Source organism: Danio aesculapii, chromosome 19 (genome assembly GCF_903798145.1).
Source record: "Danio aesculapii chromosome 19, fDanAes4.1, whole genome shotgun sequence".
NCBI classification, from domain to species: Eukaryota; Metazoa; Chordata; class Actinopteri; order Cypriniformes; family Danionidae; genus Danio; species Danio aesculapii.
This window is the reverse complement of record NC_079453.1, coordinates 38513111-38657289: the sequence shown is the minus strand read 5'-3', so window position 1 is coordinate 38657289 and position 144179 is coordinate 38513111. Positions and strand designations below refer to the sequence as shown.

At 35.2% G+C, this 144179-nt stretch overlaps 5 protein-coding genes across 5 annotated transcripts in view; 1 reads left to right on the top strand and 4 right to left on the bottom strand.

Annotated features, from left to right (window-relative positions):
• Nucleotides 1-30494, bottom strand: part of dlgap3 (discs, large (Drosophila) homolog-associated protein 3) — a 299829-nt gene extending 269335 nt beyond the window's left edge. The window contains exon 1 of the mRNA XM_056479735.1: nt 30396-30494. The gene's annotated coding sequence lies outside the window, so the exon portion shown is untranslated. The remainder of the gene's footprint in view (nt 1-30395) is intronic.
• Nucleotides 30495-46579: 16085 nt separating this feature from the next.
• gja4 (gap junction protein alpha 4) lies at nt 46580-53703 on the top strand. Its single transcript, XM_056480393.1, has 2 exons — nt 46580-46733; nt 52243-53703. The coding sequence occupies exon 2, from the start codon at nt 52246-52248 to the stop codon at nt 53269-53271; it is 1026 nt and encodes a 341-aa protein (XP_056336368.1). The 5' UTR covers nt 46580-46733; nt 52243-52245; the 3' UTR covers nt 53272-53703.
• A 16073-nt stretch (nt 53704-69776) lies between these two features.
• On the bottom strand, nt 69777-73691 carry smim12 (small integral membrane protein 12). The gene is made up of 2 exons (XM_056479841.1): nt 73620-73691; nt 69777-70213 (listed from the first exon to the last, which is right to left on the bottom strand). The coding sequence occupies exon 2, from the start codon at nt 70189-70191 to the stop codon at nt 69916-69918; it is 276 nt and encodes a 91-aa protein (XP_056335816.1). The 5' UTR covers nt 70192-70213; nt 73620-73691; the 3' UTR covers nt 69777-69915.
• Nucleotides 73692-75630: 1939 nt separating this feature from the next.
• pef1 (penta-EF-hand domain containing 1) lies at nt 75631-92437 on the bottom strand. Its single transcript, XM_056480426.1, has 5 exons — nt 92369-92437; nt 90359-90620; nt 83324-83479; nt 82993-83136; nt 75631-76364 (listed from the first exon to the last, which is right to left on the bottom strand). The coding sequence occupies exons 1-5, from the start codon at nt 92387-92389 to the stop codon at nt 76135-76137; spliced, it is 813 nt and encodes a 270-aa protein (XP_056336401.1). The 5' UTR covers nt 92390-92437; the 3' UTR covers nt 75631-76134.
• Nucleotides 92438-95077: 2640 nt separating this feature from the next.
• On the bottom strand, nt 95078-97824 carry gjb9b (gap junction protein beta 9b). The gene is made up of 2 exons (XM_056479854.1): nt 97801-97824; nt 95078-96228 (listed from the first exon to the last, which is right to left on the bottom strand). The coding sequence occupies exon 2, from the start codon at nt 96184-96186 to the stop codon at nt 95413-95415; it is 774 nt and encodes a 257-aa protein (XP_056335829.1). The 5' UTR covers nt 96187-96228; nt 97801-97824; the 3' UTR covers nt 95078-95412.
• Nucleotides 97825-144179: the final 46355 nt, after the last annotated feature.

Sequence of the window (144179 nt, the reverse complement as noted above, 5' to 3'; positions counted from 1 at the left end):
AACCGAGGTACTGACTCACTGTGGTCGTTAAAAACCCCATGGCAATTCTCATAAAGAGCTAGGAGCCCTGGTGCCCTGGCCAAATTCCCTCCATCTGCCCTTACCCATCATGGCCTCCCAATCATCCCCATCCACCAAATTGGCTCTATCACTGTCTCTCCACTCCCCCCTATTGCTGGTGTGTGGTGAACCCACTGGCGTTGTTGTCCTGTGGCTGCCGTTGCATCATCCAAGTGGATGCTGTGCTGCACACTGGGGGTGGTGTGGAGAGACCCCCCTCATAACTGTGAAGCACTTTGGATGTATGGCCATACACAATAAATGTGCTACATAAAAACACATTACATTAGTTTACATTACATAGTCAGCAGTTTTTTTTTAAATGCCCTAAAAACTAAATTTATTTATTATTGTTTTTAAATTTGAAAATGCACAATTGCATATAAACATTATACACTTGTCCAAAAAATGTCACTGTAGTTTTGATTGTCTTGTGTTCACACTTAAGACTATAATAATACACAAGAATTTACAAGAATATAGCTTTCAAAAAAAAAAGTGCATTTTTAGACCCATTTTCAAATGCTGCCCAAATGCCTTGTAAATAAAACGCCAAAACACATAAATGCTTGAATTTGTTTGTTTGTTTGCAACAGAGCCATGTAAACACCACATAATCTGGCCCATTATCTTTATCATTAGCTTTTAGACACGCCCCTTCATCATGAAACCCCGCCCAGCTGTTGACAGACCCAGCAGATCCACTCTAAGCAGTCTCAGTCGTCCAGCTTTCTCACCTGACAATCTAATGTAACTGCTTTTAAAGCTGCATGCGGCATTAAACTTGAATGATTCGCTTCAGCAGCCACACTCCCAGCATCCTGCCTCTCATATACAGTACGAGCTGCCTTGTGAAATCGCAAAATGACTGACAGGTAGAAAGTGGCTCAAAGTCTGATATTTTGACCTGCACATATTTTCTGCAGTTTACAGAGCCTAGGGCTGTCATTGAGACTGGGGTGATATTTTAAGACACCTTATTCAGTGATATATGTCAGGTAATAGAGACATTTTTTACTTCCACACCATGACATTAAAAATAAAAAATCTTTATATAATATATAATTTATATAATAACTTTATCACATTTTTACATGAAATAACTACATGTACAATGCTATATTCATATTAAAGCAATAGCTTTATAAATTTAATAAATGTTTTAGAGGTAATTTATAAGCTTTAATGATATTTCTACATATATCCAGTTTTGATCATCCTTTGTCTGCTTTATAAAATCACAGAGACAGGAATAACATTTTAAGATTGTCCTCTGATAAATATAACTAAACATATAAAAAGAGGAGCTCCTTTATATCCTTGAACGTTTAAAAAAAGAGGGAGATTCATGAAATAAAGAACACACACAAAATAAAAATGGTTCACTATTTATTATCTCCTATTATTATTGTCATTAATGTTTAAAACAGTTTTACTTATGATTTTCTGGAAGTCGTTGTACATTTCATTCATAATTATTTCCTAAAACAGCATTTCTTGCAACTTTTTATTAAATTTGTTAATTAAATTAAATGTGTTATTTTTAAATAAATACATAAAATAAACATGCTTAAATATTTGTAGAGGTTTTCACTGTTGTTTTAGCCCCTTCAGACCCGATTTATGTTCAAAGTTTTCGAAAAATGTAAATGTATGTTTTCACAGTTCTTTAGACTCCAAAAAATGAGATTAAATAATAATAATAAAATTTTAACAACCTTTAACAACCTTCGCTAAAGCCAGCTTCCAGCCTCCGCCGCTGAGTCTGCAGCTCTGCACAAGACGTTTGGCCAGTGGAGAAATTAAAATGGTTGTGCACAACTGAGTCTGGTTTCTCTCAAGGTTTTTTTTCTTCACTTTCGCCAATTAGAGACGTTTTTTTCCCTCTCCGCTGTCGTCATTGGCTTGCATGGTTCGGGATCTGAAGAGCTGCGCATCGTTGGATTTGCTCTTCAGTGTTTGGACTCTCAGTAGTGAATATTAAACCACACTGAACTGAGCTCAACTGAACTGAACTTAAACACTACAAATTGAACTACACTGTTCCAATTTACTATGACCCTTTATGTGAAGCTGCTTTGACACAATCTACATTGTAAAAGCGCTATACAAATAAAGGTGAATTGAATTGAATTAAATTGAATAAGTATATATATTTTTTGTGCCTTTCATTAGACATCAAGTCAGAACAGTTATACTTCCTGAACATTATACCAACATAAAATACAAAAAAAACATGCATGAGTGCTGGTATGATTTTAGAAAATATATATTTTTAAAATCAAAAACATCAAGATGGAACATTTTTTACTTTAATTTTGAGGTTTTTGTTGCATAGATTGCATCTTGTCTATAACAAACTTTATCTTCATCTTCATCATCACTCCTCATCACTCCACATAATGTCCACATGTCCAGATATTTCCATCTGCTATATGATCAGGAACTTCAAGATCAGTATATTCTGCATATGAAATTGTTTCAGCAATGAATTAGTACATCAATACAGTTCTTTTATATATTTAAAAAAAAGTTCAATCAGCTTTACTGGAGATTTAATTTCAGTAACAGATCTTGAACCAGCTTCCAGCCTCCGCCGCTGAGACTGCAGCTCTGCACTAGACGTTTGGCCAGCGGAGAAATTAAAATGGTTGTGCCCAACTGAGTCTGGTTTCTCTCAAGGTTTTTTTTCTTCACTTTGCCAATTAGAAAAAGTTTTTTTTCCCTCTCCGCTGTCGCCACTAGCTTGCATGGTTCGGGATCTGTAGAGCTGCGCATCGTTGGATTTGCTCTTCAGTGTTTGGACTCTCAGTTGTGATTTTTAAACCACACTGAACTGAGCTCAACTGAACTGAACTTAAACACTAAAAACTGAACTACACTGTTCCAATTTACTATGACCTTTTATGTGAAGCTGCTTTGACACAATCTACATTGTATAAGCGCTATACAAATAAAGGTGAATTGAATTGAATTGAACCCATTGTGCATCCTAATGAACAGACATATTTGAGAAAAATCCTGATATATAGCTTGCAATGTTACAAGATTTTAAACTTTAATCAGTAAGTGCAATCCCTCTTTTTTACAAACAATCTATTACATTTTCGACCATGTTAAAATGTATTTTTTGTTAAAGATATTTTATGCATGATATTTCTGGTCGAAAATAAATAAATCAAATCAAATCAAATACTGGCAAACATATCAATAAATCTGAATAAAAACATTGTAAATGTGGATTACATCTGTGTCTAGAGGGAAGTGTTTTTGTTATAGTGGATATTTTTCAAATTACAACATGGTGGGCCTTACCGCCATTTGATTGGATGACAAACGTCCACTCTCATGGACTGCAGGCTTTAAATTAGATACAATGCTCAGGAACCACAAAAAACATGGGCTGACATGTGATGTCCATTGTAATGGGCACAGGGTGCGAAGGAGTTAGATTAATTTAATGTATCTTTTCTGAATAAAATAATTAATTGAATATAAATATATATCTTATTGACCTCGAACATTTGAACCGGAGTGAATGTACAGCATAAAAGCCACACATGGCCATTTTACTAAATGACCTCTCCAGTACAAAACCCTTCGGCAATTTTTCAATCCTCAGAGAAAAATAATTTGTCAACACTCAGGGTGGCTACTAGTGTCATGCCAGTGTGTATGTGACTGAGTGTGTGTCCTGGCTGAATGCTTCTCTATGTCTAACTGGACTGGGGTTATGATGGATTAGGATAAAACATTAACATGGTGGCAGCGAGGAAAGAGCAAGAGGGTGAAAAGAATTTTCATGCCCCTATTAGCAAGAAGGCCAACCATTTACCGCCTTCATCTGTGAAACACACACAACATCACTGAAACACCCAGTGTTTTTGTCTTGTTCTGAATTTCTGAAAGTAAAAGATTCAAGCATGTAGATTCAACAGCATTGATTGTTGGTATGGAAATATCTGCACATTCGCATCATATGTTTTGATTTTTGACAGCAAAGTCAAATCAAGATGTAGTGTTTTTTTCTTGTGTGTTTGAGATTGAAGTGCTTGATCATACTGTAAGCTTTTCTGCACTCAGAGCAAACAATCTCTCAGAGAAAGATGCAATAAAGATGCCCATGCCTTTTTTCACAGACAAACACTTGGATATAACACAAACCAGTTGTTTGCAGTGCACTTGGATAAATGGAAAAAAATAAATAAATAATACATGAAAAAACACTTAATCCAGTTTTTCCATTGCTTGCAAAAGGCAACAAAATGAAAAGTCATTAATTTTCAATCATGAGTAGAGCAGCTTGAGATTTCCATCATTTACAATTTTAAGACGTGCACCGAGAATAAAATAAAATAAAATATTTAAAAAAATAAAATAACAATAGTTGCGTATTCTTTATAATGGATAGCAATAAATAAATCAATATATTTTGTTATGAATACATATTTTTTATTACAATTGCCACACCGAAGGACAATAATCTTTCTACACTTTGCATTATATGTTGCAATTTTACGCTAAACCACAGAACCAAAACATACAATTGGCAAATAACATGAAACCAATACTATTTAAAAGAAAAGTCCACCCCAAAAGTAATTTTTTTTTTGGCTTTGATGTTGCCCAAATATGAATTAGAGCCTTCAAAAATGGTTTGAGCCTCATTTAATTTCATTACAGGCAGAAATAAATGTTTTCCTCCAAGACCTTAAATTCTCTTCAGTTGAATAAAAAAGAGATCCCACTTTATATCATGTTGCCTTAATTACTATGTACTTACATTTAAACGAATCATTTGGTAAAATGCATTAATTATGTAGAAACATGTTTTCACAATGCACAAATATTTTTAAAAAGGCATTCACAAGCAATGTATACAGAATTCTAAGGCAACATGAGATTTTAAATCAACCACAAGCAATATAAAACCTGACCGTATATGTATATTGTGCATGTGTATATATATATATATATATATATATATATATATATATATATATATATATATATATATATATATATATATATATATATATTAAAAAGGTATCCAAAAACACCCACAAACACTACAGAATTCTAAGACAACAGGAGATTTTAAATTAGGAGATTTTATATATATATATATATATATATGCACACACACACACAGTTGAAGTCATTGACGTTGTTGAATTTATTGCCCTCCTGTTTTCCCCAATTTCTGTTTTAACAGACTTTTTAGCACATTTCTTAACATAATAGTTTTAATAACTAATTTCTAATAACTGATTTATTTTATCTTTGCCATGATGACAGTAAATAATATTTGACTAGATATTTTTCAAGACACTTCTATACAGCTGAAAGTGACATTTAAAGGCTTAACTAGGTTAATTAGGTTAACTGGGTAATTTGGCAAGTTATTGTATAATGATGGTTTGTTCCCTAGACTATCGAAAAAAAAATAGCTTAAAGGAGCTAATAATTCTGACCTCAAAATGAGTTTTAAAAAACAAAAAAACTGCTTTTATTCTAGCTGAAATAAAACAAATAAGACTTTCTCCAGGAAAAAAAATATTATCAGACATACTGTGAAAATTTCCTTGCTCTGTTAAACATCATTTAAGAAATAATTTAAAAAGGAAAAAAAATTCAAAGGGGGGCAAATAATTCTGACTTCAACTGTTTATATAGAGATGGAGATTATATAATATCTCATAATGAATACTGTCCAAATATGGAAACAATATGGCCATGTTTTTAATAATTTAATGTGATTGATGGCTTGAAAAGAGAGTGGAGGGAGTCATTACACACTGAGGAAGTGGTTTTATTTCCCAAAGAATGTAAAAAATAAATAAATATTGCCCAAATGAAAATATTTATTTGAGTGCACATCACTATAGGTTACTTCGAGAGTTCACACTTAGATATTGCTTGATATTAATAACAAGTTTAGCATGCTGTCCCGGGAGAGAACCCTGAGTTCTGAGATAATTGAGATATTACAAGATCAGGTAGGTCTCGAGAGCTCCTCCTGGTAAAGGAGAAAACGGGGGAGATGGGGTGGATGGAGGGATTCTTCAAAAACGAAGATAAAGGAGTAAGGAAAGACTGGCTGTTTATTGGAGTTTGGAATAATCTGATTGGTTTATTAATGATTGCAGATGAGAGACCATCATATGCTCCTCACGAAATTAGTTTGTGAAACTTCACTAAGTGACCCAACAATAACATAGAGGAACTGACCACTAACAGATCCAACAAGAAACAATACAAAAATCAACAGCATCATTTACTCATGCAGAGAAGCGAAGCAAGAGCACAACATTACAGTAAATCTGTAAAAATGCGAGGGACTTTATCCTATGCGACTTACAAATGAAGAACTTCACAAGCAATTTATCACACAAGAGCCAAACAGAACCTCAATACTGGGCTACGAAAGTAATCTAGCGTAACACAGAATCTAAAATTCAGAAAACAAGATAGGTCACAAAGACATAAACCCATTTTTTTCATGGTTTTTCCAAGAGTGCTTTAAGGTAAAGCAGTTGTTGACGGACATCAGGCATGGTGACACCTGTCAGTCCCAGTAAAGAGGGGAGTAGGAAAAGACAGCTGAAGGCATGGCTGAAAAACAGCTCTCTTTTTGGTCTCTTTCTGGTGTTTACCTGTGCTGCTCACACATCCCGTCACACTTCAGCAGTAAAGCTTCAGTATTACAGACTGACACCCATAAGCCCCTCAGTCCTGCTGCTGCCGTCTGTACCCAAGCACAGAAAGCAGACGGACAGCTGAAGAGTTTTAGGAAATGATTCTTCATCATGAGCTGTTCATGCTGATGTTGACGTGTTATGCAAGAAATATGTGCATGTCATTTCAGGGCACACTTCAGGGATAGCATATTTCTTAATGTCAACCTGCAAGCATGATATGCAACAACATCTGTATACATGCAATTCAACGGCTTTACCAGAATGTGTTAAAGTGAAATGGATGAAATAAAAGTATGCAATGAGAATGTTAATATAAGCCATAGCCATACGTGAGCTGAGACTAATTGTATGTAATTATGAGTATTGATTAAGTTATATGGTATTTGTTAGTATGTAAATATGTAGGTTGTGTGGGAGGATATTGTTTCCATGGAAACTTGCATGTGAAGAAATAGCAATGCGAATTTGTGTTGTCCATTTTGATGTGGTTCCAATTTTCAGTTCTGATGCATACAATCTGTAATGTGCTTGGTTAAATGTGGTTGTACAAAATGTGCATGTAAAACTGAATGTATATAAATACAACAGGGAATTAAATGTGGGTGAAATAATATTGCATAAAATAAGTATTGATGTGCAATTAAATAACACACATATTCACCATTTACTTAGAATACATAAAGACTACATTACTATATAACATTTACTTTTTAAATAATATATTACTTAAATAAGAAAAGTGAATTAAAATAATTAAATTTAATTTCGATTACTATTTTGTGGCTGCATTGTGATTCCTGAACTATGAAAAGAAAAAGTTGTCCAGTTTTTAGATATGCTTATATTTATTTACAGTGCACATGTGCATTTGTGTGTTTGTGTGTGTGTGTGCATGTGCTGTGAATTGTGGGGACATTACATAGGTTTACATTTGGTTTTTTTATACTGTACAATAGGGCTGAACAAGGCTGGAAAAATTTGACATTGCAACATTATTTTCTTTGTGCTAAATATTGCGATATACAATTTCATCAGGTGATTTTAGATTGATGGATGATGAGGGATGATTTTGTAGAGGACTGAAATATAAATACATTTTATGTTATTTATTATATCAGGGTTTCTGCAGGTTTAATCAAGTCAAATTTACAACTTTTTAAGACACTATTAATTATCTATTTATTAAATTTTAGACTTATACGGGGCTAAACACTAATGATTATTTCTAATGACCCAGCTGGCTGCCATAGGGACATATTTTAATGTGTAAAAACAAATAAAAACTAGTTGCATACACTGTTTTTCAACATATTTCTTTTTTTCTTAAAGTTTACATTGTAAAATGTATATTTATTATGGAGACAATGACATAATCAAAAATATACATTTGTTGGTTTTTGGTCTAAATTGATTGAGTGAAATGTATCATGTAAAGTGATATGTTGCTCTGTTATTTTCATGAGGAATTGCGTAACTGTTATTAGTTTTCTTTGCCTGATAAGGGAATTTAATTTGGAGAATATGCCGTAAACAGCTACTGTAAATTATATCTCTTTGCAATAAAAAAAAACTTAAATATAATAAAAGGTTTTATTGATATGGATTGCTGGTGACTGGAAGGATGCCGGCCTGATTGGATAGCTTTACTTGGACAGAGGAAAATTAACACCTGTTTAAAATGATTTAAGACCTACAAGATAATATTTCAGTGATTTTTTTTTTTTCATAATTTTATTTTATTGCACACTACCCTGTATGTCCTCCCAAACTCTGTACAGCAGTTTCTTTAGGGTCATATCAAGAAAAGAAGCCTCAAACATCCTCATAAATATACTTTCTAGCGTCAGTCATTAGACTTTTTAATTACATTTTGATAAAAGTTGTAAAGCAGCCCAGAGTTTTTTTTATAACAGAGGGTTTTATACATTCACAGTAAGGCCACTGAATGTTGAAAAGCACAGCTTTTATGAAACATAAGGCACAATGTCATGTTATATTTCAGTGAATTTAAGACTTTCTACGACCTAAAAGTTTGTTTTAGAAATTTAAGACATTTGAACACTTTTTAAGGCCCAGCAGACACCCTGTATATCCACAATTTAACAAACTACAATCATAAATAAACACAATGGAGCAAATATTAAAGTGAAATAAACAGTGCGTTAACAGATCTTTGTTAAATTTCTTTATGTACTCTCTTCACAGTCACAGGCCTCAAAAATACACGCAAATGCTAAACTTTCCCTCTATTGTGGTTAAGTTCTGTGTCTCCACAAATCTCATGTGTTATGACCTGTGGTTTCTGGTCAACTATAATCAATAACTCAACATTGCATATCTTGTGATGTGACTATTGTGGACGCACACATTGCGAGATCGACGCTGAAGCAATATATTAATATATAATGAAGCAGTCCTACTGTACAACCTGTATTTTCTATTGCCCTAACTCTTTGAATAGAGAAACATCAAAAATGTTCCAAAACTGGTAGTCAAGCTTATCATTTATTTTCATTTTTGAAATCACAAATGAAATCTGAAAACAACATCTCTTAAATTGTTTCTGAATATTCGAATCAAAACAGCACCACAACACCAGCCTCATGTATGGCTGGAAGGTGTGATGATATATCATCCTGTTGATAAAACTATCTACTGTAACTACCGTAAGACTCAAAAGCTTACATAGTATACAATATCATCCTCTGATTGTGCTGGCCTTCAAAAGGTAGTTTCCAGCTTACTCCTGATGACAGATCTTCTCAAAAAATGACACCGACCTCTTTATTTACAAGTTTGTGGGCAATTATGGAAACAAGCATTTAAGTGGTTGCCATCACGTGATTTGTATTTGAATGATGGAGGAATTCCTTCAAAATAATGAGGTCAGAGGAAAAGACGCTATCATTTCATACACAATACAAAACTTTTTGTTTTCAACTTCAGTTGGTTCGTTTAAAAGTAGAGATTGCAAGGTCAATGTAGATCCATATCTGATATCTGTGAGGCAAGTATTTGATGAGATTCTAACACAATGGTCTCAAACTCAATTCCTGGAGGGTCATGGCTCTGCACAGTTTAGCTCCAACTCACACCTACTTAATCGTATCTAGTAGTCTTGAACACCTTGAATATTTGGATCAGCTGTGTTTGATAAGGGTTGGAGCAAAACTGTGCAGAGCTGCGGCCCTCCAGGAATTGAGTTTGAGACCTATGTTCTAACACATTTGCATGACCCCAGGGGATATATAACAAAGTAGCTGCAGAAACGGTTGTATGCAACACACATCTGGACCAAGCCCCACTCCAGAGAATCATCAGTCTATAGCAATCAATAACTGACTTCTTTACTAGAAAGCTGGGCTTTCTTCACTATAGCAACTATTGCTCCCGATTTAAAACTGTATGAGAGACAGGTCTTGGGTATTATATCTGCTTGTTAAGTCTGACGTCATGCAAAGCAGCTTCCAGGTCCAATCACTCTATCAAACTGTACAGGAGGGCTCAACAAATAATAAATGTTTAATAATAAATGTTTATAAAGTGCTGTAATATTTGTAAAATCAGGATTGCAATATATATATATATATATATATATATTTACTATATACAGTTGAAGTCAGAATTATTAGCCCCCCTTTGAAGTGTGTATATATATATATATATATATATATATATATATATATATTTCCCAAATGATGTTTAACGGAGCGAGGAAATTTTCACAGTATGTCTGCTAATATTTTATATTCTGGATAAAGTCTTAATTGTTTTATTTCGGCTAGAATAAGAGCAGTTATAAATTTTTAAACACAATTTTAAGGACAAAATTATTAGCCCCTTTAAGATATATTTTTTTCAATAGTCTACAGAACAAACCATCGATATACAATAATTTGCCTAATTACCCTAACCTGCCTAGTTAACCTAATTAACCTAGTTAAGCCTTTAAATGTCACTTTAGGTCTTGAAAAATATCTAGTCAAATATTATTTACTGTCATCATGGCAAAGATAAAATAAATCAGTTATTAGAAATGAGTTATTAAAACTATTATGTTTAGAGATATGTTGAAAAAATCTTCTCTCTGTTAAACAAAAATTGGGAAAAAAAAATAAACTGGGCTAATAATTCAGGGGGCTTATAATTCTGACTTTAACTGTATATATATATATATATAAATCCATATCCATATCCATGTCTAATATCAGATGGCCATGTTTATTTATTTTCATTAGTTCATTCATTTTCTTTTCGGCATAGTCCCTTTATTAATCTGGGGTCGCCACAGCAGAATGAACTGCCAACTTATCCAGCATATGTTTTATGCAGCGGATGCCCTTCCGACTGCAACCCATTATTGGGAAACATCCATACACTCTCATTCACACACATACACTATGGACAATTTAACTTACCCAATTCACCTATACCACATGTCTTTGGGCTGTGGGGGAAACCGGAGCACCCGGAGGAAACCCACGCGAACACAGGGAGAACATGCAAACTCCACACAGAAATGCTCGAACCAGCGACATTCTTGCTGTGAGGCGATTGTGCTATTTATTTATTTATTTTATAAATTGTTAAAATATTAGTGATTAGTGATCTGTGATGCAGCAAGTCTAGAAACTATCTTGTGCACCATAATTTTATGAGAAATTCACTTTAATGTGTGATAAAAATTAAAAGTGTTCATAAATTAATATATTCTCAATTCAAATGAACAGCGTCTTGGACCCGGTGACAGTATTTTATATGTCACAACTTAACAAGCGGATATTTTGATGGTAATACAGAGGTTTTCATCAGCCAATCAGATTCAAATACCCAACAGCCTTAAAGTATAAATACAAATGAACTGTATCCAGCAGTGTTTTAGGCAATGAAACAGTCTATTACTTCATACTCAAATTCACTTCTGTTTCCGGTGCCATCCCAGACTGGCATGGCTGCCCCTGCTAGAATGCCAGTCGCAGGAATGACTGGAAAGATCATAGAAAGAAAGGCAAGCGGAAACAAAAGGGAAGATGAAATATAAAACAGGGCTGGATATGGATGGATTGAGACGGGGAAAGATTGCCTGAATGAGTCAGGATGAAGGAATGACACACTGAAGTAGATGAATGAATGACTGAGGCGCGGAGGGAGCGAGAGCACTAAGAGAGATGGGAAAAATGATGGAAAGGAGCAGACCCGAGATGGTCCTGCCGCAGTTTAATTTCCTGTCTGTTCCCTTGGCCTCCCTCCCCGTTTCCTAACCAGGCCATGACAGCACCACATGCAGGCTTTGGGATGAGTTTGCATTGGGATTTAAATAGATAATGGCGGCCTAACGCTTGTTGGCTGATGAATTATTCACTGGAACCTCAAGACATTGTTGTGCGGCATGGCTGGTGACATACGGCAACTCTCAGGTTTGCAATATTGATGCCATGGAAGATTCCTCCATTTTGGTTTTTCAGCAGCTCGGATATGAAAATGGTGGTGGCTGGTTTTCATCTCTCTCTGTTTTCTCAGGTGAAAGATGTGTTGGTAATAAAGGAGTTGATCACTCTGTTGTGGCCGTGAGCATGTTGTGTTTCTTACACTAATGAGAGCTCCTTGATAATTAATACTGGCAGTTACTGACAGCCGTATGGAGATGTGGTGATGAGGTTTTAAACAGCCACTGGGCCGATTAGGAAGTGAGAATGAAGCATGAAGGTTGGGGGATTGAAGCGGTGGAGTATTTCTTGAATAAGCTGTTTTTCAATACCTATTCCTTGAGGTCCCTCCTGCTTTCTGCATCTGTTTTGTCTTTCATAACTGAAGCAGGTTGTCACTTTTTAAACAGGTTTACTTTTGAAATGTTTGTAAAAAGTATATGCTTAACTGTCTTTACGTTAAACTTACGATAAAATCAAAACTAAACATACGATTTTGTTAGCTTACATTGCTAGTTTTGTGGTGAACAATTCTGTACTTGTCATTAAGAGAGAAAAAAATAGTTTGCCCTTCTAATCTTTAATTGAAATCTGAAAATGCACTTCCTGTTTTGTTTTGGGGTTTTTTTTTTTGTTAAATTGTCAGATTACATATATTTTAGGAATTGGGCATGGCTAACATTAACCACGCCGCTCCAACTGTCAGTTTTGACAACAAACAGAAATGGTAAGGATGAGGTGTCTATTAATAACTCTCCCCAAAACCTTTTCCCAATTTTTCTGAATGAAATGCCTACTTTAGTACATCCATTCAGCTCACAGTAAAAAAAGCCACACCCACTGTTTGCTCATTTAATATTCCGTTCTCTGGAACTGTGTCACAATACAGAAAAAAAAAGGTCGCAACCTCCAGTTCTTGTAGACTTTGAAATGCCTTTAATCATTTATTTGAATGTTGTGGCTATTAGAGTATTATTATAGTGTTATTATTATTTTGAATGGACTTTTAATTTACATTAAACTTTTTTAAATGACCTTTAAAATGTGTTTATTTAGTTTTAGAAATTTTGTGTGATTTTGTAATGAAAATATTCTTGACTTTTTTGGTTTTGTGAAACACTCGTCACTATATTTTTCTTTTCCCAAACCATGCATTGTACTATGATAGTTCAGCCACGAGTTATGTCGTTGTTTGGGAAACGCACTGCTGATCTGTTTTTACATTACTGTGATGGTTGGGTTTAGGGTTGGGGTAGGGGTAGACGTTAATAAAATACAATTTATAGGAAATTTCATAAATAATATAAATAATTCTCATTAACTTCTAGCCACAGCTGTTTGTGATCTATAGCTGATTAACCATGTGGATTGATGAATACAGCCTTCTCAGTCTACTAGAAGGCACAGAAGGCCCCTACTTGCCCATATCTATCAGCTGATAACCACTGATAACGTCCATTCAAACAAGTGATATCATTCGAACTGGCTAATTATAAAAATATACCAGAATATCAGTTGTTTTGGCCTCAAACTAATGCCATGTAAAGCTCTGCATTTTAATCTATTAAAATGTCACAATTTCTCCATCAAAATGTTCCCGTTTATTTTCTCCGACCTTGTTATATAGTAATGTTGCTTGTTAAAATGTTACATTTTAAATATTTGTGTTATTTGTTAGTTGTTATCTCAATATATGCTGCTGTGGTTTTATTGTGTTACATATCATAAAAATATATGATAATTGCAACTGTAATTGATACTGTAATTGTAGACAGGACTTAATTCACAAAACAAAATGTATCTATCTCGAATGTTGCATGCAATAACATAAGGTATTAAATGTGTTAATTATTTAAGAGATAATGTTTACTTAATAGTACACACATTTATAGAAAATAATGCAAAATGTACAAAAATAACCATGGTTGAAGTACATCAAAATTAAACATTCAACAAGCAATGCATTGTACAGTCTGTTCATACAGTTCATGTGTTCTGGCAGCAGACACAAACACCATTCTGTTGTTTTCTATGTTGTTGGATCAGCCTGTTATTTCTTCCGACGGGGGCTTGTCATGGAGGGAGATGCAGTCCATGATGGTCAAATTAATTTGGACATGATTCTACACTCGCCTACTACCTCCACTGGGTCTGTCCTAATGACGGAGCCTGCCGTAATGTTTTTTGTTTGCTTGTTTTTTTCAGCCGGTTTTCTTCCTCAGATCTGATCTCAGTGTTCAACACACAGGACAAGATAAAAACACGTTTTGTTCAGTGTTATGCTTGCTGACTTGTTCCAGAGAATTTTAAAAACATCTTTATGATGCTGATTTCACAATGTGCACATGTTTTCCAATTGTGTTGTGTTTTCCAATTATGATTTCATTTTTAAACTTACTAATACCATGACTGGATCAAAAGCGCTGTACAGGCAAAGTAAAAAATACAAATTTGTACAAATACAAATTGTGCTAACTGGTTCACTATAAAAAGTGAACAAGTCTGTTTTGTTTTTAATTTATAGTATCACAACTGGTACAAGAACACAATGTGATCGACTGCATCTCACTGAGGTTGGAAGGGAGATTTTTTAAGTCAAATTTCAGCTCTGACTTGAATAGGGTATATGCCAAAGCATGCTAAAAGGACTTTTAATTTGCCAGTAACGTGGGTTAATAGTTTTCCATGAAGTATATGCCAATGCGAAACTTTTAAAGTCAATGGACGTTTAAGGTCTGTTTTCTTTAAAAATCAGCGATCTCCACTGGCTGAGTGATATCCGATATGAAGTGGGTCTCAGATTGTACAAGAAGCACTGCATTAAATAACATTTTTCCCCGCCGTGTCTTTATAATATGAGCATTTATTTTACCCCAGTATATTCAATGGAGCTTCTGGGCTAGCCTGCCGATTCTGACAGGCGCGTGCGAGTAAACGGCTTTTTGTCTCGCACGCGCCTGTCAGAATCGGCAGGCTAGCCCAGAAGCTCCATTGAATAGGCTAGCCCAGAAGCTCCGGCTGTTAAACTGATTGTATTTGAATTACATTACAACATCGATGCTGTAAAAGGAACCGTTTAAAGAAAAAAACTCACAATAACAGGTCACCGGAAGTTTATCAGTATGAAAACACTATCTCGGCATATACCCTATACAGCATTAGTAACATATATCCATTTTCCCCTTTTGGTTTAGCAAATGGTAACACTCTTTTGTGCCCCTAGTGGTCTGGAGCACTTTGGAACGCTTACAAAATAGGGTACAAAGTTTGCTTTTAAATCTTTCTGAATAACACTCTTTAGCCCAGTATGTTCTCTGCTCCAACTTTAGTGAAACAGAACTTTTTTTTTTCTTGTAATATACTCCAAGACTAAGACTAAAGGACTTCGAAGCTCTAAAGGCAGAAATGAAATGTCACCACATTTATCCAGAACGGACAACGAGACTTTCCTTTTCAGCAACCTGTCAAGGATGTGATTTTTCACAATTTACTCCTGCTTCAGACACTTTAGCTGGCAGGCAGCTTACCAGACAATGCTGAGGATAGTTTTCACTTTTTTCTCCTCCGTATGGCAGTTGTCAAGTATCTGAACCCACCATTAAAGCAAAGAGAAACATGGACTCAAAGAGCAGCCATTCTTTCTACTTCCCAGAGTAGTTTAGGACTCAAGTAAACCTTTTTAACTCGTCGTTGGTCATTTTAATGCTTGGTTAAACAACACTCTCGTTTACAGGAAAACATGCATTATTGCACTGTTACAGATGTATACTATTACAAAGATTATGTTTATTACTTCCAGCCTAGGTGCTTCAGGGAATGCTGAGGTCATATAAAATGACGTCCCCATTACTAACAGGCACCCAGAGCTGTGTGATCTGAAAACAAAATAACCTGAAAACCAGCATGACCTTCCCCCTGGGGCGAGGGGCCTGTCAATCCCAATATGGGTTGCGGCAGCTCTGTTTACCAGCCAGCTGATTGAAGCTGAGGTCCTACATGAATAGCCAATGATGGAACTAATGGGACCTCACCTTCAGGAAGGTTGCACACGGAGGCTAATTCGACCTGTCAAGAAGGCAAATACAGAATATAGGATGTGTGCTCTGGAAACATAAAGTTCACTAGTCTTTTGGTCATTCTGAATTGGTAAGAAAACTCAAGATTCAAGGAGCCTGTACAACCTCTTAAAGCTGTTTTCCTAGTTCAAACGGAGAAGCAAAAGCAGATAGACGGTTTGCTTTGCTTTTCTATCTGTGCCTGGCAGACTTTTTAAGAAAGGGTCCCTGGGGCCACTTTCTTGTTGTTTTGTGCGCTGTTGGGCTTTTCTGTCAGGCAGTTGAGAGTGTGAGGGATGAGAGGACTACATTTGTGTGTGTGTGTGTTTGATTGCTGTTTGATTAGGATAGATGCTGAGTCACAGTGGGACAGCTTACACACGACTGGTCGTTCGGCAACTGAACACCAGTAAGTAGCACAGTCTGATTTCAAGAGATCTAACTGGAACAGTTATGATGAGCACTCAGTTGTGATCATCTCCCCATCTTACAATCACACACATTCTTCCTCAATGTCTCACACTCCACACGATTGCAAGGGATCTGTGTCCTTCACGTTCTCTCAAGGGTATTTGACAAAGCTGAAATGTTTGCTGCTGCTGCTGTTGTTCCGTACAAGAGCTTTAGACACAGAGTAACATGTTACTGGCACTGTTCGATCCATTCCTCTACCCTTTCACTCACACATATTTATTTGCCTGGCTTTTCCTCAACTTGTAAATGAGAAGAAAAACACTAAGGTCAAATCACAATTATAAAAAAACATAACATAATATATAGTTGGATGATTATGTGTCAAATAAATCCATGGTTATGAAAAACAGTTGCTCAAGTTGCAGTTGAGAGAAATAAGTCACACTGCAATCAGGCAGTCACAATCAGGACTCTCTGTTCACTGGTGCAATGAGACTCCTGCAGAAATCTTGTTCATGAATGTGCTAAAGAATATAAAAATGATTATCATGAAAGTATAAAGCAGAGTAAATCCGAAAGCTGTCGAACTGAGATAAGTTCTGAACCGATATCTCATGAGAGATTAGCAAAACAACGAAGCTTTTATTATGCCAAAGTTGACCACTCGTGATCACGTGAGAAAGAAGCAGCATTTTTTTTTGTCATACTAAATACAACTTAGGGTTCTGATATAATGCTTCGCTGTGCAGTCCAATAAAATGCACAACATCTTTGGTGTTTCCCTGTTTTCTACAAAACCAACCCGGATATTGAGGGTGTGTGACATCATTAGTATGGTGGTACAGGACACGTACTATGTCACTAGTTATTTCTCTTTACTCTGAACATTTAGAATAATGTAAGTATATAACAGCAAAATACACTCACCGGCCACTTTATTAGGTACACCTGTCCAACTGCTCGTTAACGCAAATTTCTTATCAGCCAATCACATGGCAGCAACTCAATGCATTTAGGCATGTAGACATGGTCAAGACGATCTGCTGCTGTTCAAATTGAGCATCAGAATTGGTAAGAAAAGTGATTTAAGTGACTTTGAACTTGTTTGTTGGTGAACATGGTTGTTGGTGCCAGACAGGCTGGTCTGAGTATTTCAGAAACTGCTGATCTACTGGGATTTCCACGCACAACCATCTCTAGGGTTTACAGAGAATGGTTCGAAAAAGAGAAAATATCCAGTGAGTGGCAGTTCTGTGGGTGAAAATGCCTTTTTGATGCCAGAGGTCAGAAGAGAATGACCAGACAGGTTCGAGCTGATAGAAAGGCAACAGTAACTCAAATAACCACTCGTTACAACAGAGGAATGCAGAAGAGCAATGCAGAACGCACAACACACCCAAACTTGAGGCGGATGGGCTACAACAGCAGAAGACCACACTGGGTGCCACTCCTGTCAGCCAAGCACAGGAAACTGAGGCTACAATTCACACAGGCTCACAAAAATTATATAATAGGAGATTGGAAAAACGTTGACTGGCCTGATGAGTCTCAATTTCTGCAGCGACATTCCGATGGTATGGTCAGAATTTGGCATCAACAACATGAAAGCATGGATCCATACTGCTTTGTATCAATGATTCAGGCTAGTGGTGGTGGTGTAATGGTGTGGGGGATATTTTCTTGGCACTCTTTGGGCCCATTACGACTGTGTCCATAACCACAGTGTATACATCTTCTGATGGCTACTTCCAGCAGGATAACGTAATATGTCATAAAGCGCAAATCATCTCAGACTGGTTTCTTGAACATGACAATAAGTTCACTGTACTCAAATGGCCTCCACAGTCACCAGAACTAAATCCAATAGAGCACCTTTGGGATGTGGTGGAACGGGAGATTCGCATCATGGATCGGCAGCAACTGTGTGATGCTATCATGTCAATATGGACCAAAGAGGAATTCTTTCAGTACCTTGTTGAATCTAAGCCATGAAGGATTAAGGCAGTTCTGAAGGCAAAAGGGGGTACAACTTGGTACCAGTAAGGTGTACCTAATATAGTGGCCGCTGAGTGTTTATAACGATGTTCTAGTGTTTTTGGCGTATTTTGATGAAAAAAATCTGGTACCTTTAAATGGCCACCTACTGTACTAGCATGCATAATAGAGAGTGTTTAGTTGTTTTTGTTGATTCATGCGAATAGGGATTACTTTGAAAATGAGGAAGCCTATACACAAAACCTTTTGAACACACACACACCCTCATTTGTTTACTCTGAGGTAATGCAAACTGCTCCAGACCACAAAGTGCAACAATAAATCTAAAACTGAACTGATTTCTCAACATTGTAAATTATTCTAAGAATACTGTAGCATGTTTTACAAGAAAAAATGTTACAGTTTTCATTGAGTGTGCTACCTGCAGTTCTGAACAAAAAAGAAATTCAGAAAATCTTTCTACACATTCCCCCCACAGTGTTCTCTCTCTCTGTATCATTTTGAAAGAGTAAAGGAAAGAGAAATGTTTCAGCACACAGAGTCTGCAGTTTGGTACAAGCTGTACTTGAAAGATTTCAAAATTATATAACAACAGCTGCATAAGAAAAGTGTTGATTCTGATGTGTCGGAATCTCTTCACATGATAAAGTTTAAAATAAAGGTCTGAATTTTAAAACTGATCTGACCTGAAGTAGTCTTAACATCGTATTCACTTCATGAGAGCAACCACTTTATTTTTTCATTTCTATTTCCAAACGGGCCAAGGCAGGTTAAGTGATGTCTTTAAGGGAGCAGCAGTTGCACCTGCATATGTGGGTCAAAAGTCTGGTGCTGTGACCTTCCTGTATTTCTCAGAGCAAAACTTTGAGAGCCAAGAAAATACAGTCCTTTGAGAGCCAAGACAATTCATACAGAGCAGATAGCAGTGCATTTTGTTTGATGTAACTAAAACAAAAAAAAAATATCGAATTTTTTTGTTAATGCACATGTTTACCATATAAGCATTTTAGAATTTAGGAATGATCATTTACTGTATAAAGAATCACAAACTAAAGGATGTAGCAAACTAAAAAACTAATTGAAGTTAAGTTGTTGATGAATGATGATTAGATTATGTTTTACTTAATTAATGTTTAAATTGGTCTACATCAATATTAATACACAGTGTTAGATATATACAGATTTATAGTATAGTGTAGGGGTGTAATGGATCACGGTTGATCCGTGATTCGTACGGATCACAACCCACGGTTCGGAACACATGTGACCAGCGGATTAATACTTTTTTTTACTTGTAGATTAATCCTGAATTTGTAACGATCGCAGAGAGATTGCCTCTTGATTGTAGCATTTCAAATCACATGTATGAAAGCATTTAGGCTTTCCTGTAAAATATAATGATGATGGAAGAAGTTGTGGTAGATTATTCGGGATGTGGTGGGTTTCTTAGGTTATTAAAGGTGTTTTCTGTCACTACTTGTAAGCTGCATGATTAACCATTAGAAGATCAGAATCTCAACTCCCACACAACATAAATGTATATAAAAACATAAATGATGGTGATTTGCGTATTAATCCTTTGAATCGCTGCATTCAAATCTGTGTTTGAAAAGTGCAAAAATCAAGAAAGAGATTCAGTCTTTAGTCTTATGAGTTAGTTATGAATTTACAAACAGTCAAATAACACAGAAGTACTGGCATGACAGTTTATAGTTTAGATGAACCCACTGATGTTTATGGTAAACATTAAAATCACTGTCATATGCGTTTAACTTGACGCTCAAAAATGTTGTAGTTGTAGGCAGCAATTACATTATTTAACCCATAGGTGGTGACAACCAGCCATCAAAGATATGCAACTGAATAATTCTTTAAAAATGGTCATCTAGCAATGAAACATGAAGTTTTATGAGTGAATAACGGAGTCATTTATTGAAAATGAGACTAAAAATAAATATGGGTTGTACAAATTATAATGTTGGATTTCTACATTTAGCATTATCAGCAACAGTAATAGTAACAGTGAATTTTTCACAGTACTGAAAATTTTACCTTTTATTTTTATTCAGCTGATTATTTTATTATTTTATTTTTAATAAAATTACAGGTTCTAAGTTCTGTTTGTCTTGCAGTACTCTACTTGTAATGAATGGAAAGCAAATTACATTTGTCTCCTCCGCTTTTTGTCTGATTCGAAAAACGGTCCGATCAGTGACTAAAAAACCATTATGTGATCCGAACCGTGAGATTTGTGGTCCACTACACCATTAGTATAGTGTGTGTGTACACGCAAACTGATTCAGCAGATAAATAACTAGGTCTAACATAGCTAAGTAAAATTGCATAGCGCACAATCAGTTGATCAACTCCAGTCAGGTCAACTGCACCAATGCATTTTACACCCCAGTTCAAGAAAGCATCAAGTGAATCAGTTAGATGGCAGGAGGACAAGTTTTTAGTGTGTGTGTGTGTGTGTGTGTGTGTGTGTGTGTATAAGCGTGTTTAGCATTTGAAGCTGGACTTGGTTTATATATGCGTGCATGCATGGAAAATCTTCCATTAGGCCGAGTCGTGGGGGCAGGGATGATGCAGTAATGCACTGAGCCCCGATGCCCGGGGAGATATAGCCAGTCAATGCAATTCACGCTCACAGAGGAGCCTGGGAAAGGAGGGGTTGTTTGCTGCCTGGTGCCTGCCAGCTTGCCTACTTTGATCTGCTGCGAAGCGAATTCTGCCTTCTCCAAGTGGACCGGCATCTTCAGTGTGTACCTGCACTGCTGGAGGGTCTGCAGGAGCAGGACTGATGCTGACCATTGCTGATTGTTAAGCCATGGTTTGCTTAAGGTGCTTTAATGTAACAAGGACTGTGGCTTTCAGAGGACTTCTGAAAAAAGCAGACTACATTTTCTCTTTGTGTTAGTTTTTAGTTCAGTGTAACTTCATAGTTCAGTTCAATTTGGGGTCATTGTTATGGTGAATATCAATTATGTTAATATTAAAGTTTTTAAAACCAACATTCTTAATTACACATATACATATAACCAGAGCTTAATGCATAAATGAATAATTACCGAAACAAAACCAGGAAATAAAAGTTCCAGTGACAGACGTCCACCAAACAATTTCAGTTTTCCCAGAACGGTGATAGCGGAATAAAACAGCATCACATTTCTGAACGGTCTTTAATTATTTTGTGCCATATAACGTTATAGGTCAGTCATGGATAAAAACAAACATGCAGCTACAAACATAAATCATATCATGTGAACAATCACTATTCAGTTTACTCCACTATTATATGCCAACTGCCAAATAAAAAATATATAATAAAATGACTCAGTCTAATCTGTCATGTTTTCTGGCTGACATGAAATCGCTTTGCTTCTGTCTCTCGCTACCCTGATCCATTTCAGTTTCGATCTTCTGGAGATGTCTTTTAATCAGGCTCATCATCAGATTTACTCATGGTTTTAAAAAATTAAAATATGCATGACTGCTTCTTTGCCATTTTGAAAATACAAATATTATTTAGGTATTCCTATTTCACTACGCCATTATTTATTTTCACTGCCCACACCAACCAATGAGAGTGATTGTAAACATAAGAAAGCCAATAGTTAAACGTGACTTTTGTTTTAACTTGCGCATGGTGACTCTTCTCATGGTGACTATTCTCAAAAATAGCTTGCCAAGCTTACAATAAAATTTCATATTAGGAATCACCAATAAAATTAAACAACAACTGTCTCTTTATTTTCATTACTAAACATTTGAATCACAGAAAATCTGCAGTAATTCATGTCTGGTCCGAGCAACTCCCCCGAGAATTGTCAGTCTATAGCGATCGTTGATTGGCTCTTGTACTAGAATGTAGGGTTTCATTCACCATACTGACATTTACACTTCTCTCCATTGAAAACTATGTCTATAGTCTTTGTCACATACATGTTGGGTGTTGGTGGTTAACAGAGACTCTCCATAGGTGTAATATGTTATACTGTAAAACAGCCCTTCTTATTTAGCTATACCACTAAATCCAACCCTTACAAGGAAATCTGAGTCAAAATTTGAATGTGAAAACACCCTGTTATGTATGCTTTTAAAGCATTTATAATTATAAGGACATCTGGCATGTCCTCGATTAAAACATTTATGTATATCCTGTCTAATGTGTTTGAAACAAATCCAAAACAAGCATATTCACCAGTGGTCTCAAACTCCTGAATCTCGAGGCGCATCACACAGACGTCAGAGAGTCCTCTGGGATGGCCAATAATCATATTTCCTAGCTGCAATCTGAGATTCAGGTGAAGAAGGGTTCAGACCATGAGCTCAGGGCAGAGCTCATAATCACAACATAATTAGAGCGATGAACATATCATCTCATAAGTCCATTGATCCATGATTAAAACCATTTATAAAACCTAGACCGTTTGCAGAGCCAAAAGAGAGAAGGTGTACAGTACACAAAGCACACGTAATCGCTCTCCATCTTCATTATTATGCCAATGAAAATATATTAATATGTTTAGAGCATGTGCAACAGCAGTCATGCACGTTTATGTTTTACTCTTCTGCTTTTTTCCCCATCCTCCCATTCCTGCCTTCAACACACCCTCTGCACTCGTTCTCCATTCACTTTGCTCTTCGCTTTCCCTCTGATGTGCCTGTTTCTCTGCACTGTGCTTCACTGCAGTACTCGGTTAGTCTAGCTAAAGGCTGCTGGTTTTTGCTCAGAAACATCCATCGTTTTTCTGGAACTGGGGTCAGAGGGGTGAAAAAGGGCTGACGCAGAACAGGATCACAGAGAATAGGCAAACTAATGGACAAAATGCAATTTGTTTTCTACATGCAGATACATTTGTGCCAATTATCTTCTGCATCTTTAGGCTTGGAGCCATGTATTGATGTACCCTGATGTATTGGGCTCGTTTGATGCTTGCTTAAAATCTGATCTTTCCACATATTACATCATTTCTTTCCCCTCCAGCGGCTCATATGTGCTTCACTTTTCCTTTTTATTTATTTATTTATTTGGACGAATAGGTTTTGAAGACTATCAAACTGTTATATGTGATCATTTCAATTAGAGATCATCCGTTAATGTTTTTAACAAACCAAGGAGTGCTGTTTAGAGTTTTGCTCATTTCCTTTTATGGGTTTCAGTGGAGGAATCAAAGTATTTAATTCTGTCTTATCCTGACAGACCCTTATAATGGACCATCGGCATGATTATAATAATTACGTACGACTCAAACAATGCCTGCCAACTCCTTGTGTGTTTATGAATGGCACTTAGTCATTGGCAAAGCTGATCAGAGCCATACCCACCACCTAAGAATAGCAAGTCTTAATCTTAAGCAAATACAACCACATCATCCGGGAAAATGGCAGCACCTTTGCTTCAAACGCTAATACCAACATACAGTAGACTCATTCTGAAAACGTAGCCCTATATACTTTTCTGGAGATTGCAAATTATGTAGGCAGAAGTACATATGGCTATATTTCGTCTTTGAAACGAATGCTACGGCATGGTATGACGCCGTTCCTTTCCGCGGATTCCAGCTGACTGCTTACCTCTGGACAGCTTTCCCGGTGTTACCAGTTTGTCCAGTTAGCTCGCCATGTGCGTCGATAGACTCCAGCCTCCAGCGCCTAGACTGCAGAAGTTTGGCCACAGGACAAATGGTCATGCCCAACTGAGCCTGGTTTCTCGCAAGTTTTTTTTCCTTTACTTTCACAAATTTGTTCCTCGCTGCTGTCGCCACTGGCTTGCATGGTTCGGGACTTGTGGAGCTGAGCATCGATGGATTTGCTCGTCAGTGTTTGGACTCTCAGCAGTTAAAATTAACCCACACTGAACTGATCTAAACTGAACTTCAACTGTGAAAACTGAACTGACGCAGTTTCAATTTACTATAATCTTCTATTTTAAGCTGCTTTGACACAATCTTCATTGTAAAAGCGCTATAGAAATAAAGATGAATACTTGACCACAACGACGAGGTTCAAGCCCGGTAAAGAACGGTTCTAGAAAGCAGGTAAGACAAAAACAGAGGCTAAAAAATTAAATAAACAAGTAAATAACAGGGTGGGAACGTGGTAAAATCTGAAAATGTGGTCCTATTGGTCAGGTTTAGGGAAGGAGGAGGATGGGTCAGTCGATAGGTCAGTCAGTCAGTCGACAGCAGCCTCATGAAGGGCACTCGCAAGAGAAACTTGAGATCTCAAAAAGCTTACACAGTGGCCTCTGGTGGATTCGCGTATTTGGCACTCTGCAGAAATGTATATAGAGATACGTTTTCAGAATGAGCCTGGGTTGGTTAATACTTTCTCATATGCACTCTTAAAAATAATGACGGAATCCAAAACTGTTCTGGTATCTGACATCCAATAATAAGAATAATTAATTAACAATAAATACATAAATAAATAGATAATTAAATAAATAAAAATATAATATTTAACATTAAAAATTATGAAAACTTTTAAACTAGTAAAAAAACTGTTTGTGATTTATTTAAATTATTTGTATTAGTATTTTCCAGTTCATTCATTCATTTTCCTTTCAGCTTAGTCCCTTTATTAATTAGGGGCCGCCACAGTGGAATGACCCACCAACTTATCCAACTTATCCAGGATATGTGTTATGCAGCAGATGCCCTTCCAGCCGCAACCCAGTACTGGGAATTAACCATCCACTCTCGCATTCACACACATTCACTACAACCAATTTAGCTTAATCAATTCACCTGCACTGAATGTCTTTGGACTCTGGGGGAAACCAGAGCACCCGGAGGAAACCCAAGCAAAAACAAGGAGAACATGCAAACTTTACACAGAAGGCCAACTGACCCAGCCGAGGCTCGAACCAGTGACCTTCTTTCTGTGAGGCGACAGTGTTAACCACTGAGCCATCATGCCGCCCTTTATATTATTATTATTCATTCATTAACTTTCTTTTCGGCTTAGTCCCTTTATTAACCTAGGGTCGCCAGAGCGGAATGAACCGCCAATTTATCCAGCATATGTTTTTATGCAGCGGATGCCCTCCCAGCCGCAACCCATCACTGGGAAACATCTATACACAATCATCCAGACACATACACTACAGACAAATTAGCTTACCCAATTCACCAATAGCGCATGTCTTTGGACTTGTGGGGGAACCCAGAGCAACCCGGAGGAAACCCACACGAACACGGGGAGAACATGCAAACTCCACATAGAAATGCCAACTGAACCAGCCAGGGCTCGAACCAGCAATCCATCTTGCTGTGAGGCGACAGTGCTAACCACTGAGCCACCATGCCGCCCCATATCATTATTATTATCAACAGTAAGCATCCAAAAGCATCCAACTCTTACTTTAGTGAACAATCTAATGCTTTAAATAACCCAGAAACCTACAACATCAAAGATCTCTAAAGAACCTTATAGTAACTATAAAAAACCCATTCTGCTAAAAATAGTGCTTGAGAAGTAGAGCATTCTTTACTGAAGCTAAGAGCCATTAAAGGCCCAAATATAAACCAAAGACACGACTCTGAACATAAACTTCCAGAAAGCACTCAGAACAATAAACTCCTTTATTGATAAAAGAAGCAAAATGCAAAATGGCCTTTTTATTACAGGATGCTCAATGTGGTTTATCGCGTGTCAGATTAAAAGTGTTTTTTTAATGCAGCACAATGAGTACAGATCACCCCTTTTAAACAAAATTGTGCATAAAACAGCCCTTCCCAAAAGATGTGTTATGCTCCATTTGCACATACTTGAGACCAGGTACATCGTCTTCCTTTTAGTGAACATTTTTAGTACACAAACGTACCAAGAATACAAAAATACACCATTTCGAATGATCCATACTGCTCATAAATGAGGCCCGATGTGTAAATCCTGGGCCTCGTCTCACTGAAGCTTCCTAATCAGTGTGTCTGGATAAAGCTATACGGCGCTGTGCTTGAGTTAAATCAAGAGGAATCAGGAGCTGAAGGAGGAATCTCAGAGGGGATAAGTACTCTCTGAACCCGAGTAAAGACGTGGTCTTACATGTATATGTGTGAAAATGCCAAAGGAACCGTTCTGTGCCTTGAGAGCATGAGGGGACTGTGTGTTTAGCTGCTACAAACTTCACAGTGGTGGTCAGAATAAAAATGGACAGGTCGACAGCCTGCAGTGCAACTCCCCAAAGGCTTCTCTTATAAATAGTGTTAAGCCAATGGTCTTTTGTGGAGGGAGGAAAAGGCATTTACTTGCTCTGCGCCAGCCTTGAACTTGAAACAGGCTGTAGGTAGAACTCAGATCCTCCTGGTATTAGGAACACCGGTGGCCTGTTATGTGAACTGCAGCCTGCAACTTGCGTAATCATTCTGTGATTAGTAGAAATAGGTTTGAAATATTTTTTTCAGCCATACAGTATACTGAATATTATGAACATCCAGATGCCACTCCTAGAAAAAACAGATGAATATATAATATTTGTACTTTTCTAACAACATAAATGACAGCGGTGAATTAACAAACGGCAGAAAGCATCTTATAGTAATGTTTGCAGTTTGCACAAACTCTGCAATTCTTGATCAATTAAAAATGTCTTTTTGATTATGAAACATATTTGCGATCCTCAAAAGGGTCTTTTTATTATCGATTATTATTTAAACATCAAGGCAGCATGGTGGAGGAGTGTGTAGCACAATCGCCTCACAGCAAGAAGGCCGCTGGGTCGAGCCCCGGCTGGGTTAGTTGGCATTTCAGTGTTGAGTTTGCATGTTCTCCCCGTGTTTGCGTGGGTTTCCTCTGGGTGCTCCGGTTTCCTTCACAAGTCCAAAAACATGCACTATATGTGAATTGGGTAAGCTAAATTGTCCGTGCTGTATGTGTGTGAATGAGAAAGTATGGATGTTTCCTAGTGATGGGTTGCAGCTGGAAGAGCATCCGCTGTGTAAAACATATGCTGGATAAGTTGGCGGTTCATCCCGCTGTGGCAACCCCAGATTAATAAAGGGACTAAGCCGAAAAGAAAATGAATGAATGAATGAATGAATGAATGAATGAATGAATGAATTTATACATAATCTGAAAGCTGAATAAATAAGCTTTGTGGTTTGTCAGGAAAGGACAATATTTAAAAATCTGTATTTTGAGGCTTCAAAAAATCAAGGTATTGAGAAAAGAACTTAAAACTGTCTGAATTAAATGCCTAGCAATGCATATTATTAATTGTAAAATGTATTTTTTTTATATTTATAGAGAATTTCAAAAATATCTTCATGAAACATGATGTTAACTTAACATTCTAACGCAAAAAAAATAAATAATAATAATAATAATAATAATAATAATAATAATAATAATAATATATATATATATATATATATATATATATATATATATATATATATATATATATATATATATATATATATATATATATATATATATATATATATACAGTTGAAGTCAGAATTATTAGCCCCTCTGTTTGTTTTTATTCCCAATTTCTGTTTAACGGAGAGAAAAATATTTCAACACATTTCTAAACAAAATGGTTTTAATAACTCATTTCTGATTTATTTTATCTTTGCCATGATGACAGTAAATAATATTTGACTAGATATTTTTCAAGACACTTCTATAAAGTGACATTTAAAGGCTTAACTAGGTTAATTAGGTTAACTAGGCAGGTTATGATAATTAGGCAAGTTATTGTATAATGATGGTTTGTTCTGTAGACTATCGAAAAAAAATTGCTTAAAGGGACTAATATTTTTTACCTTAAATGCTTTTTAAAAAATTTAAAACTGCTTTTATTCTAAATGAAATAAAACAATTAGGACTTTCTCCAGAAGAAAAAATATTATAAGACATACTTTGAAAATTTCCTTGCTCTGTTAAAAATCATTTGGGAAATATTTAATAAAAATATTTAAATAAGAAAAAAAAACTTAAAGGGGGGCTAATAATTCTGACTTCAACTGTGTGTTTATATATATATATATATATATATATATATATATATATATATATATATATATATATATATATATATATATATATATATATATATATATATATAATAAAACTATATTATTTTGACCCATACAAAGTATTTTATTGCCAAAAATATACCTGTGCAACATAAGATTTGTGTTGTCCAGGATCTCGAATGTGACCTTCAAAATCTTAAAAACATATTGGGTCAAACTGAAACTTACAGTATGTTTTTTATAGTCCAATGACTTCTTATATGTCAAAGATAAGATTTTATTTCTCTTTTTATGATTTAAACATTTGTTTTGAGTGCCATAGAATGGATAAGAGGCTTTCGAACAAACTGTTCATATCCTTTTGATTTTCCAGCAAAATGAGTTCTTCATTTAAAAATTATTCAACATATGCTTTCACAAACAACCTAAGGAAAGGAATGTCTATCAGTAAATTTTTTTCACAAGCTATTCACTCACTGTCAATAAAAATTACATGAAAAATCTTTCATATATAGCACCTTTAAAACATTTCACTCTCGTTTGTCTATAATAAAATTGATTTTAATTTGTAACTGACTCCCAAAAAAATCCCACCACCAAAACACATAATGCACATATAAATATGCTTCCATTTTCTCAGTCCTTTTGTGACAAATAGTAGAATTAAAAGGATTTGGAAGATATAAATAACATAAGCATTTATCTTGCCATAATTAGCACTGATCCCTTTTTTCAATCCCAACAATTAGGTATATCTTTTCCCCCCAAGCACAAATCTCTATGCTAGCAGAAGCAAAATGAATCAAACACTGGTTCACGTGTCATTTTTTTCTAAATAAGGGTGGAATATAATTGAGTCAATGAGCAGTTAGTTAACCTACTTATTCAGTTCGCTTCTGCTCGAGCTGCATGTGCAGAAACTGGAAAGCCAGCAACATCAAGACATCAAACAACATCAAGATCAATGCAAATTATCTCATGCAATGTTATATTTCACCCTCCTTCTCTGATGTTGCAGTACACTGTATATGTGATATGAAAAATAGACATAAATCAGTATACCTCACTTCTCAAATGCTCATGCACAACATGTCTTGAAGACCCTGCCAAAAACCATTTTGTATATGAAGAATGTTCAGCTATCCACTTACTTGGCAGTGATCTCTCATGCAATAAACTGGACAAGGGACCAATTTTAATCAATACTTTCACAGAATCACATGAGAGCAAATCTCATTTTCAGGACAAACCACAGACCAATAGCTCCACAGCCTTTTTTCAAATGTGCATTGACAGTCTACTTCAATTTACGGACCCCTAACATCCATCTCGGACCTTAATGCGGTTGAACAGTGAGCTGCATCCACATCCAGGACATGCTTTCACGGTCAGCAATCAATTATTTATTAACTTAAGTTGCTCCAAGGTTCAGAGGTCCCTGATCAGTCCTCAAAGTGCTCTGATTCTCCGTGACAAAACTTCCAAGTGCTGTCAAGTTGCAAGTGCTTCAGTCATTTATTAAACCCCTGCTCACTCAGTACAGGTGCACCTACTAGTCATCTTCAAAAATTAATGTGCTATCATGTAGGAATTATCCATCAGGAGTAGTGTAGGCGCAATATCGTGCACATAACGTGTGAAGACCACTCTGCACTGTAAACAAACGTGCATTTTATTTTCACTCATCGCAAGTCTTAAAATAAACAATAAAACCACGCAATTCAAGAATAAACGCATCCGTATTTTGCTTACCTTGCGTTTAAGTTAGCGGTTCAGACTCGCTTTCCCGTACGGATAATAGTGAATATTCCTCCGGGTGAGAGGGTTTGGTGCGCGTGCGGACGGTCTGTTACTCGCCGCTGTTTGAGATCCTGACAGCGGCGCTCAGGATTCCCTCTGCCCGTGCCTCGCGCTTCCATTGGTCGGCGGAGCTCCCCGCAGCACCCCGCTCCTGTACGGGAGGAGGGGCAGAGAGAGATGCAGTCGTACACGCGACGACATGCAAACACATCCGAAGAGCAAATCTGCTATTTAATGAATGAATGCGCTGGTGGTGTTTAAAGAGGTTTATGAGTAAAATTATGGAATGCAAGGAATAATCTTCGCGTCAGGATGAATAATGCGGGATTGGGTGGCATTTACAAGGCTTTGAAACAAAGAAGCACTGCTGCTAGTTGCTGTTTCTTTCTCTTTGTTTTGTGCAGTGCATTTTGGGGTCAAATCAGCATTACACAAACGACTTTACTGGAATAGATGTTTGTGCATTGGTAAAACAGACGTATAAAGCTTCTAATGGGAAAGACAGAGGGAGAAAATAAGTAATGCAGTGATTGCCAACTTAACTTGATATGAAGGTTCAAAAATTACATCCATGGTGTAATATAATTTACATAATGTTATATAATTGTATATCATATGTAATATAACAGGCCCGTAGCCAGGGGTGGGTGTGGTGGTTCGGAAGACTCACCCCTCAATGGCAAAGGTTCAGAATTTGTCCCATACATGAGCTCATTTGTCATATTTTGACTGCTATGCCATCATGGTGAAAATAGCCTATAGAAAAAGGCTTTACAACCAAGCAGAATCCTCTGTTGGATGTCGCTTATGTGTGCCTTCAGCTAATCAGCTAACAAATATTTTTATAGTACAACATTCAGCTGTGCAAGAAAACATTCAATCTGGTATAAGAGAAGTCATGGATCACTACTGTATTGTTGAGAAAACAATTTACAACTTTTATTTTAAATATTGGACCTTATTCTTGAAACAAAAAATGATCAATAAAAAGGCTTGAAGCACCAAAAGCGTACCATATTAGATAGATTTTTAAATAGAAAATAGAAAATCGTCAAATTGTGGTTATGATGACCTCTCGACAAGCTAATTCAAAATAGTGCTTAAAATGTCACGAAAATGCAGTATTTAAAATTCATAATTAAATAGAAAATGAGGTGTATAATTGCAAAACAGTCCACGTAATGAGAAAAAAGAACCACCTATTACACCAGATTGGCTACAGTCCTGATATAATATGTAAATTATATTGTACATAATATTTAATAACTTAATTATTCATTCATTTTCCTTTGGCTAAGTCTCTATTTCAGAAGTCGCCACAGTAGAATGAACCGCCAACTATTCCAGCTTATGTTTTACTCAACAGATGCTCTTCCAGCTGCAACACAGTACTGGAAAACACCCATACACTCATTCACACCACACACACGCATACACTACAGCCAATTTAGTTTATTTAATTCACCTATAGCGCATGTCTTTGGACTGTGGGGGTATTTAGAGCACCCGAAGGAAACTCACGTCAACATGAGGAGAACATGCAAACTTCACACAGAAATGCTAAATGACACAGCCGGGACTTGAAACAGTGACCGTCTTGGTATGAGGTGACAGTGCTAACCACTTGAGGTATATATTCACCCTGAAATCTTAGAGGTCAACACTTTTAATAATGCAAAATTATTTATTCTATCTATTTAGTTTCATTTATTTAGTCATTCATTTAAACACAGAAAACAAATCACTGGTCCTAATTTTATGCGTTCAACCTTGTGGTTCTATAGTGTCACTAACACATTGTCACTATTCATTTTATATTCACACACAAAAAAAAGAATATCACGCTTTTAGGGTTTCTTTTTTATCTGGCTCAGGCACAGTTTTGGCAGCCATGAGTGTGATTTTCACAGCCTCTGGTGTCAACTCGGATTCTGTGCAAATGAATGCAGCGTAACTTTGCAGACTTTGCACACACATTAGTAAGCAGGCCTACGGGAATATGACTTCATCAAAAAAATTCATTAAAAACATGCATGCTTCTCCAAATCCAAGTCTAAAGTAATAAACTGCTACACATCCATGCGAACAATTACACAAAGGCTCAAAAGGGAGACACTATGAGTGTGAATTGATGTTTCTGCTGCATTAGATGATTTAATTATGTTCAGCACCTTGGCCAGCGACCACAAGAACCATTACAAAGAAATTGAGCTACAGCAGATATCAGACCAGTTTAAGCAACCAAATTACAAAGTAAAACCAATAGACATGCACATATAAAATATTGTTTTTTTTTCTATATTGAGCAATTACATGAAAATGTCAACCTCATCATGAAAAAGTGTTTACCAAAACAACAAAACCCATTTAAATGTGTTCATTTAGGTCTTTATTTTATTGTAATGATGTGCTCTCATTGAATTTTTAAGGAAATTGTTTTGTTTATCCATGAATATGAGGTTTGTGCCAATGGTGAAAATGTCTTTTTTAATCCAACCACATTTCATGCTTTCAAAAAAGGGGTTAAAGTCTCACTTTTTCCATACTTCATGTTAACAGTAAGCATTCTGCAGAAGGATTGGGGTCTGTAGTATAAATAATTACACTCACTTTTTCAAAACATCACTACCTTTTAAATATTTGAGCTACATATTTAAGATGTCATGAAGCTTCACATCTCGTGTCACATCTGTAACAATTTAATGAAAAAGTTTATATTGTGTAATAAATGTTATCACAAATGGCTGCGTAAAACATGTGCAGGATAAGTTGGCGGTTCATTCTGCTGTGGCAAACCCAGATTAATAAAGGGACTAAGCTGAAAAGAAAATGAATGAATGACAAATAAAATGAAACTATATACAAAGCCAAAATATGTCCAAGCTAATTATGATCGACAATTCATCTCAAGTCTTTAAACAACCATAATATTACGTCTAAACAACCATAATATTACGTTATGGATGTGATCATTTTGAACTTCCTATTAATATATGAGCAAATGACTAGACCATATTTCTTCATTATGATGACGTTACAATTTTTATTACATATTTATTATACATAATTTAAGCCCTAAACGTCACACGATCCTTAAGAAGTCATTCTAATATCAAAACCAAGCTGTATTGTTATTATTTTTATGATTATTATTATTATTATTACATATACATACATTTTCCGTTGACTTAGTCTTCAATTCAGAGGTCGCCACAGTCGAATAAACCGCCAACTATTACAGCATGTTTTATGCAGCGGATGCCCTTCCAGCTGCAACCCAGTACTGGAAAACACCCATACACACTCATTCACACACACACTACGGTCAATGTAGTTCATTCAATTCCCCTATAGCTTATGTCTTTGGACTTTGGAGGAAACTGGAGCACCCGGAGGAGACCCACGTAAACACAGGGAGAAAATGCAAACTCCACACTGAAATGCCAACTGACCCAGCCGAGACTAGAACCAGTGACCTTCTTGCTGTGAGGCGACAGTGATAACCACTGAACCACTGTGCTGCCATTATTGTTATATTTAAAATATTCGTTTGTCAATATTCTCAATGTGACAATGTAAAATTATTAAGTGTCATATTTTATCAATTTAATAATATGCATCCTTGTTTTTTTAAAATATTATTTTATTATAGTTAATTATTTTAATAGAATTATTATGAATTAATGTAATTAATGGATTATTAAACTTTTTAAAACAAGAGGGTGTGTATTTTACATACGAATATAAACACTTCTTAAAATGAATAGATTAAAAAATATTTATTATTATCAGAATCAGAATTTTTATTGTCATTGTACAAAATACAATGAGATTTGTTATTGCCCTTATTTTCAGTGTAGGTCTTACTTGCCTTAAACAACAATAATAGTAACAATTGTTGCTTTTACATAATTTTATTTGGACATCACGGTGGCGAAGTGGGTAGCATGATCAATTCACAGCAAGGAGGTCGCTTGTTTGAGCCTCGGCTGGGTCAGTTGGCATTTCTGTGTGAAGTTTGTATGTTCTCCCTGTGTTTGCGTGGGTTTCCTCCAGGTGCTCCGGTTTCCCCCACAGTCCAAAGACATGCGCTATAGGTGAACTTAATGTTAATGTTAATGGGTGTGTATGGATGTTTCCCAGTGATGGGTTGCAGCTGTAAGGGCATCCGCTGCGAAAAACATGTGCTGGATAAGTTGACGGCTCATTCCGCTGTGGAGACCCCGGACCAAATAAAATCTCCTCTGATAAATACAAAAACTTTATACAATCATATCATTTAAAAAAAGATATTATATTTCATAGTGAAAACATCATTATGCTTCCCATATGAATCTCTGATGTAAGGTCCAGCAACCGTGCTGTAACCAGAAGAGCTATAATAATACGATATAACTAAATATTTCTGCATTATTCTCTCTGCACAGATTCAATTAAGCAGCTGAGAGACCGTCCTCTGCCATTGTGCACTATAATTGTAGATGACAATGATATCTGCTATGGACAAAGTAGTGATTTGTGATGAGCACGACACATCTGGTGGAGAGTAATTTTAGCACACTGTAGCAAATGATCATTTAGAAACGTATTGTGCGATATTGACTTTAATTTCTCCTTTGGACACAGGTTTGTAGTGAAATATGATAGAGAGTGGATAGAGCAGAGCCATAATTACAGAAGCCACATTATATGCTTGAGTAATGACTGCTTAGTAATAACATAAAAAGCTTTCAACATCACACCTTCAGAATTCCTATTTCATAAATCAGCCCAATAGAGTCCAACTATAAATTGATTTTTAACAATAACTAATAAATCTTTAAAAACAGACCTATTGTGAGCTAAAAGGATGTTAGTTGATTGTATATATGCTTTTGTTGTACCCATATATTTGTGTTAAGGCCATTTATTTACCCATTTACACCATGCACTATAACTGAGGACAAAGGACAAGACATCTTTCAAAGTTCAAACCACAGCCATAACAATAAAAATATAGAAACGATAATGATTTCAAAATGGTCTCAAATGGATAAAACAATGATAGGCAGTCAGATTGTCTTTGATTATAAAAGACTCACACATTTAGTGGACAATGTAGAGGAAACGTCATCAGAATGAATGATGAAAAGTATAACAGATGCTAATATGCAATCTAGGCTAGCAAACAGAACAAACATAATAAAAGTACCTCAGCTATTCAGTGCTAGTTTGATATATTTGTGGTTTCCAACATTTTGCAGAGGTGGTAGCCAGAAATTTACCATTAAAACACAATAATCTAAATTAAAAGAAATAAATAAAAAATTATGGGAATATTAAGGAATTACACAAAAAGTGGGCGGATATTAATGCACTCTACTTAACACATGGATGACCATGTCATCTTAAACATTAATGTAACATTTTCTGAACAAAAAATTGTTTTATTCGAAAAAGTGTTTAATTAATTAAGTTCTTTAAACTCAAGAAAAACATGATTAGGTCAAAGGTGCCATATAATGAAAATCTCGATAAACCTAGGCATAGCTGGATAATAAGTGTTGAGTACACTAAATTGACATCTTGTGAGCCTCAAACACCACTATTTCCTCTTTCTCATGTAAGTCCAATGAGTGCAAATGCTCGTCTATAAACAGGCCAATCGGAACAAAACACAGACTCTGATGATCCATATGAGATTATTAATATTCATGTTCAATGCTGCATTTGATTGGCCAAAACGTTTATCTAAGGTTTTGTTAAACATACTGTGTATGTGGGTCTCTTATTTTGAAAACGCAAAAGGGAGACTAAAAAGAATATTTTTTTCTGAAGCAGGCAAAAGATTGACAGAACACAAAAAAGTTGGATATACGGATTATACATTTATTCAGCACCACCCCAATAAAGCATAGCTATTTGTTCAACACAGGCTCATTGTGAAAACGTAGCCCTGCGGACGTTTCTGGAGACAGCGAATTAAGTAGGCGGAGGTACATATGGCTGCATTTCATTTTTTTTTAAATGAACGCTACGGGGCGGTGTGACGCCATTCCTTTTCGTGCTTACCAGCTGACCGCTTACCTCCGTATGGACGGCATTCCAGCTGTAACCAGTTTGTCCCGTTAGCGTGCCACGTACGTCGGCGGATTTGACATGCAGAGAGGAGTTGACCACAAAGACGGGTGTTGAGTCCGGTGAAGAGCGGTTCCAGAAAGCAGGCAAGACAAAAACAGAATCCAAAATATAAAACAAACAGGTGAATAGCAGGGTGAGAACGTGGTAAAATCTGAAAACTTGGTAAATAAAATAAAATCAGATGAGGGTTTTTATTTTTTTGGATTGCTTTTGAAACGTGTTGGTTGAGTTTAGGGAAGCGGGTGGGTGGGTCAGCCGATCATTTGCTCAGTCAGTCAGAAAGTCTGTCAAAAAGTGAGTCAACAGCGGCCTCTGGTGGGTTTACGCGAGAACAGCAGGCGTGAGTGGCACTCGCAAGGGAAATTTGAGATCTCAAAAAGCGTACACAGCGGAATCTGGCGGATTCGCGAAAACAAAAACTGCTGAATAACGTGCCGCCGGGACGTATTTCGTGGTCTCCAGAAACGTCCGTGGAGGTACGTTTTCAGAATGAGCCTGGGTTGTATTTGTTTGCCACAGCCATACACCCTTTAGCCCAAGAACGGTTACTCACTGAAGCTAAGCAGGGCTGAGCCTGGTCAGTACCTGGATGGGAGACTACATGGGAAAACTAGTTTGCTGTTGGAAATAGTGTTAGTGAGGCAAGCAGGGAGCGCTCAACCTGCGGTCCTAATGCCCCAGTAAAAGTGCACTGTAAAAAATGGCCGTGATTTCAACGGTAAAAAACTGTAAAAATGCTACAGTAAAAATAAGTAACCAGGTTAACAGTATGTTTCCTTAATAAATACGGTGAATAACCGTAAGTTGACTTTCCCAGAATTCCCTGCATGGCAAATCACTTTTTATGCTTTTTGTTAACATTACTATGGATCTTTTTAGTTGTTTCCACACCAGTTATGTACAATAGAGATTTATGTTACATCTAATGTTGATAAGCAATGTTTATTTCATGACTTTAATTTTATGTGTGTTACCATACTAGTGTTTAGTAGCTGTGTGAATGACACCTTCTATATACTGATACACTTTTCAGCTAATGGGAAAAGTTGTTTTTGATGTACATTGGTTCATTATGTAACTTTCTCATCACCACCTGCATATAGATGTGCTAACATGTCTATCTGTGTAACAAAAGACATGTAAATGTTGGTAATTCAAAATACTTTACATCTATAAATTAATGAAATATGGTAGTTTACTGTAAAAATGAGAAATTGCTTTTACGGTTGGTACTGTATTTTAAGGGTGAAAAACAGGCAACCACAGCCTGTTTTATTACCGTAAATTTTACTGACTTATTTTTTACAGTGTGAAGGGGACACTATACTGTCAGTGAGCATCGTCTTTCGGATGAGAAGTTAAACTGAGGTCCTGACTCTCTGTGGTCATTCAAAATTCCATGGCACTTTTCATAAAGAGTAGGGATGCAACCCTGGTGTCCAGGTCAAATTCCCTCCATTGGCCCTTACCCATCAAGCCTCCCATTCATCCCCATCCACTGAATTGGAATAAATGTACTGCACTAGTTGAATGTGTATATTGTGAGGTGTTTGTAAAGAGACAACAAAAATATGTAAACTGCTGAGTATACAGTAAATGTTTAAAGTACACTTGTGCTTTAAAAAAAACCAAACTTTTCGTTCCAGGGGTAATTCCTGTGGTTATAAATGAGCATATAAAACCATTTCTGGAGAAGTTTTGAACTTACTTTAGCCACAAACATACTACGTAGATATCAGAAAACAACCTAATATATTTAATTAGTGCACTCTATGGCACCTTTAAGAATTGTTGACTGAAAGGTTTTTTGAAGAACCAATAATGGTTCTTCTTTAGCGTCACTGTGAAATACCATTTAAAACCATTATTTCTAATAACGTAAGGCTTTTTTATATAAATTACTTATAATTTCATGTCATGTTCACATGTTTGTTTCATGCATCCATAAATGGCACAGTCTGGGCCAGGCAGCAGGGACAGTGATATTTACACAAGCTATCACATGGCTGTGTAATACACAAGGCACATCACAACACGTCTCTATCACACAGTGTGTCCATGGCAATTGCAGGACAGGGCAAAACCGAAATCAAATTTCCACTGAGACTTGTGTCAAATCACAGCTAAAGGTCACCTCTGAATTTAGTGTGCGGTCACAGCCTCCACCTCCCATGTGTCGTCTGAATCAGAGGACATGAAAAATGCGATCGCTGCTCAATCCTGGAAATGTGCCCCCACACAGCTGTCCTCTGCCTCGCTCACCTCGGCCTAAATGATTTACCAAAAAAAAAAAACATTGGTTATTTAAAACATTAAACAATACTTACACTATTAGTACTTCATTTATTTGTACATTTGTCATTCTAAAGCTATATTTCTTTTATAAGGAGAACTTTTAAAAATAGAACATGATTAAAGATGGCTCCACGGTGGCACAATGGGTAGCACGTTCGCCTCACAGCAAGAAGGTTGCTGGTTCGAGCCCTGGCTGGGTCAGTTGGCGTTTCTGTGTGGAGTTTGCATGTTCTCACCGAGTTGGCGTGTTTTTCCTCAAGGTGCTCCGGTTTCCCAAAACAAGTCCAAAAAATGTGGCATAGGTGAATTGGGTAGGCTAAATTGTCCGTAGTGTGTGTGAGTGTGTATGGATGTTTCCTAGCAAAGAGCATCCGCTGCATAAAAAAACATTTGCTGCATAGGTTGGTTGTTCATTCCGCTGTGGGGACCCCAGATTAATAAAGGGACTAAGCCGAAAAGAAAATGAATGAATGATTAAAGATACTATAAAATACTTTTGTTAAGTCAGAAGTGGCTTAAAAATGAATTACTGAAAGTTTAGACCAGGGGTGCCCAAATAAAGGGCCTATAAAGGGCCAAAAAGCAAACTTGATTGAGGGCTGTGGGCCGAATATATACCAAACCATATATATTAAATTTGCCATGGGTAATTTTCTAATTTATTCGGTAATACTTAAAAATTAGAAAAGGCTTCTTTAAATCATATTGACTAATGCAGTATCATAGTTAATATTTTATAATGGCCTTATTACAATAAATACATAAACAGTTTCATCTATAACACAAGTTCAATGCTGAATACACTAGTCAAGCTTACTTTGGCCCCAATTCTATTTTTGTACCTCTACCCCTTCCCCTACCCCTTCCCCTTGGCCCTTGAAACAGAGTGTGAAGAGCTTCAAAATTTACACCTAAGAAATAGGACAGCAATACAACACCTGCACACCTCATCATTAGTCATTATGAGCTTTTGCTTCATATGAGATCGTGACTGCTGAAGTTACTCCTTATTTTAACTTATTTTTACAGACACTGCAAAAAAGTCATTCCCAGCCACTAGTCTTTTCTGACAGGGTATTCGAGTGTCATCGAATGACAGAATGTTGTGGGACTACTATCCAGGAGTTATTATTATGGATTATAGATAGCGAAATTTAGCAGTTTTTATTTTAGCGTTTTTTTTTTAAGGCATGACGGTAAAACTCAAACGCGGTTATGAATATAGTATAACATATGCTTGTTCGTTGTAAAAATTTGTAATAATGACAAAAAATACCAATTTGTGCATCTCCTGACTTCCGGGTGCAGCCGTTGTGTCTGGTGTATTCTGGGAAATTTTCTTAACCCTTGGTTTCGAGTGTGATCCTGAAAAATCTCTCTTTCGAGCGATATCTAGCCCTTTCCATTAGCCCTACACCTTTAAGCTAAAGAGAATTGGAACATCCGAGAATCGGGGGAAGGGGAAGGGCTAACGGGTAGAATTGGGATTGGGCCTTTGATTTGCTCGCAGATGTCTTGTGCAATTTGCTGACAGTATTTACATTTTAACAGTCTGATTCCTTCACAGTATTTTGTGAATTGAATCATGTAATTTCAGTTGGGTTTTTTGTAACTCAGAAATAAAACAAAGAAATAAAAGGTTACGTTAAATTTGAAATGATGATCTCTGTCAAATGCATTCACTGCAACCACCTCCCCATCATTCTCTCTTTTCAGAGGGGATGGTGGGCCAAATCAAAAGTTACCGTGGTTAACTTTGGGCATCTCTGGTTTAGACTAAAGATGAAGAAATATAAGAAACAAAAACAATGAACAAACAATTAAAATAATAATATAATTATATGATAATAATATATTATTATTATTTTTATCATCATTATTATTATTATTATTTACTTATTTGACATTTTTTAAAGAATTTCTTTAAATTTAAAATGACAAATTTTCTATTTTTTTCTCATTTTTAACTAATAAATTAACATTTACATTAAACAATTAACTGCATTGGACAGTTAAATCTTAAGGTTTGAAACAGAAGTCTATTAGGTATCATCACTGTAATATAATACCAAAACACTATTTATTGAGCTTTGTACGATTTTTTCAATTTTAAATAGATATGCTCCACCTCTATTATGCGAGTTTGTGGCACACAAGAATAATAATGGTCGAGTAACACAATCTATTACTAGAGGAGACTGTGCTGTGCAGTTTAGACGCACAACTTTTGCACGGTCAGTCTTTTCAGTTAGAGCCAGCCATTTCTGGAACACACTTCCTCTTGATTCAAGGGGTATTACAAATTAATCAACATTTAAATACAAGTTAAAGAAATGGCTAAAAGCAAATCAAGTTTGTAATTATGTGTAATTCTTTTCTCTAACTTTTTATGAAATTCTTATTTTATGCTTTATCCTTTTGTCGTGTGTAACTTTACGGTTGTTGTATGTGTGATAATGTGTTTTTTTGATTTTAGGTTGCCTTTTAAGATCTGGCAGGGGGCAACAGATGAAAATTAGCCCTTGTGGCTTAATTGTGGCTTATTTACAGTTTTACCGTTGATCAATAAGCATTGTCCCTGTTAAATAAATACATACTTATAATAAAAACAACCAATTATTAATTTAACACTTTATTTTACCATGAGCAAGTATTATTGATTATTGAGTTTATGCATTATTTACTGTTATTACTATAGTAGGCATGTGTAACTTAACAATGACACCGCCAACTGTTTCCAATCAGTATTCTAAAATAATATTTATGTCGACAATAAAAATGATTATTAAGCATTTTTAAGGAGTATTCTTGATGACACCATTTGTGCCAAACTGCAAAATATGCAGAATGATGTAATAAATAATGTGTTGCAGTATAATAGTTGGTTATCATAAATGTTGGCACCTTTTACAGCTGGAGGCAAACATTTACGAGTATAATAACAATCCGACACTGAGAGCTTGGCTTGTCAGGGTGATTCACTGTCAGTTTAACCGGCTTTTAGAAAGGCTTTCTTGCCTGTAACCTGCCGGCAGATTAAACAGAAGTCTTTATGTCAGTAACCTATCAGCATATTGACAGTTTTTATGGTGCAGCACTGATTGGAATGGTTCACTGGAAAACTGTTTCTGCTTCCTGCGATGCTGAGTACAAGGAAAAGACGACCCTGGGGAATAAACATTGAGGTCGTTAGTTGATATAAAAAATAGCGGGACTCAGAAATAAGGGGAAAAGGGGGCAATATTTCACCAGGGTTATCTAGGAATTACCAAAGGAGTTTGTCAAGCTTTAGAAGCAGATGAACTGTACCCTACTAAATGTTTTCAAAAGGCGGTAAACAAAGGAAGAGGATGAAAAGCATTTTAACAATGAATATTTTATATACGCATGAATTATTAATGCTATTCCTCCAAAATTTCCACAACAAGCTCTTTGCTTTAAATTAAATAAATACTTTTTTAACAGTTTACTTCCTCTTCTTTTCTATTCCAAGCATAAACTAAGCCAAGAAAAAAAGAAAGAAAAATCATTAAATCCATGAGGAAATGATAGTTACCTCAGTCAAAGGATAAACTCTTCTTTTATAATAAAAATTCAGTTTTAGAAAAAGGTGGACTGGATCCAGATTACATTTGACACTACATCAAGAGCATAACCAATTAGCTTTATAAACAAATAGTGAATTGTTGGAGAAGATGATGTCATTTAGATGATAAAGTGATAACTTCGATTAATTAAAATAACTGAGACTTTACACTACCTGACAAAAGTCTTGTTGTTAATCTCAGTTGTAAGAGCAACAAATAATTACTTGACTTGTCGTTGATCATTTGGAAAAGTGGCAGAAGATTTTTCCGATGAATCATCTGTTGAACTGAATACCAATCATCACAAATACTGCAGAAGACCTATTGAAACCCGCATGGAGCCAAGATTGTCACAGAAATCAGTCAAGTTTGGTGAAAGGATAATCATGCTTTGAGGTAACATTCAGTATGGAGGCCCGCGAGATATCTGCAGAGTGGATGGCAACATCAGCAGCCTGGGGTATCAAGACATGTATGCTGCCCATTACATTGTAAACCACAGGAGAGGGCAAATTCTTCAGCAGGATAGCGCTCCTTCTCATACTTAAGCCTCCACATCAAAGTTCCTGAAAGCAAAGAAGGTCTAGGTGCTCCAGGATTGGCCAGCCCAGTCACAAGACATGAATATTATTGAACATGACTGAGGAAAGATGAAGGAGAAGGCATTGAAGATGAATCCAAAAAATCTTAATGAACTCTGGGAGTCCTGAATGAACGCTTTCTTTGCCGTTCCACATGACTTTATTAATAAGTGATTTGAGTCATTGCAGAGATGTATGGATGCAGTCCTCCAAGCTCATGAGAGTCATACACAATATTCATTCTTTTCTCACTGCACCATGCCTTTATATTCTATACTGTACATTATTTAGACTTTTGTCTAAGCAAAATTTAACCTTATTGTCCTAAATAAATAATTAAAAATCAAGGCATGATCATATTTTATTTTGGAAAAATAAGCGTAATCTAGATTCACTTCTGATACCAAATGATCAACTAGAAGTCAAGCTGTGTTCAAGATGTTAAGGTTTTCTTCTAGCAACATATGCGGAGTTATTTAAAATTAAATGAGATTTGTCTATCAAATATTGAAGTGGATAAAATTTGAATCAAAGTTTTTTTAAAAAAGGGTGTTGTCTAATATATAGTTTTAGGACAACTTTGATTAAAGGTTTTGATCCACTTCAAACGCTCATGACTTTAAACACCAAGTTCACGTTTCCATGTCAATCAGACACAAACAATCTGAAGTGAATAGGTCACAGATGTGCATGTAAGTAGTCATCTGGTTTTAGTGATTGACTGTAGGCCAATGTATTCAATTCAATTCACCTTTATTTGTATAGCGCTTTTACAATGTAGATTGTGTCAAAGCAGCTTCACATAAACTATGATTGTAAATTGAAATAGTGTAGTTCATTTTTCAAAGTTTAAGTTCAGTTCAGATTAGCTCAGTTCAGTGTGGTTTAATAATCAAACTGAGAGTCCAAACACTGAAGAGCAATCCATCGATGCACAGCTCCACAGATCCCGAATCATGCAAGCCAGTGGCGACAGCGGCAAGGAAAAAACTTCACCAGTTGACGAAGGTGAAGAAAAAACCTCGAGAGAACCAGGCTCAGATGGGCACGACCATTTCTCCACTGGCCAAACGTTTTGTGCAGAGCTGCAGTCTCAGTGGCGGAGGCTGGAAGCTGGACCTCAGCGAAGACTCGGCTGTCCCTGGAGCATCACAGGAATCAGTCTCATGCTCTCCAGTCCTCCAAGACCACCGCAGTAGCTGCTCAGGATACGGCCTGGTCCAGGATATGGAAATATTGGGATCATCTTGTCGCTGGTCTTGGATCGAATCAGTGGTGCTGCGTGGTCTGAGGGTCTCAGGATGAGTATCCCCAGGTGGAAATAGAGAATAAAGAGAATAATTAGCGTAGCTGCTGTTCATAGTGTATATAAACGAGATGAAAATGTAAACTTTTATAATGTAAACTACTATAACAAATAAATGACCATTATTTTGTTGACTGGGTCATTTGCTGGTTTTATTAGGTTTTCAAATAGGCCATGCTACTCGTTGACATGTGAAGATTACAAATAACGTTAGGCCTAACATTAATGAAATTGTTACTGGAGGTAGCAAATTATTACAGAAAAGTAATAAAAAAAGAGCAACTGCTGTTCAGAAAAGGCACAAACCCTTTCCCTACAGTTGTGAACTATTCATTCATTCATTCATTCATTCAATTTCTTTTTGTCTTACTCCCTTTATTATTCTGAGGTCATCACAGCGGAATGAACCGCCAACTTATCCAGCATATGTTTTACACAGCAGAACCCATCACTGGGAAACATCCATACACTCCCATTCACACACACTACGGACAATTTTATGTTACCCAATTCACCTGTACCACAAGCCTTTGGAGCGCCTGGAGGAAACCCACGTGAACATGGGGAGAACATGCAAACTCCACACAGAAACGCCTACTGACCCAGCCGAGGATCAAACCAGTGACCTGAGGCGATCGTGCTACCCATTGCGCCACCATGCAGGCCTTTAGTGGACTAAAATGATCATTTTAAAGGGGTGAATGAAAACGAGTGAGTCTTCACCGGAAGACATTTTGTTTTGCTGTTTGAAACGAATTAACTTCTTGTTCAAACAGTGTGATAACGTTAGTTGATTTGCACTTTGCTTGCTGTCTTTTAGTTAAAAAAGTAAGTATTTCAAACTCTCTCATGTAGGCTATACAAATGTTAATTTATCAATTAAATAATAATAAAAAAAAAAAACTTACAAGGATATTCCGCTGTGGATGTCATCGTGGAAGTGGAAATTAATTCGGAGCGCGAATTCTCACATTGCATTATGGGTATATTTTCTAGCCAAAGATGCTACATTTATTTATTTATTTATTTATTTTATTTTATTTTTTTAAGTGTTAAGTGTTTCTTACTTCCACCAAAAAAATGATTATTAAATTATTAAACTTTGGATTTCCAAAATTAATCAAAAGGAAACATGGGAACGTTAAGGGAGCATTCTGATTGCCTGGAGCATGTTGTTGTTGACTTTAGTTCTTATTCACAATTTAAAACGACACAGTTTTTAGGGAATTCCTTACGGATGCCTTATTTTCCTTTTGAATCATAAAGCCAGACTACTTTAATCTAATTGCCTTAAGCTAATGTAACCTTTTTAGTTATAATAAAAACAGAAGAACACCGAGTTATATGAAACATTGTCGTTATTTTGGCTATTCTAAATATTGCGGTAGGCAACGACAGGGTATGACAATGCTGTGGGGTAGTTTACCCCAACCATCTGAAACCTCCAATGAATGTAATTTCAAGCAAAGGACGTGCATCATCTCGTTTCAGGGGGAGAGGGTGGAGATCAGGTAATACTAAAAGGAATACAATTGTTTACTGAATTACAGTAAATAATGTCAATAATGTTACAGTAAAGTCGTTTTTAGTGTTTGCGTTTCTCTATGCATTCATTAGCCTCTTGACCGCTAGTCTATAGGGCCTCCCTGTGGTCAATGCAGATAATGCACAAACTGTTTGTCCCCAGCTTGTGCTTTTAATCTTGCAGAAGTGATTTTATTTGTTATTAATTCGAATGGTTATGAAAAATGAATATATTTAGGTGTGAATTAAAGACATAGGCTACACTCTGTTTTGAAAAATGTATATATGTGAAAGAAAGAAGTCTCTTCTGCTTACCCTATTTTTATTTGATTAAAAAAACAACAATATAGAAATACAATTTAATTTTAAAATGACTGATTTCTTTGCAAATATATATTAAAATGTAATTTATAATTAATGTTTATTCAAACCAGCATGATATCTGAATGATCATACGACATGACAATAAGAAAATGCGATACATTCAGCTCTGAAACATAGGGTTAAATAGTTTAGCACATTTATCAAAACTTTGCACTAGCACTCCAATTGTAAATCATAAAAGTAGAAAAATACATAATTTAAGTTCCAAACAGGCCTCACTGCATGTTTAAACACTGTAATTCTCCATGACGAAATTGGCCTTTGAAAGGCTCAGCACAGAAAGTCTATTTTTGAATTCATCCATTCCTTTTCCTGCACTGAGTTCCTGTGGGAGGGCCACTATAAGGCATGGGAAAGTTTCCTTTCCCTCACTTGTTTCATTTTTTTCTGTTAAAGCGGCTGTGTTTCGACCACAAGTGCTTGTAAAACTCTCAGCGACAGAAGCTCCTCACACGGATAATAAAAGAAGATAAACATAAAACAGGGTTGACAGGTAAGACCACTTATATTTCATAAACTGTGTTATTGAGTTCAGTTTACCATACCACAAAATAATTAGAGAACTTACTTAATTTTAGTCTGTGATGCAATATCTTAACACGGTATTACATTATTTAATAGTTGATGTGGTTGTATCAGAAAGGGGCTTTAAACCAATAAAACTTTGTTTCTCTTGGCTTTAACTTTTGTTTCTTTGTTTTTTTCATACATAAGAATTAGAATTCTGTTTGATTATTGTTGTTGTTATTATTTTGAAGAGCAATTTTTACCATGATCTTAAAAAAAAACACTCATCAAGAAGTTAGTTTAGTTTAACTATAGTTCATATACCAAAAACCTTGCCAGCCATATTTGGAACAATTAAGATTCTTCATCTCCCAAACATTGAATCATTTTATTTTTGACTTATTTTATTTTTGAAGTCGCCTTCTTTTATAGGTTTACCCATTTGTCAGCAAATCTAAAATAATTTTGTATAATCACTTATTCCTTTCAAGATTTGAGTGTCAGTCAGATTAAGTATTCTGCTTCAGTTTTACATGTCTTTTTTTCACAGACTGATAATGGAAGATTATTAGAATTATATTTTTTACATTTTATTTTCACATGTGTTATTTGAAACATTAAAGGAGACGATCTACTTGTGTTTAAAACATTTCTAAAATTATTTTTGTAAGTTTAATTTCAAACAAACACCAAAATGGGATGATTCGTCCTTGACCCACATACGCAGTCATCAAAATCCTGTTTCTCTTTACTTTTTATTGAATATGACTGTAAATTGTTGGTTTTGGAAAGTGATTTTAACTATGATTAAGAAAAGTAGACATATTTTGTATAGATCTCACATGCAAAGAAAGAAAGAAAGAAGAAAGAAAGAAAGAAAGAAAGAAAGAAAGAAAGAAGAAAGAAAGAAAGAAAGAAAGAAAGAAAGAAAGAAAGAAAGAAAGAAAGAAAGAAAGAAAGAAAGAAAGAAAGAAATTTAAAGAAAGAAACCTAATTTTTAAAAGGCATTCATGAAAACAGTTTAGTGCTGTTTGATAAAGATAAATTTTGACAACCACATTTCTGGCAGCATTAAATATACATACGCACTAAACTTTTAGAGACTTCGTATTTCTTTATTACAGAACTGACATAACAGCTTCAGATAGTTCCTTGGGCTTAACATTAAAAAAAGCAAAATCTATTTAAGAAACCGCCCTTTAGCCAAGACAGAAAAGTACTATTTTAGAGCAATTTCAGAAGTTTAGAAGAGATCTGCCTGCTGTGCATTTAAGCGAATGCAAACAAACCTGGCCTACAGCCAAAATTAATAAATAAGCAAACAGATAAGAGAAGTTTGCTATCAAACAGCACTGCTGGGATGTTTACGCAAATGCGGATCATTTCAAGAGGGAATTCAGTGGCCAGAGTCCCAATGGGCTTTCTGTGAAAAGAGACAGGCTTTCTCGTTAGAAGTGTACGCTTGATTACGCATTATTAAACTCTCTGTCCATGATAACTAACTCTCACTGCAGAGGCCAAGGTCGTTCATCCATGCTTTATACTCATTGTTTTGAGGGTCATTTGGACTAGAGGGTCTATTACTGGTGAAGCTACAGTACAGTGTAAAACAAACACTACGCAATAAGAAAAGCCAGTTAAGATATGCCCAATGTGCTGTGTTAACTTGAAGGAATGTTCCATTATGATTTTATAGAGGTGGTTTATCTATATTTTGATTTCTGAACTGCATTGCATTCTCAGAAATAGAGGTGCAGGAGCTGTCACTGGGGCAGATGTAGGGATTTGGGGCCCTAAGCAAATTCAGCTCTGGGGCCCAAGTCCTGAAATGTACTCTTTCTACTTTTATTTAATTTTTATTTATTTAGCATTTACACTTCTATATATTGATTGGGGGCCCTCAGATGTCCTGGGGCCCTAAGCGGCCGCTTACCTTGCTTATTGTTTAAATCTTCCCCTGACCTCAAAGTACCCAAATGCACCTAAAATGTACCTTTGAGGTACCAATATGGACCCTTCAGCTACAAATATGTACCTTTTGAAAAGTGACAGTGACAGCTCTTGTACCTTTATTTTTGAGAGCATGTGATGGATTTAAAAAATTAAGTAATTCTCATATAACAAAGGTAACAAAGGTTATCTATACATATAACAAACAACAAAGGTTCTTTATTTGAACATATGCCCCCATAAAGAATTCCAAACAAAGGTTCTGAATTATAGAAAAGGGTTCTTATAAAGATGTTTGTCAGAAATGGTTGTTTGGGCAAAACAAAGTTCGTCAAAGGCATATGAAAACCTCCTTTTGATTACAGCTGTATATACAGTTGAAGTCAGAATTATTAGCCCCCTGTATATTTTGTTTCCCCAATTTCTGTTTAACGGAGACAAAAAAATTATTTTATCTTTGATGAAAATTTTGACTGTACATAATATTTTACTATTTTTCAAGATACTAGTATTGAGCTTAAAGTGCAATTTAAAGACTTAAGGTTAAGACTAGGTTAATTAGGTTAAATAGGCTAGGTAGGGTAATTGGGCAAATCATTGTATAGTGACGGTTTGCTCTGTAGACAATCGAGAAAAGAAAATATTGCTTAAAGGGCCTAATAATATTGACCTTTAAATGTTTTTTTTTTTTTATTAAAAACTTCCAGCCAAAATAAAACAAATAAAACTAAAACTAAAAATTCTAATTCAAAATTCCCTTGCTCTGAAAAACATCATTTGGGAAATATTTGAAAAAGAAAAATCACAGGAGGGCTAATAATTTTGACCTTAACTGTATATAATCATAAACATTATTGGGGTAATGCATTACAAGTTAAATAGTAATATTACTTTACTAAGTGACGCATAAAGTAACGCATTTAAAAAAATTAAGTAATAACATTTGAATTACTTTTTTTAAAAATGTAATGCGAGTTACTTTTTAGTTTAGCTAATTCTATAGATAATTCTATTTAGATAATTCTATAGATAATGTTTTCAAGGTAACTGAAGGTCATACAGTGTATTGTTAATTGCAGAGCTCCTCTACAGACCATTTCAATGTGGTCATGTTATTGGCCCATGAACATTTCCTGCTTGTTATCAAGCTATTTCATAACTGTAACAAGAGGTAATTCAATCATAACTTTATGTTGAAACAGCTATCATAACATTATTTATCAAGATGTGGCTCTTTTTGGATTCTTGGGAGCAATGGGAATTAAAAATGTAAAACAGGAAATACCTTGGGACCATTGTTTATGTTTACATTGCTAAAAATGGTCTATTTAAAAGAAAAAAAGAAGAAAAAAAAACCCCTGCAAGTTTAACGTAAGTAACGTAATGAATTACTTACCATAAAAAGTAACTAAGTAACACAACTAGTTACTTTTGTGGAGTAACTCAATGTTGTAATGCATTACTTTTAAAAGTTACTTTCCCCAAAGAAAGAAAGAAAGAAAGAAAGAAAGGAGTGCTTTTGAAATCCTTTCCTTTTACAGCCGATCATAAAATAGTCTCACCTCACCAAATGTACAAATTGCCCATGCGAAATTAGAAATGACCAAACAGCAAAAGTATGTTACCAGATGCACTCTGTTACTGCAGGGGGAAGAAAAAGAGTCTAAAACAGAATCGGTCTGTTCTCCATTAATCTGTTCATACTTAATGATTCTTGGAGGTGGTCTGAAATGAATTGTTCAAACTGTGATTTTTGTGAACATGTGATTTTTAAAATGTGAGACAATGACTACCAACAATTTAATAAGCAAAAAAGCATACATAGGTCTTATGAAGTGAAATGTTTGGTCTGTGCAAGACAACTTTTAATATACGGTTCTGCATGTGCATGTCACTTTGCTTCATAAGACCTCAGTATATCATCAGGATTATTATTTCTTTTTTGAAGCCCGGTACAGTGGTTCAAGTCCTAGCTTGTGTCATTTATGTGGCATTTCTGTGTGGAGTTTGCATGTTCTCCCCATGTTGACATGGGTTTCCTCTGGGTGCTCCGGTTTCCCTTACAGTCCAAAGACATGCTGAATTGGATAAACTGAATTGGCCGTAGTGTATGTGAATGAGCGTGTATGGGTGTTTCCCAGTATTGGGTTGCATCTGCTGCGTAAAACATATGCCGGAATAGTTGTCGGTAGGGCTGTGCAGTTAATTGAAATCAAATCGCAATCCCAATTTGAAACATTGCGATTAGCTAATTGCAAGAGGCAGCGATGTATTATTTAATTTACCCAACCCAGAGCAAATGTGTGACTACCGTATGTGTGTGATAGTCTTACTGGCCAATTGAGTGAGCACACTTTCGTTCTGCCCAATCAGAACTTTTCAATTTGCCTCTTATAAGTCATTTAAGTTTTCTGAGTGTTCTGTATTTTATAATTATTATTTTTTGTTTGTATAATAAGCTACACTATTTCCCTAATTTGAGCTGAACTTGTGGACAGAAAGGTAAGGTCATTTTATTTGTGTTTACTGTTTGCTTAAGAGAAAAATTAATTTTCTGAATATTTAAAAACAAATTTAAATGATAGTTAAGTTAATATCTTTTCAGTTCCTTTTTTAAACTAACACTCACTGCATTTAACAGTAAGAAGCTACAATATTATTGAGCTGAAGCTTGACTACAAAATTAAACCGCAAATTAAATCGAATTTGTAAAAAAAAAAAAAAAAAAATCGCAATCAGATTTTTTCCGAAAACGCACAGCCCTAGTTGGCAGTTCATTCAGCTGTGGCGAGCTCTGATAAATCAGAGACTAAGCCGATGGAAAATGAATGAATTTTTTTTTTTTTCACTGTCAAAGTGGTAGCTGTCGACTTGCATTTTATTAATCAACTAAGTAGCAAGTATTCTGAATTAGAGTAAATTAACATCACTTTTTTCATTTTTTGTGAAGCATCCCTTTAAGAGTGACTCCATTTTTTTCTGATCTCGATTAGGATAATTAAAAAATGGAGATTTACTCACCATTTACTCACCCTCAAGTAGTTCCAAACAGAGTTTCCTTTAATATATTGTACTTAAAAGAAGATATTAGAAACCTGAAACCATTTACTTCCATAGTAGGAAAAACAAATGCCATGGAAGTCAGTGGTTACAGGTTTCCAACATTTTTCAAAATAATTATTCTGTATTCAACATAAACAGAAACTCAATCAGGTTTATGACAAGTGAAGGTTGAGTAAACGATGACAGCATTTTCAGTTTTTGGTTAAATTATCCCTTTTAAAAAAAAAGTGTGTTTCTCTAGTGTTTCCCAACCCTGTTCCTGAAGGCACACCAACAGTACACATTTTCAACCTCTCCCTAATCAAACACACCTGAATCAACTCATCAGAACATTTAGAAGAGACTCCAAAACTTCAAGTTAACAGGTCAGATAAGGGAGACATCCAAAAGATGTACTTTTAGTGTGCCTCTAGGAACATGATTGGGAAACACAGCTCTATACAGTATATAATGCACATATTCAAGCTTGTATTCTTGTGCAGAGGATGTCCAGAGCTGACTGGGGGTTTCTGGAGCACCTGCTAGAGGAAGGCCAGGAGTACTCGACGGGTGTAGGACGCGTGTGGCTGACTGTACTCTTCCTCTTCCGCATGCTTGTGCTTGGCACGGCTGTGGAATCTGCATGGGACGACGAGCAGTCTGACTTCGTCTGCAACACCAAACAGCCCGGCTGTGAGTCCGTCTGCTATGACAAGGCCTTCCCCATATCCCACTTCCGTTACTTTGTCCTTCAGGTCATCTTCGTCTCAACTCCGACCATTTTCTACTTCGGCTACGTGGCCTTGAGGGCTAGAAATGAGAAGCGGCCAGAGGAAAAGCTGGAGGAAGATGGCAGAAGGCATAGACATCGAAAAACCAACACCTGTATATTAGAAGTAATAAAAGAGGAAGATGAAGATGGGAGTGAAACTGTGAAGAACCGCAAAGCGGCAGAACCTCCAAAGCTCAAAGGGAAACTGTTGTGCGCTTACGCGGCAAGCATAATCGTGAAAGTTCTCATCGAAGTTGGTTTCATCCTGGGTCTATGGATACTTTATGGGTTTGTAATCGAGGCAAAGTACGAGTGTGAGAGGGTTCCCTGTCCTCACACGGTTGATTGTTTCATCTCACGGCCCACAGAAAAAACCATCTTCACCATATACACACAAGTCATCGCCGTAGTGTCGATTCTCCTCAACGTTGTGGAGCTTTTCCATCTGCTTCAATTGGCGATAACACGTCGGCTTGAAAAGAGATATCAGGCAGAGGTGGAGATTCATAATAGTGTTAGAACAACACCATCTAAAGCTCAACAACCTTCATTCGAGGAAAGGAACCAACTCTTTCTTCCTGTAGCACATGGTGGATACCCTACAGAAGGGTTGGATTGGGACAAAAAAGATCCTTCCTTGGCAGAAGACATGCTTCCAAGCTACTCAAACTGCATTAGCAATATGAAGCCTGCAACAAACGAAAACAATCTTCCTAAAAAACACCTCAAGGCTGATGACAAACCGAGACATTATGTTTGAGAAGCAGAGCACCAATGTGTAAATGACCTTTAGTGGTTTACTGTGCATTCGAGAGCCATTTCCTTTGTTTAGATAGGCAGGGAAATGGGATGAACTGTCTTTTGCGATCTGTTGCCAGATTTGGGAGCCTCTCGAGTAGTGATTAGTTCAGAGAGGCTCAGGGTCAGGAAATACTCAAAGCACTGAGCCTAACAAGCTCTGTGTCTACAAACAAGCACAATGTCTAAAAATGGCAAAGGCGAAGGGTGGGTTCAAGTCAACTGAATGACTGATATGGTACAGATAAGGTAGAACGTAATGTACTGTATTTGAAACCAAAACCTAACTATACTAACTGTATGTACAGTATTTAAAATGTATTTAAGAATTATTTTTATATTATATTTCATTTAATATTTATTTTCAGTGCTTTTATTAAAATATTTTATCTAATATTTGTTGGAGAGGTTGATATGTACACAATGTCATAGTTAGCATAACCAGCTCTGTTTTCTGTGACTCAACTAAAAGACTAAATTGTATCTGAGGGTAGTTTTTCATATGGATATACTAAGAACTGAACATGATGGTCATTTCAGCATGACATGAATACACAATTATAACCAAAACTATAACTAAGGATCATAAAAGTATGTCAATACGACCAATATAATCCATTTTATCCAGATTAACATTGATCAAAGTTAACCTGCTTTAAAGAATTAGATTACCTCAAAATTTTAACTATGTTATTAATCACTCACCCTCATCTCATTCCAATCCTCTTTTGTTCATCTTTGGAATACAAATTAAGATATTTTGGATGAAATCTGAGAGCTCACACATCCCCAATGGACAGCAATGATGCCGAAACATTCAAAGTCCAGAAAATTAACCAAAAACATTGTCAAAACATTCCATGCGACTTTAATGGTTCATATGTTAAAATGCACAACCATATTCACCATCTTGGGTGGGGTGGCATGGTGGCTCAGTGGTTAGCACTGTCGCCTCACAGCAAAAAGGTCGCAGGTTCAAGCCCCAGCTGGGTCAGTTGGCGTTTCTGTGTGGAGTTTGCATGTTCTCCCTGTGTTGGCGGGGGTTACCCCCGGGAGCTCCGGTTTCCCCACAGTCCAAAGACATGTGGTGTAGGTGAATTGAATGAGTTAAATTGGCTGTAGTGTATGTGTGTGAATGCAAGAGTGTATGGGTCTTTCTTGTTAGGTTGCAGCTAAAAGGGCATCCGCTCCATAAAACATGTGCTGGATAAGTTGGCAGTTCATTCCGCTGTGGCAAACACTGATAAATAAAGGGACTAAGCCGAAGGAAAAATTATGAATGAATAATTTTTGGATGAACTAATACTTTGTGTGGTTTATTTATAAACTAATTTCGAGAGGATCACGTGCTTATGATCAACACGGCTGGCTCCTCATTAGCTCCGTAAACTGACCCATCAGATAATTACAGAAGCATTATAAATAACCAGAGTTTTTCACTCCAGTTATCTTCGTCTTGAAGCTTCCCCCCCTTCCACCCCTACTTCCTCCCCCTTTTTCCAATAGGGCAACACGGTGGCCCAGTGGCTAGCACTGTTGCCTCACAGCAAGAACACTGCTGGTCCAACCTCCTATCGGGCTGGTTGGTGTTTCTGTGCGGAGTTTACATATTCTCCCCGTATTCGGGCGAGTTTCCCCCGGGGTTCCCCTGGTTTTCTCCCACCGTCCAAAAACATAAACCATAGCCAATCAACTAAACCAAATTATCACCGAAAACAACACTAGTTTACACTTCTCACACGGCAACTGGCAGGGGAGTCCTCGAGACCTACCTGAGCTTGAACTCCCCTCTCACCCTTCTAACGGAAGGAAGCCCCGGGCTTAAGGATATTAAGAGCTCAGGGCTCTCTCCCGGGACAGCATGCCAAATACGCTTTATTGATTATCAGCTAAGTGTGAACTCTTGAAAATGCGGTGAGTGACGCCTTATTGGACATTTTGGCCCAATCAATTCTACCCCTTAGCCCTTACCCCTACTTCTCATTTTGTGTGTTCATATGAAAGGGTAGGGGTGTCCCATTTCTCTTTAGCTTGAAGGGAAAGGCTAGATAGCCCCTAAAACTGAGATTTTTCAGGACCACACTCAAGACCAAGGGGTCAAAAACTTCCCAGAATTCACCATCTACAATAGCAGCATGGCTGCACACGGAAGTAAAGAGATGCACAAATCAGTATTTTTGTCATTGTTACGAACTTTTACAACAAACAAACACACTTTAATACATTTATAACGGTGTTCATGTTTGACCTTTATGCTTAAAAAATTATTTAAAAAACGCTAAAATGGTCTATAATCCATAACAATAACTTGTGTTGTAATCCTACAACATACTTTCACATCACTCGATGATACTCGAATACCCTGTCAGAAAAGTCTAGTGGCTGGTATAATGTTAATGTTGTTTTTTGTGTTTACATGGGGGAATATAGCCATGGTGTAAATGCACAGTACAGTTACGATCTTATTGCCACATTATATCGTCATGATAACATAATATCCTTGCCTTCAGTGATTTCCTGAAGATAAAAACCCAAAAAATAACGCAACTGTTATAACTACAGCAGTCACCATCGTCAATCTCATATAAAGTAAGAGCTCGCAATAACATATGATGATGTGTGCAGGTGTTGTAGTGGTGTCCCATTTCTTAGGGGTAAAGTTTGAAGCTCTTCCCCTTCACACTCTTTTTCAAGGGCCAAGGGGAAGGGTAGGGGTAACAAGTAGAATTGGGATTGGGTCTTCATTTCAGAAGTCTCACAAAATGTGCTGGAAGTAAAAACAAATCATTTTGCAGAGGGTTTTTTTCCAATGAGCAAAGTATATATGTATATAAAACTGTCATAAAATGGCACTGTTTCAACTTGATATCAACAGGTTTTTTTGTGATCAATTCACAATTGGTCAGCCAAAAAGCATTACTGTTTCCAAATGGTATTAAGCATGTCTCTTGGGACCACATGTTTTTGTCAAGACCATTACCTAATTTTGTATTGCACCACTTTGTTTGTGTTCTTCCTCACAACACCTTCCAGAACAACCTTTTTTGAGTACCACGGTCTAAAAGCACTCGAAACTGCAACGTTTTAGACCCCATTACTTGTGTTTTTACCGTTTGAGATATCTTGATACATAATGCAGTGCACAGACAGGCTACCAAATACAATTGCAAACAGTGCAACTACTGAAATACATAGAAAACATTTTAAAATTGGTGATAATAATATGAACAAATGTGGAATCTGCTTCATTACCTCACCTTGTTGTTATGTGTTGGTCGTTTCAAACTATTTCAAAACTTTTCAGACGAGACAGCCTTCCGGTATCATCAAGGCCTTCAATTTCCTGTTATGCCGTGAGTACAGCACATTCAACAGCAGTAATTTTAGAAATTCTGAGCCGTCTCAACAATGATAAGCACTTATCTGTAGCAGGAAAAAGGCAATGATGGGTAATTTACAAGGTGGGACAGTTTGTTATGGAAGGGGTCAAATCAAAACAATGCATTGAGAAGAAGAAGGGGAAAAAATCCCTGCTTTTTCCACTCAAAAGGTATGTTTTGCTGGCTAATGGAAATGGTGTTTTATTAAAGGGTGTTATCTGCGCTGTTGGACTCCAGTCTATGAAAGATTAATGAGTTTTGTGCTCGTGGGGTTGCCAACCATAACCTGTAGTCTTTGCCCAGTGCATAGTTTTCTCTATCACAGCTGGCCCTCGTGAACAATTCGCCTGTCATCTCTTGCCAATACAAGGTTTCAGAGGTGCTTCACAAGATGTGTAGGTCAACAAACAGCTGGTGAGGACTGACCTCTTTAGTTCCCCTCAGTTGCCAAACAAAGAGAAAGACGGCGAGCGAGAGAGACTGCCTGGTACAATATCAAACTCCAATCTGGGTGGGAAAAAAGGAAAATAATGAATGCTCATGTTCTGGAGTGTTTCCTTTTGTTTTTCTTCAACATACCACCCACAAAAGCTGACTCGTGGCATTGCCAGCTGTGCTTTATTATGCCCACACATGCATCAGATTTACAGAGGGTCAAATGAGCATTGAACACGTCACCATTTTTTCTCAGAAAACATATTTCTAAAGGTGCTGTTGACTCGAAATTTCCATCAGATGTCAGCAACAACCAAAGTATTCCATACATACAAGGAAAACAAAACAAATTAGATTAGAAATTATATTTATTTGTAATTAAACTAAATGACACAAGGGAAAAAGTATGGAACACATGAAGGGAGGTGTAGAAAGGCATGGAGAGCCCAGACAGCAGCTGAAATATCTGTTTTTTAGAAAGCAACCCTGAACATCGCTGTAAATGAGCATCAATCCCAATATCTACATTACCAGATGATGAAGATGAAACCAGGGTGTACATTTAAGCAAGATAAAGATTCCAAACATAACAAGGAAACTCTCAACTGCTTTCAGAAAAGAAGATAAAGCTGCTAAAATGGCCCAACCAATGACCTAACCTGAAGCCAATAGAAAATAAGAACTAGAGATCAAAGATGACCGAGGAGAACAACAAAACCATCAAGATTTGTAGACTTTTCTGAAGTCTGCTGGTAAAAAATTACACCTAAGCAATGAATGTGACTCCATTCTCCATACAAGAGGGGTCTTAAAGCTGTCATTACCAAAAAAATAATAATAATAAATAACATTTCATTAATGTATTAACGTATTAAATACATTTCAGTAGTTTAGTACCTTCTCATTGTGTCCTTTAATTGATATTACACATAATGTTTTATATGTATATTAAAATTATTTGGGTTTTATCAAAATCTGGGTCAATTTCATATTTACAGCTCCTCTCGAAATATAAATAGCATGAAAAACCATGCCATGTTTACAATTTATTTTACCCTCAGTACCAGGACACCTGAACAGATGTCTGTCATTTTAGATAAAACCCAAAAAGTCATGGATGCCAACTATATGCTCATGCTGTTAGGAGGTTACTTTCACTGAATACAGACACAAAGGTCATTCTATTTGTGAAACCCAGCAGGGACAATGCCTGCCCATTTGCCCTTAGGTGATTTGCACAGAGTATAGCACCAATAAAAATGAGCTGCCACTTTTTGCAGGTCGCTTCCCGCATCCTGATGTTGTCGCTCAAACAGCTGATGCATTTCCCTTTCCACACTCTTCAACCTCACACTCATACAAACAGGGTTTAAAGCACTCGTATGAACTGTACTGTACGTACCTTAGAAGAAGCTGCCGTCTGTGCTGGGACTGGGCTGTGTGTGGGTGTTTTCTGGATGAGAGGTGGCTTCGAGTGGCCAGTCAACCTGTTTTCCATTGGGACTTAAGATCGAGTGCCAAACTCCTTTCGGCAGGGGGTCTGAAGGCCGCAGTGTCAGGCAAATATGCCAGGGTATGCGGTGCAAAATAGTCACATGCACTTCCTGCCAGCTGAAATGATTAAAAAGCATGTCTTCACAGGCATAGCCATAACAAGAAGTCAAGAAAACTCACAAAAGGATTACAGAGGCTTAAAAATAACAAGAATGGTCAGTCAGTGCATTGTTGTTGAACATTTGTGAGCTTGCCTTTCTTTGTAGGATGTTTATTAATTAGATTAATGTTATTGTTAATTTTATATTTAGTAATTGTATACATTTTTAATGTTCTTAAAACACACACATACACAAAAACTTGTTTAGAAACGTTATTTTAGAAACAATTCCCTGAAATGTTTACCAAAAAATAATTTACTGTAAGGTTTATTGTAAAAAATGTCAGTTGATTAGGCAAGGCAAGACAAGTTTATTTATATAGCACATTTCATACACAATGGTAATCCAAAGTGCTTTACATAAGCAAGAATAAAAAAAAAACAAGAAAATTAAAATGATCATAAGAATTGAAACAGATCAATCAGATTAAAATGTGTTAAAACAGTTTATAAAAGAATAAAAAAGAAAATAAACACATAATAGTATGATCTGTGGGATGTAGCACAGGGCTCATTCAGTAAAGGCACAGCTAAACAGATGTGTTCTAAGTCTTTATTTGAATGTGCCTAATGTTGGAGCACATCTAATCATTTCTGGAAGCTGATTCCAGCAGCGGGCGGTGCAGTAGCTGAAGGCGGATTCACCCTGCTTTGACTGAACTCTTGAAATTTCTATTTTACTTGATTCTAAATATCTGAGTGATCTGTTAGGTTTGTATTCAGTGAGCATATCTGTAATGTATTGAGGTTCTAGGCCATTTAGTGATTTATAGACAAGTAGTAATACTTTAAAATCTATTCTGAATGTAACTGGGAGCCAGTGTAAATACCTGAGGACAGATGTGATGTGCTCTGATTTCCTGGTTCTGGTCAGAATCCTGGCAGTAGCGTTCTGGATGAGCTACAACTGTCTGACTGTCTTTTTGGGAAGGCCAGTGAGGAGTCCATTACAGTAATCCAAACTGCTGCTGATAAAACCATGAACAAGTTTCCTCACTGGAAACAAAGCATCTAATTCTTGCAATATTTTTGAGATGATAGTATTCTGATTTACTTATTGCTTTGACATGAATACTGAAACTCATATCTGACTCCAGAATAGCACCAAGATTCTTGACCTTATTTTATGATTACCAGTTTTCTGTATTTTGTGATTTATTTATTACCATTTTGAAGTGCAACAGACTTTTAATACGGAGACAAAAAACTTCAACAAATTTCATAGACATATCTCAAAAATTATTTGAGTTCAGAAGACAAACGTCAGATGTTGTATGAGTTTGGAACGACTAAACCAGTTTGAGTAGTTTATTTATTTTTGGTTGTTGTTGAACACAAAGGGTGGCTCAGTGGGTCACAGCAAGAAGGTCGCTGGTTTGAGCCTCGGCTGGGTCAGTTGGCATTTCTGTGTGGCGTTTACATGTTTGGTTTCCTCCGGGTGCTCCCCCACAGTCCAAAGACATGCCCTATAGGTGAATTGGGTAAGCTAAATTGTCCGTAGTGAATGAGAGTGGATGGGTGTTTCCCAGGGATGGGTTGCAGCTGGAAGGGCATCCACTGCGTAAAACATATGTTGGACACGTTGGCAGTTCATTCTGCTGTGGCGACCCTTGATTAATAAAGGGACTAAGCCTAAAAGAAAATAAATGAATGAAAGTTGAACACAAACAGTTTTTTACAAAATGTTTAAAACCAGTAAACACTAAAATTCATAGTAGGGTAAAAAATAAACATTATGAAAGTCAAGGGTTACTAGTTTCCAACATTTTTCAAAATATCTTCTTTTCTGCTAATGGCATAATTACATTTTTTGGGGGGAACTAACACTAAGTCTTTGGTTTACAGAACAAGTTTACAGAGCTGTCAGCTGGCCAAATAAACTCATAGTTAATTAGATCCTTAACTTAGACAGCCTTAAGGAAACAGGCTTATCTGCTTCCTGATTTTCCATTGGTCACTCCAAGCATTGAATACAAGGCTTGTTCCACTTTTACAATGGAGCAGCGGTGGGCATTGTTACATTGTTTGGATGAAATCCCACCTGCAGTGGTTTCAGGACATCAGGAGCAGCTGTGAATTACACACAAAACCAATACTACTTTCTGTTTGTCTGTACAATAGGGAACAGTGTTATCCCTGAAAAATGATAGTGTTGATGAGCAATTTTTAAGGTGCTCACATAGCAAAATATCTTTGGCCCAGCTCTGGCCCACTCTATCAGCTTTTGCATGGCTTCCAGATAAGGACCAAACATGGACCATATCTGGGCCAAGTCTCTGCCAAGATAATAACCTATATGTTAATAACCAATAACCCATGAATCATTGCGCTTTAGGCATGCTATGGGCGTGCTTTTTCTCAAAGCGACCTGATTGGTAGAATTTTTTTTTCTTTATTTGAAAATAATAAAATTTATTTTAAAAGTGGGTCAAAATAGGCCAAACTTACATGGCCCACATATCAATTACTAACATCTAGGGCAAATACTATATTTTAGATCTGGCCCATGATTGGCCCACATGCCAGTGCCGGATGAATGCCTGCTATGCCAAAATTATGCCAAATCTGGGCCAGAATTCTTTGCTACCTGAGTGTTTATTCATGCATACAGTACACTGCATGTCTATACGATACTGATGCCTTTAGTCATTCAGTTCAGGTCTGATTTTTTGTTTATTATTATTATTTATAACCCATTCCATCACTCAACAAGAAAAACAAGAAATGAGTCATAATACATCACGAGCTAATCTAGATAAAGAGCTAATCAGACCGTACAGTCATACAAGACAGACATGAGTCATTAATAAAACAACATCTTGACTATAAACCATGACTCAGTTCTCAAGCTAAAACCAATATTAATAATGTGAATGGAAAAACCATGACATATGCTTCATAATAATTAGGCACTTGAAGGTTTTAAATGCTTTTAAACCTTCGGTATTACATACTATTCTAAACAGCAGGAAGTATTGCTACGAAATGCACCATGAATTAGTTTGTTCGCCCTTTAAATTTGCTCATCCTGAAGTGGTTCCAAACCTTTATGAGGCATCTGTATTTATAGCAATTGCTCCATCTTTATTTAATGTTTCTTACTAATAAGAAACAAATCATAATGTTGATCTCTGGGTGTGATGTTTGTTATAAATGTAAAAACTATGAAAAACAATAGCAAGTCCTGTATGACACTGCAGAAGTTTTTCCATCAATCAGATTTACTATGTATGTGAATAAAAGGTTAATACTTGATTAAATTCTATAAAGATCTGATTTATTTTCCAAATTTCAAATAAAAATATTGTCATATTGTCCTTATTTTCAGAAAACTATAACAAAAACATGCTTTTTTATTGGTTGTGATTAAAAATAATGAGTTATTCCACCAAGTATTGCTTCACTAGTGTTGCGTTGTCTAAAAACTAACATAGATGGCTCTAAATAACAGCTTTGTTCTGCAAATGACATCAAAGAAGTCATAATATCAGCAGGTTTATGTTTTCCCCCCAACAAATTAGCAGTAGGGCTCACCATTTTCACTTTTCACAGTGTCAAATACACAACACAGTCTCTGAAATTGGACAATGGGGTATTGATAAGACCCAAGGGTCCCATTCTGAAGGAAATGGAAGTCAGTTTTGTAACTACTGTATCTAAAAGGGTTCAAAGGGGGAACAGAAGTAACTGCTTGTGGGAACTGAACCATTGAGCCCATGGGAAAGGGGAGGATTTTGAGCGTCTCTCCATTGTTTTGGTGGCTGATGGGAATCTACAGTGAATAATGATGCTGTAATTGTGCAGGGAGGCTGTACACATCCTGACTGAGGGGCTGAGAGAAGCCGGCAGGCGTCGTTCCTTCTTCCTATCACTCAGGAACAATAGAGCTGTTTGTCCTATGGGAAAAACGAGCACCTTTCCAGCACCAAACCCACGGACTTCTACCTGGTTAGGCACAAACAATCCAGACACGTATCCTCTCTAATACAACTACTGGATGTTCGGGAACACAAGTCCTCGTACAAACACATCAGGGTGTCTCACCCACACATACAGTATAAGACTGAAACTCTGGTAAGGCTGTATAATGAAAGAGAAATTAACTTTGGAGAGGATGTTTCGAACACAGTCACATATAACAATGATTGCTTTCACTGGAAAACTAAACATTATTTGAGAACAGGATGACCCAAACTGTCCTCTCTAGAGTCTATTTTGGTCAATTATAACACACTTGAGGATTCACAGGTCAAATGTTTTTTGTTAAATGATCTAGATAGAAAAACTTAAGAAGACAGATAGTGGAAAACCAGTATAAAAATCCAAATAAGCCTCAAGAGGACTTCAAATAATTAAAAAATATTTATAAGATATTATATAAGCTGTTGTTGTTGTACTGTCAAATTTAAAGTGAAAGATTTTAAAATATGAAATTTGCTATATATTTATTCACCCTCAAGCCATCCAAGAAGAATGTGACTTTCCTTTTAACTCCAAATGTGGTCCTTGGGGGTTCATGATAGTCCAGAAAGCAGATAAAATTAGTATCGAACACATCATGATTTTTTCTGATGATTTCATTTCTAAAGGAGCTGTTGACATGAAACTGATCCAGATTTTGGTAAAAACTCAAACAATCCAAACATATAAATACATAAATATTTAATATAACATTTTATATAATATATACGGTTTTTAAATGGGTAATAGCAATGGAATGACGCAAGGAAATACTACTGAATTACTGAAATGTATTTAATAAGTGTGGAGAGATTTCAGCTGCTGTCTGGGTTTTTCATGCCTTCCTTCACCTCCCTTTCTTCATGTGTTCAATACTTTTCCCCTGCGTTCATTCATTTTATTAAACGTAACTTAATTTTTAAACGTATTGGTTTTGATTTCATTCATTCATTCGTTTTTCGGCTTAGTCCCTTTATTAATCTGGGGCTGCCACAGCGGAATGAACCTCCAACTTATCCAGTATATGTTATACACAGCGGATGCCCTTCTAGCTGCAACCCATCACTGGGAAACACCCAAACACAATTTAGCCAACTCAATTTACCTATACCACGTTTTTGGACTTGTGGGGGAAACTGGAGCACCCGAAGGAAACCCACACAAACACGGGGAGAACATGCAAACTCCACACAGAAACGCCAACTGACCCAGCCTAGCCTCGAACCAGCAAACTTTTTGCTATGAGGCGAACGTGCCAGATTTGATTTCATTTCAAACACCCTGGTTTCATCATCATCTGATAATGTAGGTGTTGGGACTGAAGCAGCAAATATTTATTTACAGTGATAAGGGGTAGTGTTTGCGAATAACTAATAACTATGGAGATATTTCAACTGCTGTCTGAGCCTTCCATGCCTTTTTACACCTTCCTTTCTTCATGTGTTCAATACTTTTCCCCTGTGTCATTTCATTTTATTAAACATAACTTAATTTATAAACTTTATGGTTTAGATTTCTTTGTAGATTTGGATGGATTACTTTGGTTGAGATCTGGTGAAAATTTCAAGTCAACAGCACCTTCAAAAATGGTGACTTGCTCAATACTTAGTTTACCCATTGTATAATGGCGAAACAATATCAGCTCCTGATGATCGATCAAGATATTATGAAGTGAAATGATCAGTTTGTTTAAATTAATTAATATTACATTAACACGATTCCCTTTAACGACACAGTGGCTCAGTAGTAAGCGCTCTCACCTCACAGCAAAGTCGCTGGATCAAGTCCCAGCTGGACCAGTTGGCATTTCTATATGGAGTTTGCATGTTTTCCCCTTGTTGACGTGGGTATCCTCAGGGTGGAAACCCCAAAGAGCAAGCACATGGTTGAATTGAATAAACTAAATTGGCTGTAGTGTATGTGTGTGAATGTGAGAGTGTATGGGTGTTTCCCAGTACTGGGTTGCAGCTGGAAGGGCATCTGCTGTGTAAAACACATGCTAGATAAATTGGCGGTTCATTCCGCTATGGCAACTCCCAATGAAAAAGGGTCAAAGCCGAAGGGAAATTAATGAATGAATATTGCCTTTAATCTGCAGCATTGGCAAACAGCCATGAATACAAGCCTCCTGGCGTATAATGACACAAACATGATCTGACAGCACATCTACAATGCATATTACCAAAACTGTTTCTAGGTATTCAAATTATATCAGGAAGACAATAGAATTATTGTGGCATGGCTTTGCAGTTTATAAATTTGAAAGCCACTGCTTTAAAGTGACATTAACACACATTTCTCCTTAAAACCAGAATAGAAAAACCCAGCAGAATCTGTTGAACAAAACTCCCATTGAGTTTACAGTGACGTAAAGGTTTTAGTGGCGACTTGAAGCCATTCACTGAGCTCAACAGGAATATTGCTTCAAATATAACCTTTTATAGAAAATTGTTTTGGGCAGACAAGCCAGCGGTGCCTGGTTTCAGCATGTATGCACTTTGCTGATGCACATCTAGATCAGCACTCATAAAGTTTCACTGGCTTGTTGGCAGCAGTGAAGCACAACTTATGCTGGAAAATGTTAGGGTTACCTTTATTAAGTACACTCTGGTGATTTGTGAAATCTTGTTCTTCTGGTCTCTATTAATCAAGCTGTGTGCTGAAAGAAAAAGTATGTGCAGCAAAGAAAAAAGCCAATGCATCTGTTCTACAAAATCATGTAAGGTAGCGTAAACGCACTACTCCGGCTACTTTTTCACGAGTAAAAACCACAAAAGCTTTTTTGAGAAGTTCCACATTGTTAAAATTGATTTAGGATCCACGGTGCATGGTTAGTAGATGATATAATGTTGTAAAAAACACTGCATGCCTGTGCACATGCAGTCCTGTAGTTTAGGGGTTTCCAAAATTTTCAGCCAGTGACCCCCAAAATTACAATGCCAGTGACTCGCGACTCCCAATATTCTCAGAGGTGGTTATAAATATACAAACCTTGCAAACGCAAAACAGCTCACACACACACACTAATAGGCCCAAGTCTATTCCTTGTTTAATTTTGGAGAACGCCACTTGGAGGTTATCCTCATGTTGTTGTGGCCTGTATTTAATTTTAATGTATGCGAGTGCCGTAAAGGTGTCAGAAAGTTTACCCTGGTGCCATGAAATGAATCTACTGCATCTGAGCCCATTGCTGTGTCTTTAATCTAATGTAGTGAGACTCTATTGCAATCCAATGGGAAAAAAATGTAGCATTATGCATATAGACAAAATATGCTCATTCTAACAGTTACATAAAATGAATTTCATGTCATTTCATATTATGATCTCTTACCTTCTGAACCTTTCGCTAAAAGTGGAATAGACTTAAGAACTTTAATTTCAGTGTCAATCAGACTGTTTAACACTGATTGATATTGTGCATGTTTTTTTTTCGTGTATGTAATTCTTTTGCATGTTTGTTTTTAATCTTTTTTATTGTGTCAGAACTTGCTGAAGTGCTCTGTGAATCCACAGAAAATTTCCGCTTGACGGACAATAAAGTATACAAACAATAAAACAATTTCATTTTTGAAAATCACTAGCAACCATAATCCCCTCGCCCCACCCAACCCGACCTGACCCTCACTTTGGGAACCACTACTGTAGTCCACTATTGTTTCATTTGTCAAATACTTATGTATATCTATAAACTAAACACTTTATGTTGATGGTTCATTTGAGTATTAGTAGACTGTCTGCCTAATATCTGTTCATACTGCTCCTTCAACAGACATTTAATTGACTATAAGAAACATGTATGTCAGCTTACACTAACCCTAACCTCAACCTAACAGTCTACTTATAATCTAAAGAGAATTAATTGGCATGTAGATGCAGTGCAACTTAAACTGAACAAACGGACCATCAAAATAAAGTGTGACCGATATTTGTTGTAGGTTTTTGTAAATATTAAAGCCACATAATTGTAAACACTTTTATATAAATATTTGAAGTTATTATTTATACAATTATAAAGTTAATGCAAATATTACATATAAATCAAGATGTACATACTGCATAACTACTTTTTTATATTTAGTATAAATATAGTTTATATTTATTTAAATAGTACTTTATTTTTCACTTACTTAGATGTTTTTCTGTGTTCTTCTGTTAATGATCCTTCAGAAATAATAATATTAATTATTATTAATATCATTATACATATTGTTATTATTATTATTATTATTAATGGTAATAGTAAAAAAATCAATATTGACTGGAGTGATCATTTCATTTGAAACTACATACAATATGAAAAAGGTTATTTACAATTTTAATAAATATTTAACAATTTTTTTTTTTTACGTTTAATAAATGCCGCCTTGATGAACAAAATAATTCTTTAGTTTAAAAAAAACTGACCCCAAACTTTTGACTAGTAGTGTATATGTATATACAGTAACTCAGAACTTTTTGTATTGCTTATTTTTATTTAAATATTACTTTATTTTCCACTTATTTAAATGTTCTTCAGTGTTTGTGTGTTGATATGCATGTTTGCATGTACTCTGAGCTCCTGAAAGAATTACCACAAGAATTCCTTTCGTGTCTGTGCACACTTGGCTAATACAGCCCATGCTGATTCTAATAAATACAGATGTGCAGGAGACCATAGCTTTCACAAAACCACGGTTTTTTTTTTGTTAACACAGGAACAACAACCATATTTATTTTAAAATCAAGTTAAAATTGTTTTCAGGCCATCAAAATGCAGTTGTTGTGTGAACATACTCACGAAGAACTATTTATTTATCATCAATAACAAACAGGAGCAGTTTTGTTTTGGGCCACAAGAGGTGCACCAATTACTCAACTTCAAATATTCATATGTATGTATAATAAATCATATGTAAAATAAAAGTAATTCACGCTTAATTCAAAACTCTGATTTTGTGTTTATAAACAATTCTGAACTTAATCTGGAATTTTCTTAAAAATCAGCAGCACTTTCTCAATATGCTGTCACAAAATAATAAATCATATTATTATTGTAAAATTTGGAGTGCTCTGTATAATGCTGAGATGTCCAAACTATGGCCCGTGGGACAAAATTGGCTCAGTGCAGCCTTTGATTTGGCACACCATCCCATCTGAGAGGAGACTGAGAAGGATGGAGAGGGCTTGGGTGGACGACTTGCATTCAACACAGATTGTCATTTCTAATTTGACGAAATTTGTTTGTTTGATTGCTGAGCTACAAAAAAGCAAACTGAAATTAAATGTTTCAATTAAAAGTTGTAAATGAATCTGATTTTAAAAAATGTGAATACTGTCACATGACAGATCGGTGACCAAATCAAGACAAAAACTACTGTAATTCTGTTAGAAATGAGATCTAAATTTTGTTTTTCTGTAGTAAGTTTATTATAAAACGTAAAACATACTATATTAGTTAATAGTTAGTTATTAATTAATTGGTTTTCCACAAATTTTTAAACATTATTAAATAAATTAGGAAATTACCCATGGCAACTGTATTTACTTCGGTCCACTAGCCTCAATTAAGTTTGGTTTTTGGCTCTTCATAAGAAAAGGTTTGGGGAACCCTGGTATATTGCAAGCCGTATAAAGCCTGTACTACAATATGAAAGTCTCTTAATAATAATAATAATAATTTAAAAAAACTAATTCGAATGAGCCTGAATTGTCTTCTTCTTTTGCACATTTAAACAACACAGATTATAAAGATCATGATTTTAACCTCTTAAAGTCAAGTGCTATTTTGGGCTTTCCGCCTGGATTTTGCCTACCCAAATTCAAAAGCTTCCTAAATTCACATGCAGAGGTGTAAATGCAAAAGTTTGGTATCATTTTAAAGAAAACCCTCTGAATTTTCATAAAACACTGTTGAAAGTTATTAAAATAATTTATATTTTATCTGTCCTATAATAAACCCCTCCGAGAAAGAGGCGTAAACTCAAATTTGAAAGTACCTTTTAGGTTCTGTGAGGCTGCTGTAATTATTTTGTTGGTTCCTGCACAGGTCAGCAATCATAGAAAAAAGAAAAATCTCTCGATCATAATCTATGCAAAAGTTATTTTATTGTAACTGATGAAAGAACGGAACCGCTTATGGGGGTTTTGGGCCAATACGGACCTTTAAAATTTAAAGAATGCGAAAGTAAATTATGTCACTGACCTGGTACCATGTAAGCAGAGTTTAGGTTAACTGTAATTGAAAGAAATAAACAGATTGTGTTGTGAATTTGAAGTTGAGCCAAGAAATAGACACCCAGTCCTATGTATGATCCTGTCGTGTTATGCAAAGTGCTAAATTCACTAGTTGGAAAAATCATCCAAGAACCAGCACTAAAAGTAAACTGAGTCTTTACATTTATTACATGAACAAGGCAGCAGCCTCCCACACACCTCAGCACAAATGTTGGCCAAGGCAATTACCGCTGACATTTTAGCTGTAACGATGCTTGGGAAAGCAATATATGCGTAATGAGCTCCAGGATTGATTTTACTGTACTGTACATGTAAATGGACACAGAATAACTGGTTTAAAATGCTTCCACACACTCGAAAACACGTGCAAAGTTCTCACATGAACTCTACTTTTATGCTTTTACTTGTCGCCGTGTTCATTATTACCAATTACCAGAGGACTACAGTGACGACACTCGCCTAAAACATTTTCAGGTCCAACTCAAGTGTTGTCTTGCATAAATGTACTTTTATTCAAGCGGACACAAATTCAACAAAGGTGGTCTTTCTTTGAGCTTTGGTCTCATGAGCATATGACAGGGAGAACGAATGGAAAACTTATTAAAGCTTTCCAAGTTTGGACTTGGGCAATGTAGTCATGTGTCTCTGCATGCCTAAGGGCAGAAGATGAATGTAAGGAAGTCTCAAAGAATAAAACTGTAAAATATTCTCTCAGCACTCAAAGTTTCACCAGCTGGCCTGGTAAATATTACAGCAAGACTCCGTATAATTAGGGCAGCATAACAAAGTGGCATAAGAGTGGATGTGAAATCACCCCCCCCCCCCCCCCCCCTCCCAAAAAAAAAAAAAACCTTCTCTGTAAAGATCCTGTCCCCGGGGCCGTGAAGTGTAACAAATGAGCCCAAAGTTTGAGACGTTGTGCATCACTATATGGTAATCAGGATTTCATGACGTTTAATGAAACTTAGCTCTTCACCGCTCGGTTTCTTTCCAGCACGGCTCTCGGTGTGAATTCCAGTTTGTCCTTCAGGCTGAGGACCTGTGTGCTGTCCCGACCGTTCAGTTCCTCTAATTTACGATCCTCCCTTAGTTCTGCAATGCCCCTTTCTTCCCCTGGAGCATTAGGAGTCCCTCTGATAAACCACTCTAGATGGTAGCCAACAGCTCCCACCACAAAGGCCACCGGGAAGGTCACGTAGGGCGCATAAGTGCGCATGGCTGTCCAGAACACTGGCCACATGGTTGCAGGCTCAGAAATGCACCTGAAAACAAAAAAATCAGACCAAGTTCTGGAAGGTCATTTACGTTCAGTGTTGGAGAAAGTTACTTTAGAAAGTACTGCATTACAATATTGAGTTACTCCACAAAATAAAAAGTAACTCCTTGCATTACTTAGTTAGTTTTTATAGTAAGTAATACATTACATTACTTTTTATTACCTGGCTGAGGCTTCTTTCTTTTTTCTTTAATGGAGGAGTTCTACATTTAACGACACACTGTATAACCTACACCTACAAAAAACATTAAAATATAATTTTAGGATAATGTTATCTGAGAACTTCCTGACCACAAACCTGTACATGCCGTATATACGGGTTATTGAACATTTAAAAGCAATGTGATTTAGGGCAGGGCAATTAATCGAAAAGTAATCAAAATCGACATTCAGAACCTATAATCGTTCTAATTTTTTCAGATCAATTTTTTTAATTATTTTCTCTACCGTGTGTGAAGTCACATGACCCCCTCTGTTAAGGCTGAATTACACTTATATTATGATTTATATTTATTATATTATTATGATATTATACTTCTGCCAAGGGCATGTGTACAGTCCGGCGCAGCCTTCGCATACCCGCACACCGCTCAAAAAACATGTATTTACATGTCACAACGACACGTAGCACAAGCTTTGTGATTGGTTGGTTTGGTATCGGTGACGACGGTGGGTGACGCAGGGAGCCGCATTTTAGGCAATGTGTGTTTTAATTACAGTTGTTCAGCATTGATGTTCACTAAATAATCATATATAGTAGATAGTTTGTGTTTCCTTCAATTATTTTAAAATCAAGTAATGCATCCTTCATTCAAAAATCTCTCACTTGTAATATTTGAGCATATTTACTGTACGAAACTTGTCAGTGACGCATGAAGGCAAAAACATAAAATAAATAAATAAAATAATCGTAATCGAGTTAAAATGTTCAATTAAACAAAATTTTGATTTTAGGCCAAATCGCCCAGCCATAATGCGTTTGCTGTTTTTGTACTATTTGTCTTAAGTAAAATCACTGTTCATTGAGTCAATCCTCTTTTCCTTTACTTCGATGCGTTCAAAATAATGAACATATTTTGTTATTGACTGCATGATTCATAGTGACTACTTTAATTTTAATTCAGCAATATATTATTTAAAAGCTAATTAAACTAAATAGTAAAATTTTCAAAAATGTAACTCAAATATTAATACTTATAAGTAATGCGTTACTCGTTACTTAGAAAAGTTATACTATTATGTAACGTTACTTTTAATGTGTTACCCCCAACATTGTTTACGTTTGGTTAGGAGTTATTCTGTTTACCAGTGCCAAATTAAGGCGAGACACTGCTGGCAAAACATTCATGCACCTGTCAATTTTGAGATTTTCGCTTTTTGGCTTTATGCCTTTTGACTGCGTGCTCTACCAAATGGTTGACCATGTTTTCACTGTTTTAAATAATGTTTTACACACACAGCATTGTTGGTATGCAAAAATAATAATAATAAACAAATCAAACAAACATAATTCTGTTGCACTACTACACTTGGTTTTGGTTTTAAATATTTGATACTTTAAAAAAATAAAGATGTGTTCAAAAATGCTTCATTTTGAATATTTTCTAAAATAAATTGACTTAAAACACTTCATATTTTCCGATTTTTCATAGTATATGTATTAATTCCGGTACTTTTACCATAAACCGACATACCATTTGGTAGAGGTTGATATTTTAGAAGTTATGGGGTATGTTGAAAAAAATAAATCCATTGAGTGTGTTAACTAGCGACATTAGGAGTTAAGAAATGCAATCCAAAGTTATCTTTTCTTTATAGGGTAGTTAAAGAATTAAAATGCTTTTTTTTTCAGTCTAATGGAAAGTAATCATACAAAATACATGTTTAAGTGTTTATTTTAGTGCATTAGAGATTTAACCTGAACTGGGCTACAAATACACCAAAATGTAATAGTGTTATTTATATCTCTATTAGGCATGGGGTGATAACAGATTTCAAGGTACACAGAGGTTTGGAATTTTTTTATTTATTTATTTTTTCACACACACAAGGTTTTTTTTTACGTTTTGTTTTCATTTTTTTAGGACAACAGTATCTCCAGCAGAAAATATATCCAAAGTTGCCTTTTAAATTGTGACAGCAGAAGTCAATGATTCATTGTAATTATTTAGCCTGACATGTTGAATATGTCTCTCCAAATAAAATGTATTGTGTTTGAAAGGGAAAAAGTTGTTGTTTTTACCCAGACATTAAAAAAAGAACATATATTAGAGCAGTAATCACAATACCAAAAAACCCTGAAACAGTGATATTTTTATCTAAGGTTATCACACCATCAGAATTTTATACCGGCCCATGCCTAATCTCTATACTGAAGGTTTTTGTGGGATAAATTCATATAATTGCCTGATTATAGACAACATTTATATTGACATTTATTAAAATTTTGAATTAATTCGACTAATTATAAGGGTGACACGGTTGCTCAGTGGTTAGCACTGTTGCCTCACAACAAGAAGGTCTCCGGTTCGAGCATCGGCTGGGTCAGTTAGCATTTCTGTCTGGAGTTTTCTCCCCGTGTTCGTGTGGGTTTCCTCTGGGTGCTCCGGTTTCCCCCACAGTTCAAAGACATGCGCTATAGATGAATTGAATAAGATAAATTGGCCATAGTAAATGTGTGTGAATGCATGAGTGTGTGGGTGTTTCCCAGTGCTGGGTTGCGGCTGGAAGGGCATCCGCTGCGTAATAACCTAAGCTGGATAAGTTAGCGTTTAATGTGCGAATATAAAACCAACTTTATCTCAATATCAACTATGAAGTGATGTAATGAGACTTACTCTAATATTAGTCAAAATGCTAAAATATTCTGAAAAAAAAAAATCTGAATTCATCAAATCGTCACATAATACATGCAAATCCGTGCATATCTAGTGAAAGAATGCCTCGTTTACGTATTTAAGAACAGTTTTAAAATCCGTGTCATACAAAGAAATAGTGTTTGCAATCCTTAATGTAATCAATGAAATGGGGGAAGTGTGGTGATTCACTTATCATATTTTCCCTCGTCAAATTCTGTGCGCATTTTACATTAAAGACACGTTTTATAAGAAGCCAAGCAAACAACACTGTCATAATTGTTTTTATAGAGTTAAAAATAATTAAATTATATTTGAAGTGATTGTGTAACTTCGTCTTTAAAGAATCACGTAACTAACACAAGGGTACTGGTGTCAACATGAGGCGCAGCAAATATACATTAACACGAAATATGTTCACTTAGATATGTTTTTAAAACTATAGCGAATAACCTGCAGACTATTCAGTGCGTCTTATTTTAAACATTTATCAAGTCGTTGGCGCGTGCGTTTATAAAATCCCATGACTGTACGTACCTCTATCTCTAGGTGCCTCCACTTCCTGCCTCTTTGCGTCACCGTAAGCAACGATGTGATTGGCTATTTCTGCATGTCAGAATGACGTTTCTAAGTGTCATTCGTTCAGGGACAGAGACAGAAAATGTCATAGTGATGTATAAAAGGTCACATACAGTCCGCTGGGTTTTATAGAAAAGAGACAATACAGTATGAGTGTTGTTTTTAAAGCTTTAACATTGCTGGAGGAAGAGATTGTTTTCAAATAATATTTCAAATCTTTACAAAAAAGAAGAAAAATGGGCTTTACAGACTAAAAGTTTTGTAATTTATATTACCCCTGGCATGATCTTTTGTTTCTCTTCTTGTTTTGTCCTGTCGTCTGTTTTTGTTGTTATAGGATTTATACGTTTTCTTTATATTTTTGTATTCTTGTTGAACGTTCCAATAGTTTTATACAGGATGTCCTGTTAAAACAATACTGCCACCTAGTGACAGAAGTTGAAACCGATACTGATTATTTGTCATGAAATTTAGTTTGAATAATAACCATAACAACAATGATAACATTAGTATTATTATTTAAAACATTATTATTATTGTAAGTAGTAGTATTACTAGTATTATATATTAACTGTAAAAAAAACACAACAGAAAAAATAAATGTATGGCCAGGTTAAGGAGAGCATAAACATACAAAACTAATAAAGCAACTGGCTTTGGGACAGAATAAACAAATTGGCATAATAATAATACTACTAATAATAATGACAACAAAAACTACAATCTTACCAATATTAATAATGATAATTATAAATGTTAAGTGTTGTGTATATATACTCACCAGCCACTTAATTAAGTACATCATACTGGTACCGGGTTGGACTCCCCTTTGCTTTCAGAACTGCCTTAATCCTTCGTGGCATAGGTACTGAAAATATTCCTGAGATTTTGGTCCATACTGACATGATAGCATCACACAGTTGCTGCAGATTTCTCGGCTGCACATCCATGATGCGAATCTCCCGTACCAGCACATCCTAATTGTGCTGTATTGGCTTGAGTTCTGGTGACTGTGGAGGCCATTTGAGTACAGTGAACTCATTGTCATGTTCAAGAAACCAGTCTGAGATGATTCGCACTTTATGACATGGCGCATTATCCTGCTGGAAGTACTCATCAGAAGATGGGTGCACTGTAGTCATAAAGGGATGGACAACAATACTCAGGTAGGCTGTGGCATTGACACGATGCTCAATTGGTAGTAATGGGTTCAAAGTGTGCCAAGAAAATATCCCCCACACCATTAGACCACCACCAGCAGCCTGAACCGTTGATACAAGAAAGGATGGATCCATGCTTTTATGTTGTTGACCAAATTCTGACCCTAACATCTGAATGTCGCAGCAGAAATTGAGACTCATTAGACCAGGCAACGTTTTTCCAATCTTTTATTGTCCAATTTTGGTGAGCCTGAGCAAATTGTAGTCTCAGTTTCCTGTTCTTAGCTGACAGGAGTGGCACCTAGTGTGATCAGCTCAAATCATTCTGGCCATTCTCCTCTGACCTCTGGCATCAACAAGGCATTTGCGCCCACAGAACTGCCGCTCACTGGATATTTTCTCTTTTTCGGACTATTCTATGTAAACCCTAGAGATGGTTGTACGTGAAAATCAAAGAAGATCAGCAGTTTCTGAAATACTCAGACCGTCTGGCCCCAACAACCATGCCATGTTCAAAGTCACTTAAATCACCTTTCTTCCCCATTCTGATGCTCGCTTTGAACTGCAGCAGATCATCTTGATCATGTCTACATGCTTAAATGCATTGAGTTGCTGCCATGTGATTAGAAATTTGCGTTAACGAGCAGTTGGACAGGTGTACCTAATAAAGTGGCCGGTGAGTGTATGTATACTACAATTTAATATGAACAGACGCCATTTTAAAATATATAACTTTTTATTTTAAACATGAACAAAAATGGGAAAAATACAACAAAAAATAAAAACCTCAATTAAACAAATGCAAGCTATTAATTCATTTTATTTTATTTTAATTAGAAGCAAAACACCAGGACAAAACAAAATCAATATATGGGGAAGAGGGGACGAGAATATACATAAATAAGAAGCTTAGGAAAGGTAAAGCTAAGCAAAGCTGCCTTTCAAGCATTAATATTAATTTGCATATTTAAAAAGTACAGAAATATCCATTATAACAAAAGAATAAAAATAAAGATATTCATACTATCAAGACAAACTCTGATTAATTAGTAAACAGTGCTTGCTGCATAGCTTATGGCATTTTATTCACATGCACCACTGATATTTTTGGCAATAGTTTAGTCTTGAATTACTGTATTAGACCTGTCTAAAGCAGATGTCATAACAGTCATCTCTTGCAATAAGTGCTAGTTACATGCTAAGCTAATTGGCAAAGTTGAACGAACACAGTTTTCAGCTCAGAAAGGCACTGCTGAGGGTATCAAGTGTGGTGCCACTCATTCATTCATTCAGGTTCAAGCGTCTCGATTGTTTTACATGAGTCTGGTGATGGCACTAGACAGAAAGTCTTCATAACTCATCCTCACGTTGCCCGTCATGCCGGTGTCTTTCTCTCTGAAGGACTGGGTCATGCTCTGGAGCTGCGTACACACCTGAATGAAGCCGTCCAGCTGGAGAACCTTGGTCCCACCGCGCACAGAGTAACGGTTCACCAGCTCCTGAATGAACTGAGGACTCAGATTGTAGCCCATCTGAGATAATGCTGCAAAAAAAGACAGTGGGGAACGGGATAAATGTGACTTGTTTTAGTTGACTACGTGAATTTGATCAATAATAATGTATAGAGACATTATAAATATATTTTCTATTTCAATAGTATGTTTTAAAACTATATCTATTTATGTGATTTGAAGATGAGTTTAGAGCCACTATTACTGTATTCTTTAGTGTCAGAAATTACTGTAAAATGCTGATTTGCTCCTCAATAAACATTCATTTGAGTTTTACAGAGTTCATACATGTTTTTAATACTAAAATTCCATGACTTTCAAGTAAATTTCATAACCCATGCCAGGTAGCAAAGAATTCTGGCTGAGATTTGACAAAGCAGGCACAGCAGGCATTCATCCAGCACTGAGTTACAGCATGTGGGTCAAACTTGGTCTGTGTTTGGCAGAGGTAGCACCGTCTTTAAGGTTGCACATAAGATTTAAACCAGATTTAAAATGTAGTATTTGGCCCATATGTTAAAAAATGATATATGGGCCATGTAAGTTTGAACTATCTTGACCCACTTTTAATATACATTAAATAATTTTTGAGTAAAGAAAAAAATAAATAAAAATAAAAATCTACCAATCAGGTCGCTTTGAGAAAAAGCACGCCCATAGTGTGCCTCAATTGCAATGCTTCATGGTTTATCGATTTTATTGCAATGATGAGACACCAACCTATCTGGCCCAGTTCAGGCCCAGTTTTAAGTTATTGACTTGGCTGAGTCTTGACCCAGATATGGTCCATGTTTGGCCCTTGTCTGGAAGCCAGACTTGGTCCACTCATGTACCATAATTCACTGCGGCATATGGCCAAGCAAGACCTGATTGTATGGGCCAGAGCAATTTTGCTACGTTGGATATTTCTATATGTGGTAAATAATAAGAAAAACAATGCACGCTCAAATTTATTACAGCATATCATAAAACGCACAACAATTTATTTAGTTTAAGTGAAGTTTCATAAACTAATTTCGAGAGGAGCACGTGATATGATTGAGCACGTCTGGCCACTCATCTGTAATCAGTAATAATCCAATCAGAGTGATCCTAGTTTACTATAAATGGATCATTTTCTCCCTACTGTTCTATCTTCATTTGGAAGAATCCCCCCTTCCACCCCATCTCCTCCTTTTCCTCCCTTTTCTAAAGGGGGAGCTCTCGAGACCTACCTGATCTCGGATCTCCTGATATGCTTATCGACCGGGCGGGAGCCCTGGGCTCAAATATCTCCGAGCTCAGGGTTCTCTCCTGGGACAGCATGCCAAACCTGCTTTATACGCCAAGAATATCTAAGTGGGAACTCTTGAAATGTATTTTTATATCTATGTAAAATGTACTTAGATAAAGCTTACACTGCAGTAATAATGTGAGAGCATGTTTTGTGCCAAGGACAGAAAAGAAGTAAAGACAACTAACCATTATTTAAGTATACAGATATTTGTTCAACTAATTTCTATGCGTTTTCCAAAACATTGTGTTTTTTTCTGTTTTTCCAGAACTTTTCCAGGCCTGGAAAATGCCATGTCAAAATTCAATGACTTTTCCAGGTTTTTCATGACTGTATAAACCCTGGTATTATTATTTCTTAAATAATATTGGGGATTTTTTACAAGGGGCAAATGAAAATTCAACCATCATTTACACTTTTTTTTCCAAGCATGTATTAATTATTTTTTTTCTGTTCTACGGTAATTTTTTTCCTGGTATGGATGTCCTTGACTACATTTTCAAACATTCTTCAAAATATTTTCTTCTGTGTTCAAAACAAACAAACAAAACAAATAAAACCTTTGGAACCACTTCAGTATAAGTAAATGAGTGCATTTCAATTCCTGAGTGAACTACCCCTTTGATTTTTTAAAGTTGTCTTCTAAAAGACAATTGTGATGCCAGATTTCAAGCTTGATTTTACTTCATTTTCATCAATTGGTGAAGTTTTGTTTCTCGCAACTGTCGCCACTGTCTTGTTTGGTTGGGACTTATGGAGCTGCGCATCAATCGATTTGCTCTTCAGTGTTTGGACTTTCAGCAGTGAAAATTAAAACACAGTGAACTGAACTTCAACTCTAAAAACTGGACTGACAGTTTCAATTTACTAGAACTTTGTAAAAGTGCTGTAGAAATATAGATGAATTGAATTAAATTAATGCAGTTTTTTTAAAGATCTTTCATTGAATAAAACTTTTCAACATTAAGCGTTTTTAACATTATAAATATTTCTGGTAAATGGTAAATTGAAGGCATTCTTGCTTATTTCTTTTTTGTATTTCAATTAAATTCCTGCAAGACAGTGGCTACAAGTTGAGGTTATTTTAAGAGCCATTTTTCATGACGTCTCAACAATGAAATTGCAAAGGATTAGGTGGAAAAACAATTTCACAGAAGAAAACACAAGCTTAGCAACAGCCTTTTTCCAAACTTGTTTTTTTTTCGACTGCTAAATCTTGAGTGTTTATGTGACCAAACCTTTCTATTTAAACGAGTTTGTTAAAATAAAATAAAAAATTCAGATAAAAAAAAAAACAAAATAATATAAACAAAAGTAAATATAAATCTGCTAAATATTAAATTAAATAATTCCAGATTGACAAAAAATAAATATTCTAAAATATATAAATATAAACTAAATATACTGCTCAAAAAATAAAAACTCTTAGAGTTACATTGTGTTGTTTAAGTGGCCTCTTTATTTTTTTTAGCAGTTTATAATTCGGCTAAATATTAAATTGAAGGCAATCTTGCTCATTTCTTTCTTTCTTTTTTCTTTTTTTTATAATTATTTTTTTAGGGGTTTTCACCTTTATTAGATAGGACAGTAGAGAGTATTGAATACTCAACTCGGGTCGCCGCAATCACCGGAGTGCATGTGTCGACGCACTAACCACTACACCACTGGCGCCGACATCTTTCTTTAAAATAAAATTAAAATTCAGATTGACAAAACAGAATATTATAAAATATAACTATAAACTAAATGTAAATCTGCTAAATATTACATTGAAAGCATTCTTGCTCATTTCTTTTTCTAAAAAACTCCAAATAAAATAAAAAAAAATTCCAGATTATTAAAAACTATATATTATAAATTAAAAAAACTAAACATAAATCGGCTAAATATTACATTGAAGGCATACTTGCTCATTTCATTATTTAAAACTAATGTTAAAAAATTCCAGATTGACAAAAACTAAATATTATAAAATTAAATATAAACTAAATATAAATCTGCTAAATCTTAAATTATAGGCATTCTTGCACATTTCATTCTTTCTTTAAAATAAAATAAATATTTCAAATTGACAAAAACTAAATATTATAAAATATAAACTAAATATAAATCTTCTAAATAATAAATTGAAGGAATTCTTATTTATTTATTCCTTTAAAATAAAATAAAAATTCAAGATCAACAAAAAAAATATATATATTATGAAATAAGCTACAGTAAATTGGCTGTATGTGTGTGAATGTAAGAGTGTGTGGATGTTTCCCAGTGTTGGGTTGTGGCTGGAAGGGCATGTGCTGCAAAAAATATATGCTGGATAAGTTGTCGGTTCATTCCACTGTGGTCACCCCTGATTAATAAAGGGATTAAGCCGAAAAGAAAATTGATGAATGAAAATAAAATGTAATAAAATTCCAGATTGAGAAAAACACATCTTAACACCAGATGCAAACAGGTTTGAGCATCTTATTGCAAAACAAAGGACTTATCCCTCCCCCCCGAAACACAAAATCTACATGTGTGTTTTTTTTCACAGGTCCCACTCACAGTTGTTTTTTTTGCACAGTTTTTATCAACACTGTCACTCAGCAGTAATCGTCCATGCACTTTCAGTCCTATTCACATCTCTATAATGGCTTCAACTATCGCAGCAGATGAAATACTGCTCCAGCAGTCGTGAATAGCCTTGTTCATTCAAAATCAATGAGTATAAAAAAGGCACTGCAAGACAGCAGCTACGAGTTTTGAGGTTATTTTAAGAGCAATTTGTCATGACGTTTCAACAATAAAATTGCGCAGGATTAGATGGAAAAAGAATTTCACAGAAGAAAACACAAGCTTTGCAACAGCCTCTTTACTTTTAAACTTTTTTGCGACTACTAAATCTTGAGTGTTTATGTCACCTAAACTTTCTAGATTTAAACACATTTGTTGTTGTTTTTTTCCGGGATACTTGACTAATCAAGGATAATTGTAATTATGATTTGTCTATTGAGCAAATCCCTAGAGCAGTAAACAAAAACACTATAATTTTCAAATAGATATGTGAAAGGCTACGTGAATTATCTTTGCGGAAAAGATACAGAAAAACAGTTGATGAAAGCAGTAAAAACTTCCTGTGTTTAGACTGAGGTTATGATTAGTTCACTGATCAAGCCTTGTTACTTAAGCAAAGCAAAAGTCAACAACAGAATTCATTGCATGCAAAAATTGCTTGACTAAAAACGCACAACATGTAAATAAAACTAGTGGCGAATGGCTTGTAGGTTTATAAGGAACAACAACAAATGACATAGTACAAATTACATTCATTCATTTTCTTTTCGGCTTAGTCCCTTTATTAATCTGGGGTCACCACAGTGGAAGGAACTGCCAACTTATCCAGCATATGTATTATGCAGCCAATGCCCTTCCAGCTGCAACCCAAGGCATTCACACAAATGCACTATGGACAATTTAGCTCACCCAATTCACCTATACCACATGTTTTTGGACTTTCTGTGTGGAGTTCGCATGTTCTCCCCATGTTCATGTGGATTTCTTCTTGGTGCTCTGGTTTCCACCGCAGTCCAAAGACATGTGCTATAGGTGAACTGGTTAAACAAAAATTGTACATAGTGTATGAGTTTTCACTAACATATAAATATGGGTGTACTCGTTTTTGGATTGTCATTTTCTTAGATTAGCTCCAGATTTGACTTTATAACTGATTAATCTATGCACAAATATTAGGCCTGCACGATTAATGGTTTTTAAACCGAAATCACGATTTGAAAAGATGCGATTTTCAAATGGTAAAAGCTGCGATTATTTAGATTATTACTGGGCCGAGGGAGGCGAGCGCAAGTAGCCTAATTAAAATGTTCCAACTACTTAAAAAGCAGACAACTGTTACAGAAAAACCAATGAGCCCCTATTTTACTGCTACGGATGGAAAAATGAAAGCTGTAATATCTCTCTCTCTCTCTCTATATATATATATATATATATATATACATATACACATATACATATACACATATACATACATATACACATATATATATATATATACATATATATATATATATATATATATATGTATATATATATATATATACATATATATATATATATATATATATATATATATATATATATATATATATATATATATATATATATATATATATATATATACACATACATATATATATATATATATATATATACACATATACATATATATATATATACACATATACATATATATACATATACACATATATATATATATATATTTATATGTATATATATATATATATATATGTATGTATATGTATATATATACGTATGTATATTTAAAGATTTTAAAGGTGTTTTACATCTTATATAATTTCTTTAATTGAACTGAAAATACTGTAGTTATTTTCTTAATTTGTCATGACAACTGACAACTTTATTGGAAAAAATGGTATTAAATAAACAGAAGCATAGTGTAGTATACTTTGTGATTATGCTTGGTCTTTCTTTGGTGCAATTAAAACAACCACATCAAACCTGCAGCTCTTTTATGAAATTATAGTAAATCGCATTTTAAATCACAAATTTGATCAGATAATCACAATTACATTCTCCAAATTGAGCAGCCCTAACAAATACATTAATATTAAGCATCCTATTAAATATTTTTGAAGGGTCATACTCATATTTGCAAATCATTATATTATATTATATTATATTATATTATATTATATTATATTATATTATATTATATTATATTATATTATATTAAAATTAATGCTTTTAAAAGATTTCTTCTGCACATCAAGCCTGAATATATTTGATTAAAAATACAATAAAGCAGTTATATTGCGAAATAATACATTTAATTGTAATTGCTTCTGTATTCTAAAGTTGCATTTTTAGCTAAATTACTTCTAGAATGTTTAAAAACTTTAAAATAAATTGAACCCTTTATGAAACAATGCTGAGCAGAAAACTTTATCAGCCTCCACAAAACATAAGCAGATTCTTATGATTTTGTGGAGACTATGATAAAGATTTCTTTTTAGAATTTATTAACATAATAACCATTTAAATAATATAATATAATATAATATAATATAATATAATATAATATAATATAATATAATATAATATAATATAATATAATATAATATAATATAATATAATATAATATAATATAATATAATATAATATAATATAATAACCAGCCAAGTTCACCCACCACTGTCAAGTATGTCAAGCCAATGCATTTGGCCCCTGAACACAGACTAGCAATGCAATGTTGGAATCTGTGATTACTCGCTGTAACTGTCGTCATACCAGTGTGAACATGCATCTATAACTGCAAACGGTCATCTCTCCTGACCTCTAAACAGACTCACCCTGGTGCATCTCATTGGTGTTAATTGATCCGGATCGGTCACGGTCGAACTGCTGGAACGCTGCCCTCCACTGCTGCAGAAACGTCCACAATGCGGAGAAACCAAACACATCTACACGGCCCGATTTAGTCTTGTCAAACATATCTGGAAATGAAGACAAAGGACAGATTCCTACTTCAATTTCCTTTGGCGGGTGTCATCAGATGACTTCTATTTTTGTATTGTTTGCTTGACATTGCGGTGCTCTAAATTCAGTTATATGGGGATTTAAGCATCTACTAGATAATGTAACTGCTGTCAGGAGGTTTATGTTAACAACGGAGGCACTCACTGAGCATCATAATGCAGGTTTCGTCATTGAAAGAGGAGTTGTTGAAGTTCATGAGTGCCTGCTTCAGCTCTTTTGCATTAATGTAGCCACTCTGGTCTGAATCTACTGTTGAAAACCACTGGTAGGCTTCAGGGTTGACACCGGGTGGAATGTTACCTGCAATAGGGGGATAAAGAGGATTATGTTAGCGAGTCTGATTCATTATTATTCATTCATTTAAGGTGAATTATTCAATCATTCATATACTTTTCGGCTTAGTCCCTTTATTAATACATGGTCCCCACTGCGGAATGAACTGCCAACTTATCCAGCATATGTTTTACGCAGCGGATACCCTTCCAGCCACAACCCATCTCTGGGAAACATCCATACACACTCACTCATACACTACGGACAATTTAGCCTTACAAATTCACCTGTACCGCATGTCTTTAGACTGTGGGGGAAACCGGGGCACCCGGAGGAAACCCATGCGAACGCAGGAAGAACATGCAAACTCCACAAAGAAACGCCAACTGACCCAGCCGAGGCTCGGACCAGCGACCTTCTTGCTGTGAGACAATTGCACTACCTACTGCGCCACTGCGTCGTCCTGAGGTAAATTAGCTCATTCAGAACTTTTAAATTGAATTAATGAAACCATGAATTAATGAAACCAAACAAAAAAAGGACTTTATTGGTAAGACTGATTCTTTTATTCTTTTATTTACGATAAATTACTTAATTCATAACGTTTAAATCAAATTAACGAAACCACAAATTAATGAAACCAAAAAAAGACTACATTAGTGAGTCTGATTCATTTATTCGTTTGTTTAAGGTAACTTAGTCCATTCAGATCGTTTAAATTTAATTAATGAAACCAAAAAAAGACTACAGTAGTGAGTCTGATTCATTTATTCGTTTATTTAGGCAAGGCAAGTTTATTTATATAGCACATTTCATACACAGTGGCAATTCAAAGTGCTTTACACAAACAGGAATAAAAGAAACAAGTATAAGAAAAATAAAACAAATAATAAAAATGGTTAAAAATATAAAACAAATAAGCATAAAAACAGATAAAATGTGTTATAAAAGAATGAAAAAGAAGAGAAAAATAGAATAGTGCAATCTGTCGGACGTAGCACAGTGCTCATTCAGTAAAGGCACAGCTAAACAGATGTGTTTTCAGTCTTGATTTGAATGTGCCCAATGTTGGAGCACATCTGATCATTTCTAAAAGCTGATTCCAGCAGTGAGGGGCGTAGTAGCTGAAAGCCGATTCACCCTGCTTTGACTGAACTCTTAGAATTTCTAGCTTATTTGCTCCTAAAGATCTGAGTGATCTGTTGGGTTTGTATTTAAGGTCATTTAGTCCATTCAGAACGTTAAAATTTAGTTAATGAAACCAAAAAAAGACTACATTAGTGATTCTGATTCATTTATTCGTTTATTGAAGGTAATTTAGTCCATTCAGAACGTTTAAATTTAATGAAACCAAAAAAAGACTTTATTAGTGAGTCTGATTCATTTATTCGTTTATTGAAGGTAATTTAGTCCATTCAGAACGTTTAAATTTAATGAAACCAAAAAAAGACTTCATTAGTGAGTCTGATTCATTTATTCGTTTATTGAAGGTAATTTAGTCCATTCAGAACGTTTAAAATTAATGAAACCAAAAAAAGACTTCATTAGTGAGTCTGATTCATTTATTCGTTTATTGAAGGTAATTTAGTCCATTCAGAACGTTTAAATTTAATGAAACCAAAAAAAGACTGCATTAGTGAGTCTGATTCATTTATTCGTTTATTGAAGGTAATTTAGTCCATTCAGAACGTTTAAATTTAATGAAAGCAAAAAAAGACTGCATTAGTGAGTCTGATTCATTTATTCGTTTATTTAAGGTAATTTAGTCCATTCAGAACGTTTAAATTTAATGAAACTAAAAAAAGACTGCATTAGTGAGTCTGATTCATTTATTCGTTTATTTAAGGTAATTTTGTCCATTCAGAACGTTTAAATTTAATGAAACCAAAAAAAGACTGCATTAGTGAGTCTGATTCATTTATTAGTTTATTTAAGGTAATTTAGTCCATTCAGAATGTTTAAATTTATTTAATGAAACCAAAAAAAGACTACATTAGTGAGTCTGATTTATTTTATTCATTCATTTAAGGTAAATTAGTCATTCAAAACTTTTAAATTGAATTAATTAAACGACGAATTAATGAAACCAAAAAAAAAAAAAAAAAAAACACTACATTAGTAAGTCTGATTCATTTATTTAAGGTAAATTATTCCATTCAGAACATCTAAATTGAATTAATGAAACCATGAATTAATGAAACAGAAACAATAACTATTTTAGTGCGTCTGATTCATTTTTATTAATTTATTTAAGGCAAATTAGTTAGTTCAAAACTTTTAAATTGAATTAATGAAACCATTTTCTTACATTTTAGAATAGTAATATACTACTAATAATACATTATTATTTAGAGAATAATTAAATGCGTCCCAAATGGCACACTACACACTATGCACTTACGCACTCAACAGCATAGTATATGATTGTAGTGTCGTCCCAAATGGAACACTAACGTTTTTATACTAAGCAGAAAATTCAAATTGCTTCCCTGATGATGTTTGACGGTTGCCAAATTAGTGAAATAAATAACCAAACTCCCAAATAATACCTGCCATGAGTATAACCGCATTCACCATCGGAAGATGGTATAATCACTTTCGTAGGAGAATCTTGCTTTCTCAATCCAAAATAAATAGTCCAAAATCAGTGCCTGAAAGCTCTGCCCCTTCCGCTACGTAAGCAAAGCAATGGCCGTTCAGTGTGTGAAGTGTCCAACATTCCACACTTCATTTTAACGGTGCATCATCCAGGTATTTAAAGTGCACCTATATTTTTTTTAGAGTTTACAGTGTGAACGCACTACTTGCACTATTTATACTACAAAATGGTGTAGAACTGCATTAGTATGTGATTTGGGATGCACCTAATATTTCAATTGTTTATTAACAGTTTCACATAAAGGGCACCTATTTTACTCCTTTTTTAAGATTTAAGATAAGTCTTTTGGTTTAAGAAAGAAAGAAAGAAAAAAAGAAAGAAAGAAAGAAAGAAAGAAAGAAAGAAAGAAAGAAAGAAAGAAAGAAAATGTGGTTTGAAATGATAATGATCATTAATATAATTATTATTTATTTATATTTTAATTGTTTGAGTCTGACGGAACTTAAGTGTTTCGAACTGAAGCACATTAGTATACACCAGTGTTAATTGAATATAGCATTATTTTAATATTTGTTTGAATTAACTAGCATGCATTTACATTTAAATGTGGATTTAAAATAAATATTCCTTTAGTAATTATATGTATTTTTATTTACATTTTGTTTAAAAATGTCTATATGATTTCTTACTTTATATAGGAACTTTTAGTTTTAGATATCAATTTAAATACTAAATTAGTATTTCAAAAATCTAAGCAAAGACAAATGATAAATGACAGAACGAAAGATAAATAGACAGATAGGTTAAGTTTAAAAATAACTCTAGCGTATACAGCTTAAACTAAATGAGCTCATTTATATTTATGTGACATCTCTTATATACTAAATAAAGCTGTTTCGGATACAGCATATGCATAAATGCACAAAAGAAATTGTTCATTACTCTGCGAAATGAGCAGAAGGATGATAATGATGAGGACGAGCAGTCCTACAGGTCATATTTGAGGAAAAAAAAAACATTGGAAATGGGTTGAACATGAACAAGCCTACGCTGTCAGTGATATGTCGTCTCAGTCCCAAGAGGGACAAGAATAAGTTGTGCAATTTGGTGAAGCGCAGACGGTCACTGTATCCCTCGGGAGGAATAAGCACTGTTCAGAGGACAGTCTTCGAATCTGACAGCCATTCCCACAGGACATTATAGAATACTTATGGACTTAAACGCAGACAGACACAACCGCACGAACCTTTTCTCTCGGAATTACCACACTCATCACTCTAATTCTCCCCTGGGCACGTTCTGTACCAGATCAGTACAAGATGCTTGTGCCATCCTGCGGTGTATCAGCATCCGTCATTCGGTGAGGGGCATATGACACAGCTGCAGTGCAAGAGGATCAAGGACCTTGTCTGCAGTGCCTTCATAAATTCCTATCTTTCGTCTTTTATTCACAGCCCTCGGCCATTGCATGCCTGATGGAACAGCAGTGGCTCGCGGTGTCTTAGCTGCCAACCCTGACACTCAGACATCATCAGTCAATGCAGCCTAGAGCTGCTGCCGACCACTCCTGAGACCACGCTGAAAAATTCACAAGCTGGAGCAACATCTATTACGCTGCATTTGCAGATGTATGAAGCTGTGGAAAACATTCGGTTAAAAGTGATAGATTGCAAACCACATTCCTATTATATTTTTCTATCAGATCATATTTAGGAATGTTTATTGTATAATTAAAGGGATAGCTCACATATTAAAATTATGTCATCATTTGCACACTTTATTTGTTCAAAACCAGTTATTATTGTTGATCAAGTAAACACACAAAAAACTAGTAACCATTAATTTCCATAGTATTTGTTTTTCTGGTCACACTTGACGATGAGGTCGTATCAGTTAATGAGACAAAAAAATGAACAATACATTAAATACAATATTTAATCACATTTTATCACAGTAATTCATTTTTAATGTAATGTATTTTTAATTTAATGCCAGCAATGACAGCAACCAAGGCTATTTTCATGGCAAGAACATTTCAATAATAAATATACAATTAAAAACAACAAACAAATGAATACATAAATTAAATAAGATTTTTACATGATAAAAAGTCTAAAATTGATCCTAGTGACACTTTGTTAAAAATGTCCTTAAGAAAGTTCATTTCATAAAAAAGCCTTCTGGAATCATTAAAGCAGGAAAGTCCAATAAAAAGTGTTTTACAGTAAGGGGAATTGAGCAGTTATTCATTGTTAGTTCATGTTAACTCATGAATTTGGATGCTGATAATGCATTAGGAAATGCTGCACAAGTATTGCTAATTATTAGTTCATGTTAGTAAGTACATCAACTAATGAAACCTTACTGTAACGTGTGAACATTTTTCCTACTATGGAAGCCAATGATTACATGTTTCCAACATTTTTCAATATATCTTGTTTTGTGTTAAACAGAAAAAAAAAACTGGTATAAAAAAAAAAGTCAAGTCAAGTGAGTAAATGAAGACAATTTTCATTTTTAGATGATCTATTCATCGTTGCAATTAAAATATTGTATATTGTTTTAATAACGTACATTGTAAAATATACTATATATAAATATATTGTATACTATTTACTATATAAATATATTTTACTTCGTAAAATAATGTATATTGTTTTGTTTTTTGGAGTATGTTTTTGTATTTTGCACTGTTGTTGTATTTTGGAGCCAGCACCTAAGCTTTTCACTCATCATAGTACACGTGCTGCTGATGATGTGGCAATAAAAGTGATTTGATTTGAAATAAGGGTTAAGTCTATTTATTAATAGGTTATGAATTGACAATATATAGATTACATTTCTAAGACATTTAAAAGCTTTAATCCAGGTTTAAAACTAAACTGTGTTTCTGTCTGTTACAATAGTCACTGTGTCAGATTATGCATTTCTGATTATTGTCCCAGCATAGACAAGAAATTAGTCTAAAAAGTGAATTACTGGAGCACAAACCAATATTTTAACTTTACCCCTTTGCTTAACCGGTTTCATTTTCTCATGGATTGAGTGACAACTCATGGCAGGTTCAGAGAAACTTACACTTAGAAAACAAGGTGAGCTAATATGTTGACTCAAAATAAAATGCTGTTTTGTGAAGACTTTGTCATTGTTAAAGATCCCATGAAACTAAAAGAAAGTTTTTTTTAAGATGTTAGTATCAATATTGTTCATTTAAGATATTTATAAGCTAGTGCACACCAAAACAGTGATGAAATTTGTAAATATAAAACAGATATAAATAAGTAAGCTTGCAGCTTGTCACTTCTGCCTAAATGGATCATTTATTTATTTATTTATTTATTCACGTGACCTCATACTTCAGTTTCTCATCAAATTGTGACCAATCAAATGCTCTCTAGTATCTGAGATGCCCCACCCCATTCAAGACGCTTCACATTTGATGTGCTTGAGCTTAACCACTCTAACTAGCAGAGTGGTGATAAAACAAAATGCTATTGCCTGTTTTGAAAAAGAGGAGGAGTTACACTTGTCCCACCCTCTCTTCGTGTTTTGGTAGAGATTACATCAAACATCGAATAAAAGATGCACATTTCAAAGCACCACACAGGACCTTTAAATCTTCCTAAAAGTTTTGTTATACTACTGATTATAAAGGACAATAGCAGAACTTTTTAAGTTATTTCAAGTACAAACGGTATGAATGAATACTTGACAATAACACGGTTACAACATTCTTACAAATATAATAACCTTTTTTAAAAGTTCATATTCAGCTTTTTATTGGATTTTGCTTTCTGTTATTTGATCATTTACTTTTCAAACGCTGGTGAGCAAGATGAATATCTGTGTTTATTTATATTAATTCACTTTAAAAGTTCTGCTGATAATATTAAGTTTTTACTTACAGATCCTACATTGCTTTTATTTCATTCGTCTATCCCGGGTAATGCTGAATACAGTAGTCAACATTTGAAGTGGACCAAATACGTTTTTAATATTGTCCTAAGTCAAGAATGGGTATAGTCCAATAGTTTTAGGACAACTTTGATACTTTTTTAAAAATACTTCAAATGTTGACCACTGTAGACATATTAATAAAAACACAATGATCATAATGCAAACCATGCACATTGTTTGTATATTAAAAACTTAGTTATCATATGTTATACAGCATCAATCTAAGTTTAGCTTAATAATACTTTTTAGAGCCACTGAAACCACACAAATATTCAAACATAAATAATTTGGTAATACATATGTATGTTACCAATATAATACTCAGGCCAACTAACTTAAACATCTCTAACCTGCTGGTCCCTGCTGACGGTATGGTCCTCCTTGAGGTTGTCCATAACCTCCGTACGGACCCCCTGGAGCTTGACCCCCTCCGTATGGTGCTCTTGGACCAGGTTGACCATAAGATCCATATGGAGACCCTCCTCCATACTGTTGCCCTGGAGGGGCACTGCCATAAGTTGAACCATACTGTCCAGCAGCAGGACCACCTGCATATGGTGCCCTTGGAGGCTGCTGCCACTGGGGAGCACTACCCCCTGGTCCTGAATAACCCTTTGGAAACAAGTAAAGAAAAGCATGTATTAAAATAAACTAGTGTTGCTTGAAATGCAATGAATTGCTTTTCATTGAGGTAAAGTTGGTTTTATTCGTTCATTTTTGACCAGTGACAATTTGTGACATGCTACTTTGAATATTGGGTCTTGAATCACAAGCAAGTATGACTTGAAAAACAACATTTTCCAAAGAATATTTCTGAAATTATATTTGTTACCACATTAGCGAACATAAAACCAACTTTACCTCAATATTGTTGTCAGTTGTGGTCTATAACAAAGACAAATGAATCACCAAAACAATAAATAATAATAAAAAAAATCTCAAATGTTAATGTTATAACTGTATTGAGGTAAAGTTAGTTTTAAATTCACACATTCAGACTTTGGCGTTCAATAAAATACTAAAGCAGAATTTAAAAAGGCTAATACTGATTAATTGTGATGACATACTTTTATGAGCACAACTTGTGACACTGTCTATAAACTATTTACCACGCTACATTAAATATTGAGTTTTAAATTACAAGCAAGAATGTCTTCAAAACAACATAAGCACTATTTAGTTGACTGAACAGTGTTGTACTTTGAAGGGCTGCTAACATGATTTCCCTATTTAGAATTTCCAAAGAATAATTTTCTGAAACTATATTTGGTAGCACATTTGCAAATATAAAACCAACTTTCCCTCAATACTGTTGTCAGTTACATAATTGTATTGAGGTTAAGTTAGTTTTATATTCACACATTCAGACGTTAGCATTCAATAAAATACTAAAGCAGAATTTAAAAAGGCTAATACTCATTAATTATAATGCCATACTTTTATGTTACGCACTAACCTGTGACAGTGACATGGTCCCTATATAGTTTACCATGCTACGTTGAATATTGGGTCTGAAATCGCATGTAATAATGACTTCAAAACAACATTAGCACTATTTAACTGATTGAACAATGTTGGACTTTGATAGCCATTGGCTGTTAATATGGTTCCCCTACTTAGAATTAGCAAAGAATACCTTTCTGAAATTATATTAAGAAAGTGAAAGTGTGTATGTGCGAACGTAAAACCGACTTTATTTCAATTATAATTGTCAGTACAGCAGTAAACGGATTACTAATGTTAAACAGATATTGATATTCCAATCCGCACCATAATTCACAAAGTCCTGGGGATAACATGACAGCACACATTTACGTATTCAATCCATTCACGTCACTGCATTTTTCCATACAATGAAAGTGACTCTCTAGAATCTTCTCCTGTGTTTAGCGAAAGAAAAGTGAAAACATTAATAAACGAAGTTACACTGGTACACTCACGTTGTTATATTATGATTGTAGACCAAGAAATACATGTGGAATTACGGTTTACTGACGGATGAAGGTAAAGGACAGCATGGCTAGATTCAAGAGACACATTTCTTTTGTTCGTGTTTGTCATAGGACATCAATTAAAATGATGCATATGTTCACTAACGTTAAAAACTAATGAAAATCACGCGATTAACTGATTTGTTCAAACAAAAACCATCGTATTGGACTTAACATCACAGTAGCAACAGGGCTAACGTTAACTGATTAGCCTAAAACGCTGTTTCTACAAATATTTACGCGATTGTGCGAATGCATAATTTCTCTGTACATTAAGTTCAGATTCTAAGACACAAACCGGAGAATCACATAAATATAAAACACACATATATTAATGTAAAATAGTTAAACCCGGAAGACAAACTTTACCTGTCCGTATTGATAATTCATTCCGCAGAAAATCTTCAGCAAATGGAGCGACTAGGGTGTTTTTAACACGGCCCGCCTCCTCACGCTGATTGGTGTGTTTTCATGTTTGTCAACGGAGAAGCCTCATATTTTCAATCTGATTGGTTAAAGCAATGGAAAATTGCTGATAGCTGAGACTGTGAGTCACACTCATAGACTGGTCATACTGTGTACATAATGTAAAGTTTTGTTGTAGTAACCATATTTATGGAGGAGGATAGACTTAATTTGTTATACAAAGGTAAGAGTTAACATTTTATTTACTTGAAATGAAAGTTCATCAAATAAGATTTTTACATAGTGTAATACAGAGACCTAGCTAAGCTGTGACTGTAAAAATTTGTCCTGACTTGGATTGACATCGGTATTATTAGTAACGTTACTATGAACATGCCATTTTTGTGTCAACTTAAAATTAAATTTAATAATAATAATAATAATAATAATAATAATAATAATAATAATAATAATAATAATAATAATAATAATTACCATATTCATTATTATAAGTTCAATGAGTTCACTGTACTCAAATGGCCTCCCCAGTCAACAGATCTCAATCCAAGAGAGCACCTTTGGGATGTGGTGGGATTCATATAAGAACTGCAGCAACCACTGCAAGGATTCAACCAAGGAGTCCTAAACCTTTTGATACCTTAAGCCTCTTAAAAAATAATTATCCGCTTAATAACCTTCTCTCTAATTTTTGGTAATTGTCACATAACAGAGCTAAACAGATGAACTATTTACATAATTAATTTTTTTTTTTACTTTACATGTTATGATTTTGTTAGCTTTTTATTAACTCATAGTGAAACTTGTGACACATTCAATATGAAGTCTGCCGCTGATAGGGATGCCATGTTTGACATAAGATTGCATTAAAGTTTAAGTGAAAACACTGCTTCAAATATTCTATCAGTGACAAAAAAGTTGTCATGATTTTAGTAAGTATATATTTACTGAAATCATGACCATATATATATATATATATATATATATATATATATATATATATATATATATATATATATATATATATATATATATATATATATATATATATAAAATCTTTTTTTTTATTTTTTTTATAAAATTTCTTGATAAGTAAGTTGAATATTTCAATCCTGTCACAAGTTTACAACCCTGAAACAATGACATGTGTAATGGGGTTGAGTGTGATGGGGTTGAGTGTTTAAAACAAAATGACCTCTGCTCCTCGCAGCAATTAAACAAGAATATGTTATATTGTCTTGAATTCAAATGAAAAAAAAAAAAAATCTTTGTTTTACGTTACGGGGTTGAGTTGATAAGCGTGACCCTAACTATAATAAACCTCAAAAAATGTAAATAAGTTAAAACATATCTTGCCTTCTTCTGCACCCTGCTGTTGAAGAGAGCTGAATGACGTCTCTTCATATCTGTGATGTCATATAAGGGTGGAGTCTAAATTGTAATAGGCCAGTGGTGCCCAAACTCTGTCCTGGAGGGCCGGTGTTCTGCATAGTTTAGCTCTAACTTTCTTCAACACACCTGCCTGGAAGTTTCTAGTATACCCAGAAAGAGCTTGATTAGATGGTTCAAGTGTGTTTAATTGGGCTTGGAATTAAAATTTGCAGGACACCGGACCTCCAAGACCAAGTTTGGGCATCCCTGCTATAGGTGGAGAATTGCTGTCATGATGGGGTTGAGTTTTTTATTGAGGGACATGATTTTGTAGCCTGTTTTTTGATCACCAAAAAAGAACACAAATAAACAGTTGCAATGCTTAAAAAAAAATACACTGTGTGCATTTTATAAATTTTTTTCTACATGCAATTTCAAAGAAGTGTCTCAGGAACATGACAAAAAGCTTGGAAATATGATATTTATATGCAAAAATTTTAATGTATTTTTTACTCATTACAATGTAAAAAATAAATCATTTACAAAAAGGCTTTTAAAATTACATTTTAGTCAGCAACCACTTTTGGTTGTTAAATATGGGGGACTGAAATATTACCAAATGCCAGGAATGACCCCAATATCTAATGATTCACGTTCAAAATATACCCGATAACCCTGCTGCGTTAGAATATTTCACAGCATGATTCCTGTAAACAATATGAATACACAGTGCATTTACTCACACAGACTATTACATTGTATGGAACAAACATATTAAGAAAATCATTTAAGAAAATATGAAAAAAATATTTAGTCCCGCTTTCAAGGCTTTCAACTTCAAGTGCTCCATGCTTAAAATCAGTGTTTTGTAAACAATTATACATTTAAATATGTACACTAGGCGGCAGTGTGCATCTAAATAAGTAAATAAGACACACAACGACCTTCTAATTTCATCAAAATTATTACATACTGTATACAAAAATAGTTATTTATTAGCATGGTTCAAACACATTTTTACTACAAAAATTCCATGACTTTTCCATGATTTTTCCAAGACCTTCGATTAAATTTTCATGACCTAAGTTTCATGCATTGTCTACATTTGCGTGGTAAAAAAACAGTACATGTAAAAATTTATTACAGCATATCGTAAAACATGCAACAATCTATTTAGTTTCAGCTTATATATATATATATATATATATATATATATATATATATATATATATATATATATATATATATATATATATATATATATATGTGTGTGTGTGTGTGTGTAAAATTGATTTAGATAATGCTTACACCACACTAATAATGTGAGAGTATGTGATTGGCCAAGGACAGAATAGTAGTAAAGACAACTAACCTACAGTAAATTCAAGTATACAGATATCTGTTTTCCATGACTTTTCCAAAACTTTGTGGGTTTTTCTGAATTTCCAAAACATCATTCAGGCCTGGAAAATGCCTTGTCAAAATTCCATGACTTTTCCAGGTTTTCCATGACCGTACCCTGTATTAGTCATAGCAGTTACGGTCAAAGGAAAAGTCCTTAAATATTTTAAATGCAATATCCCTTATTGTTTATTACGCAATCAGAGTTCAGACCATTATTAGGTCAACTCTGAATTATTTTCTTTTTCTGCAGCCTTTGCCTTTTTAATATTGTTGAGATTCTGGTTGGACATGGCCGTGGGATCCACCCATTTGTGCAAGTGCAGTCTTTTCTCTTCTCTCCAATTACGCTGAAATTTGGCAACTTTCTTTGTAATCAGATACACCATCTCACAGATACACATAAAGATGCACACAGAGGAGGAGACCACCATAAAAAGAGTGAAGATTTTCTTCTCTGTGGGACGGGAGATGTAGCAGTCAACTGTATTTGGACAAGGTTCCGCAGTGCATTTGGTAACATTTGGCATGTCGAATTCATAAAGATAGTACAAAATAAACAGAAATGCTGCATCAAAGCCGGCTTTGAATATCAGGCTGATAATATAGGTGTACCACAGGCCTCCACGCTTTCTTCCAGGGTTTGCATACATGTTTTGGCCATTGCAGGTTGTGCTGTACTTCACATTCTTCATTTCTCGATATTTGACGTGAGCGACCACCATGAGAGATGGACAAGTGACAAAAATGAGCTGGAGAGCCCATAGACGGATGTGGGATATGGGGAAGAACTGGTCATAGCAGACGTTGGTGCAGCCTGGCTGGGCCGTGTTGCAGATGAAATCTTTCTGTTCGTCGCTCCACACTTGCTGGACAGACACCACAAACACCAAGATTCGGAAGATGAACACCACAGAGAGATAGACACGGCCAAACACGGTGGAGTATTGGCTAACCCCGCCAAGCAGGACCTCTAGAGACAACCAGTTCATGTCTTCTGCTGCAAACGGATGTCTTATTCCAGGATATTATCCCTACAAAATAAATAATGATGTATTAATATGTTTTTATTTACATTAAAATTCATTCATTCACTAATTTTCCTTCGGCTTAGTCCCTTTATTCATCCGGTGTCGTCACAGCGTAATAAACCGCCAACTTATCCAGCATATTTTGTACACAGCAGATGCCCTGGGAAACTGGGAAACATCCCTACACACTCATTAACAGACACGCTGATATACTATAGGCAATTTTGTTTACCCAATTCACCTATACCACAGGTCTTTGGACTGTGGGGGAAACCGAAGCACCCGGAGGAAACCCATGCGAACACGGGAAAAACATGCAAACTCTACACAGAAATACCAACTGACACAGCCAGGACTCGAACCAACGATCTTCTTGCTGTGAGGTGACAGTACTAAACACTGAGCCACCATGTTGCCTAAAATAAAATTGTATATTCAATTAATTACTTATTTTTAAATACATTTTTTGACATTTAATAGTCAATTGGACATGCTCATTTTCTCTGTTTGTACTGCACATTTAGATTTCCTTAGCTAATACTAAAAGCTTTAATATACTTCAAACTCAATTAAAAAATTTATTGGTATAATGAAATTTTAAACAAAGTCAGGCTAACATGAAGATATTGCTGGAAATTTAAAACTGCTGTAATTTTAGTTATGTTCATCTAAACATTGCTCTTAACAGCGTGAATGGCATCAGGATGTTTGGTAAAAGCAAATGTTGGTTTTCAAACTTCTTTTTTTACTCCTAAATAAAAAGTAACTATGATTATATAGTGTAATATGGATATCATATTAGGTAATAATAATATATAGGTAATCTTCGAAAACACCATTAGTTAAATAATACTGTTGAATGAATATCCAATTTTTTTCATAATGAGCATTGCAATGTTCCTTTTTTTAACATTCAGGGCATTTAAAATGATTTAAACCTTTTCATGTTTGGTAATCCATTTATTAATTATTGGAAATAATATTTTGACATGTGTACTGTACATAATACATTTTAATGAAATCAAATGGTTTTTATACAATATTTAATTATTCACACACACAAACAAACAAACAAACAATAAAATTGTTTCTAAAAGCAGCAGCGGTTGGAGGCTTTCATTTGATTCTTTCCACTTTTGTTCACAAACAAATCAATACCTTTGCAGCTTATGTATTTAAGGATATTTTAGTTCCATTTAATTGTTAGCCAGTATAGCTCTGTATATAGCTTTCACCATAGTATCCAATGTGCTTTTGTTACAGTTTGCAGTAGAAATAGGAAATTGGCAGACAACACACTATTCACATAGTTAGTATAACTTGTCAGAATGTTACACAAACTAGAGGCAAGCCATGAGTGTTATCATTACGATCTATAGCAGGCATGTGTATAACAAGCATAAAATATGCTTTAATTTGTCCTGATTTCTGCAAAACACAAGATCTGATCCAATTTTATCTGTTAACAGTCAATATTAATACTTTACATACTATATTGCGTTAGTACTAACTGATTTAAGAATAAACTGTCTTTAAACACTTTATCTTGAAGAGACCTAAGTGATCTGTCCTTACCTTTTGACGATTCTGGGTGTTATGAGGAAGAGCATAAGCTTTCCTTTGGCTGACAATCAAGAAATACCTGATTGGTGGATTAAATCTACAGTATGACAAATCACCAGTTTACATCAAAGAAAATGAACTGAACAAAAACAAAAATTAAACATTGTTGCTTCTGCTTCCACCGTAGGAGATTTGCAATGGTAGTTTTTTCGTAATGCCAGTCGCCAGGGGCATTTCATAAAGCTGGTAGTCAATGTTGTTTAAAACAATAATCAAACTTTGAAGTTCAAATACATGGCAATTATTTGTTTATATAATATAGGTGTGTGTTTGTATGGGTGTGTGTGTTTATATTGGCCCGTTGTCCACTGGGGTTTTATACTCGAGGATTTTACATGAGAACAAGGAAACAATGGTGTCTGAGGCTCACGGTATGCCCATTTTCATATACCAATCTCTTATTATTCTACAATGCCTCTGTATACCCAGATTTTATCTTTATAGGGCACATTTAAAAAGCTTACGATTTGCTAAAAGATAAAGTAAAAGTTGTACAGTAGATAAATATATACTTTTTACACTTATTACATATATTTATTTTCTTTATTAAATTAATAATATATCCAGTAATTTTTTTAAACAAAATTAATTTAATAATATTGATGACACCAAGTTTTTCATGATGAGCATTGCAATGTTCCCTTTTTTAACTCTCATGGTACTTAAAATGATTGTCACTGATTTGAGTATAAATTGTCTTTAAACACTTTATTTTAAAGAGATCTAAGCGATCTGTCCCTAGCTTTTGATGATTCTGGATTTTATGAGGAAGAGCAAAAGTTTCCTTTCGCTGACAATCAAGAAATAGTTGCACTGTAAAATGATTGCACCAATTGAATGTGTTGACAACTTATATATCAAAGTTTTACTTGGCTGAACTTATTATACTTACAAAAAGTGTCAGATAACTCATAACTGTCAGATAAATATATATATATATATATATATATATATATATATATATATATATATATATATATATATATATATATATATATATATATATATATATATATATATATATTAGTTAAAAGTGCTGTTTGTAAGTTTTTGACTCTTCTAAAGCATAGAAATACCATAATATGTTTGCAGATATTTAAGAAACAAGCCATGTGAACATTCTTATTTATCTAAAAAATAATGCTGAAGTCACTTATTCTGCTTTAAATATGTGCCTTTCGTGCCGGAACGGCTGTCTTTGTTTGGGTCCCTTTAACCCACCAAACGCCACTTTAGCCACTTATATTTCAGCACCCCGGTTTGCCTTGGTGGAAAACCACATATTTGATTCGTTCAGTCAGAAAGGCTCTCAATGTATGTGCCCGCCACTGAAAAAATGTGTCCTCCGGTAGACGGTAACAGCCCCGAAATGCAGATTGAGAGTTCCACATGAGGTGGTTATTAATTAGCAAATAATATAAATATTACAATCATAAACATTAGGTGAACAGGTTACATTGTAGCCGGTGTCCTAACAACACGCTATCTGACAAGGTTTGCAGTGATAAGAAATTTGGCTTTTTGCACCAGAAGAAACATGACAGAATTTTAAATACAGCCATTCAAAAGCAAAGAATAGTGGACTTACTGCATTCCAGCGAAATGTTAAGGTTTACCATCTAATTAGTACATATTAAACCTCTTTAACATTATTATTTGTACATGCTGAATGATTGATAATTGTTGGCTTGCACTGAGTCACAGTTTTAAAGTTCGATTTCAAGCGGTTTATTTTGGTGAAAGTGCTGCTGCTTTCAGTAGTATGGCATTAAATGTCATGTAAAACGACATTCAAACTCACATTGTTAGCATTTAACACTGAATAAAGCACATGAGGTGTACATGAGATGATCATAGGACCTACTTCAACCACTGGGTGTCAAACTAACACACTGCACCTTTAAATTAACTGCTTCAAACTAACTTTTAAATACTGTGAGTATGTACAAATTATACATTTTTAATAAAACTATATATACACACACTCAAAAAATATTTCTTTTTGCTTGTTCAAACTACCCATTTAAAATGAGCTGAAACAACACAATTCTTGAGATTTCATTGGGACAAATTCATTTTTTATGTTCAATCCACATTAATTTGTTAAAAGTGTTAAGTTAACTTAATCAATTTGTGTTGGAACAACATGAATGAATTGTGTGGAACCCTGCATTTTTTACAGTGTATATATATATATATATACACACACACAGTATACACATGCACAGTATACATTGTAATACTTTTACTTTAATTTACCCTTGTTCACATTTGGATGACAACAGATGATGAACGTCTTTCTGTAGGTTTGATTGTGCTGGCTAAAGCAGGTTGACAGATTTTGGGTGGGGCTGGGATCAGTTTGGATGTTTTGAACGTGCATTTCATGTTAAATATTTATGTACCTACTCATTTTTAGTTTTTAGGCTTTTTTTGTGTGTTTGGTAGGGTTTTGGACAATTTGGGCTGAAAACATTTAACTGTATCTGGCAACATTGACCACCATTTTCTCACTGTGGTTGTGATGTGTGTTTGTCTGAGGTTCTCCCCAGATACCAGCTTTTTTGCCGAAATTTGTATTTTCAAATTTTCAAAAATCTCTTTTTAGTATTGAATTGAACCATGGTGCATTAGTGGAACCATTAGTCATCTTCATTAATTTAAGGTAAGTAATGTCAAGTATTAGGGTGGCACAGTGGCTCAGTGGTTAGCACTGTTACCTCACAGGAAGAAAATCAGGTGCTCCAGTTTCCCCCACAGTCCAAAGACATGCAGTATAGGTGAACTGGATAAATTAAGCTGGCTGTATAATGTGTGTGAATGAGAGAGTGTATGGGTATTTCCCACTCGTATTATCAAGTCCTCTTAACTTTAACAAGAGTTAAGACAACTTCAATATTTAAGTTCACTAAACTTAAACAATGTCCACTTAAATTATAATGTCCAATCAACATTACTCTTAATAACAACAAAAACTTATCTATTTAAGTTTACTAAACTTAGACCACATACAGCTTGCTTGTATTGTCAAGTCCTGTCAACTTTAACCTGAGTTGAGACAACTTTACTATTTAAGTGAAGTAAACTTAACATTTCAAGGCAACGCGAACACTATTTTAAGTTAAAACCTTTTTTTTAATAGTGTGGTGGATTATATCTACAGTATGACAATTACCAGTTTACATGAATTGAAATGAACTGAACAAAAACAAAAAGAAAACATTGTTGCTTCTGCTTCCACTGTGTGAGATTTACTATGGTAATCAGCTTTTTCGTAATGCCAGTCGCCAGCAGCATTTCATAAAGCTGGTAGTCAATGTTGTTTAAAACAATAAGCAAACACTAAAGTTCAAGAGAATGGCAGTTCTTTGTTTATATAGTGTGTGTGGATGCATGTGTGTGTGTGCCTGCATGCACACGTATGTGTGTGTGTTTGTGTTTTGCTGACTACTATACTACACTCAAACATGATTTTTGCTGCTTGTTCAAAGTACTTAATTAAAATGAGCTGAATGAACACAATTCTAGAGCTTTTTTGTGGACAATTGTTTTATTGTTTTCTGTTCAATCCAGTTAAATTTGTAAAACATTTAAGGTAATTTAATCGATTTGTGTTGGGACAATATAAAGGAATTGTATGGAACTCTGCATTTTTAGAGCGTATATGAGCATGACTGCATTAAAATAACATCTTAAGTCATAATCTTATAACTCAAATCTCATAAACCTATACAACATTTAAAAAAATTTTTTTTAGTGCATCAAGAATAAAGTTGGTTATTCTTCTTTATGTTGTCACAAAAAAAACTGTGGTGTAAAGATAATCAGTGGCATTATATGAAACGAAATCAAAAGTTCAAAGCAACCGCAGTCAAACTGAAAGTGTTTTTACATTGTTTAGAAACCTGACTCAAAGCAACATTCCTTAAAGAGGTGGATTATTTTGTGTGGTCACATTTTCATAAGAAAAGAAAGCACATGTGGGTCAAAGCTGTATAGACAAGTGTATAATAATAATACAATAGGAAGGGTTTTGATCCATTGTATGTGCAAGTTACTGTACAAGAAAAGTGTACATTAAAATAAGTGTCAAGTAAGTATCACCGTGTCGGAAACAATTTATTTGACATGAATTTAAACAAACAAATTAAGTTGAACATTACAATTTTTTTTGTAACAAATTTGTTTGTTTAAATTCAACACATATAAATTGTTTGCAAAAAATTTTCCAACATAATTTTTTTCAGTGTGTATATAGTGGTCATTGCTCAGTAACAGATAGTAAACAATTTAGGGCTCACGTTTTCAAAATAAATATCCCACAAACATAATAATTTAAACATAAGCTTAGGGAGGAAATTGATCATTGTTGTCTCATAGGGTATATGCAGAGCTAGTGTTTCTTCCCATACTGATAAACGTCTGGTTAACGGTTAATGTGACTTTTTTCCATTTTACATTTCACAGCATCAATGCTGTAATGTATTTAAAATATATTAATTTAAACCGACTTTGGCATTCATCTAGTTGCTCAAGAGTAAAACTAAATAAAAAGCCATTTACACACACGCGCCTGTCAGGATTAGCAGGCTAACACAGAGGCTCTATTGAATATACTGGGGTAAAATAAATGTTCATATTTTAAAGGCATGGCAGGGAAAAATGTTATTTAATGCAGTGCTTCTTGTGCATTCTGAGACCCACTTTATATCGGATATCACTCGGCCAATGGAGATCACTGATTTTTAAAGAAAACAGACCTTAAACATGCCAGTTTTGTAACGTCATGGCGCACTTGACCCAGGGTACTGACAAATCAAAAGTCCTCCCGCATACTGCATATACCATAAAACACTTGGCTTATCAAACGCAGGCTAAGGCATGCGTATTAGAGGTCATATGAAATTAAAATAAAGTTTTGTTTTTTTTTTATTTTAGTTTTAACTCATCAGCTCCAGATAAACAACAAAGTAGGCATACATGCAAATGTGAGTCGTGTAACAGTTTGTTTTGTATTATGATTGGCCTGTTGTCCAACGAGGTTTTACATTAGTACTTACATGAGAACAAGGCTCACGATATGCCCATTTCCATATACCGATCTCTTATTATTCTACAATGCCTCTGTTTCCCCAGATTTTCTTTATCAGGTACCTTTAAAAAGTGTAGGATGTACTAAAAGACACAGTAAAAAATTGTAGACACAAATTCTTTTTTAAGGATTATTACATATGTTTATTTTACTTATTATAGAAATAATATATCCAGTAATCTGAAAAAAACTACTTAAATTTTTTTTATAATGAGCATTGCAATGTTCCCCTTTTTTGCGTGGTAACTAAATTGATTTAAACCTTTTTCATGTTTGGTAATAATCCATTATTAAATAGTGGACATAATATTTTGCACAGCTGTGCACTGCACATTATACATTTTAAGGAAATTTAAATGGTTTTTATACAATATTTACGTATTCACACACAGATACACGCACACACGCACACACACACACGCACACACACACACACACACACACACACACACACACACACGCACACACAGGTTTTCTTCATACTGTTAAAAAGTACAGCTTTTTAATTAATTTATTTGCTATCATTTGTAATACTAATGTGACCTATAATGTCAGGAATTCCACTTTCTGGAATCAATATACTTTCAGTTTCAGAATGAGTATTCTTTTTGTTCAAAACAGAATGGCCATTAGGCAAAAGTGCTTTTCAATAATTAAATTTGATACATTTATTTTCTTCCTTTCTCTTTAAAGACAATGTGTCCCCCCCTTCCCCCACCCACAGAAAAAAGGAAAAATATGTCAACAAACAATTAAATTGTTTCTAAAAGCAGCAGCGATCCATTTTGGAGGCTTTCATTTGATTCTTTCCACTTTTGTTCACAAACAAATCAATACCTTTGCAGCTTATGTATTTAAGGATATTTTAGTTCCATTTAATTGTTAGCCAGTATAGCTCTGCATATAGCTTTCACCATAGTATCCAATGTCCTTTTGTTACAGTTTGCAGTAGATATAGGATTTGGCAGACAACAGACTATTCACATGGTTAGTATAACTTGTCATAATTTGATACAAACTAGAGGCAAACCATGAGTGTTATCATTACGATCTATAGCAGGCATGTGTATAACAAGCATAAAATGTGCTTTAATTTGTCCTGATTTCTGCAAAACACAAGATCTGATCCAATTTTATCTGTTAACAGTCAATATTAATAATTTACATACTATATTGCGTTAGTACTAACTGATTTAAGAATAAACTGTCTTTAAACACTTTATCTTGAAGAGACCTAAGTGATCTGTCCTTACCTTTTGACGATTCTGGGTGTTATGAGGAAGAGCAAAAGCTTTCCTTTGGCTGACAATCAAGAAATACCTGATTGGTGGATTAAATCTACAGTATGACAAATCACCAGTTTACATCAAAGAAAATTAACTGAACAAAAACAAAAATTAAACATTGTTGCTTCTGCTTCCACCGTAGGAGATTTACAATAGTAATTAGTTTTTTGTAATGCCAGTTGCCAGAGGCATTTCAAAGGATGGCAATTTTTTGTTTATATAAAGTAGGTGTGGGTGTGTTTACATATGTGTGTTTGAGAGCACTGTACTGCACTCAAAAAATATTTTTGCTGCTTGTTCAAAGTACTTAATTAAAAGGAGCTTAAATTGTGAATGAACACAATTCTAGAGCTTTTTTGTGGACAATTGTTTTATTGTTTTCTGTTCAATCCAGTTAAATTTGTAAAAACAATTAAGTTACCTTAATCGATTTGTGTTGAAACAACATAAAGGAATTGTGTGGAACTCAGCATTTTAGAGCGTGTATGAGCATGACTGCATTAAAATAACATTGTTTTATATAAAGAGTCATAATCTTATATTACAGTGATAACTTAAATCTCATAAAAGATTTTAGACTTTTACACGCCTGAAACTTGTCTATAGCGCTTGTTCACTGCTGCTCTTATAGTTGTGTAAATTGCTTCCTTGTCCTCATTTGTAAGTCGCTTTGGATAAAAGCGTCTGCTAAATGACTAAATGTAAATGTAAAATTATTATGACATGTAGTTGGGCTGACAACAGAGGTGAGGGCCCAAATGCAGTTTATTAAAGCTGAGTCAGGAAGGAAATGGTCAAAACGGGCAAACAGTAGCATGAGGGTAATCCAAAAGTATAGTCGTGATCACAGGAAAAGAGGTCAATACAGGCGGCAAAACAACATAAACGGTAAACAAGACAATGGTCAAAATACAGCACGATTAGACAAGAGTAACTCTTTGTAATGTTCACAGAAAACAAGACTCAGCAAAAGATAAGTGAGAATGTGCTGTATATATAGTCCTGTAATCAGTATACTGTACATGAGCTTCAGCTGTGTGAGGGTAATCAGGGAGTGAGCTGGGACTGGTGTGTGAGTGAGGTGCACGATGGTATATGTAGTTAGGTTAGATCGCTGGTGATCATAAAACTTTCAATATATATATATTTTTTACTGTCATTTGACACCTTATGATTAGTGCATCAAGAATAAAATTGGTTATTCTTCTTTATGTTGTCACAAAAAAAACTGTGGTGTAAAGATAATCAGTGGCATTATATGAAACGAAATTAAAAGTTCAAAGCAACCGCAGTCAAACTGAAAGTGTTTTTACATTGTTTAGAAACCTGACTCAAAGCAACATTCCTTAAAGAGGTGGATTATTTTGTGTGGTCACATTTTCATAAGAAAAGAAAGCACATGTGGATCAAAGCTGTATAGCCAAGTGTACAGTATAATAATAATACAATAGGAAGGGTTTTGATCCATTGAACTGTACAAGAGTAAGTTGTTTCTGGGCAAAGATACTAGAGACAATAAATCAAATCATTATTGTTGAGATACCTCATGACCTTTTTATGGATTTTAAAAACATTTCATTATTATAGATATTTTTTATATTTTAATTATTTTTATGATTATATTTTTGTATATTTTGATCCATATGAAAAATAAATTCTTAAATAATTCATTTGAATGCATTTTTTAAAACTTGTCTGTCTTTGTAATTATGTTTTAAGTGAAAAATCCCATTTGCCATTCACACATTGAGTCAAATCAATTAATTTACTACCTGTTTTGCTCTTGAAAAGCTTAGAATTTACTAAAAGACACAATAAAGCTTACATTTATAGAAGTGTCCCTTTCAGATGCAAAATCTATTGGAAAAGAGTACTTACAGTAAATGATCCAAGGTTAGTATTCTATTTAAGGTTTGCAGTAGTCAGTTTACTGTTTTTGCGCCATTGTTGGCTGTTATGGGAATAAGCTTATCTGTCTGCATTCCCCACATAAACAAACATATAAATTACACTCCCATCAGCAGTTTTATGGATTTATTGTTTCACACTAATATACACTGTTTTGCAAAGAGAAATAAATAGCACAAAAAACTAAACACACTATATACATATATATATATATATATATATATATATATATATATATATATATATATATATATATATATATATATATATATATATATGCATACTTATACATATACATACATATATATACAACTGATTTGTTTTATCTTTGCCAGTAAATAATATTTTACTAGATATTTTTCAAGACACTTCTACGTAAATTAGGTTAACTAGGCAGGTTAGAGTAATTAGGCAAGTAACTGTATAATGATGGTTTGTTCTGTATATCGAAAAAAAAATTGCTGAAAATTTTCTTGCTCTGTTAAACATCATTTGGGAAATATTATAATAGAAAAAAACTTCAAAGGGGGACTAATAATTCGGACTTCAACTCTGTATATATATATGTATATATATATCAATGTATAAATCATGTATAAATATATCAATATATATTCAACTCTGTATATATATATGTATATATATATATACATATATATGTGTTAGAGCTATGTTTTGGTCATAAAATGTCTCTATTAATTAAATTCATATAAAGTCATGAATATTTTCTAAATAAATTAACACTGTACAGATCTTTTCTCGCAAGCAGGATTGTTCTAATAAATGTACACCAATGAGCCATTATATATATGAGAACATTATGACATCCTACCTAAAATATGCAGTTGGTTGCTCCCAAAACAGCGCTGAATCATGGATTCTTTAAGATCTTTGGTTTCTGGCACCACGACATTAACAGCAGAACCTGTCTTTTAGGTTGTGAGGTGGAGGTGTATTAAAGCTTGTTGGAACTTGTTGCCCAGAGCATCCCACCCAGCTCAATTTGGAAATATGGGAAGTTTGGAAAGTTTAACAGTTCCTGGTGCCATCACTTCAAAAGTGAAACTCATAAGGGGACCTTCTCACTCTCCAGTTCAGACTCTCCCAAGTCGTAGGCATTTTCAGTAAAGGTTAAGATTCATAAAATTCTGATCCCTCTGAAGCTACAAATACCATATTCACAGCAGAGGGTGAGAAGCATTCCTCTTAAATAAGCATCATTACAATTTTGTGTGGCTTGTACCAAAGTCAGACCAGACCAGATAGTTGCATTGCCTTTGACTGTAGGGTTGGGTACTGAAACTTGGTGCTATATAACTGGTACAGAATGTAAAGTATTTAATTGCTCCAAATATTAACACAGATTTTGGAGCTGTCGATTGAATTTTTTAATCAGTAATCTGTATGTAACAACTGTTAATATATTGTGATTATTGTTTAACTTGCTTATTGTATAAGCATTATTGTATAAGCATGTATTACTGAAATATATAAAGAGTTCAGATGCAAAAACCTCTAAATGCTGTCTGAAATTTCCCTCTAAAAATGGCATTTATATCAGGCTTCTGTGTGTAGGTTTAGTAATATCACTATTATGGTAAAGAATAAGTTCTTTTCCTGGTCTTTAAAGTGAAATATCTCGACATAAACATAGGAGGCTGAGAAAAATTTTCATTTTTTAATGGAAATTTTAGATGGCACTTAAAGGGCACCTATGGTAAAAAATCTACTTTTCAAGCTGTTTGGACAGACATATTTGCATGTATGGTGTATAGACTGTCATATTGGGAAGATATAAGCACACCCAGTGCTTTTTTTTCAATTTAACAACATAAAAAACGGTGGACCAATTGGAGCTGTTTTCAAATCGACCGCTACCTGACGTAGGAGAGCGGTCCCCCCGCCCACCAATATTGATTGACAGGTGCGTCATCATATCCTCAGTTTGTTGATTCACGTCCGCCATTTTCAGCGTGAGTCGAAGCGATATCACCAAAGCAACACCCTAGCTCTATTTTTATATGCAAGGCTCATTGGGCTCAACACAAGAGCAATATTCTCCACATTATCGCTCTAATCGGAATTATTGGTTGTATCTTTAGGTAGGTTTACAAACATGTGTACTTCTCATTGAGTCTACCTTATACTTCAGCCGTTTGCATTTCTCGTGATCCCAGAAGCTCCCTGTGATCTTAACTAGCATGCGTTTTAGAATTCTAAACATTGGTTTCTGTCAGGGTACACTCAAGTCGACAGCTGGGCGCTGCGGACCGCTGCAGAAACCTATGTTTAGAATACAAAAATGTGTGGCGCGATGATTCGGGACACTTCATGTATCTGCCGCGCCACAGAGAGTGTCTGGTGTGCCGTGTCGCTGCTTCGAGCGGCGCATCCGGTGCCTCAGTCAAAGTTAATTCCGTGTGTGTGGTTATTAGTTTCTGTGTACAAGCTCGGCACTTGAAACAAGCAGTTGGCTGTAAAACTGTAAAAAGACACATATGATTTTGTACTCTCTGCTTGGTCTGTGTCCGAGTCGTACATGTACTACTGAATGCGGCTCCTCTCAGAATCTGTTGCAAACGCAGAGCGGGTCAGCTCATGGCCCCGCCCCCTTGTTAAGTTGGCGGGAAGCCGAAACTAATTTACATGTGAAGCAACACACCCATAAATCAGCGAACTGTGGACACGCCCCCAACATGACACTTTTTAACACATTATAGTAAAAACATCTGAATTGTGTTTTAAACTGAACCTAAAATGGCACACTTAGAAGAACCATAATATTATTATTAAATCATAAAAAAGAGGTAAACTATGTGCCCTTTAAAGGTTTTTGCATCTGAACTCTTCATATGTTTACTGCATTTTAAACAAGCATAGGGCAGAACATGCAGTATGTGTTTGTCCTAGGTCTTTTTGTTGTTGTTGTTTTTTTTGAGCCAGAGCTGGAAAAGGATTGCATACATATGAATCTGGTTTATAGCAAACCAAGAAAATAAAATAATATATTAGTGTTAAATTGTAGTTGGGTTATATATAGCTTAGGTTTTGTGAATTATAAATTCTATAATTCTACAATCATTTTAAGTTTTAATAAATTCTTCAATGTAAAGATTTTTTTACCCTCAGGTTCTGTTGATAACAGAGTTCCCACTCTAAGCCTGTTGTTGTGCTTTTCATAATAACATTAAAATGATTTTAGTTGAATATATTTTTGCATGAATTTAATAGCTCCTATGAAAACAATGGATAATTAACCTCAGATAATTTGCAACAAAAAAAATCTGAGGTACTTACTTTTTGTATGGCTGAAGTACTCACTCTCTCATATCTGATAACTCGATAGTAATTTTACAAACCTTACTTTCCTGCTGTCTGCATTTTATCACCCAGTTTATGAAGTGGTCATTTTGAAGCCAAAGCTTCCTAAATGTATATTATCCTGACATGTTCTGATATCTGAGTTTTAGTAGTCATGTCAAAGCAGTAACTAAATCAACATACTATCATCTCAAAAACATTGCAAGATTGTTTCCAGTGAGGAAACTTGTTCATGCTTTTAGCAAGGTAGATTACTGTAATGGACTCCTCACTGGTCATCCCAAAAAGACAGTCAGACAGTTGCAGCTGACCAGAACCAGGAAATCAGAGCACATAACACCTGTCCTCAGGTCTTTACACTGGCTCCGTTACATTCAGAATAGATTTTAAAGTATTATTACTTGTCTATAAATCATTAAATGGCCTAGAACCTCAATACATTGCAGATATGCTCACTGAATACAATCCTAATAGATCACTCAAATCTTTAGGATCATATACTGTAAACTAGAAATTCCAAGAGTTCAGTCAAAGCAGGGTGAATCCCCCTTCAACTACTGCACCGCCCGCTGCTGCAATCAGCTTCCAGAAATGATCAGATGTTCTCCAAGATTACGCACATTCAAATCAAGACTGAAAACACATCTGTTTAGCTGTGCCTTTACTGAATGAGCGCTGTGCTACGTTCAACAGATCGCACTATTATGTCTTTCTTTTCTTTTTCATTCTTTTATAACTGGTTTTAACACATTTTTTAAAAATATTTTTTTATTATTATTGGTTTTAATCTGTTTTTAATAATTTTTATTCTTGGTATTCATTTTCTTATACTTGTCTCTTTTATTCCTATTTATGTAAAGCATGCTAAATTACCACTGTGTATGAAATGTTCTATATAAATAAACTTGCCTTGCCTTACATGTTAGTCTCAGTTTGATGACTGCATGAGACTGAAGTGATTACCAGCTGATTAGTGTGAAAAGAACAAAATGGAGCTCAAAAAAACCTAATCATAACAACAGACATGAAATAATGCAATAAAAAATATATGGTTAAAAGATAGATATTTTGATAAATGGATACTGAAATGTAAAGCGACAATCAAAAATTTCTGAATGTCCAAAAATCCTATATAAAAATTCACTGACTATCAATGTCTGCAATAGATCTTTTAAAATTAAATGATGAATTAAATGAATTGCATGTTCTTCCTGTGTTTGTGTGGGTTCCCTCTAGGTGCTCCAGTTTCCCCAACAGTTCAAAGACATGCACTATAAGTGAACTGGGTAAACAAATATTGGCAGTGGTGTATGAGTGTGTGTGTAAATGCGAGTGTATGGGTGTTTCCCAGTACTGGGTTGCAACTGCTTAAAACATATGCCGGAATAGTTGGCGGTTCATTCTGCTGTGGCAACCCCTGATAAATAAGGGACTAAGCCCAATAGTATCTGGATGCAAACTTGGAGTTGCAAACTGAGACTGCACCAAGTCTGCGTCTATCACTAAGCTGAAGGAAAATGAATGAATGAATGAATAAATTAAAATATTGATATTCCAGAAATTTTATGTTAAAATCCCAAACAATATACCTTTGACTAGTCATAATGTGATGGTTCATTCTGCTGTGGCGACCCCTAATTATTAAAGGGACTAAGCCAAAAAGAAAATGAAGGAATGATTTAATGAATGAATGGTCGTAATGTTTTGGCTCATCAGCGTAAAAGCTCATTCACATTCCTTCAGCTCATTCCCTGTTTATCAGGGGTCACCACAGTGCAATGAACCACCAATTACTCTGGCATAAGTTTTTTGTGGTGGATGCCATTCCACTACAACCCTCAGTGCTGGGAAACAACCATACACTCTCCCATTCACAAACTACAGCCAATTTAGTTCATGCAATTCACTTCCCGCATGTCTTTAGACTGTGGGGGAAACCAGAGCACCTGGAAGAAACTCACAGACATAGGGAGAACTTACAAATGTCACACAGAATGACCTCCTGGTCCAGCCAAGACTCAAACCAGCAACCTTCTTGCTGTGAGAGAACAGTGCTACTGAGCCACCCAGCATAAAAACAACATGCAAAAAAAGAAAAAAGTATCTGGTTCAAAGACTCGATGGATCTGTGGACAAAATGTCTGAAGGTGCAGTATAGGCTGAAGCGGCTGCTGGTGCCATGGTTACAGCTTAGCCTGTCTGTTGGTGAATATGCGCGGATATTTGTCATGTTGCTTCTGCGAGCCTCTCCGAGAGTAATTGGATACAACTCTCACCCCTGTGCTGTCAAAAGGAGTTTGTTTTCAAATATAATGCCTCAGGCTGTCAGATTGTCTATGCCGTGCCCATCTCAGAGAGTTTGCATGCAGATATACAGTACTGCAAGGTTGTTTACCTGTAACACATAACAGCTTATGCAGAACATGGTTCTGGAAGTCCTCACTGATTTGGCATGTTTGCATGTATTTTCAAACTCATGCTTATTTCTTCCAACCTCCTCCCTGCCCCGAATTTGTCCACAACAAAGGGATTCAAATGGATATCCTTGTGCAGTGCAGAATAATCCCATGAAATGTGAAATATTTTTGATTAAACCTCTAACATGTTGAATACAGAGCAGGGTTTGCCGTGACTTTTTTATAACCCAGGTATAAACATTGTTAGCAAGTGTCTTTAATGTCTGTTTCGCACACTGATGCATTAAACATTGTATTATAAACAGTGTCTGCCGCTCCTTCTCACTGATTGACAGAAATCAAATCTCACAAAAACATGTCCTGGTCACATTTTACTTTAAAGTGTAAAGAAAATATGCTTTTTTTGCTTGCTTGCTTATTTATTTATGTATTTTTATTATAATTAAGCTCATTCCCTAACCACTAATTCTCATTACAGCAATGTGTTCAGACACTCAAGTAAATCTAATTATTCATTTATTGCTAGTTCCTGTTATGTTTCTCATTATTCTCAGTGGTGATTCTCTTTAGATTCTCATTACTTGAATAAGGAGCATTGTTAAAAACCTTATTACATGCACTACTGTTCAGAATTTTGGATTTGGTAATTACAAATATTCATAAGTTCTGAATTCTCTTATGATCACCAAAGTTTTTAAAATAATGTTTTTATTTTTTTAAATTGAGCATAAGGTATTATTTTAATGTAATATAAATTAATGTAAGGCCATAATTGAAATATGAAAATGTACATTTCTTAATTTGTATGTATAAGTATGTATGTATGTATGTATGTATGTATGTATGTATGTATGTATGTATGTATGTATGTATGTATGTATGTACTGTATGTAAGTGCAATATGTATGTATGTGTGTATGTACAGTATGTACAGTGCTCAACATAATCAGAGTATATACAGGAACCAGAGAGTAAAATTCAATACATTTTAAGACCTTTTTAAGACTCTTTCTATACATTTTAAAAACTTATAACCACTTTTCAACCAGAAACACTGGCGATAATTTAACTTACAGTCTATTTACTAAATATTAATGTAAGAGATTAATCCAAAACTAAAACATTATTCTTATTCTGAATAGAAATCTAATAAATCTAGCTAATTCAGCAGGTTGGTGCCTAGAGAACTGCAGAAATAATAGTGTGGACTTGGTAAGTGCAGTAAACAAAGCAGCTTGGTGTCAAATAATATATTATTTTGATTTTTTTTTCTTCTCTTGACTTTTCCTCTTTTAATTTTTTTATTTAATATTTTTCTACAACATATAAATGAGGGTGTACTTGCTTTTGGACTGTTATTGTAAAGTATTTTCTTAGATAAACTCCAGATTTTGCTTCAGTATACTGAAAAAAGTGTTGCATTCAAAACTGTTGCAAACAATTTATTTGTGTTGAATTTATACAAACAAATTAAATTGAGCAATGTTCAACTTAATTTTTTTGTTTAAATTCAGCCCAAATAAATTGTTTACAACCACTTAACGTAAATCCAAGGATTCATCTTTGAAATTTTTTTTTTCAGTATACTGACTAATATAATATATATGCTCAAATATAATATTGCATAGCTTCCTGTTAAAAATATAAATGTAAAAGATAGATTTGTGAGGGGTGTGCTTATATATGCTGAGCACTGTATGTATGCATGCATATAAGTAAGTATGCATGTATGTACGTATGTACGTACGTATGTATGTATGTATGTATGTATGTATGTATGTATGTATGTATGTACAGTATATATGTATGTATGTATGTATGTATGTATGTATGTACAGTATGTATGTATGTATTAACTTCTTACTATTAAATTTAGAACTTTTGAATGGATATTATATTACATATCTAATATAATGTAATATAAATAATTGCATTCGTACCCAACATATATAAAATGGTTAATTTTTATATTTTATTTAGTTTATGTAACTAATTATCAATATGTAATGAATGAGTCATTTACATTTATCATTTCATTTACATTTTATTGCCATGAAAATTGTCATGGTCGTGTCATTGGCCCACAATCCTTTCTTGCTTGTTATCAAACTAATTCATAACTGTAAGAAGAGGCAAGTCAATCATAACTCAATGTTAAAACAGCTATCACAACATTATTTATCAATATGTGGCTCTTTTTTGATTATTGGAAGCTGTAGAAATTAAAAAATGTAAAACAGGAAATACGTTTGGACCATTGTTTTTTTTTTTTTTTTTACATCCCTTTAAAATGGTCTATGCACTAACACATTTACAGTTGTATCTTTTGTTTGCTTTGTTTGTTTTTTTTTTCTTTCCTTTTTGGCTTAGTCCCTTTATTAATCATGGGTCGTCACAGTGGAATGAACCACCTTTTTTTATTTTTAGATTTTATAAAATTAATTATCTATCTATCTGATATGATATGATATGATATGATATGATATGATGTGATAGATAGATAGATAGATAGATAGATAGATAGATAGATAGATAGATAGATAGATAGATAGATAGATAGATAGATAGATAGATAGATAGATAGATAGATAGATAGATAGATAGATAGATAGATAGATAGATAGATAGATAGATAAAACCTGGCTATACTGTAGCTTTACTGAATGTTTTTTTTTTCTAAGAATATTCTTGGCAGCAGAATGAAGATCCATTAAAGACACTGAGTCTTTCTTCGTCATGAAGATCGTGGCACTCACTCAATGAATGAAGATCAAGAGAAAAACCTATAAACAGCGTCCGCAGCAGATCATTCCACCGAGGCGCCACTAGAGCGGGCTGAAGCTCCACTGTCCTCCATCAGCTGCTCCTCACTGCAGACACCAGCAGGGTTTACTGAAGCTCTGGAAAAGCGCTTTACAACTCAACCTCACGCTGAGAAGAGAAGCAACACAGATGCTGAGTAATTCTATATTTGTGACTCGGTTTTTAATTAAACTGTCAACTAGACGTAAAAATTGGTAACCCAGTCGCGTCTTGAGAACTAAACCCAACTTAATTCGACCTGTGGATTTCCCTAAAATACTGAAATGCACATGATAGACCATGTCGTGCTTTGTACACAAATATTTGATAAAGAAAGCAGCATAAATGTTTGCAACCAATCGATATAACGTTAGTCTTACCTTTTTATGTAGATTTTTGATAGAAATGCTCACTGTTGCTGCTTTTTTCCTAGTTTTTTGTTGTTTCTTTTTGTTTGGCATCTTGAATTTACAATCTTTATATCTGATAAAACGTGCAACCAAACTTATGTCTTGAAATCTTTGTTTTTTTATTTGTTTGTTTTATTTTTAATTGCAATAACAACAGTCCATTACAACAAATACAAATACAAAACTGATAGAAGTGTAGTACAATCAATAAAAATATTACTTTTTTTGCAACAAAAGAAATGTAATAAATTTAAAATAAATATTATATAGGCAAAGCAAAAGAAAGACAAAGAGAGTTTTAAGTTTTAATAGCTTTCTTGTTGTGAGAGTCTGTGAGAGTTTTTAAATAAAGTTCCAGTTCTCATTTAAAAAATAAACAATTTGGCTTACATTGAGTATATTTGCATTTGTGTATAAAAAAACTTTCCAATAAATAAAATGAGGTTTATGCAAAAAGTTGAATTAAGGAATTGTTTTTTCTTTAATATAAAATCCCAAAACAACACGTCTGTAGCTTAAAGAAAAATCACCACAAACGTTTTGGACAATTAGAGAATTCACATCAGACCAGAACGATTTAACAAAAGGACATTCCCAAAACAAGTGAGCAACAGAGCAAGAGATTCAGAAGTCTCACAGAAAAGGCAAGACACGTCAATGTCATTTTTAAATTTTTGTAAGTCTTGAAATCTATAGCCTAAATTATTTACTATACTATAATACTATAGCCTATTATTTGCGGGAAAGTAACCTATTTCACCAATATTTTTTTCTGTCTCGAGACTAATTGATGAATGAATGCAAATAAAATAATAATAAAACCTACAAATGTTATTTGTCCCCACTCTTATACTATTAATAATAATAATAATAATAATAATAATAATAATAATAATAATAATAATAATAACAATAATAATAATAATAATAACCCTGTTTTTAATAGTCTTCTATGACACCAACACATCCTAATCAAAGGTAGCCAATGATGTCATAGAATATTGAAAAGAACAAATTACCATCCAATCACATTTCCCCATCGATCAAGCAGCCGCTGGTAAAGGCAGGACCTGCGCCCTCAGGAATCAGGGCGGATTTTCAGTCTAGAAAACGAGATGAAGTTGGACATGAAAGCAATGTACTATGGTTCCAGCAAGATAAAAAGTGAATAAACTTTAGAAGGTATGTTGACCGACACAGTACAACTTTCTGAAATGTGCCGCATCTCAAATAATCGCCAAACCAGTGTTTCAACCGCTGAATGACGCCAGTTTAATTGACATTGTTTACATATTTTATATTGTAATAGGCCTATTACATTGTTACGTAACACTTAACAGGGAATGCCGTTAAGCATGCAAAACACTTTAGCCAACTGGAGAAATGATAGGCACTGTATTATGCACTATATTCCCAAGATGACTTGAAAGAAAGAATTGAGAATTGTACATTTATTGGGGGAATTTTTAAGGCTAGTGCATCGAAATAAAATGTATAAAATTATACAACAATATACACAAATTAAAGCACATGAAACAATAGAAGAAGATTCAAATGATATTAACAGCGCTTCATGGATTTCGGTGGAGTCTAACAGTATTGAGGTACAGAAACTCAATAATCAAATGTAAAAAAACAACATATAGTCTTCACTGTACAAATGATTAAGCACAATTAATCTGGAAAATTTTGTATTTTTTTTTTTGTGCCCAAATAGTTTAAATTCACTCTAAATCATACAGTCCTTAAAACACATCCAAAAAACAAAATCGTTCACACTATTAGATTAATCCCAATTTAACATTGCAGGTCCTTCGATGTGACTATTGCAGATTTACACATTACAATATCGATGCTGAAACTATATATTGTGCAGCCCTACTAACAAATCTCGCTAAACTATTTGTTCAATATGCAGTGAGTTAGCGTAAGGTTGGGGTTGAGCCAATACTATGGCCTTCCATCATCCGCTGCACATCAAAATCACGCTAGTAGCACATTCTGATGGGTTACATATTTTGTTATCAAGATGTGGTAAGCAATCTGAGTTGGTATAGCACAAATCTTTGATTCAGCTGTATTTGCAATCACAGTATGCTCCCTCAATATCAACGCTAGCATTTTAAGATTCTCAAGACCTCACTAACAGCATACATAAACGTGGAGATTGACCTATTTCCTTTTGAAGTTATTATTATTTGATAAATGCTCTTTTATTAGTGATTCGACTCTCTAAAAAATACATTATTTCTGTTGGCACATTTTTATTCCACATGGAAAAGAATCTTTGCAAGAGAAAGAGAGGAGAGAGAGAGGAGAGAGAGAGGGAGAATAGCTTTAAGAATACTACTCAAACTAAAGGCTTTTTTATTGGTATCAAGGGTTCTGTAAAGAAACTTTAACATCCAAATAACCTTTGCACATTCCACAGAAGGTTCCTTACAGTGCAAAAGGAAAAGTTTATTTAGATAAACTGTGCAAAAGGAAAAGTTTATTGAGATGATTTTAAGAATATATTTGGTATATATAACAAGATATATTTGTAGGTAAAGTCCAAAATACATGGTATCAGGGTTTCCGTGGGGTCTTAAAAAGTCTAAAATTTAAAAATCAAAATTTTAGACCTTAAAAAATTTTAAATTTGCTGTTCTAGGTCTTAGATATTTTTGCACAGGTCTTATCATCTTTTTTGTTGTTGTTGCTTGGTTTCGTGGTGTTGTAACTCTTTATTTCACTAGTCCAATTGTAATTTGCGGTATTACAACTACAAATCTGACCAACATGCAACAGCCAATCAGCCTTCTGTTATTGAACTCAGTGCGTGCGGCGAATGTGACGTCATCGATGTGTTTACGGAGGTTCGCTTTGTGTGCGTGACATGATGGCTGGCGGAGTGAACATATTTCTGGTGAACAGTTTGTGTAGCGCCGCGTTTGATTTGAGTTGAATATGAATCACTTTGAAGAGATTATGTCTTTGATAACTGGAAAGGAATATTTGAACCTATCGGTTTACAGTATACTGATGCCCAAGGATTGTTGGACCATTATTGCCTTTTTAGCTTATAAGTAGAGGACAGAAACTAGCCAGACAGTAATGTGTGAATTGTTCAGTGGGCAAAATAAAAAAAAAGTATTTTTAGCAAGTGTACTTTTTTTTTTTTTTTGCTTTTATTCTTGCCATAATAAAAAAATATAATTGTAGAGCAACCCATGTTCTGTTGCCATTGATATTTAACTTTAATAGGTGAAACTGTCCGAGATTTGAACAAAAGCAAGTGATGCATCAAAGTTTGATTTATAAAGTTTTATATTCAAGATTTTTTAATCTTTATAGTAAATTATAAAAATAATAAAAAAATAATTAGTTTAAAAATCTTGAACGATATTATTGATATGACGTAGTTCTGGAAATTTTTACTTCTCTGTTTATCCGTCTGACTTTTCGGTGGGTTTCTTTTGACCTCCCCCTGGCATTAAAGAAAAGATTTAAAGAATATCACAATGGCGAACGCGTCAAGTCCAAAAGCCTCATCCATTTCGTGAGGTGCGCACACAGTCAGCGGAGGTGTGCGATGCGGCGCCAGGCGAAAGTATAAATCAGCCTGTATTTCAATGGTGCATCTAACCTGTATTTAGTACTGTTCAATTTGAATACATTTAATTTACGCCTAATTTTGTGATTTTGCATTTTCTTTCACGTGTTTTTGATATTGTGATATAGGTCTTAAATTTAATACTTAATGGTCTTAAAAAGTCTTAAATTTGACATTATGATATCTGTAGAAACCCTGGGTATGAGTCAAAGTGGTCAATTTCTATGTTATCAAACCTAATTTTTTTTCTTTTAGTAAAATGCATTGCTAAGAAACTAATTTGGACAGCATTAAAGGAAATTTTCTTAAAATGTTGATTTTTTATTTTATTTTTTTTTTATTTTATTCCCCAGACTGAAAACATTCAGTCGTGTTTTTTTTTTAATAGCAGGTTATAATAGCACCAAAACGTATTAAAAGGTAAGTGAATTATAATAGCGCAAACTTTTATGGAACCGTATAGTGCTGTGCATTATTTGTTTAACCCTATAAGGTTACATGCTGACTGACTGACTGGCTGACTGACAGGTGTGTGATGCGTGAGGCTAGAAAACACGAGGTACAGCCGTTTCACTTTACTTTACGAAGCATTAATACCGCTCTGTATTGGAGATATTCATAAATATTCCTAGCAAATCTTATAAATGTTGGAGACGTACCTGTTTCATAAACACACTAAATCGCACTTCAGCAGAGTTTATTTGAGAGCGCACAAGAAGATCTGCGCTTGAGCAGCGGATATTTGAGGGGGCATGCAAGAAGTTTTGTGCACGAAGATTCGCATGCTCGTAGGCTATTACATAAATGCGATCTCGACTTGTAATACTGTGCTCACGACATTTGTCATTAAAATAACGCCACAGGTAGTTGGAAGATCTGTGTAAAAAAGGTCTGCCACCACAGCTGGAAAAAATCCCAGAGAAAACACTGATGATGTTCTTGAACAATATTATGATTTTGATTTTATTCACAATTTGGACACAAACACAGACATTTTACATTGTTAATCTTAAACATATTTCCAAAGGAAAATACTTCGGAAAATACTTCGACAGACAAAAGGCAAAAAAAAAAGTGTAAAGGTAAAGGTGTATCATTGTATCAGTAAATAAGAGTTGTCAGTCACAAATGACAAGTATATGTCTCAAACATAATAATTCATCTTTAGAGTTATGAATAGTTGTATTCTGATGTCATCAGTGAATTAACAACAGGACATATTTAAAGTCTGTTCAAATCCACCATTCCAAGTCTATACAAAGTTTAGCATTTTAACCAACAGTAGACCCACACATGGGCCTAATATTATTAGTGTTGTTTTACCATATGTTTGGGAAATAATAATAATAATAATAATAATAATAATAGGCTACTGGTATTAACCTTTATATTACATCTACAGAATCGTGAGAAAATTATGATCTTGATTTTAAGCAAAAAATGAAAAATAAATTGTGATCCTCATTTTAGCCAGAAACGTGCAGCCCTGGCATACTGTAGATCATAGACCTCTTTGTGACAAAAAAATCATGCTGTAAGGCGATTTGGAAATCACCCATGTGCACGATTTTGATTTGATTTTAGTTGATCGCACAGCCCTACCTCGTATTCTATTTTTTAAAATAACTGCATCTTAGCCAAAAATAGCCTAATAATAACAAACATAAACTAATAGCTTATTTGTTCAGTTTTCATATGATGTAAAATTCTCAATTTCCAAAAACAACATAAAAGACATAAAAGAAACACAAAAGAAAGTTTTGTGAAAAAAAAAGAAAAGAAAATGCAAATCTCAAAAAATCACTGAGGGAAAATTGAGTTTTGAGAAATAAAAAAAAATTGCAAACAAAATAAAGAACTGCTAATAAAAATCAAATAGTGGGAAAAAAATAAATATATATATTCATATATTTACTAAATATTTTTTCCAGTACTGCCTTTACAAAACCTCTCAAGTCAATTGCAATGCTCATTTTTATTTGTGAGTTTTACTGTTTCACGATTTAAATGGCCCCTTAAAGGATTCAGATATTTTACTTAGTCTCAATTCGATTTATGACAGTGATTCATGGCTGATTTCCTGTGACTCCGCCCTCCTGTCAAATCAGGGCCAGAAAGTGAAACGCACAGAAATGTGATGCAAAAAGAAGACAGCATCGCAAACTCACAGTTGACTGAAAAGCAAATCAAAATGAACATTGCAATTGACTTGAGAGGTTTTGTAAAGGCAATACTAATTCTTTTTACCAAATATATGTATAGTTTTAAAAAATTGCAAATATAATTTTTTTTGCAGTACTTGATTTTTTTTATTTGCAGTTTTTTTTTTTTAGCAAAATTCCTTTTTATTTCTCAACTCAATTTTCCCTTTCCGATTTTTTTTTTTTAAATTTATTATTTTTTTTTATTTTTTTTGGAGATTTGCATTATTTTACTTCTTTTTGCTCAACTTTATTTTTTGTTTGCAGAACTTTCTCTTATGTTGCAAGTATATATGGCCCTAAAGTGACTCCATAGGTTGAGACTCTTTGTGGAATCCCAAAACATTTTTTCTATTGCATTTCTCCAAAGATACACACACACACACACACACACACACACGCACACACACACACACACACACACACACACACACACACACACACACACACACACACACACACACAATCTAAAAAAACTAAAGTTTTTTTTTATTTAATTCAAATATTTTATTGAATACAAGATTGTTGTTCCTAAATTATAGAATTGAGCACCCAAATCGCCTCTGCACATTCCTGCTGGAGAGGCAGCACATTGCAAACTATGGTCACTACTTCAAAGACCGCAAGTCTGGCTCTATATAACGAGTCCTCAATCCCTGTCTGCATCACCCAAGAGGTTTACCATAGGTCACCCAGACTAAATGTAGCAGTGGGTAAAAGTGTTAAGACCTTGAGACTAGGATGGACAAGAATATACTATAAAGGGGCTAGATTTGAAGGGAGACCTGGCAAACAGGCTGTGTGTGTGAGAGAGCGAGAGAAAGAGACGGTGACTTAGCAGTCAGGACTTGTGCTCTTCTGAACCGGAGGAAGGATGGGGTTTGTATCGAGGGGGCGAGGAAAGGAGAGCTGTCACGAAGTGTCTCAGCCAGACTTCGGGTGAATGTAGATGTGTCCTGCTGTAGCCGAAGCTTCCGCTTGTCATACCTGGCAACTCAGATGCCAGCTGGAACACAGAGCTGTTCTCGAACCGCTATGACAAAGGGGTAATGTCTCTGCAGGCTTGTGTTGTGACAGATCTGTGGCTCACTTTTTGCAGGAGGCATGGACTGTGAGAATGTGTTTTGCTCTAGCCTTCAGGACATCACCTAGACTGAATGCTTGGACTCGACTCCAGTTATGCCAAGTTTTTGTTTCACTCTATGAGAGTTTTGATGGTTGCGCAGAGTTTCGATTGGGTGGTTTTCGATACAACTGTAGAAGTAAAAATGTGAGCAGTGGCATCTTTGTATTGATTTTTTTCAGATGTTCTAGTTATTGTCCATTCTAAACCATTAAATAAAAAAAGCATTAAAAAAACTCTAAAAAATACTAAATCTAAAACAAAACTGTTCCACACAGACTTTACCACACTCAAAAAACTTCTGCAAACTACTTTGTTAAAATGAGCTGAAACAACACACTGAAAAAGTTTTGGAAAATGGTTGCAAGCAATTTATATGGGCTGAATTTAATGTTCAACTTAGTTTGTTTGTTTAAATTCAGCCCAGATAAGTTGTTTGCAAGCACTTACCTTAAAAAATAGCAAATTTTATTAATAATTTTCTAAGTGCAATTCTTTTTTTGGGGGACAACTTAATTCTATTCAATCCATTTCAAGGTAACAATTTATTTTGATGGTCATTTTTGAGTATTAGTAGACTGTCTGCTTAATATCTGTTGATACTGCTCCTTCAACAGACATTTAACGGACAATTTTTCGTTTGATAAAAAATATAAGGAAATGAAAAAAATCTAGTTTTTATTAATGTGTCCTAACATTAATAAAAATATGCTAAGCCTAAGCTTAACGGTTATATACGCCGCCAATAGGCAAGCCATTCAAAAAATTTTATTTTACTGTGAACTGGGTTATGATGTATATTTTACAATAAAAACTAAATGTAGCATGTCTCGCTGTCATTTAAAACGTGCAATTCATAACACAAAAGCTGTAGGCCTGTGTATGCATTGTGTAAACTTACAGGGAGGTACGGGTCAATAGTCATACTGCGCACCATGTTATTGAACTCCAATATCTCTGAGGGAGATTGTTACCTGATAATAGCCAATAACTTGAGAGATTTTAAAAAATAAAAGGCATTTTAAAAAAGGAACAACACGCCAATCTGCAACAAATAAAACTGGTCCCATGGACTTCAGCACTTGTCATCTTGCGAGTGCTGCGTAGTGTGTTTCAGCGCGTCAACTGCCCCAGGGTGAGAGAGAGATGCACTAAAGCGCATGCACCAAAAGCAAGATCATATCGTTATAAATATTCCATTAACGACACTTATCGAAATATTTATACATTTACATGGTGTTCATTGAGATTGTGTGATCCGTATAGGCTGTCAGATCTTTACAGAAGCTGTAAACTGACACGCGCGCATGTCCACAGTTGATGTTCAGCTCAGATGAGGTGCTTTTATTTAGCCCATAGTCTTTAGATTTTCCATTACTTAAAATTTCTTTCATTTTTTTATTTACAGTTTATATATAGAATGAGTGCTAGCTTGTTTAGCTGTGATCATTATGCAAGGATCATATTTCATATTCGGTTTATTCTTCAGTAGCCTAAAGATTCGTTAATAATTTATTTTATAAACGGATTGTTAAAATGACTAAGCTATTAATATATAATACATTAGGCTAATTAATACATTAAGGCATTAAAGTCAGGTAGGACAGCAGATCACGACCATGCAGTGAATTAGTGTTGAGTAGTATCGGTGCGTGGTATCAGTTTTTCATGTCCGAAACGAGTACAAGTATTTTAACCAAATATCGACCCGATACCTGATACTGGTATTGGTATCGATGCATCCCTAGTTTAAAAAGTTAAAAACTGTTTTTATTCTAGCCAAAATAAAACAAAAAAATATTATCAGACATACTGTGAAAATTTTCTTGATCTGTTAAACCTCATTTGGGATATATATAAAAAAGAAAAAAAATAGAAGGGGGGCTAATAATTCTGACTTCAACTGTATATTTACACACACACACACACACACACACACACACACACACACACACACACACACACACACACACACACACACACACACACACACACACACACACACATATATATATATATATACATATATATATATATATATATATATATATATATATATATTTTTTTTTTTTTTTTTTTTTTTTTTTTTTTTTTAATTTTTTCTTTAATTAACATGAAGCCACAAAATGTATTATGAAAAATATTTTCATTTTATTTCACTAATATTATTATTATTATTATTCATTCATTTATTTTCTTTTTCGGCTTAGTCCCTTTATTAATCAGGGGTCGCCACAGCAGAATGAACTGCCAACTTATCCAGCATATGTTTTGATGCAGCGGATGCCCTTCCAGCCACAACCCAACACCGGGAAACACACACACACTCTTACATTCACACACATACAGCCAATTTACTGTAGCTTATTCAATTCACCTGCAACACATGTCTTTGGACTGTGGGGGAAACCGGAGCTCCCGAAGGAAACCCATGCGAACATGGGGAGAACATGCAAACTCTATACAGAAATGCCAACTGACCCAGCCGGGGCTCAAACCAGTGACCTTCTTGCTTTGAGGCGATTGTACTACCCACTGCACCACCATGACGCCCTACCTGGTTAAATAAAGTAACATAATAATAACATAATAATAGCATAGTGACAAATTCAACATTAAATCTCAAAGTTGAATAAATGTCAAACAACTTTGCCACAATTCTAACTTTATTTCACTTTTTCATCTGTAAAACCAAAGTGTCTCACAACCTAACAGTCATCATGACAACGTGTACAATTTAGTGATGTTTTATAAACAAATTTGGGGAGGAGCAGGCACAGATGTTTTGACAAGGCTAATTCATTGTTGACAATCATTCCAATCATGTTATCCAGTCAGCTTAAGACCAAACCCCCATAAAAACCCAAGCATGTCCTACCTCCATTGTCTTTCAGCATCCCTTCGCCACCCTAGTTCATTACCTTTAAACCCAATTCATACTTAAATTGGAGTGGGGGGATCATTATGAGGCCAGGCTAGACTTATGCTCAAACCCCTACGCTGTAAAAAATTGTGGGTTCCACACAATTCCTTCATGCTGTCCCAACACAAATCGATTAAGTTAACTTTATCTTTTTACAAATGTAAATGGATTGAAACAAAAAATAAATGAGTGGTCCCAAAAAAATGTCAAGAATAATGTTGTTTCAGCTCATTTTAAATAAGTAGTTTGAACAAGCAGCAGAAATAATAATTTTGAGTGCATCTCGCTCTCTTGACAAGGGGAATAACATGAGTTAAAGTGTTTTTCCGAGCACAGCATGCCAAATATACATATTCTATTCATTCAAATATCTGTTAATGTGAACTTGTGAATGTAAAATAAGATAGTGATACCTCAAGATATGTTAAAAAAATGACACACGCATGTTAAATGGTACCAGATGTTACAGTCATCATTGCAAAAATGTAGCAAGCATTATCACTGTGGATTTGTGTCTAATCTCTATGATCTATATCTTGTAAATCTCCTCCATCCCCATTTTCGATATGGTCTCCACCAGCAGGCGGCAATCTGTGGCCAGACTTCTAATTGCTGTGGCAATCAGAGCGACACGCTCAGCCAAATCAGCTGATTAGAGAACTTCAGTATGTCTGCAGTCTTCTAGGTTCAGCTGTCAAAGTGAGGACACATACAGAGAGCCACAAACAGCATGTGTGCTTGTAGAGTGTGAACTTAGACGATTTCTCACTTCATACCAGCACTCTTATGGTTGTGCAACCTAGGCTCATTCTGAAAAAGTACCTCTACAGACGTTTCTGGAGACCATGCATGAAATACGTCCCGGCGGCATGTTTTTCTGCAGTTTTTGTTTTCGCAAATGCACGAGAGACTGATGTGTATGCTTTTTGAGATCTCAGATTTCCCTCGTGAGTGCCATTCGCACCTGCTGTTCTCACGTAAACTTACCAGAAGCCGATGTCGACTGACTTTTTGACAGACTGTTTGACTGACTGAGTGAATGATCGACTGACCCACCATCCCCCTTCCCTAAACCCAACCAATTTTATTGATTGACCCGCCCACCCACTTCTCTAAACCCAATCAATTTGTTTCAAATCAATCTAAAAAAAAAAAAGCCCTCATCTGATTTTTTTTACCACGTTTTCAGATTTTACCACATTCTCACCCTGCTATTTACTGGTTTATTTTATTTTTTGGATTCTGTTTGCAACCAGAATGTTGTCCATACGGAGGTAAGCGGTCAGCTGGTAAGCGCGAAAAGGAATAGCGTGTCACCGCCCTTTAGTGTTCATTTAAAACAATTAAATGTAGCCATATACGTACCTCTGGCTACGTAATTCGCGGTCTCCAGAAATGTCTGTAGGGCTATGTTTTTAGAATGAGCCTGTGTTGTATTCTTTAGACATAGAGCAAAAGAAATTAGTTTAGATCAATAGTTTTAGATAACAGTTAGGCACAACCTCCTGTAAAAGTACAGTTGAGGTCAGAATTATTATCCCTCTTGTTAAATTTTAATAATTTTATATTTTTCCACAATTTCTCTTTAATAGAGAGAAAAAAAAATTCAACACATTTCTAAACATAATAGTTTTAATAACTGATTTCTTTTCTCTTTGCCATCATGAGAGAACATAATATTAGACTAGATATTTTCAAGATATTAGTATTCAGCTTTAAAGTGCAATTTACTTTTTTAATTAAATTTTTTTTTATATTTATTTGAGTTTTTGCATTTACAATTTCAGGCATTATATTACCTTTTCCCTACCACAACCATGGCATTGACAAAAAACAAAAACATAATAAAATAAAGTTTATATCGTTCCAGACTTTCTGAGTTGACAGTGAGAAAACAGAGTGTACATATTTGTTCAGTCCATATGTTATCATTTAACATAAGAGGCTTGGCAACATCTATTAAAAAGGGAATATACAAAAGAATTGCATCTTAATACAAAAAACAACAGAAAAAAACAACAAAAAAAAAAAAAAAACAACAACAACAGGTCATATCATCTTGAATCACAAAACCTTCCAGATATACCAAAGTTAACAGTGAGGGAATACATTATGCCATATTTGTTTAGTCAATATGTGCCTAATCTTTTTGACATAAAGGGCTTGGTAAAATTCAAATAGGACAAAATAGAAATAGCATAGGAAAATAAATAAATAAATAAACAAATTTATTCTAAAGGCCAGGGAGTTCTTCAAAGTATTTAATAAATTTGCAATTTAAAGCCTTAACTAGTTTAATTAGGCAAGTTAGGGTAATGAGGCAAATGATAGTTTAATGATGGTTTGTTATGTAGACAAATGAAAAAACATATTGCTTCAGGGTGCTATTCATTTTGACTATAACAATTAAAAATTAATACCTGCTTTTATTCTAGCCAAAATAAAACACATGCGTCTTTCTACAGAAAAAAAAAATATAGGAAATACTGTGAAAAAAATCCTTGCTCTGTTAAACATCATTTGAAAAAAAAATTATAAGAGGGTGAATGATTTGACTTCAACTGTATGTTTGTCAATATATTTATTATAAAATATTATAAATATTATCACAAAGCTTTATTATAAATGTCATTAAATCTACAGATGTTACTACTTCAATGTGTTCCTTTTGGCGCCATTCATACCGCGGTGACGACGGTACTTGGTGCGCCAGCAGCTTTTGACCGCTGGGTGGCAGTTTAACCACAGATATTCAGCTTTGCCTTTCCACAACACTAAACAGACTTTTCTGTGCGTACCTTATGTGATCAGATGTGTTCAATTAAAATATAATTTTGATTTAGTTTTCTTAGTAATAAACATGATCTTACCAGGGCTTAAAGTATTCCGGCACCAAAAAAAATAGAGCTTGCACATGCGGTTTAGTTGGGGATGCTCAAAATAACCGATTAAGCAATAACCGAAAGGGCGCGTTTGTAACCGATGAATGGTATCAGTTAAACGATTAAAATATGCTTTATACATTTTTAAAGTTTGGCTGCATACGGGGCATCTGTTAAATGGTTTACTGACTGCAGCCAGTGTTTTACGCTCTGCTTATGGTCGCTCAGCGCGCTTCAAGTTTTGCCGTTGTGTGCTGTGTGCTCGAGCGGAAAAGCGTGTTACTTCTGTTTCATTGTTCAGTCAAATGAAAGCACTGCAGGGTTTCTGTTGAGGTGACAGCGGGGTTTGGGTTGTCAATGTGAGTATGGCAAACTTTTAAAGATGGAGGAGAGTACTTGTGGTCGCTGTTTCAAGTTATCCAGAGTTGTATTTATAGATCTTGAATATCACAATATTATTAAAATTACAATTATAACATCGACAGCAACTCGACTCGCGCACACCAGCTGATTCAGTTGTTTTCTAGTGACATACAAAAGAGTGCAGGGCTTCTTTTTTTTTTTTTTTTTTTTGTCAACCATAAAAGGCAGCTAGGTGCGCCGCGCGTTTTTGGAACGTAAAGGCGTGCGCTTTGTGATCGGCCACTAAATGTACAACAAATATTTGTTAACTCTTTGGATGGTAACACATGCAAACACACGTTTCTACAGACGCATTTTGCCAAAGAAGCAAATTGAAAGAAGGATATTTCTGGTCACAGTTTCACACAGAGTTGACATTAACCAGCGCTGATGCAGATCACCTCTGTGCTGTCTGGAGCCGCTTTATAAACTTAAAAAAGCAGGCTGTTGATGATTTAGGGTGGGCTTCAACCAACAAACCCCTTTTTTATTTTTGAAAATTACAGTTATTAATAGTTCTTATATAATATCAGCTTTTAAAATAGCCTACAATCTACGAATCAAACAAATCCAAAGATTTTCTTGATTTTGGTATAATGATAACTCTTTCGAGCTCTATTTGATGAAGTATAAAGAATACTAATATTAAATTAATAATAATAATAATAAACTTTTTAGCACTTAATCATATTAATATTAACTGAAGTAAATAACTGCAAATCAAATATATTCAACTAGAAAATTGCATTTTACAATATTGTTGTACTGCATTTCTCATAAAACATGAGCCGCATTTGAGAAACATTTTAAATCATTCCAACTTCAAAATTTTGAACATGTTAATACATATGTGTAAGTGAAAATGGTATTTTTAACGAATGCTAATGGGACTCTATGTCTCAGAAAACAGTCTAGGTTGAAGAATTTAAATTCATTGAAAGAAATTCCTGTCTTCCTTCCTAATTACCCCCCACCTGCCAACACACTGCCTGATGCAACCTGTGGAAAATCCCTCACATAGACTATGACTATTAATGTACTGTGGGCCCTTAGAGAGTTCTAGTTGCTCCTGACCTGTTTTATACGTGCCCTTCAGTGCATGCATTACAGCTAGCATACCAGATAATTGACTGCGTTAATAGACACATAATGATCCTCATTAAAGCGTTGTTGCCATTGATTCCAGAATTGCATGCAATATGTATGTAGGTCTGTGGACATACATAGAAACACACTTATTAACTAGGATCTTAAGTAATGGAAAACTCCAAGCAGATCAGTGGGAAGTGGGAATTTAAGAGTCGGAACTACTAAGCCTTATTGGGATTTTGTGAGCTGGTATTAACTGGATACCACATTAAGTCTTAGTAAGAAAATGTAGTCTTATGTTCCAAAAAAGTGTGCCTCTTGAGTAACTCAAAATGTGTGAAGAAGATGAAAATAATGAAGCTATTATAATAATTGTAGCCTGTTGGCCAATGCAGTTGCCAGCATCTTAAAGTTAAATATTACACTAATTTTTAATGGGAAAGAGAAACCCATTGGCCTAACCCAAAAGTAAAGTTCTTTTATCATTTACAAATCATTTTCAAATAATTAAAAATAAGCAAAACCAAGTAAAAAGAGAAGCTGTCAGAGACCCAAATCAACATTGACTTGTTTTTTTGTTGTTGTTATGTTCATGAGAGCAAGATTTTAAAAAATTGTATTTAACTAACAGACATAGCAGTAATGCGCATTTATAAAGTCTTCACTTTTGTAAATAATCTTTTAATTATGAGAAAAAAGGCACAAATACTACCAACTCAGACTCATTCTGAAAGCATACCCCTATATACATTTCTGGAGAGCGCCAAATTTGCAGTTTTTGTTTTGCGAATCCGCCAGAGGTTGCTGTGTACGCTTTTTGAGATCCCAAATTTGGAAAGAGGCTGCTGTCGACTGACTGATTGACTGAATGACTGTCCTCCTTTGTCCCTAAACCCAACCAATAGTGTTTTCAAAACACAGATAGACCCGCCCATCCACTTCCCTAAACCCAACCGCAGTGTTTTGAAAATCAGTCCCGAAAAAGAAAAGCCCTCGTCTGATTTTTACCATGTTTTCATATTTTACCACATTCTTACCCTGTTATTTACTTGTTTGTTTTATTTTTTGGCTTTTGTATTTGCCTTAAAATAGGAAAATGATTGGAATGATTGAAACCCTAATCCAATCCCTAATGAAACCCTAGTCTAATCCAATTCAGTCATTTTATGCAGGGATTAAGGGGCGGCATAGTGGCTCAGTGGTTAGCACTGTCGCCTCACAGCAAGGTCGCTGGTTCGAGTTCCGACTAGGCCAATTGGCATTTCTGTGTGGAGTTTGCATGTTCTCCCAATGTTCACGTGGCTTTCCTCCGGGTGCTCCAGTTTCCCCCACACCCTAAAGACACGCTATAAGTGAATTGGGTAAAGAAAATTTGCTGTAGTGTATTAGTGTGTGTGTGAATGTGAATGGATGTTTCCCAGTACTGGGTTGCTGCTGGAAGTGCATCTGCTGCTTAAAACCTATGCTGGAACAGTTGGTGGTTCATTCCGCTTTGGCTAAGCCGAATGAAAATGAATGAATGATTTATGCTAGGCTAAAAGTTAAAAGTGCTGCCCACCAGACCCAGAGACAGCTGAATGCATTCAAAAATGTTTAACACTAGCGGAGTTGTAAAATGAGCCTATTTCCTAAAAAGTGGAGCGTTTCTTTACTAGTACTGCCTTACTTCTCCATATCCATTCACAGTAGCTGAGGGCTTTTTAAGTATGCCTAGTTACTTTTTCTATCTGAGAGGCGTTTTTGACCTGTGCTGGGTTCCCCTCAGGCTTTATTAGCATTAGTGGATGATTCACAGTCTTGAAACATCAGAAAGGTGATTACAAAGTCCAGGGAAGGACAGGAAAGTCTTTTGTCTTGCACTCGACTTTATGCCAGTGTGCAATCAATGATGAGCCGGCAACAATTGAGTTACAATCATTCTGCATTTTCCGGCACGGCTTTGATGCCGGCACACTCTTAAGCACTCTTTGATGGGACATGGGAGGGAATTGAATTAGCCTTACTCAGTGAGGAAGAGTGGCACCTTAGAGCTTTGCCATTCAATAAACCGCTCTCATTTACTTGCTGTGCCTTCTGTTTATCACACTCTCTTTTAACCGGCCTTTTTATTTCACCTTGTGCATTCACAGCTGCAGTCGAGGAATGAGAGAGAAAGAGGGATGGGAATAACGCACAGCCCCAGTCGTTGACTAATACATAAAGATGCTGTGGACTAGTTTATCATCAATTATTAGCTGCGGGTCATCATAATTTTATCAGGGTGTCCAGGTGCCACATGGAAGTGAGGCACCATTCTTGCTATCTTCTGGGTAATGCTGCTGACCAAATCACGTCGTGTTGGTTCTTTGGCGATACATCATGGCTTGATAGAACTATGAGGTCGCCTTTGAACTTATGTGGGTCCGGTGAATTGAATGAGCATTGAAAAAAAGGAATGAGTGCGATAATCCAGACAGTCATGGCTCACTAAGCAAGATTTATGTGCAGGACCATCTCATATTTGGCTCAGCGTGTGAATGCATAAATAATTTCAAGTATTGAAAGTCACCTTGGTGAAATGGTAATATCGAGGAGACATCCTATTTACATCGCCCCAGAAGTGGTATGGTGAAATAGATTGACCAAATGAATACTGTATCTTCAATACAAGCAACCTTTGCTGAGACCTTTGTGTCGTACCACTATAACCGGAAGCTGTACATTGATGGTAAAGTGTTGCAAATACACAAATATACATTTGTTCTTTGTTTTAGCATTGCTGTTTTAGTTTGTCTGAATTAGAATGAGGCATCAGTCCATTGTCAGGGATTTGCAGTGTTGCAATTATTGTAAAATAATCACTGAATATAGTGGATTCTATGGACCCGTTTCATAAGACTGTTATGACGTGTTTAATGGTCATCATAATCTTAAATCCTTGAAAGTTTTTAATATTTAGATTTTTTAAAAAAACGTATAAACATTTATATGTGTTTATGTATGAATTATATCATCTTTGCGTCAAATTACAAAGACGAATTACTGCTTATGCGAGGTGTTTCTAATGCAGCATCTATAGGGGCTGAGATTAAATTTGACATTATTCTCTCCTCTAGCTGCCATCATTAGTCTCACACAATTTTAACTTTTTCTGGAAGTCTTGATAACACCATTGTGGAGTTTTTCTTGTATTATTTCATTAAATAGCATTGTTAAAAAATATTTGTTGGACAAAATCTTGATTAATTGAACATTTTAACTCCGTTACGATTATTTTATTTAGTTATTTTTGTACAGGTTTTGTACAGTAAATATGCTCACATATTACAAGTGATAAAATTTTTAATTAATGATTTTAAAATAATTGAAGGATAGATGGTCATTATCTTTAAATAATCTTTAAAAAGACGCTTTAACTGGCGACACGATGGCTCAATGGGTAGCACTGTCACCTCACAGCAAGAAGTTCGCTGGTTCAAGTCCCAGTTGGCATTCCTTTTTTTATAAAAACTTTATTTATTGAACACAAGTGGATAGCATTCGTTGTATACAAATGTCCAATTTCTGCTTTTTTCCTTTTTGAACACTTTTGTTAACATTTAACCCTGACACCCCCCCGCCCATCCCACCCATACATACACATAGCCACTTTTCTTGTAAAACATAACAGAAGACAGAGTAATAGAAAAAAATAAAAATAAAATATTAACAATAAAACAAAAATAATGATAATAGTACAATTTGAGATAAATATATAAATAATTTCAAATAAATAAAATAAAATAAATACATTAGCTAGTTACATCAATAATAATGTGCTACCTACTTCTTGGTTATTATGGCTTTAGTTGTGCTGAGGTTGAACCAGTGCGTCTAGTTTAGGACATAACAGTTCCAGAGAAATAATGCTAGATTAAAATAATAATAATAATAATTCTGACCATAAAATGATTTCTTAAATAATCACTTCCAGACGTGTTAAATCATTAAAATAATTTAGTAGTGGCCTCCAATGAGTATAAAACTTGTGAGACGAGCCTCTTAGAGAGAACTTAATCTTCTCCAATTTCAAAAGACTTAAGATGTTGTGTAACCAAACTTTGATTGAGGGTGGTTGGTGCGATTTCCACATTCCCAGCTGGCATTTCTGTGTGTAGTTTTCATGTTCTCCTCATGTTCGCCTGGGTTTCCTCTGGGTGCTCTGATTTCCTCCAAAGTCCAAAGACATGTGCTATTGACCTATATCTTTGCATAAATGCAGGCGCAGCCATTTGAATCTCTTTGGCTTGAGACTTCCACTCTCATTCACTTCCATTCATTTTTAGATGTAAAAAACAGCTCGTTATTCAATTCAATTCATGTTTAGTTATATAGACCTTTTACAATGTAGATTGTGTCAAAGCCTCTTAACATAGAAGTTCAGAAGTCCAGAGTTATGCTAAGTAAGCAAAGTTATGTTGTTTGATGTTGCAAACTGACATTTTCTTATTATATTATTCAACTTTGTCTGTTTAGTCATGCAAACACTTCTTTGAAGAGCAAGTAGTATGACCGTTTTCTGCCATTTAATATTCTAATTCAGTTTCCTATGGGAGAAATGACTATAGGAAGTTATAAAACAATCGCAAAAACAAGCACATATCCGCATTTTAGAATAAGGTCAATAGGTGAATTGAATAAGCTAAATTGGCCGTAGTGTATGTGTGTGAATGCAAGAGTGTATGGGTGTTTCACAGTGCTGGGTTGTGGCTGGAAGGGCATATGCTGTGTAAAACAATTGCTAGATAAGTTGGTGGTCCATTCCGCTGTGGCGACCACTGATGAATAAAGGGACTAAGCTGAAAAGAAAATGAATGAATGAATAAATTAATGAAGAGGATTTAACATCAAATTGAGCTTCTCCACAATGTCATCTGTAGCTTTAAATAGTGCAAGCCTTTTATATATCAATAGATTCTGACTTGCTGACTTGCTTGTCATTCATTCATTAATTTTTTTTTTCAGCTTAGTCGTTTTATTAATCTAGGGTCACCACAGCGGAATGAACCGCCAACCTATCCAGCATATGGTTTATGCAGAGGATGCCCTTCCAGCTGCAGCCCATCACTGGGAAGCATTCATACACACACACTACAGATAATTTAGCTTACCCAATTCACCTATAGAACATGTCTTTAGACTGGGGGAAACCGGAGCACACAGAGGAAACCCACACAAACACTGGGAGAACATACAAACTCCACACGGAAACGCCAACTGACCCAGCCGAGGCTTGAACCAGCGACCTTCTTGCTGTGAGGCAAATGTGCTACCCACTGCGCCACCATGCAGCCGACTTGTCAAAAAAAAAAAAAATCTGAAAGTGATCCCAATGATCAACCTGTGGTCTGAAATTTGCTGTTTTACATTAAGAATGATTTTTAGAACAATCTTTAGTTAATCATGCTTGATGTGAATGGGGCTCAAATCTACTAATACATTAAGTAGACTGAGAGATTACATGATTTTCTTCTTATTTGGTGTGTTATGCAACTGTTTATGTATGTATAAGATCTGCAAAATTTCAAAGCCCAGTCGCCCACAAACTTTCTCAAAGAGGGAGCTGATCCAGATCTGCTGAAAAATCTATATCACTATGTTCAAATATTTTTAGAGCTGCCCAAATGTCTACAGAAAGAAAGAAATCTTGGCTTCAGGTATTGCTGATGTTACTGTCATGAGATTCTTTGTGAAAGCAAAAGCACTTTATTTTGGCTTTCCAAAACTGGCTGTAGTAAAGTTGTTTTCATAATGGTGATACACTAGGTATTAGTACATTAGTCTTCTTCAACTTAAATTTATTTGTCACAAAACAAAACTAGTGGCAAAATGGCAAAAAATGCTGTTTCTCTTTCAGAGTACGCACCTAAGCATACTTAAAAGTAATTGCAATATTATTTTTAATTGATATTGTAATTGTTGTATTCTATAAATATGTCAAATAGGAAATGGTTATACCAAAATGAGCATCGTTAGGAAGTTTCTTCAAAGTTGCATTCCAATATAAGTGCTACAAATTTCCCAAATAATGTTTAACAGAGCAAGGACATTTTCACAGTGTGTCTGATAATATTATTTCTTCTGGAGAAAGTCTTATTTGTTTTATTTCAGCTAGAATAAAAGCTGTTTTTAATTTTTAAAAGCCATTTTAAGGTCAAAATTATTAACCCCTTTAAACTATTTTTTACGTAGTCTACAGAACAAACCATCGTTATACAATAACTTGCCTAATTACCCTAACCTGCCTAGTTAACCTAGTTAAGCCTTTAAGCTGTATAGAAGTGTGTTGAAAAATATCTAGTAAAATATTATTTACTGTCTTCATAGCAAAGATAAAATAATTCAGTTATTATAAATGAGTTATTAAAACTATTATGTTTTGAAATGTGTTGAAAAATATCTTCTCTCAGTTAAACAGAAATTGGGGAAAAATAAACAGGGGGGCTAATAATTCAGGGGGGCTAATAATTTTGAGTTTAATTGTATATCCTTTTTATATACTATTGCTTTCATAGAAATGCTTTTTCAGTTTTGAGACACTCTCTAACTTTTGAGCTGTTCTTGGCATTACCATTTAAATTTTAGCATCTCATTCTTTAGTTGTGCGATCTGAATAGGAGCAGAGAGCAGTATAGCGCGCTGTCACTTTAAGAGGTGCACGATTTCAATTCATGGTTACACATGCCTTTTCATTCTGAACTTTTTATGTTAATTTATTACATAACAAATGAGAGTTTATGTGAAAAATCACTAAATGCTGTGTTTTGACCATTTATGCACGTATTTTACAATTTAGGCACCGGTTGAGATAAAATATGACTTGCACACTGCAAAAAAAATTAGTTTCCTTCGCAGGGTGGTAGGGTGCACCCTTATGCATAGGGTGAGAAGCTCTGACACCCTGGAGGAGCTTGGAGTAGAGCCGCTGCTCCTCCACATCGAGAGAAGTCAGCTGAGGTGGCTCGGGCATCTGTTTCGGATGCCTTCTGGACACCTACTTAGGGAGGTGTTCCAGGCATGTCCCACCGGAAGGAGGCTTCGGGGAAGACCCAGGACATGCTGGAGGGACTATGTCTCTCAGCTGGCCTGGGAACGCCTCAGGATCCCCCCGGAGGAGCTGGAGGAAGTGTCTGGGGAGAGGGAAGTCTGGGGGGGTTCTCTCCTAAGACTGCTACCCCACGATCCGGCCCCGGAAAAGTGGTATAAAATGAATGAATGAATGAATGAATGAAAACACTTCAATAAATGAAGCATCCATGCTGCAAATGTCACATTACATGATTACACTGATTTCCACGTGAATCATTTTATCTCGATTAATGTTATTTCATATTCGTTAGAGGCAAAAATCAAATTGAATTTTAATTAATTTTGCAGCCCTAAAGTAAGGTACTTTTAAGTTGAAACTTTAAAGACCCATTCTATGGAGCATTATGTTACACACTCTCAAAAGTGGCATCTTACTTTATGACCTCTGGATCTGTGGTGTATCAGCTATGTAGGATGCACACATTGGGTTTGTGTGCTATGACTGGTCAGGGTTTGGGAAAGGCATCGAGGTCCTGTGGAAGTAATAAAGATCAATAGGAGTTAGGATGGAAGAGGGCTGTGATCCAGGAACTGTCTCACAGTCGCAGGCCAAGGCGTTATCGATCCCACCTGCGCTGGCAGTATCAGATAAAAGGGCTTCTGGCTTTAGCCACCAGGATTATATGAAAATGCAGAGGAAGGGCGCTAAGCACTGGATCAAAGGGCCTCTTTCCTCTCTTCTCCAAGAACCCCTAGAAAAATCCAAAAGGAACAAATGGCACTTTGGTAACAGCATGCGAACAACTGTTATCTCAAAATGTTTTGATATGACGGCTCTGTGTTTTTTTGTGCTTATAGAAGCAAGATATGTTTGGTAATCTCCACAAACAAGATTAATTCATCCACAGGCTCTCGTTATGTTGAAAGCTGACATTTTCATTCATTTATCCTTCTTCTTTTTTAACAGCACTCAGGATCCACTGACTGTTGATGCCCCTCCTGAGGTTTGGGGCCACAGATGAGCGGAGCGTGTCTTTTAAAGCCTGAAAAGACTGCTTACCATGTGGATTGATTAGTTGAGACAGAAGCCCGTGGTCTGGATCCTGAGGTGCCTTTTTCATGGCTGGAAGGACCGAAGGGGTAAGAATGGCACAGTCCTTACGGCTGCTTTCGACTCGAATGTTTACGGGTTGTTTGGAAGTGATTATTCTTGTAGCATGGGCCAAGAGGCATGAAATATCATCTATTTGGTGTGTCGAAAGCTTCTTCAAGCAGCTGATGTGCAGTTTATGTAAACCACTCTCTTTTTCTCTCCCTCTCTCTCTTTCTCTCTGTCCTAATTTTTCATCCTTCTAAGTTATCAAAAGTGAGGAGGTCAGAGCGGAGACTTCAAAAATGTATATGACTCCAAGGTCGATCGTTTCTATTAATTAGCCAGTTTCCTTGTATTTCACTCAAGTCACATATAGTAGATGTTTTAATGAGTGGTTTCTTTCTGTACTTCACTCCACTGTTCAAAAAGTGGTTTGATGTGAGGGCTAATGGCATAGGAAATTCTTTTTTTTTCAGCCAACATTTTGATATACAGCTATAATGTTAAAAGTTTGGGCCAGTTCTCACCAACTAGTGGCTTATTAGTACTTATAAAGCACATTTTATCCTACATTCCTAATCCTACCTAATACCCAAACCTAACAAATACCTTAATAAGTATTTATAAGCAGCAATTTAGAGGAGTTTCAGGCTAAAGTCATAGTTAATGGTTTATTAGTGAGAACTGTACCTTAACAGGGCTCGAAATTAACTTTTTTACTTGCTAGACCCTGGTGCTCCCAACTCCAAAAATTTAGGAGCAACAGAAAAAATGTAGGCGCACCCACCAAAAATGAATGAGCACCACTGTAAATTGTATGTTAATGTATTTATTGGATTGAAAACATTATCGATTGGGACCAACAAGAACCAGAAACCACTATCTAACTAATTCTGTAATGACTTATTATTTGCGCAATAATTCCAAAACTAATATCTAATAATTATGAAATATTAATGATGACCAAGATGACATTAATACTAACAATGAATTACATGTCTCATTATCATGCTGCCTTGAATGTGCTTGAAGTTAACTGCTAAACAGAAAAATAAATCTATGGTTTGCATCAAACAAAAATGGAACTTTTTCCATGTACCCAATATACCCAAATATATTATGAGGTCACTTAGAAAAAATTTTGGGCGCAGTTTCGAGCACTGCTTAATATAAAGTGTGACCACAATCTTGTTAAAGGAAATAATAATTTGAATCGTACTTAAAATTGACATGTTTTATTCATTGTGGTGATTGGTGTTTCTTTTTAATTAATTATAAATTGTCACACATGCCTCCTCTGGCCTTTCTATGGATCAACAGTCAGAGATTCTTTGACATAATGATTAAAAAGGTAGCATTTCCCAGAGTCAGGAGCCATGTTTTTATGTCAAACTATACCAGCTAATGTCAACACTTAATAACTGCCATGATTTTAACTGCAAAAGCCACTTTCAAACATTAGCAAGTGCCAGAAATAACTTAAAGTTGTGATCTGATGGGGAATCGTGATCACTGTCTGCTTCTGTCAGATCTAGTTTTCCCTGAAATGGTGGGTTTGTGAGACGTTTGCTTCAGATAGCTCTGTTAAGAGTGATTTTTAGAGCAGCACTGTTCTGACAGTGGAAACAAAGCTTGATTTTGGCACCGTGGCTTGAGGGCAAAGGCTTTTTACCCATATTAGTCCAATATTATCATTGGCTCTCACTGGCACATTAAATGGAGAACTCTTCTTGAATTTTGAAGTTGTCATCTGATTGGTTGAATTATACACGATTTATAGGAAATGTGTGTTTTGCATTTTAGTCATCCATCAAGAAACAAAGCTTTTGACATGTCCAACCCCATCATATACTGTATGTAAATATAAATTGTATAGTGCATTATAGGGAACGTCATATTACTTGCATGTTGTTGTTCTTTTGTTGCTTAGATTACTTTGGATTAAAGTGTCTGCCAAATGAAATTAAATGTGATGTAACTGGGACACTGAGCACTTATCAGGCCAAGTAAACACTGCATTTTCAAAAGTATGTAAAGATTTCGATGATTAAGGATGACGTGAATGAATTATTTATCAGTTGCACACTGGTCTGTTATTATTATATACAGTTGAAGTCAGAATTATTAGCCCTCCTATATATTTTTCCCCAAGTTCTGTTTAACGGAGAGAAGATTTTTTTAAACACATTTCTGAACATAATAGTTTGAATAACTCCTTTCTAATAACTGATTTCTTTTATCTTTGCCATGATGACAGTACAAAATATTTAACTAGATATTTTTCAAGATACTAGTATTCAGCTTAAAGTGCAGTTTAAAGGCTTTACTAGGTTAATTTGGTTAAGTGTAGACCAGAGTTCTGCAGGGGTCTTTTTTGGTAAACCCGCACCCGCAATAACTAAAAGCACACCCGACCCATAACCCAACAGCAGCACTAATATCATTCCCTACCCGATCCTACCCTTTTGACATACACATCACAACCTGAACTGCACCCGCATGATATGTAGATTTGCATGCATGTATTTTTTCATGCAGCAAACAATAATTTAACAGATCAAAAAGAAAACTATTGTAAATATCGTATGAACAACTAATTTAATACATTCATTCATTTTCATTTCAGCTTTAGTCCCTTTAGTAATCATGGGTCGCCACAGCGGAATGAACCACCAATTTATCTAGCATATGTTTTATATGTATTGTTATATGTTTCCAGCTGCAAGCCAGTACGGAAACATCCATGCACACTTATTCACACACATACACTACGGACAATTTAGTTAATTCAATTCACCTATAGTGCATGTTTTTGGACTGTGGGGGAAACCAGAGCACCTGGCGGAATCTCACCCTAAAATAGGGAGAACATGCAAACTCCACAAAGAAACGCCAACTGGCCCAGCCAAGACTTACTTGCTGTGAGGTGACAGTGCTAACCACTGAGCGAATAATTTTGACTTCAACTGTATACACTGAAAAAAATTATTCAAAGATGATTCCTTGGATTTACTCAATTTTTTTACGTTAAGTGGTTGTAAACAATTTATTTGGGCTGAATTTTAACAAAAAAATTAAGTTGAACATTTATTAAATTTAATTTGTTTGTTTAAATTCAACACAAATAAATTTTTTGCAACAGTTTTGCATGCAACACTTTTTTTCAGTGTAGCTGTCTGTTATTATAGTATATAGCCCTCAGTTTATTTGTTTTCAGCCTTGATTTAATAAAACAGCCATATTGAGATACAGTATAGTTTGCATTATATATTATTCTCTCATGCTGAACAGTGATGCCATTAAAGTACCATCTGGATTCTGTCAATTACTTTGTGGAAAGAATGAGATTCAAATATGGAGATGGGGTAGCACCACATATTCACATACTCCTGGGTAAGTGCCTCGGAGAATAAGCAGTGTTTGTCTGGTGTGCCAGCCTGGTTCAGATCATTAGTATGTAGATCTTTAGGCATCAGTGGTGTCGTGTTTGCCTTCTAGGTGCTCTTTTTCTGCTGAGTTCTGAGAGGTTGATACTGTATTTGTCCCCACAGGACAAATTGCCTTTTACTGATGCCTTCCTGTAATTTCCTTGGCAAGTTTACAGCAGTTGTGTACTTGTGGGTAATGATGTAAAATATTCTACGGGTGGAAACCAAATAGGGTGGGGGACAAAATAGTAGGTCATTTGGTGAAGAAGTCATAGCCTGATCTGAAAATACGGCACTAAGGCTATGTAATTTAAATCCCATATTACATGTTTACAAAAACCTAAATCTGACTATACTGCATTATTTTATAATACACGGTAAAGAGAAATCAAATGAGGGGTGTAATTAAACCTTTAAAAAATTATAAATTCATCATAGCCTCTTCCCATCTGTTAAAACTGGTGCAATTTCCAGTGATTATTTAAACATAAATTCAGTTTAAAAGGATTGATGTTTCTGTTAAAGCAGTGGGATACAGAGAAAACACAAAGCAAAAAGTCAATAACACTCCATGTGTTTTCATATTTTATATTCTTCACAGCAGTAGCAAAATTACTTGAAAGCTAAATTATGCTGTTGGCTTCAGAGAAAGAATTGTGATTTTTATATTATACCATCTTCCAAGTTGGATATAATTTTTTTAATAATAAAAAACAATCTAATTCTGGTTTAATATGGCTTTATATTAGGCTGAATGTTTAGCATTGAAATAAAAACAACTTAAAAACAAGAATTTACTCCGCAGAATCGGCAGGCTAGCGCAGAAGCTCCATTGAATATACTGGGGTAAAATAAATGCTCATATTATAAAGACAGGGTGGGGAAAATGTTATTTAATGCAGTGCTTCTTGTACAACCTGAGACCCACTTTATATCGGATATCACTTAGCCAGTGGAGATCGCTGATTTTTAAAGAAAACAGACCTTAAAGACACGCCGATTTTTGCAATGGCATACAATTCACCGGAAACGATTAACCCAGGTTACTGGCAAATTAAAAGTCCTATTTGCATGTATCGGCATATACCCCATCGAAAAAAAAAAATTGCTTAAGGGGGCTAAAAATATTGACCTTAAAATGGTTTAAACTGCTTTTTTTCTTAGCTAAATAAAACAAATAAGACTTTATCCAGTGGGAAAAAAAATTAAAGGAATTATTGTGAAAAGTTTCTCGCTCTGTTAAACATAATTTGGAAAATATTTTAAGCATAAATTCATAGGAGGGCTGTAATTTTGACTTTCTTCAAATCTTTTCTGTTTGTCTTCAATGGCGCGGTCAAAAGATCTGCTTTGCGAAGCTTTCCTCATCTGACTTGTTTTTGAAGAGAAAGGGTGCTGAATGGCAATTGCACTTCAGGGGCAGAATTATCAGCCCTGGCAGCCTCTGTGCCTGGAAGTTAGATTTGTTTGGCATGTACACCACTTTCTTTTCTAACTCTGCGAGAAGATGGAGAACTTGTGGGCATATATGAGCCGAGGCTTCTAAGCCACAACCCTCATCTGAGTGCTTAAACATCTTCCCCCGGGGGCAGCATGAGAATAGACAGTTTATCTGGCACTGTACAAATATTTCAACCAAAAAAAAAAAAGCCATCCGTCCTTAAATATATGTGACTCTTGTGCTCGCAGGCACTGTCGAGAGTCATTACAGCCCTTAATCTGTTTAGCCTGAAGGGACATTAATGCCAACATTGCCTGTAATCCTGGAAAGAAAAAGTGAAAAAAGAGCAGGAAGAGAAAGGAAGACCTACATAATAACAAAAAGTGCCGAAATGTGATGGATTCACGGACATGATTGGTCTTTTGCACCAAATAACTGTGACACAGCTTGAAATCTGCTGCTCTTCTGTGGTGCCCGACAATCAGGATGGTACATGCGGGATGGTGGCACGTCATGCATTTTTATACTCCTCCGCGGTCTCGCTCTAACTAGGGGTGTCACGGATGTTGGGCATGGTAACCTTTCTTGATATTGTTTCTAAGGCTTGAAAATGGGTTTTATTCTGGCTTGAAGATGAGATAAGCAAGAAGTCTCACTGCCGCGAGTCAGAGGTGGGTTATTATAATAGAAGTGATTCGCATTTCTTTTTGACTCTCCATTTCTCTCCCTCCAAATCTCGTTACCTACACCATATCTGTTCCCTTCGCAGTTTTCATGTTTCACAAAATCCCATTCTCTTCCCGTTGCCTTGTCTATCTTCAGCTATCTTTTCAGCCAAATGTCCCCAAGTCCTCTTCTCTCAGTGTCTCTGATGTCCATGACCCCATACACCTCTCTCTAGCCACGGTCTAGGCGTCAAAACGCTTTGGGGATGGCTTTTTTAGAAATTGGATCCACGCAAACATCCACGCAGAGGTTTTGAAATAGCAGTGTCTCTTTTAAAATGAAGATACTATTTCATTTGAAGCTTGTCTTTCCTCTTGTTGCATGCGGATATGTTTGAGCATCCGCCCAAACCACTTCTCATCATCATCATCATCATCATCATCAAGCTTGATTTCTCAGCTGTTCCCTGGGATGATGAGTCTTCGACATACCTCGTCGAGATGACAATCATAGGAACGTGCATCATCGCATGGAGCCTATTCCTCACGGCTCGTCCTGTCTGTCTCCTCTAAGCTGCGATATCCTCTTCTTGGGTCAGCCCAAGGGACGGGACCCGTTCTCATAAATCCAGCTGTGGATAAATATGGTCGCAGCTGTTAAGCAGAGATGACACTTTACCTCCAAGTGCCCCCTACTGCCACACGGGCCTCTCATAAATCCAGCAGGCCTGAGATCTTCGGATCAACTCGATAAGAAGCAGAGAGCATGTAATTACACGGCAGCAGGGACTTATTGGGATCTCAGCCCTTCCCGTCTCAATTCATCTTAATTGCTGGCCCTCACAAATCTATATCCACCCCCTCTCATTTTCAGGCTTGAGACATTTGATGGTACTCATGTGATGCTCTTTGCTTGCATGCAGCAAATATTGGCACAAATATCTGGAGTTTTGTAGGTGTAGTTGTGATTCTTTTATCAGTTTTATTGGTTTTGCAAAACTTTAAAGAGACTGTGGTCCCTGTCCATTCATTAAATCCAAGTTATAGCATACATACATCTTAAGACACCTTAAACAGTCCCATTATTAGCACTGGCTCTCACTGGCACATTAAATGTAATGCTATTGTATATTAAATGCAACATATAGCCAAAGCAAATTTAATATTCTTGGCTGCTGAAGATACATTAAAGGGAAATGATCGGCC

Coding starts and splice junctions, on each gene's coding strand:
- pef1 (XM_056480426.1), bottom strand. CDS start 92,389: ATGAATTATCAATACGGACAG. Junction 83,480..90,358: donor CCGTCAGCAGGGACCAGCAG/GTTAGAGATGTT, acceptor CCCCTATTGCAG/GTAACATTCCACCCGGTGTC. Junction 76,365..82,992: donor CACCAATGAGATGCACCAGG/GTGAGTCTGTTT, acceptor CTTTTTTTGCAG/CATTATCTCAGATGGGCTAC.
- gjb9b (XM_056479854.1), bottom strand. CDS start 96,186: ATGAACTGGTTGTCTCTAGAGGTCCTGCTTGGCGGGGTTAGCCAATAC.
- gja4 (XM_056480393.1), top strand. CDS start 52,246: ATGTCCAGAGCTGACTGGGGGTTTCTGGAGCACCTGCTAGAGGAAGGC.
- smim12 (XM_056479841.1), bottom strand. CDS start 70,191: ATGTGGCCAGTGTTCTGGACAGCCATGCGCACTTATGCGCCCTACGTG.